Source organism: Oryza sativa, chromosome 6, assembly GCF_034140825.1.
Source record: "Oryza sativa Japonica Group chromosome 6, ASM3414082v1".
Taxonomy (NCBI): Eukaryota; Viridiplantae; Streptophyta; class Magnoliopsida; order Poales; family Poaceae; genus Oryza; species Oryza sativa.
The window spans coordinates 2147031-2283453 of NC_089040.1; the positions used below are offsets into that span (position 1 = coordinate 2147031).

General features: G+C 44.1%; 21 protein-coding genes, 4 long non-coding RNA genes and 1 other non-coding gene across 28 annotated transcripts; 11 read left to right on the plus strand and 15 right to left on the minus strand.

The window, feature by feature from the left end:
• Positions 1-410: 410 nt before the first annotated feature.
• LOC4340047 (transcription initiation factor TFIID subunit 14b) lies at positions 411-4024 on the plus strand. The gene is made up of 7 exons (XM_015786087.3): positions 411-683; positions 1328-1410; positions 1526-1747; positions 1824-2011; positions 2101-2225; positions 3619-3697; positions 3794-4024. Exons 1-7 carry the CDS (start codon positions 459-461, stop codon positions 3820-3822), a joined length of 951 nt encoding a protein of 316 aa, XP_015641573.1. The 5' UTR covers positions 411-458; the 3' UTR covers positions 3823-4024.
• Positions 4025-10538: 6514 nt separating this feature from the next.
• LOC107278599 (protein SMALL AUXIN UP-REGULATED RNA 16) lies at positions 10539-11364 on the plus strand. The gene has a single exon (XM_015785462.3). The coding sequence runs from the start codon at positions 10592-10594 to the stop codon at positions 10949-10951; it is 360 nt and encodes a 119-aa protein (XP_015640948.1). The 5' UTR covers positions 10539-10591; the 3' UTR covers positions 10952-11364.
• A 1108-nt stretch (positions 11365-12472) lies between these two features.
• LOC4340048 (uncharacterized) lies at positions 12473-19462 on the minus strand. 2 transcript variants are annotated; one of them, XR_010742174.1, is made up of 13 exons: positions 19135-19462; positions 18945-19025; positions 17835-17930; positions 17598-17681; positions 17447-17516; positions 17285-17367; positions 15375-15454; positions 15146-15244; positions 14751-14856; positions 14356-14445; positions 13776-13955; positions 13242-13395; positions 12473-13112 (listed from the first exon to the last, which is right to left on the minus strand). XR_010742174.1 is itself a non-coding variant. In XM_015785461.3 (11 exons), the coding sequence occupies exons 1-11, from the start codon at positions 19387-19389 to the stop codon at positions 14222-14224; spliced, it is 1083 nt and encodes a 360-aa protein (XP_015640947.1). In that variant the 5' UTR covers positions 19390-19462; the 3' UTR covers positions 14065-14221. The 2 variants fall into 2 exon arrangements, 1 of the variants encoding a protein (XP_015640947.1); XM_015785461.3 differs by lacking the exons at positions 12473-13112; positions 13242-13395; positions 13776-13955 and adding an exon at positions 14065-14260.
• A 941-nt stretch (positions 19463-20403) lies between these two features.
• LOC4340049 (probable ribosome-binding factor A, chloroplastic) lies at positions 20404-22979 on the plus strand. Its single transcript, XM_015787396.3, has 4 exons — positions 20404-20814; positions 20924-21097; positions 21658-21866; positions 22570-22979. The coding sequence occupies exons 1-3, from the start codon at positions 20515-20517 to the stop codon at positions 21811-21813; spliced, it is 630 nt and encodes a 209-aa protein (XP_015642882.1). The 5' UTR covers positions 20404-20514; the 3' UTR covers positions 21814-21866; positions 22570-22979.
• A 368-nt stretch (positions 22980-23347) lies between these two features.
• On the plus strand, positions 23348-29600 carry LOC4340050 (GDP-mannose 4,6 dehydratase 1). The gene is made up of 6 exons (XM_066311864.1): positions 23348-23444; positions 23554-25026; positions 25205-25309; positions 25675-25706; positions 25803-25844; positions 28100-29600. The coding sequence occupies exons 4-6, from the start codon at positions 25689-25691 to the stop codon at positions 29351-29353; spliced, it is 1314 nt and encodes a 437-aa protein (XP_066167961.1). The 5' UTR covers positions 23348-23444; positions 23554-25026; positions 25205-25309; positions 25675-25688; the 3' UTR covers positions 29354-29600.
• Positions 29601-32439: 2839 nt separating this feature from the next.
• On the minus strand, positions 32440-33245 carry LOC136357101 (uncharacterized). The gene is made up of 2 exons (XR_010742175.1): positions 32619-33245; positions 32440-32509 (listed from the first exon to the last, which is right to left on the minus strand). It is a non-coding gene; the product is annotated as an uncharacterized lncRNA (long non-coding RNA).
• Positions 33246-33738: 493 nt separating this feature from the next.
• On the plus strand, positions 33739-38502 carry LOC4340051 (transcription factor GTE1). Its single transcript, NM_001419585.1, has 8 exons — positions 33739-33982; positions 34220-34363; positions 34914-34991; positions 36751-36975; positions 37074-37172; positions 37567-37625; positions 37741-37891; positions 37980-38502. Exons 1-8 carry the CDS (start codon positions 33821-33823, stop codon positions 38142-38144), a joined length of 1083 nt encoding a protein of 360 aa, NP_001406514.1. The 5' UTR covers positions 33739-33820; the 3' UTR covers positions 38145-38502.
• A 1-nt stretch (position 38503) lies between these two features.
• LOC4340052 (peptide methionine sulfoxide reductase A5-like) lies at positions 38504-40688 on the minus strand. Its single transcript, NM_001419584.1, has 4 exons — positions 40271-40688; positions 39657-39769; positions 39119-39263; positions 38504-39036 (listed from the first exon to the last, which is right to left on the minus strand). The coding sequence occupies exons 1-4, from the start codon at positions 40577-40579 to the stop codon at positions 38839-38841; spliced, it is 765 nt and encodes a 254-aa protein (NP_001406513.1). The 5' UTR covers positions 40580-40688; the 3' UTR covers positions 38504-38838.
• Positions 40689-40849: 161 nt separating this feature from the next.
• Positions 40850-45099, plus strand: LOC4340053 (RNA demethylase ALKBH9B). Its single transcript, XM_015787389.3, has 6 exons — positions 40850-41079; positions 41167-41685; positions 42917-43002; positions 43108-43418; positions 43950-44021; positions 44119-45099. The coding sequence occupies exons 1-6, from the start codon at positions 40887-40889 to the stop codon at positions 44786-44788; spliced, it is 1851 nt and encodes a 616-aa protein (XP_015642875.1). The 5' UTR covers positions 40850-40886; the 3' UTR covers positions 44789-45099.
• A 424-nt stretch (positions 45100-45523) lies between these two features.
• On the minus strand, positions 45524-45596 carry TRNAA-AGC (transfer RNA alanine (anticodon AGC)). Its single transcript has one exon. It is a non-coding gene; the product is annotated as a tRNA-Ala (tRNA).
• A 1123-nt stretch (positions 45597-46719) lies between these two features.
• LOC107275402 (probable CCR4-associated factor 1 homolog 11) lies at positions 46720-50790 on the plus strand. The gene has a single exon (XM_066311865.1). It carries the CDS (start codon positions 47033-47035, stop codon positions 48158-48160), a length of 1128 nt encoding a protein of 375 aa, XP_066167962.1. The 5' UTR covers positions 46720-47032; the 3' UTR covers positions 48161-50790.
• LOC9270467 (probable methyltransferase At1g29790) lies at positions 50120-51809 on the minus strand. The gene has a single exon (XM_015786112.3). The coding sequence runs from the start codon at positions 51668-51670 to the stop codon at positions 50519-50521; it is 1152 nt and encodes a 383-aa protein (XP_015641598.1). The 5' UTR covers positions 51671-51809; the 3' UTR covers positions 50120-50518.
• A 2029-nt stretch (positions 51810-53838) lies between these two features.
• On the minus strand, positions 53839-58685 carry LOC4340057 (FBD-associated F-box protein At1g66310). The gene is made up of 5 exons (XM_015787747.3): positions 58514-58685; positions 56572-56672; positions 54772-55611; positions 54540-54686; positions 53839-54445 (listed from the first exon to the last, which is right to left on the minus strand). Exons 1-5 carry the CDS (start codon positions 58602-58604, stop codon positions 54065-54067), a joined length of 1560 nt encoding a protein of 519 aa, XP_015643233.1. The 5' UTR covers positions 58605-58685; the 3' UTR covers positions 53839-54064.
• Positions 58686-60699: 2014 nt separating this feature from the next.
• On the plus strand, positions 60700-62090 carry LOC4340058 (uncharacterized). Its single transcript, XM_015787750.3, has one exon. It carries the CDS (start codon positions 60784-60786, stop codon positions 61834-61836), a length of 1053 nt encoding a protein of 350 aa, XP_015643236.1. The 5' UTR covers positions 60700-60783; the 3' UTR covers positions 61837-62090.
• A 435-nt stretch (positions 62091-62525) lies between these two features.
• On the minus strand, positions 62526-65252 carry LOC136357111 (uncharacterized). The gene is made up of 4 exons (XR_010742191.1): positions 65006-65252; positions 64694-64899; positions 63437-63605; positions 62526-62792 (listed from the first exon to the last, which is right to left on the minus strand). It is a non-coding gene; the product is annotated as an uncharacterized lncRNA (long non-coding RNA).
• Positions 65253-67654: 2402 nt separating this feature from the next.
• Positions 67655-72540, minus strand: LOC4340059 (uncharacterized). Its single transcript, XM_066311352.1, has 5 exons — positions 72369-72540; positions 70434-70534; positions 68663-69502; positions 68415-68561; positions 67655-68320 (listed from the first exon to the last, which is right to left on the minus strand). The coding sequence occupies exons 1-5, from the start codon at positions 72457-72459 to the stop codon at positions 67940-67942; spliced, it is 1560 nt and encodes a 519-aa protein (XP_066167449.1). The 5' UTR covers positions 72460-72540; the 3' UTR covers positions 67655-67939.
• Positions 72541-76380: 3840 nt separating this feature from the next.
• Positions 76381-79107, minus strand: LOC136356854 (uncharacterized). The gene is made up of 4 exons (XR_010741881.1): positions 78861-79107; positions 78549-78754; positions 77292-77460; positions 76381-76647 (listed from the first exon to the last, which is right to left on the minus strand). It is a non-coding gene; the product is annotated as an uncharacterized lncRNA (long non-coding RNA).
• A 2275-nt stretch (positions 79108-81382) lies between these two features.
• LOC136356855 (uncharacterized) lies at positions 81383-83357 on the minus strand. Its single transcript, XR_010741882.1, has 2 exons — positions 83208-83357; positions 81383-81693 (listed from the first exon to the last, which is right to left on the minus strand). It is a non-coding gene; the product is annotated as an uncharacterized lncRNA (long non-coding RNA).
• Positions 83358-87627: 4270 nt separating this feature from the next.
• LOC136356952 (protein MAIN-LIKE 2-like) lies at positions 87628-91015 on the minus strand. The gene is made up of 8 exons (XM_066311646.1): positions 90837-91015; positions 90395-90764; positions 89900-90310; positions 89508-89806; positions 89173-89431; positions 88795-89080; positions 88573-88704; positions 87628-88509 (listed from the first exon to the last, which is right to left on the minus strand). Exons 1-8 carry the CDS (start codon positions 91013-91015, stop codon positions 88220-88222), a joined length of 2226 nt encoding a protein of 741 aa, XP_066167743.1. The 3' UTR covers positions 87628-88219.
• A 3957-nt stretch (positions 91016-94972) lies between these two features.
• LOC4340063 (uncharacterized) lies at positions 94973-97597 on the plus strand. The gene is made up of 2 exons (XM_015785763.3): positions 94973-95721; positions 97146-97597. The coding sequence occupies exons 1-2, from the start codon at positions 95014-95016 to the stop codon at positions 97371-97373; spliced, it is 936 nt and encodes a 311-aa protein (XP_015641249.1). The 5' UTR covers positions 94973-95013; the 3' UTR covers positions 97374-97597.
• Positions 97598-98914: 1317 nt separating this feature from the next.
• Positions 98915-101364, plus strand: LOC4340064 (acid phosphatase 1). Its single transcript, XM_015788951.3, has 3 exons — positions 98915-99590; positions 99905-100114; positions 100954-101364. Exons 1-3 carry the CDS (start codon positions 99097-99099, stop codon positions 101129-101131), a joined length of 882 nt encoding a protein of 293 aa, XP_015644437.1. The 5' UTR covers positions 98915-99096; the 3' UTR covers positions 101132-101364.
• Positions 101365-101665: 301 nt separating this feature from the next.
• LOC4340065 (proteasome subunit beta type-6) lies at positions 101666-105007 on the minus strand. Its single transcript, XM_015788953.3, has 8 exons — positions 104771-105007; positions 104066-104142; positions 103678-103733; positions 103423-103495; positions 103179-103290; positions 102721-102794; positions 102432-102506; positions 101666-101945 (listed from the first exon to the last, which is right to left on the minus strand). Exons 1-8 carry the CDS (start codon positions 104910-104912, stop codon positions 101814-101816), a joined length of 741 nt encoding a protein of 246 aa, XP_015644439.1. The 5' UTR covers positions 104913-105007; the 3' UTR covers positions 101666-101813.
• Positions 105008-110693: 5686 nt separating this feature from the next.
• Positions 110694-115773, minus strand: LOC4340066 (leucine carboxyl methyltransferase 1 homolog). Its single transcript, XM_015785858.3, has 13 exons — positions 115593-115773; positions 114612-114700; positions 114380-114516; positions 114057-114104; positions 113843-113924; positions 113196-113298; positions 112659-112779; positions 112531-112578; positions 111625-111708; positions 111487-111551; positions 111303-111354; positions 111163-111201; positions 110694-111047 (listed from the first exon to the last, which is right to left on the minus strand). Exons 1-13 carry the CDS (start codon positions 115712-115714, stop codon positions 111015-111017), a joined length of 1023 nt encoding a protein of 340 aa, XP_015641344.1. The 5' UTR covers positions 115715-115773; the 3' UTR covers positions 110694-111014.
• A 1268-nt stretch (positions 115774-117041) lies between these two features.
• On the minus strand, positions 117042-122098 carry LOC4340067 (receptor-like protein EIX2). The gene is made up of 3 exons (XM_015788892.3): positions 121945-122098; positions 120905-120988; positions 117042-120779 (listed from the first exon to the last, which is right to left on the minus strand). The coding sequence occupies exon 3, from the start codon at positions 120439-120441 to the stop codon at positions 117499-117501; it is 2943 nt and encodes a 980-aa protein (XP_015644378.1). The 5' UTR covers positions 120442-120779; positions 120905-120988; positions 121945-122098; the 3' UTR covers positions 117042-117498.
• Positions 122099-122907: 809 nt separating this feature from the next.
• On the minus strand, positions 122908-126942 carry LOC4340068 (receptor-like protein EIX1). Of its 2 annotated transcripts, none has more exons than XR_010742047.1 (2): positions 126658-126942; positions 122908-123431 (listed from the first exon to the last, which is right to left on the minus strand). XR_010742047.1 is itself a non-coding variant. In XM_066311647.1 (2 exons), the coding sequence occupies exon 2, from the start codon at positions 125806-125808 to the stop codon at positions 123154-123156; it is 2655 nt and encodes an 884-aa protein (XP_066167744.1). In that variant the 5' UTR covers positions 125809-125874; positions 126658-126942; the 3' UTR covers positions 122908-123153. The 2 variants fall into 2 exon arrangements, 1 of the variants encoding a protein (XP_066167744.1); XM_066311647.1 differs by having other exon boundaries at positions 122908-125874.
• Positions 126943-133789: 6847 nt separating this feature from the next.
• LOC4340069 (homeobox-leucine zipper protein HOX28-like) lies at positions 133790-135165 on the plus strand. Its single transcript, NM_001402726.1, has 2 exons — positions 133790-134401; positions 134514-135165. Exons 1-2 carry the CDS (start codon positions 134048-134050, stop codon positions 134928-134930), a joined length of 771 nt encoding a protein of 256 aa, NP_001389655.1. The 5' UTR covers positions 133790-134047; the 3' UTR covers positions 134931-135165.
• The last annotated feature ends 1258 nt before the right edge of the window (positions 135166-136423 follow it).

Here is a 136423-nt window from a genome sequence, read left to right on the forward strand (position 1 = left end):
GTTTGAGAGAGTTTAGGGGTACACATTTTTGGTTTTGTAGTTAAGGGATCTCAAAAAATCTCACTGTTAAGTTGAGGGACCTCCGGTGACCTTATTCCGTGTTAAAATGGTTAATCATGTATGCGAAAAGCTGTGGGCCTCAATCTACAGATAATCCAAAACCGTGGGCCTGTGGTTGTCTAAATGGGCCGAACGGCCAAAAATACCCCACACCCGTTGAGCCCACCGCTCACTTTATGGGCCGGGCCCATCCAAAACCCTACACACACTTTACAGGTTTACAGCCCAACTTATCCGTGCAAGCGTGCAACCCACGCCGCTTCGAGTGGGCCGGACAATCTGGGCCCACTCGCCCATCGGACCGATCCGACCCAACCATCTTCTTCCTCGCGTCGCCTCGCCTTCTTCCCGACCCGACCCGACACCGACCGACCGAGCCCTCGCCGCGCGCCGCGCCGATGCCGCAAGCCTCCTCCTCCTCCTCGCCGGCGACGGCGGCGGCGCCGCCTCCGCCGCAGCCTGCGGCGGACCCTTCTCCGTCGGCTGTGCCAGCTTCGGAGGAGGCGCTGGACCCGCAGACGCCGGCGCCGCCGCCGCAGGCGCAGCCGGAGGCCGTGCTGACCGCCGCGCAGAAGGCGCTCCGCTCCAAGCCGACGAGGCCGCCCGAAGACTCCGACAAGAAGGTTTACCTCCCTTTGCAGTGGCGTGCTCGTCCGATTCTTCTCTTGTGATTTTGCGTTGAGGGGTGGGGGTGCTACTAGGGTTTTGGGTGGCACACCAGTAGCTATGCTCGGTGCCTCGGGTGAATCAAAGGAAGTAGACATCACGCCCATTCGTTAGTAAGCAGTGAACATCTTATGAATGTTCAATTGTGCAATCGAGTAAATGACTAGGATACGATTCAATCCAAGACTTATCTAACCGATTAGCTAAGCTGCATCGGACTCTGCTGTTTGTCATTTTTAGAGTTAGAATTGAGAAACAGTGGACCAGAATATCTATTGTTTAACTGATTACTAGCTTGTGGTTTATATACATTCCTTTGCATCATCATACCATGTCTTATTCTTCACACCAATTAATTGCTTAGTCGTCTAGTATATGATATCAAACATACAGTCACCTTCTTGAAGTATGAAAACAAGGAAATAAATAAGCATCCAACAAACTTCACCCTCTGTTTTTTTGGGAAGCCTAAGTGAATCATCCAGGGTGATTTTGTTACACCATATGCTTCATTTTAGTTAGTTGGTATACTTTATGGATTAATAATAAGCTTTAATCAATTTTTTACTTGACATGGTGTTTTACTGATTTTTTCTCACAGAATAAAAAACTCAAGGATGTGGAGATCAGTTTCCCAATTGTCTATGGAACCATTTCTTTCTGGCTTGGCAAGAAGGCAAGCGAGTAAGTATTTTTTTTTTTCTGTGAACAGTTCTTATTGTTAAATTTCCTCAGGTACTCAGTTTGCTACCTATAGTGAATATTATCTAAAGGGCATGAATATGTTCTTTTTTTCTAGGTACAACTCTCACAAATGGACTGTGTATGTTCGCTCTGCAACAAATGAGGATTTAAGTGTGATAGTTAAGCGTGTGGTGTTTCAACTTCACCCGAGTTTCACTAATCCAACAAGAGTTGTAGAGCAACCACCTTTCGAGTTGTCTGAATCTGGCTGGGGAGAATTTGAAATTGCAATAACCCTTTATTTCCACAGTGACGTGTGTGAAAAGCGTCTGGATTTGTAAGTTGCAGAGATCTTGTTTCAAACATCATATTTCTTTGGGGGAAGCATTTAGTTAACTACATAAATGATGCAGGTTTCATCAACTTAAACTGTATCCAGAAGAGGACACTGGACCACAATCAACTAAAAAGCCTGTTGTCGTGGAAACGTACGATGAAATTGTCTTCCCTGAGCCCACTGAGGCCTTTTTCCAACGAGTACAAAATCATCCAGCTGCTACTGTGCCTAGGTTGCCTCCTGGTATAACCTTGCCTCCTCCAGGTACTCCTTTTTTCTTGGCACCATGACTTGTACCTATATTTCATTGGGGGAAAAATAAAAATGGCAATACAAAATTATCCATCGTCTAGGCCCTATGGAACTTGTGCCACATGAAAAGAAGCGTGGTGACACTAAGGATCATCCTTTGAGCCAGTGGTTCTCAAATTTCTCTGAAGCTGATGAACTATTAAAACTGGCTGCTGCTCGGCAACAGGTGAGATTCAATTGTCCTTATTCTCTGAGATATATTACTATGCTTGTCAATACTGCAAGAAGTATTCCTGCTTTCTCATCTACTTAGTCTGTTGTAACATGCATTCAATCCGTAGATATTTCCATGAGAGAGTTATCTTATATCAATTTCAGTTGGTAAATGTCTTTTTGGCTAAGTTGTACATCCCGTATCAATTTCAAGAAGGTCTTTTTTAATTCCCCTTGCATATAATTAAGCTATTCATGCAAGCAGTTGTAAACTAGTAGTTGTCCCTTTTGTTGAGTCTTTTTTTCCCCAAATTAATTCAACTGGAAAGCGCTTTCCAGGGTAAGTTCTGTATCTCCCAATGATAACACTACTAAAGGACTATATTAGCATAATAATCTTTTAAGGGCAACAAAATGGTAAAATTTCGCATTGGGGATCACTTGCCTAGACTGACTTATATATAACCATAGACATATTTTCGAGCTATAAATAAAATTACATAGCATGCCAGTATAGGGGATGTTGCATAGAATAATTCTGACTTACTCCCTCTGCCTCACAAAAAATCAATTTCTACCAGTGAGAGTTTGTCCCGGAAAGAATCGACTCCTGCGCGAAAACCCAGAAACACTCAATACTACTGCTCGTCCTCTCCGGCTAGAAACACACAATACTAGTACTACTCGTCTCTCTTGTTCTCTCCGTCCAGAACCAGAAACATTCAATACTACTGCTCGTCTCTCTTGTTCGTCGATCTCCAGCGACCTCCATCCTTGCTTCACCCCTCGCTCATGTTCCTGCTTCGTCCTGCCCACTCCCTGCTCCCTCTCTCTTCTCCTCTCTCCCGCTCCTCCGTGCGACATTCCGCGTCCACCCGGACGCAGCAGCTCAGAAGGCGGTGGAGGGTTGCAAGCCGGCGGATCCCCATCATCCGATGTGGGAGGCAGCTCTGGTGGATGGATGCGGCTTGGAAGCTCCCTTTCTCTCTGTGCCTGCGACCTTCCACGGCGTCGTGTATCAGATGCGGCGGGGGTGGCAACAACAGAGGTTTGTGAGGCGGTGGATCTGAAGCTTGCGGCGGCGGACGGAGATGTGCAGGCCGGCGGTGGCGCGCCGGCATACAGGGTCGTCGTCGGTGGCTCAGATGCAAACGACGATGGAGGGATTTTTAACTTTCCTTTTTTTTTTCGTGGGTAAGTGCTGATGACTAATGAGTGGTTGTACTTGAAGAAGGGCATTTAGGTCATTTCACATCAGTACTAAACTTGCATTGGGAATCTAGGGATGGTTTCTTTGTGGGATGGAGGGAGTACCTAATAGTAACAGGAATTGCTTGTGCATGAACAGTTGAATGGGGTAAAACAATGTCCACTTCTCTGACATTGTAACTCTCTTGTTGCTCCAGGTGCAAGCTCACATAGCTAAGCTGAGAAGGCAATTAAGCATGATAGATGGAATGCCTCAGCAATCCAAAGCTGTTTCTGGTCAGTAAAATTACTTGTATTTCTGATTAGCATTGTTGCGTAGGTAAATAATGCCAGAGTTTAATCTGACGATGAATTTCGCTGTCGTACATTCAGTTCAAGGCCAACAATTTGGGCACGGCTAATTTGCTACAAGTGCTGTCATAAGGAAGATGTTGGGATCTGATAACAACGCTCTAACTAGATGATAACAAGTGTATCACTGTATTTCCATTGTAGCTGTTGCCTTAGCCCTTGGGCTTGCAATTAATGTACTAACAAGCAGTGTCATTGTGCATATATTCTACTATGATTTCATTCATCTTATGAGAACACCTACTTCTCTGATTGGCCCTTTTACTCCATACTGAAAGGGCTCATCTAAGCTGTTAATTTTTGCCCTGCTATATTATGGACATTCTAGAACAAGTACGATTGCTTAGTTTAACTCCTTTTGACTCTGCAAATAGTGCTGAATGCTGATCTTCTTGGCTCAGAAACGTGCTGTGTTTCTTGATTCTGTGACATGGAGCATCTATTAACGCGCTTAGTGTGGGTAACAGTTAAAAACTGTGCTGAACGACCGATTCAGTTCTTGCTGGAATCTTTTTTGTTTCATGCATTCTGATTAAATTTTCTCGAATCTTGCAATGAAGATATCTTTCTCACTATGTCTTGCCATGTGTTTTGATTCATGTGAACAATTAGAATGAAATCAATGGCGCATTTTCTACTGGGGTCATTGCGTTAATGAAATGTAGCAGTGTGTTCCATATTCTTTTTCAAGCAGGTGCTAGGAGTGAGTGAAAAATGGGGAATGGTACCCGTGCTGGTATATATTCACAAGCTGCTACAGTCCCCTAAGGGGGTAGGCATCGTAGTGCAACTGTGCAAGATTAGTTGAGTGTCTGCAATGTGCATTGCTTTGCTACTGGCCATGAGCGATGCTGCTCACTCAAAGTTAGAGCTGCCGACAAAATTTAGACAGTCCATAGCCATTGTTGCCACAAAAAAAGATCCTACCTAGCAATTCCTGACTTCTTGTGTCTCTTGACTGCAAGTAGGGATAATCTTGTTAGCTGTATAAAACTGGTTTAGGCCTTGTTCCGTTAATCCTATCCACAACTTGTTCGGTTAATCCTACCCACAAGAGGATTAAGTGGGATTTGGAGAGGAATTAGAATTAGGCATAGAATTATTTTCCCTCGATCTCCTCGAATCCCTCCTTATTGGGAACTAACCATTTTCTACATGCTAGTATGAAGTTGGGAAGGAAAATAAAATAGAATTGTGATATATAAGCGGGAAAAAGGACACTTGTTCGTCTCGCTTACCATTTTACAGAACCATCCACCTCCACTATAATGCTTGAATTTTCTTCTAATTACGGTACTTGCGAAAAATCATGTGGTTCCAAATTTAACTGAAAACAAGGTGTACTCAAATCGACTTTCCTAGCTTGTATGCCAACTTGTATGTATGTTTATAACCAGACAACTGGAACGAAATGGTGTTAATATCGTCCTTGGATATATATAGCCGGACAGAGTACTGACTGAATGTCTGCACTGAAAGTCTGAAATGGAATTACTCTCTTGCCACTATTCAACATTTATACTATTACTAAATTGCAAACAGTAAGAGATTGATTAAATGGGGTTGCTTTACAGGGGTTCAACCACCAGCCTATGAATCTATGATGGATATATATACATGGTACAAGGTGTGGGACAATCTACCACTGATCATGGCTGATCGATTGATCGATCGATGGTCCAAATCTTACAGGCTGGTTTGCAAGGACCAGAAGAACCTTCACAAGATTTCCTATGTCCCTTGCTGCTTTGCTTCAATCATACCTGCCCTTTTACAAGTCACTTTCAATTGCTGAAGCTGACAAAACCCTCATGATTAGCTCAAGCCTAATATAATGCAGTTCCGCTTTCTCCCCAATTAATTAACCAAGCCTTGATTTGATTTGAGACGTGTGTATGGCTCTATGCGAGGAGCTTCTAGCAGCTACAGCTACTCTCAGAATCTTAATTTCCCTTAAACAGTCCACATCCTTCCTCCAAGTTACATGTCTCGGTAGTTACAAAATATAAAAATAAACTACAATAACTTGAAGCTCGAAGCTGGATAAACTCAGCCTTTTTAGATTCTTACCAACAGTTTCTCAGAATCTTCACATAATCTTCAGAAAACGTATTAAGCTTTCATTTCGTTTAGTAAAGTCGATGGATAATGAGATAATGTTGAGGAGATTATATGGCAGCAGGAGTGCTTTGCATGCATGCTGTGCATGGCATGCACACGGGGGGGCGTAGGTACAATACAAACACTTGCAACTTGCTGTTTGGGCGCTGTCTCCCGGCCCAATGATTCGCGTCAACATCCATCGGCCGGCGACGAGCCACCGGACGATCCAGTTCGCCATGTGGAAGCTCAGACGTCGCCGTCGCCGGCCGGCCGGCCGGCGACCTCTCCGGCCGGCCACGTACGCCGTCCCAGTTGACGACGGCGACAGCACAATGTACACGTACAGACGTACTCATCGTCGTCAGTGGAATCGGTTTGTTGCTCAGATTTGCACGGCTCGATCGCCATTAGCTAAGATCAAGAGTTTGAGTACGCTTTTTAATTTGGAGCTTAAGAGTTTCTCAACTGGAGCAGAACACTGACATGTTTGGAGCATCTCCATAAACATGCATGGCGATCGATTGATGCGTTGATTAACGATCCATGATCGATTGATGTCGATCGATCGAGTCTTTCAATTCTTGGTGTATTGGTGTACTCCTACCATGATGATACTACCATCTGATTAATTGATTTTGGATTTTCATCTGATCATGTATCCATCAAGAATGTCATTGTCCTAGCTAGCAGCAGCTACCGTTTTTCTCCAAGAAGACGACCCTACTGCCATCAGTAGTACTCCTCGAACATTCAAATTCTGACAGTTCGTTAGAACGGTCTAGTTTGATTTGTACAGCTTAACCTTCAGTTTCCTTTCCTGTCTCTCATCTCAAGTCTGAATTTCTGAAAGATCGAACAGGTGTTCTAGCTAACTTCTGGTAATTAATTAATTCAGAAATCGACCAGAGAGTCTGCAAGATTAATTAGTTCAAGTACGCATGATGCAACCCTTCTGTTTGGCTAAAAAGCTTGGTCAGTTAGGTGAGCCTGTCTGAACCCTGAATTTTCTGATTGCTTGTTTGGTATCTGCATTGACTGCACCTGCTGGTGATCACTGAAGCGTCGCACTGTTTGGCCATGATATAATTCGGGGCAAAGGCCTTGAAGGCTGCGTACGTTCGTACGTGCGGGCGTACGTGTGAGTGTGGTGGTTGCACACGCACGCTCGCTCGCTCGCCTTTGTTTGCTAATGCAGACAAGCAATCAGGCTGCATTCATGTTTGATGAAGGGACCAGAGACAAATGGAGATCCACGCTTAGATTTTACCATCCATGTTGCCGCCCATTTCTTTTCAACTTATTCACTGGATTATTGAAACAGCTCCATGTTTTAAAAAAATATGTTTTCTCAAAAGAAAATACCTCTATTGTATTGCTGAGAGCACTTATTTTAAGCTATTTGTTAAGTTTGTTTTATCTCTACAATCAAATGGATAATCTGCTCAATAATCTAAATCAAATCAAAATGTTAAAGTGATTTTTTTATAAAGAAAAGGTTAATCTGAATATGTGATGGGAAAGTTAAAATGGATGATGCATGCATGTGCTTCAACAGTATTCATTCCAGAACTCTGATTTCTGAATAAGATAATTTAATCAAGAAGTGGCATGGATGATCATCTTTTTCTCTTTCCTCCAATCAGTGTCTGAATTTGTAGCATCTCACATGGCCAATGTGGAATTCTATTTCAAAGCCGTCTTAGATACGAAACACACAGCTAGCCGCGACCAATGTCATGTCAGGTGATAAGAATCTAGCAACGACCCTGCCACTTCATTATTCCAATCAGATTTCAGATAAATGGATCATTACTGAGTTGACACTATAGCGGTCCAACAATAATAGAATTTTCAGCATAATATACAATGGTGATTTGTGATGAGATTGCCAACATAATGTTTCCAGTTGGTTGAGTGCCCATACAAACTTGTTCAACAGCAGAGGGACATAACACAAGCAGGAAAGCAGATAATTAGTGCTGACCTGCTTGTATACCACCACACCATGCATGACAATATGACATTCAGTCAGAAAATTGAAAAGAATTGTCTGGTGATTAATTATCTCAATATGTTACATCAAAATAATCGCATGATGCTGATAGCCAAGCAGGCAGTGTGATATTTATCAGTTAATTGATTAATTAATTATTACTAACTAATTAAAAGGTGTGAATGCGACTAGCATTCTTGTCTTGGAATGCATGGCTTTGTTTCTGAATTTCCTTACTGGGTTTTAAATTCCAAAATTAATTAAACCCATGGATTAGCATGAGGTCAAGTGTGCAAGCGAGCTAGCTAGCTAGGCTTCTGAAGACTTCAAAGGACACTTTCTGAAGATTTCAAAGGACAGTATTTTTCTTTTCTCCTACATGCCATGTAAGTACATAGCTAGAATTATATGATTATTTTATTTTCCTTTTTATCCTGACATAGTGTGCCAGTTAGTGCCCCATCTTTGATGGTCCAAGCTTAAACGGGTGGCCACCCATCCGTACGCCCAGTAGCCATGTCATAGCAACATCACCTATCATGAGATGCAACCACACTAGTGCCAGTGGCAAGTGCATGGCAGCCCTTGATTATATTTTGCCCTGCAGATCTACCAGCTGATAATACATACTATCTGTGATTGATCAACTATCATTCAAAGATTAGTTAACTGAATAAAGATAAGATTAATTAGTTCTGAAGTAGCCAAGCCTAGCTACTTAGCTAGGAGGATACTTAATTACATCAGTTTGAGGGATATTGCTGCACTAGATTTTGAGTTAATTAACATGTGAACTATTGGTTCTTGCAATACTTCGGCTCTAGAGGATGTGAGTTCACTATGTAATCTTTACCATCTCCCTATTTGACACGGCTCGAGATCTCAAATCCATGCGAAATTTATACTTCATATGTTAAATTAACATGGTTAATAGTTTTATATTTTTTTAAATAAAATAAAATAAAATAATTTATTCAAATATTATCAATAGTTGAAAATTGCTACCTGAAGTCTTGACTCCTGAACCTGATTAACCTGAACTAGGAGAGAAATCTTGTTGTAGTTCTCTTTCAGAAACACAGATGAATCTTCTTCTTTTTTTTTTTCCTGATGAAATGCAAGTAGAAACTGTTGTAAAAAACTATCTAGGCATCTTTTGTGATGCGTAGAGGATGCAGCAGCGGCAACGGCCGGTACAGACGTACAGTGGTCAGAGATACCTGAAAGATATGGATCATGGACCATTATTGAACGTGTCTGCAACAACACTGGCTGCAGGGCATTGAAAAAGCAGAAGAAATTAAAGGGTGGTTTTGATCACTCACTTTGATGTGAGACTTGGAATTTTTCCACTGCCATTTTGTCAAATGTCAACCCCTTGAAGTTGCTTCCCCACTACTTGAGCTCCTCTTTTCTCTCTTTTATGTTCACTGCCACTTGATTGATACTTAGATCCTACAATATACTAGCTAACTATAGTGTGTTGACCTTGTCTCTACCATGCAAATTGCAAGAGTAGGGAAATATCGAGGATTTTAGCTAGCCCCCCATCACAACTTTTTCTCCTCCTTTTTATCTTTTCACTTTCGAAAACTTAGAACAACCTTCTTGGATAACTTCGAACAACCTTCTTCTAGAACATTCTATGAAGGCCCGCCTCGAACGTAGGAAGGAAATATTTCATTTTGATGTGGATATGAAAATTGACTTATTCGGAATTGAAGGTTGGAAGATTACCATATTCCAAACAGGTCCAATTCGAAAGGCCAGAAAATCACCATGTTTCATACAAGTAAAAAAAGGTGGGAAATTCTGAACTTACATATTTAAAATGAGACATTACATCATTTAACTCTAAATCTAAGGCCTCGCTCTTTTTGGATTAACCCTGATAGATTGTATATGCATTGCCACGCTTTGATAACTATAATTTGTCCGAAAACTTCATAAATCAGAATTGCTTAAATAAATTGTTCTAAGTTATTTATTAGATTTATAATATATAGTATTTAATCCATCCCTGTAATTAAGGCGATCATCCATCAATTTTCATCTTCAAAGAATGGGCCCGTACTAGCACTCAACAAAAACTCCTGTATAAAAAGGAAAAATGAAAAAACAAGGAGCTCCCCAAGGTACCACATTATGGACTACCATTATCAGATCAGATTCACTAATCACAACCATTGCAACTCTACCATTACTATCTAGTATTATCTCCGTCTTAAATAATTACATTTCTATCATTTAAATTTTATCCCAAAAAAATTTCTGCTGACAAAGGATCCAAATATTCCTTTTAATCAAGTTTAAGAATGGTAATTAAGTGGGCTTATTGTCTCGACCTTCCTTTTAATCAAGTTTATGTAGGTAATGTGTGGTCATTAAATTGGGTTATTGTGTTAAATTGTGTTTGTTGCTAATCTATCTTTAATTCTCTCAAAATGTAATTAGTTTGGGAGGGAGGTAGTAGCAACTAGCAACTAATTACTAGGTCTAAGGTGAAAAACACAGGGACCTGCGATGTGGGTCCCACACCCTGTACCAGGCCCAGGCCCGGCAAGCCCACGGGCGCCGCGGGCCCATCCACCACCAGCACCAACCACGGCGAGACCTCACGACCTCGCCCACCTCTCCCTATATATACCCCCTCGCCATGGCCGCCTCCTCGTCACCACCATCACCAACCACCAACTACAGCAAGCTTGAGCTCACCGGCGGCAATGGCGATCAAGAAGGGCGGCGCGGCGGGGCTGAAGCAGATACTGAAGCGGTGCTCGAGCCTGGGGCGGCGGCAGCAGGAGCAGAAGCAGGTCAGCGAGTGGGAGGAGGAGGAGGAGGCGTCCGGCTTGCCGTCCGACGTGCCGAGGGGCCACTTCGCGGTGTACGTCGGCGAGCGGCGGCGGCGGTTCGTGGTGCCCCTCGCGCTTCTCGACCGGCCGGAGTTCCGCTCCCTGCTCCGCCGCGCCGAGGAGGAGTTCGGCTTCGCCGGCGCCGGCGCCGGCGGCCTCCTCGTCCTCCCCTGCGAGGAGGTCGCCTTCCGCTCCCTCACCTCCTCCCTCCACTACTCCTGCACCCGCTGAACCCGCCGCCGCCGCATCTGTACACTAGCTATATTAATTCCTTCTTCCATTGCTCCGGCAAGATCAGCTAGCTTAGCTCGATCTAGCAATGAATACTACCGTGTAAATATGAACCACACCGGCCGGATCGAGATTCATCGATTGATCATCTTGATCGTCGGAGCTAGCTAGCGGCGCATGCGCAGATTAGCGCGCGCCCTAGCTAGAGGTAGACGAAGACGAAGGCGAAGTTTAATTAATTTGGAGCTATAGCTAGCTAGCTTAGCTGGTGTCGTTGCATGTATGCTGTTTTTTTTTTTTTTGGTGAGTGATGAGTTCGAACGAACTGAATCATCATTTACTCATTATTTTTTTGGTCTCGTTGTACATGCAAATTAAGGTAATGAATGACCGGCCGGCTAATTAAGAAGCTAGCTAGCTAGCTATATAGCTAGAGATCGAGATATCCAAAATGCAACCATGCATGTGTTCTTGATATGTATACATTTTGATTAATGGAAAGAGTAGTCGTGATAATAGTTAATGACGATGAGGTTGAAAAGGTAGCTAGCTAGCAAGCATCTAGCTAGCCCGGGTGTATATGTGGCAATATAATGTGGCATCTGGCATGCAGTGATTGTGCAATATCCCTGTGTGATATGTATATGATCAGTAATTAGCCTGCAGATATCTTTCGGGCTTAATTGCCGGCCGAAAGCCTCTCAACGTGGTGTATTGATTGGGATATGTACGTCAGTACGTATGTGAATGCAGAGAGCTAGCCTAATTTTCTGGCCATTCATATTGGCTATCGCCGTGTGCTTGTAGTAGTGACCACCACTGACTGACAGGCAGCTTATATAACTAGTTGTTTTTGTATAACTTGTAGTTTGTAGCCACTAGCAAAGGACGGAAGGACCTCATGTTACTTAACGTACTGCGTCAATTTGATGCCAGTAATTGCTCTGTTCGTATTAAAATATAGCTACATTTCTATTTTAGATTTAAAAAATAATTACGGGTCAGTTTGGATTGGTGCCATACCAAAATTTTGGTAGTGCCAAAGTTTAAGCAATTTTTGGCACTACCAAATTTAGACGGCCAAAACTTTTTTATCTAAAGAGATGTATTGTTAAAATTTGGCACCAATCCAAACAACTAGAAACACTATTGAAAATTACCAATGAATTGATAGGGCACAATTTGGAACCAAACCGAACTGGCCCTACATTTTAGAAATGAGGAGTATATACCTTAGATTTCTGGTGTAACTATACGCAAATTTATTTCGAGCGATGAAACTGGACAAATTAACGAGGCAGAGGAAGTATACAAGCACGGATATTAATTAGCACCTCATATTGGCTATGCGCTGATACGCCCTCCGAGAGATATTATCGTAGTTGTACGTGCGTACGTGGTACGGTACAGACTACAGAAGTATATATAGCTACATGCAGGTAGCTTAGTTGTTACTCGGCAGTTGCTTTCGCTCAGCTCGGACCATAATAGTTTTGAGTTGCATGAGAACACACACAGATCGAACACGGAAGATCCAACAGTGCACAGATCTGATCCACTCATGTAAATAGTCTGCACCACAACCCATGCATGCACACTTGCCACGTACAGTGCAGATTATTCAGAGTGATCATCTTCGCTATCATGCAGTAACACGCCATAAATTAACGTATTTCCCATCTAAAAACGAGAGTAATTAACGCCTAGTTGCACGTAGGTGCATGTACGCAATGGCTGCTCACCCAAATTATGTCCAGGCTTAGCTTTTGTGCGCGATACTAATATTCCAGTATCCACTTTAATACCCAAATGGCTGCATAAAAGCTGCTCACCCAAATTTGACTGCATGGTTAAGACTTCTAGTGACCTGGAACTCAGTTCAAAACTGAAGATAAAAGGGGTGATTTTTAGCTGTAACTCGAGATCTACCATGGCCAGGGCCAGCAACTGAGCATGTATATGCAGCTAACTGACAGTGTTCAAGAAGAGGGATGAACAAACATTTACCTAGTAGCTAGCATGCAGATGCTGCAGAAACAGAGATGAAGTGGCAGTATAACTTCACTCACCCATTGGACCAAACTGGAGCAGATAACATGGCAGGGCCAGGGGAGGGAGCAAGCCATGTGCCGCTGCACTGCTGCACTCGTGACCAACCCACCTAGCAGCAATTTCAGATGGCAATTACTCTATGGAGAGGAGCCTCTCTTTCAAGCTAGCGGTGCAATGCGATCCTCTCATCTCATCTAAAAGAGAAGACGACCAAGAGAAGGAGAGAGAGAGAACGCACCTCTGTGTCGTACGCCCTGGCCTGCACGGACGTACGCGCAGAAACATATGGCCTTACTTGGATAGGATGGGACCCCCAGGCCATGTGTAGCAGCAGTACCCAGCAGCAGGCAGCTATCTGCCAGCCAGCCTGCTCATCAGAGCTCAGCCACTACCTAGCAGTAGTAACAGCATGAAATTTGTCAAAAGTTTAACAGCGCTAGCAATGGGCAATGGCCACAGATATCACAAGTTGTAATTACAGTCTTAAAGATAGAGAAAGAGGTATAGGGTATACCATCAGCTCATCCACTAGTACTTTGCAGTAATAAAAAGGGTTAAATGAGTGGCATCTAGTACTTTGCAGTAATAAAAAGGGTTAAAAGATCAGCGGCCTTGATGGGCAATGGCCAACCAGTATCTCATTACTACTTGTAAGTTAGAGTACTATATAGGCTAATCAGGTATAAATATTTCACTTTTAAAATAAGTGTTATCTAACCTAAACATCAAATATTTATAACCAGAGTAGGTAACAGGCCGAGAAGAGGTATACCTCGGGGATACGATGATCCTGGGGCTGTCATGGCGCCGCTGGTGGCTATAGCAGCCTTGAAGAACATGGGGCCAGCAATGATAAGTTCTTGGATGGAGAGAAGGGCAGGAACAATGAGGTGTAATCCCATGGCAGTTGGATGATAACGACCTTTGTATGGCAGCAGATTTGATGATACATCTTGTGGATAGCAAGACATATTAGGGCTGGAACAAAACAAAGGGCAGCTTTTGTGCAAGATACTGGATACGGGAACAACAACCATATAGTAAAGAGGCCAAGATTCGTATAGCTCAACTCATTTGATAGATCATCAAAATTGCTTCAAATGTGCATAGAGGTCTGTTACATTTGTGATACGATTCTAAGTGCACAAAACGAATATGCAGTAATTTCCGAACAACACTAATATTTCATCTGGTGTGGCATGAGGATCCCATGCTAAATTACAAGAAAAATCTTCTTCTGCTCGTGTCCATGTCCGGCTGTAAATGATGCAATGATGCAAGATTTGCAGCATGTCAGAAAACTTTCATGTAGAGTGTAGTGTGGGCATGGGACGGTAAATGAATAATAGTACCTTGTGAACCCATTCATACTCCCCATTTTTTGTGTCAAAGGTCCCATGTTGTAAGGTGAGCAGCTTGAGGGTGAAGCGAGGACCACATTCCTAGTTCATCAGAACAGCTTAGGTTTACTGCTAGGGCTAATAATAACATGGTAACAATTATAAATAGCATTAGGCCTAAGTAATGATATCATTGTGTTTGTCTAACTGGCAAGACAGTAAGCATTTGATGTTGAAAGCGAGAGCATATCTCGGAAAACCAGAAACACCCTTCAAACACGCAACATAGAAAGCACTTTGGTTGGGGTTGCCAGATGGTGATGACCAATAACAGATTGTGAACTGAATGAAATATGTGCCATCACCTACAGAACTTGTAGTGAGTACTGAATAAGTAGCTCAAATACCTGGAGGCGACAAATTACTTGCTTCTCAGGTTGGCTTTTGCTTTCAGAAGTCTTAGCTTTCTTGTCCTTTGAAGCAATTTTGTTTTCTTTCATCTCAAAGATGTACCTAGCATTAGTATTGCATAAGAAAATAAGTTTGAATACTCACAGTAAAATGGAAGCCACAAACATAATCAAAAGCACATGTCAAGACTAGCAAGGAGGATAGCATGGTTTTGATAACACACTTCACAGATCAACAAAATTATGAGCTAAAGAAATGTCCAGGAAGTAATTACTAAAAACACTTGTAATGATCCACATTATGCAACAAATCCCAGCAAAAGACAATTACGTAGACACACAGGAGTCCTTTAATAACATGGTTTTTCCTACTTGAATTTTCATAAATGCACCTGTGATGACGGAAAAAAATATAGTCTCTCTGATTATGGAAGGTCACAACTCGCCGACCACGGAAATTGGGTTCTTGAGGGAAAAGAGATTGTATCATCCTGAAAAGGCAGAAGGGGAAAATTGACAAGTGAAGCAAACAGCAGACATGAACATGCTAATGTAAAAGAAAACAGAGTTCTTCTAAACAGGATCAGCAAAGGAGCACAAGGGTTCATGTTCACAAATCACCTTCCAACACGATGACCAAGGCGCGTAGTGAAATTGTTCAACACTAACTCTGGCTTATGACTTGTGGGGTTGCCGTGGTTCTGCAACCAAAAAGGTAAACAAAGCCATGAATATTAACTGGTTCGCAAAGCTAAAATTCAAAAACAGATTTATATAATATTGGAAAATAAGCTGAGAACCTTTTGTCATTTAACAAGAACATATCAAATAAACTGAATAAATCTGGATATGAAACGCTACTAAAATTAGTCAAAGTCCAGGTGCAGCAGAATAAAGACGTTCCTTCCAGCTATTTTTTTTCTGCTTTCCATCAATCTAGATGACCATCAGCAACATGGTTATCAACCCAACTCCATTGCAATTGCAATAATTTATACAATCATTGAAAGACTGGAAAAACTAAAACTAAAACATGCTATGTTGGATAGAGACATGGATCAGCATCTAGCAGACATGTCATATGATACCGAACATAGTCACATGCACATTTGATTTTGAGGGCAAAGCTCAGATGACTAAGTCATCCTAGAGACAAACTAGAGACAAGTAGGATGACCAATTGATGTCAACTTGGGCTTTGTTCACTTCCAGTGCACCTTTAGTCTAAAGAGGTTAGCGGTGTAATAACAGATATGCAGCTATGATATAATCATTGTTATTACCATAACTATCTAAACAACGTTACGAATTAGTTGACATTTTCATATTCATCATTGTGATGAACGTGATCATCAAAGTTTGTTTTATCTTCTGAACTACACTATGTGTTTATATTAGCCAATAGGCCACCGCACTAATTACTAACAATAATATAAGACCCTCAAAAGGAGTTGTTATGCACAAGCAAGGCTCTTTTCCTGCAGATAACAATATACCAAACCACAACCAGTATGTCCCTAATGAATTCCTGATAGCATTCGGTAAAAACAAGATTGTGTTTAAGATTTCTGAAAATAAAACAATGGCACATTTACTATCTGACTTTAAATATACTCATATAATTTTATATTCTTCCTTTTGTGTATAGAGGTTTAAATGTTTAATAGGGTAAAGATCAGCATTAGATCTAAAGAATTCAGAAAATAGCCATGTGTGTTGGCTCTCAGTCATCATAACACATAATCACAGTTAACTTTTTTTTTTCTGGAGAGGACATAATCACAGTTCCCAACTAGCATATTGTTGTCAATTTGCTAAGATCTAGACAGCCGTGGGATTTTCTCACTCTTACATGTGTGCAAAAAACTAAGAACAAAGGATATCGTGATCAGATCACAATTAAAAACACAAACAGATCAAACAGTTATTATAAACTAACTAATACAGGAGATTTGCAGTAGCAGAAGATAGTATGCATATGATTCTTCAAAAATAGCACTAATTTGTGCTTGTCTGAAGTAGCTGTTACTATTTGTTCTTCACAATGCAAATACAAAGATTATCAGAACACATAGAAGATGGATAACAGTGTTGCTGTCCTATCCCTTTGGTATGGTGAAAATATATGCTAAGTTAGCACAAAGATATGTAGACAACACCAAAGCTATTCAACAAGTTCTCCCAAAAACAAAAATAAAAATAAATAAATACAGGTTACCATTTCCAACAAAATTTTGAATAACTCATCTAAGAGTTGTAGTTTCAGTAGATATTATTTAAGAAAACAATATAACATTAGTTAGTAGGTGATAATCTATACTACTGTAAAAGACAATAGCGGTGGTGGTGGTTCACCAACCCACAACTACATTTGCACAACTTACAAAATAGTCCTTGATATTTTCTTGTATTATATAATAGTCTAATATTCATTTGAATCAAGTGAATAACATATATTCAAATAAGCATGTGCATTTTACCCATAGCAAAGGCATTTTGCTAGTATGATAAAGAAAATACAGATAAAGTACCTTTATGTCCTTCCGCAGAATAAGTTTAGATAGTTTAAAATGTGCAGTAGGACCAGCAGGTAAATTGATGATCAGTAGAGCATCTGTGACACAAATAACAATAAATATGTCATAACAGATAACAAGTGCAAATTTTGAACTAATAAATTGATGGATTCTTACCAGGTTCCCTTCGGTTTGTGTGGACAACAACAAGTGAAGTGAAATCTCTGTTATTTGCATATTCCACAATCTAAAAAGAAATGTGTTTCAGTCCATATGAAGTGTCTAATTCAAACAAATGAACAGGTTAGCTACTTTGAACATGTCATACTTTCTTGAGTTCATAAGTTCCTCTTTTAACATAACACGAATTGGGTATCACTTGCATTAACTCCTCAATAAAGGCAGGTCCCCTCTGTAGACATATGTGCAGATAAACATAAAGTGTTAGATGCAACTTCTTAAGAATAGAGGTTATCAAATAATTATCAATTCAGAACAGCCAGCACAAGATATTGAGAAGAACAAAAATCCAAAAGCAGAGGTGATAAGCATAGAAAATGCATACGCCTGAATTGAAGCGACATGTGGTAATCAACACTTTTGGAGTTGTTTGCTGCTTCAGAACTGCATTGAATTCATCAGCATCATTCCCTGCAAACAGCTGCACAGAAGAACGATAATTTGATATCTGATACCATGTAAAGTTGAATCACAATGATCGAATGAGTGTTCATCCTAAGAGAAAGTAACAGAAAAGGATATAATACACCAAGATTCTAAATAGACTAATAAATCTAAAGGAGATGCTAATGATATCTTGGAGTGCACATTGCTATATGAAACAAAAAGGACATCTAGATCTTACTTCTTAGTACTTAGTAAAGCAGTAAAATGTCTAGAAAAAAAATCTAATGTTTGCAGCTTAGCATATAAAAACCCGTGATGTGTACGCACAAATTATATAATATAAGGCAGCAGCATCAACCAGTGCAGCACTACCAAGCATTGACGTTGCATACTGAATATGTATAACAAGTGCAAGGAACTCAATCGAAGCAAGCATGTGAAGGCAGAAAAACACAGTGATGTGTCTTGTAGAAGTTGCATGCTTAATTAAAATCATAAATACTGGTAACTGATTCATGTTATAAGCATGATATGATGATAGCATGACATCTGTATAGTATAGTGTTCTATGCTAGTGAATAACAGGAATCAGCACAACACTCATTCACTGACAAGCCTCATGAACTTCTGCAAACTCCCCCAAGCAAGCAGCTAAATCCACTTATAATCGTTATCTCATCCTTATTCCTTAACCTCGGCAAGGCACCACGTTCCAGATAGCCTTCCCTGGTCATAACTAGTAAAGAAAGAATTTGCCCCAACCTCACCTCATACCTAGCCTAACTACCAAAGAAATGTAATTCAGAAATTGCCCCAACCTCACCGCATACCTAGCCTAACTACCAAAGAAATGTAATTCTCATGTTCCACAAACCTAATGCAACATTAAGGAGACCCTGTCAGATAAATGTCCTTGATTCCAAACTACTATTAGTCAAACAGGTTCGAATGTACAATTAGAAATTAAAATTACAATTACTCCGATAATTGAGAAACTCGCATTGGTAGGATCAATCCAAGTAAGAAACACAGAAGAACGTGCACAAACCTCTTGGTCGTCGGGCCGGCACACGGTCTCGTCAGGTTCCCTGGTGTTCTCGATCGTCCGCGGCACCAGCTTCTCCGGCGGCTGCGAACACCCAAAATGAAAACCATCAGAAAAACCTAAGAAACAAAGCTTGGAGGAATTCGAGAGGGGGAGCTCGCTGCGGAGGGGAGAAATCGAGGCGCGCGCTTGCCTGCTCGCCGAGCTCGACGGCGCGCTGCGCGGCCTGGCCGCGCTCGCGGGCGAGCTTGCGCTTCTGGGCCTTCTTCTCGCGCTTGAGCTTCGCGTGCACCTCCTTGCGCTTGTCCTTGTTCTTGATCTGCGACGGCAGCACCGGGTCGGGCCTCTCCTTCCTCGGCTTCTTCTCCCTCCGGTGGTCCCTCCCCTCGTCGTCGTCCCCCGGCGGCGGCGCGTCGGCGGGCTGCCTCCGCTTCCTCTCCTTCGCCATCGCCGTCGCCGTCGCCGCCGTCGTCTCGGGGGAGGTTGAGGTGTGTGTTCGTTTGGGAGGTGAGGGTTTAAGCGTCTAGGGCAACGTGGCATTTGATGATATAGTGGGCCGGGTTTATAGGCCTGGTTACCTAGATGGGCTTTCCTTTCCAAGATGTGGGCACGGTGCCCATGGGCTGTATGTTGCTTGGTTTGACTATGGAATCAATCCTACAAAATACTCCCTCCATTCCATAATATAAGGCACAACTACTTTTCTTATACTCCCTTCGTTTCAAAATACTTGACACCGTTGACTTTTTAGTACGTGTTTGACCATTCGTCTTATTCAAAAAATTTAAGTAATTATTTATTCTTTTCATATCATTTGATTCATTGTTAAATATACTTTCATATACACATATAGTTTTACATATTTCACAATTTTTTTTGGAATAAGACAAACGGTCAAACATGTGCTAAAAAATCAACGGTGTCAAACATTTTGAAACGGAAGGAGTATTTTATAATATAAGGCATGCATGCATGTAAGCCCTTAACTATGACCATTTCTCTATTAAATTATTACTTTTTAAAATCCTTTACTCTCATGTTCTCTAATTCTATTTGATACATGCATTGTATTTATTAGGATAATAAAACTACGAGATGATAATAATAATTATTTTTTTGTCTTTGGGTTAGAGGTGGTTATGCCTTTATATTTTGGAATGGAGGGAGTATTTGACATTTTTATTAGATTTCTTATTTCTATGACTCCATCTACATCAGATAATAGTCTTCAAAATCGTATTATCCTTTTAGTGCCTTTCCAGGGCACGATGAAATTTACAGAGAGAAATTTGTAGAATTTTGGCCTGAATGGGCAAGATGATTTTGCTGGAGTTTTCTTTTACAACCAGAACTGTATAAAATGGATTGCACTAAACTCTTCTTAAAATCGTCTAAAATGCTTTCAAATAAAACAAAACTAAAAAAAGACGCGAGATATTGTTCGATTCGACACGACGACACTATCCCCTCCCACTTCCCCGACTCATCGTCTTCCACGGCCTCACCGCGAAGCCGCCGGAAAACCACCACCGCCACCACCGCCACCGCTACACTCGCGTCGAGGTGATCGGCGATGTTCACCTGCCGGCCGCTGGTGTCCCCTCCGCTGCCGCGGCGCCTCGCCGTCGCGTCCCCTCTGGCGCCCGCGCGGCCGCCTCCCTCGTCGGCGTCGTCGCTGCGCGTGGTGCGGTGCATGGCGAAGGAGCGGCGGGTGCGGATGGTGGCGAAGCAGATCCAGCGGGAGCTCGCGGACATGCTCACCCGCGACCCCGTCCTCCAGCGCGCCGTCCTCCCCGAGGCCGCGCTCGGCGCCGACCAGTACCTCTCCTCCCTCACCACCATCGCCGACGTCGAGCTCTCCAACGACCTCCAGGTCACTGCCTCCTGCGTTAATTCTCCAACGACGCTTCCCCTCGCTTAGCGAGTCATAGAGAGATTGTAAATTTGTGCGAGCTATGCTGAACTTCACTGTTTGTTCGTAGGTGTGCAAGGTGTATGTCTCCGTGTTTGGGGACGAGAGGGGGAAGAAGGTGGCCATTGCTGGGCTCAAGGCTAAGACTAAGTACGTCAGGAGCCAAATAGGCAAGCGGATGAAGCTGCGCCTCACGCCTGAGATACGGTTCATCGAGGATGAGTCCATGGAGCGGGGAAGCAGGGTACACACTCTAAACTCATCTATCTACCTGTTCCAATGAATATCTGCTTTCACTGGTTTATCTTCATTTAGTACATGCATCCTTGAACGTATCTATACTATGTGATTGTCCAGTACTGCTCCTCGGATAGTTATCAAATATCAAGATCCAAATAGTTCAAAAGAAGCATGGTCATTGTTTTTGTTACCTTACAAGTTGTGTTAGTATTTTGCATCTCTGTTTAAACTTAAAATTGTGTTTGGCTGTTTGCAATTCGGTTTACCTGAAAATTATAGCTACAAGTACCCATATGCTTTATTTGGATAAGATCATAGGTTACGCTTCATTGATACCACACCAGACGTAAGCTTCTTCCTGTAGGGTCTTTGCGAGGCAATCAGCCCCAAATACAGACATTTTTTTAAGCTTTAACATCACAGAACCTATAACTTAACAATCCAATGTTTGCAGGGGTTGCATTAGCACACAATGAATTATTGCAGTATTGCACTAAGCGTTTTTTTTTTCATATCTCTCAAATATATTGGGAAACTATAGTCTAATTGTTGCCATATATATAGATTCTTGCTATACTGGACAAATTAAAGGAGGAAAGGGAGCAACAAGAAGGAAATGAAGAAGAGGAAGATGGAGAAGGTGCAAATCTATCAGAAGAAGAAGAAGGTGACTGGGATGCAGATGAGCCAGATGAGGAGGACATCATATATGTAAAATAACCTGATGTGCCTTCTTACTTGCCCATGATTCATCCAACCCCCGAATGCAGCAGGTGTGCACTCTACAAATTGAAATATCATGGATTTGCAATATTATTCTGTCGTTTAAAATGTGGACTGCAAAGGCACACTATTCTAATGCATAAAGTAAGGCAAACTACTGTGTACTACTCAAAGTCATGGAAGAAGAATTACGCTATCAACAGCTATTAGCAAGTTGAACATAAGCAATTTAACTTGATTGTCTGAAGTTGCAAAATCCAATCAATTTGCTTAGAAAAATCTTGTTCTGATTAAGTGGTGATTTGGTCAAATGTTGATTAAACTTTCTTCTTGTTATTCCAAGTAAGATCAAAGCCCTGGCTTCGATTTTTTTTTTTTTGCTTACTCCTGGCATTACATTTTAATTGATCAAACAAGTAACAAGTGCTTCTAGCACTGCATAGACAATGTTTGGGACAGATATATCCTCTGTGATCATGCTCATTTATCCTTTTCCTTAAGCACATGTTTCGCGTTAGAAGATATGCATGGCAGAGTTTCTCAGATCCACATAATATTTTTTTTATCTGACTGCATGAGATATTTTCACTAGTTGTAATGGTGGTTAGTTGCACAAGCATGATTCAATAAGCACGCAAATGGATTCCATTAAGAGTTGTGCATGATGAGGTTTCCATTTTGTTCTCTCTGAGTTTAGCTCATGTGTACAATTGTTACTAGAAATGTTCTAATTGCTGTAATTATTTTGTGCAGCTATCTTAGATTTTAGTCCTACAAAGATGAGAACTCTCTGCTTTGCAAAGTGTTCCAAAGTTCCTCAACACTAGGAGAGCTTGTCTGTTGCCAATTAGAAGCAGATCATATCCTTTTTTACATCGCCGGTCAAAGCTGAAGCTATTTTGGCGCAGAGTTCTGAAGGAAGATTTCCCCTTTTTCTGTTCACTAGACCATGGTCTTCGACCGTTGGTGAAAGATGCTTTAACTTAAGTTCATCCTTGTCGTATGCTGACTAGCACCTGTTATATGTCTGCTTACCTTGCTGAATTTCAGTTCTCATTTTCTGTTTTGTTTGGGAATGGTTGTATACCTTTCAGTAAATTATGCCATACAGCAGTACCTTTAGTTCTGTACTGTGTATTGATAAAGGCACATTTTCTGATTTACGAACTTCGAACTACGTACTTGCCATTGTGAAATTGTAAGAGCTGGTAGTGGCTCATCTGGCAAAACAATCAGCTGAAGAAACAGCTGCTAGAGAAGATGAGGTGCCTACTCTATACACATATAACTCAACTGGGTTTGTAATTCGGTATCGGATTAGTGTTTATATGACCTTCTGTATTTTCCTTCTACATTGCAAGAGGGATTTTTCTTTATTCGGGCTACTGATTTCAGAAGTTTCCCAGCTTCTTCTGTCATTCACATTTTTGATGGTATTAGCTGTTCTGGCCTTCTCCCATTCTGCTAGATGTTCATTTCAGCATACACATTTTTATCAAAATTACTTCATCAGTCTTAATTTTCAGCTTTTCCAGGCTTCTTTATCAGCAGCATATATTCCCCGGTGTATGAACAATCTGAAATAATTATTTCATATTAACCTGGGCTTATTGAGTCAAACAATTAAGGTTAAGTGCCTCTTTTAGCCATTTTATATTGTTGTTCACCTTAACATGCCACAGAGTTCATGCTTTATGTGCTCCTTAATTTTGAATTTTCATATATTTATTGTTTCAGGTGGAAGAAAGCGTTCTCAGGAAACTGAAAAGAAGGCAAATCCAACTACAAAATGGTTGCATGCAATGTTTGAACAGTGGGCCTTCTATTCTGTATTTGTTATTTGTTCTCAACATTTCAGAGAGAGCACTGAGGAGTAAACAACCTCAGAAAGAATGTGATAGTCTAAACAAAATCATCTTGGTGATGGTTAGAGATGTACTGCTGCCATCTCATTATTTTATCAAGAGGAACTGCAAAGGTGCAAATCAAACCATGAAAGAGCCAACTGATACTTTCGCGCTATTTCTATGTGGCCATTCATCTAGAGAAGTTGGAGGTCAGAACTTAATTAAACATCCCTGATATCCTTTCCATCTGTTATGCAAAATTCTACTCAGATATAGATACACCTGCCGTCTTGCAAATCAACCATAAGAAAGATGGAAGAGGCTCTGGTGGATACCCTATTTTCCTTGTTAGCAGAGCATCGTCCATTGTTATTACTTTGTCAGTTGACAGACATAGTGCCATGATTCTGAATGCTTGTCCACCAAGAGCTGTGTACCATACACTAAACCCAAAAGACTGTGGACATGAATATCAGAATTCCCTTTCAGTTGAGGTCACCCTACTACGTTCTCACTGGAAGACCCGTGGAATATCCTACTTTTGTTTATTCTCGGAAACAAATCTAGCAGCGTAATCATACAAGGGCTTTTAGGAACCAACAGATTCTCCAGAGTACAGAAGAAACAGCCGGTTGAAGTCCTGATATACCGTTGCTGGAGTAATGCTCAAATAGTCAGTGAGGATCAGCAAGCTCTGGGTCACAATTGATTTGACTTTGAACATTTCCAAAATTGACAGTAACTAAGCAAAGCGTGCTACTGATGGAGCATCTTCTGCATAACAAAAGGCTGGTTACTTATCTAATGCTTGGAGAAGTTAGGAAATAACTGGTTCTAGAAACTGGATTGGCAAGACAACTTTAGCACCAGGTAAGTGGTTCCAATGGTTTTTTGCTTTCACCAAGATTAACAAACTGGGAAAACTAATACAGGCAGCTGCCCTACCACGGTGCAAATGTCTTATCTAAGGAAGAAGAGAAGTTGAATCTACACAAGAAGATTCCTAGAATTACATAAAGCTTATGCTCAGATCTGAAGGATACAAAGATAATAATTTCGGTAGAGGCAGCTGAACTGGTTCTTGTACCAAAATGAAGGTACATAGGAATGACAGAATCTTTAAGAGAAAAAGGAGTTCAAGTCTTCCACATTGAATGATTATGGAGATTCATCACGAGCAGTCAACTGAGAGATACTCCTTGTCCCTTCAGAATTGGAAGCACACAACAGTCGTTGTCCTTGCACATTGAGATGCTCAATTGTTCATTGTCTCGTTTACAGACGAGAGATGGTAATCACTAATCAGATCTAGCCTGCTCATTATTCTACTGGTAATGCAGTGATGAAATGTGTTCTTAAAATGGTGAGCTCAGTCAGGCCTGTGCACTACTACAATAATAATGCAACTAGAAGGGAATACTAGGTTACTGTTAATACCGCAAGGACTAGTGGCAATTGAAGCCATTATTTTTTTTTCTTTACATGTATGGTGCGCTTAGTGATGCATTAATCATGCTTTGAACTTTTTTGGTCATCTGCAGACACAGGAAGCATCTTTTGATGCAGCGTGGAACTTGCATTAGCGAGGGCGCATACATGCCGAGTATGTTTGTGCTACTGTTTCTGATGAAGAAGAGATAGCTAAGGTACGCAAGCTGGCTTTACGTAGATCACATGAACAATGTTCTTGTGACGCACTTCAATTCCCATGTTGCAAAATAAGACTCAAAATTATTTTGACGTGATTTAGATGCTGCCCAAGATTTCAAGTCAAATATGAGATATATGTTGCATTCATACCATACATAGCGGAAATACCAGAAGTGTTTGAAAGATATATCATTGTTGCTTTCTTTTCATCATTTTTTTTTCCGAGAACCGAAGTTATACAGGGTCGTCATGATTAGAATAACGTGCTATTCTTGAACTAGGTGTCATTGTAACTTGTTAAAGCTTTATGAGCTGAAGGAGAGTTACCACCATTCGATGGGCACCGACACTTGTTTTGCAGGATCGTGCTGTAAAATGGCATCGTACTCAAAGGTGAATCAGTTTTGCTTTGGTTTCTGTAACTGGCGTTGAGTCCTTTCCCCCAAACTGAAGAAAGTCGGCAGGGTCACTGGTTGTCCTGGTTTTCAGGAATCACTCTCAATCTATGAGTTCCTCCTCTATTTTTTTGAGGTAATCCCTGTACTCTCCCTTCATTTAACTGTATTACTACTATCATATGAGGTTTAAACCAACCCAGTAATAATTTACTAGTTAGGTGTACATATTTTTTTAACTATGTTACTCCCTGCATCCACAAATACAAGATGTATTTTGTTTCACTGGTACAAGACTTTGACCAATACTGAACAGAAGGAGTAATTGCTACTACTATGTTACTCTCTTCGTGCTTGTTTAGTTCCCAACTTTTTCTTCGAACTTCTAACTTTTCCATCATATCAAAACTTTCCTACACACATAAACTTCCAACCTTTTTCTTCAAACTTCTAATTTTGGTGTGGAACTAAACACAGCCTTCGTCTATAAATGCCTGGTTTAGTTCTAAACTTTTTCTTCAAATTTTCAACTTTTCCATCACATCAAAACTTTTCTACACACACAAACTTCCAACTTTTCCATCACATCGTTCTAATTTCAACTAAACTTTCAATTTTGGCGTGAACTAAACATACAAGATATCTTGTTTCGTTAGACAAGGCTTCCACTAACATCAGTCCCATAATATTCTTAGTGCTAGGACGTGTCACATTTCTTAAAATTCCTTATATTTTAGGACGAATGGAGTAATTGCTAATATTAATTTTTAGAGTGAAAAAGTAAACTCAGCAGGATCCATACACGCATTGGAATAGTTGCGAGTAGAAAAGTATCAATTTGTCCTAGGTCAATGCATGGGGATGGTGAACACGAGCTCAGCGAAGACCTAAGCTCTCAAAGTAGTCGTTGGTCAAAATCAGGGCACCCTGTCGCTTCGCAGCGAGATCGTGGATTTCCACTACGATTCGTGTGGCTCATGTCGATGCTGCCTAGTGCCTGGAGATCCGCGCGGATGACTAAACATAAACAAACCGTGGCGGTGTGCTTGGCAGCTTGCACCTGTTGCTTGCGAGTTGCGATCACGAAAGGGAAGGATTAAGCAGGCAAAGGACGCCTCGTGGATTTTGAAGCTTAGTAATTAGTACTACGGATTAACAACCTAAATGTCTTTGCACTATGCTACGCATGCTATCAACCTTTTTGTGATACTGATATCGCCTAGAGTTAATACAAGAATTGACTGGATGATTTGATCTGGCCTGCTATCAATTTGGTCAGCCCAAGCCCAAATTACATCCCTTTCCTTCAGAAAATTAATCATATGAAAAAAAAACAAATCCCGGTTTAATCTATATAGGATATGTTCCGTTTGAGGCATCCTAGCAATAATATGGATATTATTAGCCTCATCTTTTCACTCACGCTTATCAGCTAAAGTTTGAATTTTCAATCTTAAATTTAGAGTTGATTTTGGGGTTTTTTTCATCGTAGTTTATTTTTCAACATTTGCTTTTAGATCGTTCAGAACACGTATATAAAAGTTTTATTCACAAATTATTTTTCATTTACAAATATGTCGTTTCACTTTTTCCTCCGATATGCCAAAATTGATGGGGCTATATGATATGGATATGATTCATTTTAGAATGGAGGGTGTACGTCTTTTAATCACATTCTTTCATAATTTGCCTGTAAAGTTAAAATTGATGATTTACCTATTTTGTTTCTATCGTAATAATCATATACCCAAGAAGTGGATCACGAGTGCATATCTTTACTTCGCACGTTTTTTTTTAGGGAAACTTCGCACGGTTTAAATGTTGATCTCCACGAGGCTTTTGTCCGTTAATCCATTTAAGCGTTTCTTTGGGACTTGCCGGTGTGTGGGTACTTAGTGTTAGTGTTGTCGTGCGTTATCCATGTAATTAGAAAAAAAAACATTGCTATTGTTTGCAAGAATTTTGAGTTTTTTTTCCTGATTTCTCAAAAATCAGACTCACAAAGTCATAGTGCCCGTTGCCTGGTCATGGCTAGCACGACATGAAATTCAACTCGACCATACTCTCTAAAAAGACGAGAATTTATAATTAGATGTGATATATTATAGTACAACGAATCTTGACAGAAATATGTCTAAATTCATAGTAATATAATGTGTTATATCCAGCACTAAGTTATTTTTTTACATGATAAAGTGAGCATAATATTCACACATCTCTTAAAAATATATGTTTGTGTAAGTAAGGGGGTGTTTGGGAGAGAGAGGCTAAACTCTCAAAAACATAAACTCTCCAAAACATAAGTCCTCTCTCCAAACACCCCCTAGAAGACTACAAAAATCGTGTTGAGTTGCACTTTGCGTCTTCGTCACTTCGCTCATCACATCACAGGTAGAGGGTCCCACTGCAGGCGGGCCCTACAAATACTCCCTGCCCTCGTTGCCCACTCTTCCCCTCAAATTTCCTCCTCGCCTCGCCTCGCCTCGTCCCCCACCCACCAGATCTAAGCAGGTTGAAATGGCCACGACGCAGCACTCCAACGGCGGCGCCGCCGGCGACAACGGCGAGGCCGCGCCGCCGTCGGTTCCGCCCTCCCTCGCGCCGCCGCGGAAGGTGGCCCTGGTGACGGGCATCACGGGGCAGGACGGGAGCTACCTGACGGAGCTGCTCCTCGGCAAGGGCTACGAGGTGCACGGCCTCATCCGCCGCTCCTCCAACTTCAACACCCAGCGCCTCGACCATATCTACCACGACCCGCACTCCCAGCCGTCGACGCCGCGCCCCCCGATGCGCCTCCACTACGCTGACCTCTCCGACTCCTCCTCCCTCCGCCGCGCGCTCGACCACATCCTCCCCGACGAGGTCTACAACCTCGCCGCCCAGTCCCACGTCGCCGTCTCCTTCGAGGTCCCCGACTACACCGCCGACGTCACCGCCACCGGCGCGCTCCGCCTCCTCGAGGCCGTGCGCCTCGCCAGCAAGCGCATCCGCTACTACCAGGCGGGGTCCTCCGAGATGTTCGGCTCCACGCCGCCGCCGCAGAGCGAGTCCTCCCCCTTCCACCCGCGCTCCCCCTACGCCGCCGCCAAGGTCGCCGCCCACTGGTACACCGTCAACTACCGCGAGGCCTACGGCCTCTTCGCCTGCAACGGCGTGCTCTTCAACCACGAATCCCCACGCCGCGGCGAGAACTTCGTCACCCGCAAGATCACCCGCGCCGTCGGCCGAATCAAGGTCGGGCTCCAGACCAAGGTCTTCCTCGGCAACCTCTCCGCCGCCAGGGACTGGGGATTCGCCGGGGACTACGTCGAGGCAATGTGGCGCATGCTGCAGCAGGACAAGCCCGGCGACTACGTCGTCGCCACCGAGGAGTCCCACACCGTCGAGGAGTTCCTCCAGGCCGCCTTCGGCTATGCAGGGCTCAACTGGAAGGATCATGTAGTCATTGACAAGAAGTACTTCCGCCCCGCCGAGGTGGACAGCCTCCAGGGGGATGCAACCAAGGCCAGGAAGGAGCTTGGGTGGAAGCCCAAGGTCGGGTTCCAGCAGCTCGTCGAGATGATGGTTGATAACGACATTGAGCTTGCCAAGAAGGAGAAGGTCCTCGTCGATGCCGGGTACCGTGATCCCAAGCAGCAGCCATAGAATTGGCTACCATATGGTTTGGTTCTTGGGAGATTGGGGTTGCATTATTACCTAGAAACTGATACATTGTGGCTGTCACAGAAGAGGTGGGCTCAAGTTAACCATCGGTGTTTCCTTGAGGTAGGAATAAGGAGTGTTGCTGTTTGATCGATCCTATAGTGCTTTTCATTACGTTTTACTATGTCATATTGCTGTGTCCTCTTAACAGATAATAATAATAAACGAGTCGATGCCATTTGCAAAGAAATGTGTAGTTATGTGTCTTACTATGAAACAAGATTTGTCCTTCTGTATCGTGGATCGATGCCATCTCTATTCTCTTAGCACTTTGTAACATGTGGTTAGTGCACAATTGGAAAAATGAATCTTCTGTCCATATTATTCTCATGTTGATAGAATGTACTGAACTCCTGGCCTGTAGTTCAATGGAAATCTTGGACTCAAGCCCTCATTTGTTGATCTAGGTAAGTGACTTGGTGGGTCTAAACTATGTGTTCCTGAAGTTTACGGATGGCATATCTGATAAAAAGTCAGCACCAGTTTCGTATCTTGCATGTAAGGCGGGAGGACATATGTGACAAAATGGCCTTCAGGACAAGCATTGTGAGTATTGTATTGCCTTCCCTTTGTATCCTGTCTATGGTGGTAAATTGACCTTCAGCAGCCAAAATACTTAACGGTTGTTTGGCGGGGTTTTGGTTTTCTTTGGTGTCCCTGTCATGGATTGTGAGTTTGAGATGAGGATTGAGCTTCTTAGGAACTGAAAAGGACATGATGATTGTCTGTACTATTATTGTTAATCAGCATAGTTTCCATTGGATGTAAGTTAGCATCAATCTTATTGTTCAGACAGCTCTTCTCTGAGCCTATTGTCGAACAATGCAAGATCTCAGTTTTGATAACTGTACGCTACACTATGAGCTATTGCTCACTCATCTGCAACATCTGATTGATTTGGGATTTTATGGGTTTTCTGTTGTCATATTGCAACTAAAGTTTCTTTTCAAGGTGATTTTACCTGTTCACATTTTTGTGCATCTTCTGTAATGTGATTATGTGAACCAAATATTCTAGTTCGCCCTACCATGTAAATGAAGTAATGCCATGCATTTCAAGTCTCCAAGTCCTGCCCATGATCTTCAATATTGTGAGGGTAAGACTTCTTCACATTTCACAACTACAAATTCATGGTCATGTGTAAGTTACTTTCAAACATGAATATTTCCATACCGATTGTGAATCAAATCACAAACATACTGTACGTATTGCTGCATTTACTATATCTGACTTTGAAAATGTTCAAGTGGCATTTGGTTCTGTGATCAATGTACTTTGTCCTCAATGAATTTTCCTTTGTCATGAGCACCTGACTTGTCTTTCTGTTGAATACCGGCACAGCGCGTATTGACAATTCACCGATTCAGGCTGTGTTATGAAGACGGAGCACCGGATTATACAAGTAGTCAGGCACTGTTATTCTGTGAAGCTGACTTTCACTGATCCATCCACCGACGCATCATCAGAATTGATAAGGAGGAGCATCTGTTCTGTTCTGTAGTTTAACAGGCCCACCCAGATCTGATTCATTTGATTACCTTTCGTTTTCAGATGAAACCATCTGGCACCTGCGATCCAAAGAGGCCTTGAAAGCTGGTCCATGTTTATCTTCAGAAACCAGAATAACAAGTCCATGGCTTATTGACATATCAATCGTTTGGTCAGTTAGAAGTTATTATTGAAAAAAGAGAGGAAAAGTTAGTAGTTCATCATACGTACATGGTTGGGTGATAGGCAATTTGGCATGTGAAGAGTTATTTGGCAGAGGCAGCCAAAGTTGAAGCAGTATCCTGTAACCAAGTTGGTATACGCGTACGCCTACGACTACGAGAGCGATACTGTCGTGTCACGTGTGGCAGCCAAGACACGGTCATGGACTCATGGTCACCATCACTATCAACCCACTTGAACATTCAGATCAAGCAGCTAGTGAGTATTTTTTTTTTTGGTAAATCAAGGTCGGCTCATTCATTCAAATAAAGATTCAGAGTTTACAAGTTCCTAGATTCAGAGTTTACAAGTTCATAGATACAACCATGAATACAATGCCAGTAGTCGATCTAGCCAACATATAAGCCACCTCATTAGCACTTGTACTACCATTTACTTGAACTAAAGAAACCGTTCCCCGCCAAAAAAAAAAAACCGCAAATAAAACTTCTTGCCACTTCTTGCCAGCAATTTGATCTCTGCGAGACTGCGACAATCGAGCCGTTGAGGATCTCTCTGGCGAAGTAGCAACGTGTCCCGGAATAAGTTCATCTAAGATCCCTTAACTTGTCAACGAATCCGATTTCCGTCCTTCAACCACAAAACCAGATACAACAGGTCCCTCAACTGTCAAAACCAGTGCAAATGGCGGTTTGGACAGTGGTTTTTGCTGACGTGGCGCCTACGTGGCTATTTTGACTTGGTCTTCATCTGATGTGGCATTGACGTGTCGCTTACATGGGCAATCCGATTTAGAAAAATAATAAACCTTGTGGGACCCGCATGTCAGTGTCACACACAAATTAATTTAAAAATAGTGGGGCCCACGTGGGCCCACGTGTCATTCTCAGCCCTCCTTTTCTTCCTCCTCTCCCCACTCTTCATCAGTTCATCTCTCTCCTATCTCCTTTCTCGCGACGGAGAGACAGCGGCCCGCGGCGCGCGGCGGCGGAGGCACGCTCCGGCGGCTGTGGGCGTAAGAGGAAGGGGCGGCGTGAGGCGACCCTGGCTGCGGCGGCGACGCGTTCTTATCCCCGACGACCCCACACAAAGTTCACGCCGGAGTCAGCGAGCCCCATGCCGAGCTCTGCGACCTGCTCGTGCGGGAACCGGGTGAGGCTGCCGAAGCAGACGTACACCACCGACCGCGTAGGCTTCGCGTTGAGCCACGCCAGCGCGCGCGGCGTCCGTGACGGCGCACGCTTCCCCGCCGCGTCCGCGCTTCAGGACATCGTCGCTGACGCCGTTGACGAGGCAGATGCTGAGCTCGGCCGCCGCTGTGGCAGCCCACGGGAGGACGCCGTCGAACACCACGGGCCACGGCGTCGGCAGGTCTACGCCGCAGGAGGTCGGTGAAGAGCGGTGCGAGGAGGTCGACGGAAATTTGCACTGCAGGTGTGCATATCTGAAGGCTTAGGCGCTCCTGTTGGATCAGTTATTGTTGGTTCGACGGCCTTCATAGAAAAGGTCTGTTCAATTGTGCTTGTTAACTTGTTACCTTAAACTGCAGATGGGATGTAACGATGGAAATATGGACTTTCAGGCTAAAATTCTTAGGAAGACACTAGGTGGTGGAATGAGGCAAATGGGATTTCTTTGCGCGGCTGCCTATGTTGTTGTTCGCGACACTGTAGAAAAACTTGCTGATGACCTGCCGCCGCCACCGCCGTCGGCCGCATAACTTCCCGTGACCCGTGGGTTTCTGGAGAGAGGAGGAAGAAGAGGACGTCATCGAGGTCGGTGGGCAGCGCGGAGGACGGTGGAAACGGGGGCGGGGCAGCGATGGTGAGGTGCTCGTCCTTCTCCTCGTTGAACCCGTCACCGTCGTCGTCTTCAGGGGCGGCGGGAGAGGAAGCAGAGGGAGAAGTCGCCCGCGCGCGGCTCCTTTCTCGCCGGCCGCCGCCCGCGCGCGCGCCGCTTCTCTCCTCTCTCCGGCCGACGCCCGCGCGCGCCGCTCCTCTCCTCCCTCCGGGCGGAGCCCACGGCCGGTGCCCACACGCTGCTTCTTTCCCAGCAGCCACCGGCGAGATGAAGAGAGGGGAGATGGGGAGTGAAAAGGAAGAAGAGGAGGGGAGTGAAGATGACATGTGGGGCCCACGTGGGTCCCACCATTTTTAATTATTTTGTGTGTGAAACTGACATGTGGGGTCCACTGGTTTTATTATTTTTCCGGATCGAATTGCCACGTAAGCGCCACGTCAGATGAAGACCGAGTCAAAATAGCCACGTAGGCGCCACGTCAGAAAAAATCGCCATCTAAACCGTCGAGGACCTTATCTGCACCGGTTTTGATAGTTGAGGGACCGTTATATCTGGTTTTGGGGTTTAAGGACAAAAATCGGATTCGTTGACAAGTTAAGGAACTCATATGAACTTATTCCACGTGTGCCCTACGGCCCCTGTACCGTTCGCCCCAGCCTTTTCTCCGGCCCATGTTAACAAATCACGAGGCTGACTAGGCCCAACAATTCCATCCGCCCCACCTTGGGCCCACATCCTGCAGGGCGAAGTCTTCCGGCCCAGGAAATGGCCCATCCCATCCGGCCCACAGGGTCGGAAGGTGAAGGGAAGAAGAGATGCGGGGCAAAAAAAAAGGAAAAAAAATAAAAAAAAAGATTCCGTCGAGTCGAGGCGCCGGTGGTTTCGCCTTTTTCGCTCGCAGACGGCCGCCGGCGACGCGCGTGGCGGCGAGCCCTAGATATGGTGCCGGGAGGTGGAGTCCCACAGGGGGCGGAGGGAGGGAGGGCTATGGCGGCGGCGGAGACGGCCGCCACTGCCGCCGCCGCCGGGGAGAGGGCCCCGGGGACGGAGGTGGACGCGTTCCGGCGCCAGGTCGAGGACCTCGTCTCCAAGACCGACCAGGTAAATAAATACCAACTCCCCCAACCTTGGAAGTAGTCCGTCTCGCTGCTTAGCCTGGTAGATGAGATTCTTCAGCGGAAGGATTTTCGAGTTCCTTCTCGCCTCGCTGTAGTATGCGGTTTTGGGGATTTTGGTTAGGGAAACAGTAGGGTACAGTTTTTTTTTCTTTGTTTTGCATTTATTGTATTCGGATAATTGGGGCGTAGAGGTTTGATTGGAGATTTATGTGGATTGCAGCTGGAGAGGAGGGTGAATGAAGTGGTGGGATTCTACGACGGGAAGAAACATGGCAGTGGTGGCCGGAAGGCTGGTCGCAAGGATAGCAGCCTTTCCAAAGGGATGCCTGATCTTATGCGCCAGTTTGGCACGATTGTGCGCCAGGTGATCTTTCTTAACCACATCTCGAGAGGAAAAAAAAAAAAGAAAAATCCGACAAATGCATTGATCTATGTTGTTCTTGCTTGCTGGCATGGATAACTCAAAGTATTTAGTGTATCCTGAATCATGCTTCAGAATGTGCTTGGTGCAAAAGCTTTTAATTTGCAGGCTAATTTTGGATAGTGCATGGCTACTGTACCTGATAGGTCTAACTGAAAAAAAATCTAGAAAGCTATTTATTGTCCGGTCTTGTGCACGTGTGGCTACTGTTATTTCCAATGATAAATAAGTGCAGTTTAATTAAGATTTCTGCCGCTAGTTTTGATTCTAATTTTGCTCCATAACCATGTATAGAAAACATCCTTCAAAATAGACAGATATATCTAGCTTGATGATATGCTGATAAATTTGTATGGTCTTGCTCCATTGTTTCCTCTCAAATTCATATTGATTGATCGTAGTTGAACTCGACACTCAAAACACACTACTAGCTTTCCAAATGAAATGCGCATGATATGCACTCAATATTTTTCTTGATTTCCTTTTCTTCCAGATCACATCTCATGAATGGGCCGAGCCATTTCTCAAGCCGGTTGATGTGGTAGGCCTTCAGCTTGATGACTATTACAAGGTAATACTGCTAGCACATTTCATCTTGTATTTGCTAGCAGAGTGAACCCCCTCTTCTCTCTTCCCTGAGTTCGCTTGTTCGACTTGTGACACTGTTCCACACTGATATAATGAATTAGGATTACAGACGACCAAAATGATGTTGGACTCTTGGAATGCAGCATTGATTTGTCAATCCTAATGGTTTATGGATGCATCCTTCAGATTTGGCAATATGTGTCCTGCAATATTAGGGACACTTATTTTATTTCTTGGTAACCGATTAAATGAACTAGTCAGAATCTGTGCACCCACATGAGCTAGTAATTATACATCTATAACAAATTATCTACCGTGTCACGTTTAAGGTTTGTGTGTGTATATGTGTCCGTTTATTGTTGAAGAACATGCATGTATGAATTCTAATCAGTCAAACACAACCTTTGATTTTATTTTGGACCAAAGCTTTAGTATTAACGCTATAATAAACTTATCACAAGCTTTTAATTCAAACATTTCAATATGGCAAATAGTGGAAAGTAAATTCATTTTCTGTATTTATTCTTCTGGTTTGAATATGTGCGGCAATAAATTACTGTTAACTCGATTTTGTAATCTTCAGTAAATTGTATAAATCTAATTCTATCATGGTTTCTGCTGACTTATTTGTAAATAATTGCATTTTGAATTTTGACCCTCTTCTTGGCTCAGGCACCAACATTTGTTGCCAGATGGTCTGTTGATTAATCTTGAACTTATAATTGTTCTTTCTTGTTAGAGTTCATATATTTCGATGGTTCAGATAATTTTTAGAATTCTTGTATCCCTTGATATTTTTACTTTTGTAGTTCTAAATTGTAAAGTTTCTTGCCCGTTTTATTTCAAATGTTTTGAATGATTTATTCCATCTGCATATATGGCACATAATAATCATGTATGCATTCTATCCTACTATATGCAATATTGTGATAGTACAGCACGTTCTTAATTTTTATAGATGCAAATACCTCTTATAAAGTACATCCTTTTTAGAACCTATGTGTTTGAGTCCATGTAGGTTTAATTTATTGGCAATGTAGTGACTATGCAGAGTCTTGCTAACTAGGTATGACCGCACGGTATGCTGTACTCTTGTCTAATGATTGCTTTGTTGATTTGTTTCCTATTTAAACATGGATTCATTCGCAGCTATGCACATGTGTGCTATGCGTGTTTGGATTGTGTTTCATGTTTCACAGGTCGCGTCAGGCATTTTTTACTACCTTGTCCTCTTCTACTATCTGTTTATTTATTGCTTAATCCTGCAAAAATCAGACATGCAAAGATGGTGTGTTAATATTGATTCTTTTATGCTTATAGTGTACATCACTCGGTGGTTTCTTTTTCTAGCAGAATCAGATGTTTCCTTACACAGTAGATCTGTTCTATTGTAGAGTATCCATGGGTTTCTCAGATGAACGCTTAGCATCTTTTCTTTTCCTTCCCTTTTCAGATTAATGTGGTTATTTGTACTCCCCCCCTCCCCCCCCCCCTTTTTTCATGGGCTAATGTGTTCCAGCTTCCCCCCTAATAGCATTAACGTGGGAGCTTGTAGGAGACCTCCAATTGCTATATATAAATATAAACATCTCAGTTAAATGGCATTCTTTTTTCTTTTGGGTGATATTTATTGCTCTGCGCTTGTCAAGCAGTGTTGATTTGGACATCTACTACTACTATATTATGCCTCCCTGAAATGAGTTTGTAGTGATATTTATGTTTTCAATTTGTCTTATTTACAGATTATCACCAAACCTATGGATTTTTCGACCATACAAAAGAAAATGGAAGGGAAAGATGACAACAAGTATAACAATGTCCGAGAAATATATTCGGATGTTAGATTAATTTTTGCCAATGCAATGAAGTACAATGATGAACGACATGATGTTCATATAATGGCGAAATCATTGCTTGAGAAATTTGAAGAGAAATGGCTCCAGCTTCTTCCTAAAGTTGAAAATGAGGTGAATGAATGTTTGTAAGCATATATTAGTTCTTTTTGGAGCTGCAGATATGGGTTACTTAGCATTTGACAGTAATAACTTGGAACTTTTCTTTTTAGGAAAGGAAACAAAAGGATGAGGAATCCAACGGTGTTCCAAAAGTGAACATTTCTCCAGAAGAAGCTATTGCAAAACTAGCAAAAGATACTGACAATGAGGTATGCTCATCATTGACTGTTATTTGTTATTTTCGGCACATCGATGGCAGCTTTAATGATCACTCATTCCACAAAGCAAAATGTAATGACTTGACTGCCATTCAGAATATGAACTGCAACACTCAGGCCTCACAGAAATGTGTTTTGTTATGTTTTTTTTTTTTTGGTTTGTCAATAAAGATGTGCCACTATGGATTCAATTCTTGAGTATGTAATGTGGCCAATTTGAGCAGCCGTGTATATCCTGAGTTCCTGACCTATGGATATACCTTTTTGTGATTTTTCTAGAAGGCTGACACACAAAATGCCTGCAACTCCTGCTCTTCATTCCTTGTACTAATGTTCTGATATTCTGTTAGATATTAAGTGTGTTCTCTTTGGTTTCTTATTCCAGCTGATTGAAATCAACAAGCAGTTGGAGGAGCTTCGGCAAATGGTGGTCCAGAAATGCCGGTACATCTTACAAATGTTCATCTGTTGCCTATCGATTTAATTATCTGCTGTTTATAAGTTGCAACTGCTGTCAAACTCATGCACGTGGCATGTTGCCAAAATCTTGATGTTGTAGGAAAATGACTACATATGAGAAAAGAAAACTGGGTGCAGGTCTCTGCCACCTGTCTCCAGAAGAGCTTACTAAGGCATTGGAGATGGTTGCACAAGACAACCCTAGCTTCGAAGCTAAAGGAGACGAACTGGAACTTGATATGGATGCTCAGGTGATTTTATATGTGCTGTCCAAACACTTACCTCTGTAATATTTTGGTTATTTTGTTTATTCTAACCATGCTTCCTATGCGGGTGCAGAGTGAGACAACCCTCTGGAGGTTGAAATTCTTTGTGAGGGAAGCATTGGAACGACAGGCCAACGTCGCTTCTGGCAGGACTGATGAAAATGCGAAAAGAAAGAGGGAGATATGCAATGCTCTGGCCAGAACTGCTTCAAAAAGAGTCAAGCAGCAACCTAATTAGTGGCCTCTGACCATTGTGCATTTGTGTCTTCACTTGTTGTTTAGAATGTTTCTGAGAAATAGCCTTGCAAAATAATCTCTTCCTTCTATGGAGCATGTAAATAACTAGTCTCTGCTTAGCTGTGTGAGGTTGCAACAATAGCGAAATGTTTCCCAAAAAAAGGGTCTTATGTTCCACCTGTAGATTGTGTGTTCCATGCAATTGTACCATCAAGAAAAATCTAGTATAGCGTTGCTGGCGCCATTTCACTGTGGCCATTAGCCCATTACTCATTCCGAAGAGCAAACTGTGAAAAAAAATCCATAAGAACAAAATGTGATTTTTGTTTTCAAAAGAATGAACAATTCTTAGCATTCCATGGGAATAAGTGTTTTTGATTAAGAATGTAATGAATCCACATCATATATTTTTACACATAAAAGAGCCAGAGTAACAATATACAATTTCGGCACCTGTTCTGTAAGAACCAATCATAAATTCAGGATTTCAGGTCACATCACACAACTCGAAAGTTTGGATATACATGCAGATTCTATTAGAGAGATCTCAAAATGAGCAGAGGAGGACATGAACGCTAATTAGTGATTGCTGCGACCAAGGAATGACCACAACCAGTCATCTGGACAAGATTTGCGGCAAAATCATGCACAATTGGATAATGATATATTAATATGTAAAACCCAGGAACACCGAGCTAAATGTCTCTTAGGATGGGCCATCCTTTCTTAGCAATCTCATCAATCTTGGAGTTTATTCTGTTCTGGGTATTTGGGGAGCAGAGCTCAGCAGCGTATGCATTCAACTTTGCAGCTAGTGTTGAGGTCAGGAGCTCCTCCTCGGGCAGGTTCCCAATCAGTTGCAGGAGAAACGGCTTGCGCTTCAGCTCAAATTTCTACCAAAGTACAAGCAATAACTAAAAGGAAATAAAACATAGAATGTCATGGTGAGTTCGAATTTTCAGATGGGATTGCTACCTGATGTTCCGGTTCAGCCGGATAAAATGCACCTATTGGTTGGATCTGTGTGGTAATGACACTGCGGCGATCCTTAGCTTGTTCTTTTTCTTTGCTAAGACCAGCCAATCTAGCTTCCACGGATCCATTTGTGAAGATGATGGATCTGTGACCACATAAGTGAAGCAAGAATTAAAATTGACGCATTACAGTGCTGTCTGAGGATCCTATCAAACTAGTGAGAATGACAGCTACACCATTCAGTGACCAATTATTTCCTAAGCCATGATGGCAACATTTTGTACACAAAGGTACTTGTTTGAAGTAGGATAGACAAAGGTGATGAAATGAAATGTACACCTTTCAATTCTCAATTGCTTTGTTGTGAAACTTAGCAAATACCATATGCTAAATGCTGGTATGGAAACCAGTCTAAGTTTTAGCATGAAACATGTTTATAAAAGATAATCACATCATTAGTATATAAATCTGACTATGGTAAACTGTGAACAAAAAGATCTATTGCACAAAAGGGGTTAGGTTTAGAAAACTCAAGCACCTGTATTGGTTGCCAACATCTGGTCCTTGCCCAAAGACCTCTCGTGGATCATGACTTGCCCAGAAGACCTCTAGAAGTTTCTTGTACTGAATCAACCGGGGATCATATTCAACCTAAATGACTCAAAAATGTCAATCATCTTAGCTCATAAAACACCAACAAAGTTAGTTTAGAAGGAGGCCCTGCAAAGTATTAATACCAGTATACCACTCCAAAACCTACAACACACACACACATGCAATTGAATGAAGCACTCAACGGACAAACATCTCCGATTGTTTTATGCACAAAAAAATACACACAAGAAGCAGATCTGGCAGTGATGAATCGTTCCTGTTTGACCATAGAACATTCCTTCTAGTTTTTTTAGGTAATGATACCTCATTAAGCAATGAAAATGAAACTTGGAACCAAGAGAAAACAGATTACGATGGAAATGAAAACTCGCGAGTATTTTCTTTCAGTTTTTAACTTACACATACGAAATGGTAATGGCCAATCAGATTACGATGCTAACTACGGAAATGAATTGCTACGACCATGGAACTGAACATATCATTGGTTCATGGTATCGATCAAGAACAGCTAAAAGCGTGGGAGTCTCCGCACCGCACCTTGACGCACTCGGCGTGGTCGCCGAGGTTGCGGTACTCAGGGCGGGCCTTGGACCCGCCGGCGTAGCCGACGGAGGTGCGGATCACGCCGGGGAGGCACCCGAACGCGGCCTCCGACCTCCAGAAGCTTCCCAGCGCGAACACCGCCGTCTCCGTGGCCACCGCCGCCGCCGCCGCTCCCCCGCGCGGCTCCCGCCCCCGGTTACCCCCGCTCCCGCCCGGAAGACGCGCCCCCGACGCCACCCCCACGAGGAGGAGAAGCACCCACACAACTCCGGCGATCGCCGCGGCGGCGGATCCGCGTGCCATCTCGCCGGTGGGGGATCCGAATCGGAGTCAGGTTACGCGTCCATTTCATCTCGAGATTTTTCTCCTCTTCTCCTCGCTGAGTCCGATCCTGACCGTCCGATCGTGCAACGGACGGCCAGGATTATCCGGATACCAACAACTAGAGCACTAGCGAGGTGGGGCCCACACACCAGCGAGACCGTCCGATCGTACAACGGACGGCCAGGATTATCCGGATACCAACAACTAGAAGCTAGGGGTACTAGTACTAGTTATCACATCGAGGCACAGGGAGGGTGGGGCCCACACGGCAGCGAGAGACGCTTCGATGGACGCCTCCTCCTCCGCCTCCGCCGGCGGCGAGGCCGACGCGATGGCGCTCGTGCAGGGGTACAACGCCGACGAGCTCGCCATCGCCGGGGAGTTCCTCACCACGTGGCTCCCCTTCCTCTCCGCGGGCCTCTGCGCCTCCTGCGCCGACTCCCTCCGCAGCCGCGTCTCCTCCCTGCTGCCCCCGCAAGGTAACAATCCCGTGTGCTGGGTTCGCCGTAGTTAGGGTTTTTGTGCTGTTGCCTCTTACGCCCCCCCGTTCACCTCGACTCTGACAGCCGAGGAATCCCCGTCGTCGCCGCCGCCGCGGATCGATCAGATTGAGCCCTCGGGGTGGGAGTCCGATCCGGCTACGGCTCACCCGCAGCATCTGCCGTTCGAGCCGAGCGGATGGGACTCGGATCCGCCGCAGCTGCCACCGGAGCAGGAGCAGCAGAAGCAGAAGCCGCAGCCGGCGGAGAAGCCGCGGAAGTCGTGGGCAGACATGGCTCAGGAGGACGAGCTCGCCGCCGCGGCAGAGGAGGACGCGGCGGCAGCCGCGGCTGATGACGGCGAGGAAGGGAGCGAGGCTGGTAGGCCGGGTGTGCAGCTGACGAGGGAGCAGCGGGAGCTGAGGCGGTTCCGGAACGTGGTGCGGAGGAAGGATTTCATCTGTTTTGAGAGGGTCAATGGTCGGCTCGTCAATATCCTCGCTGGCCTGGAACTTCATTGCGGTGTGTTTAGCGCGGCCGAACAGAAGCGTATTGTCGACTACGTATACGATCTTCAGGAGATGGGCAAGCACGGGGAGCTTGGAGGTGAGATTTAAGCTGCATGGAGATTCGATATGTTTTTCTATGGCGCTAGTTGAATTTGGCTAAATTTTCATGTAAAGTCTTGAGTTTTGAGAAATGCTTTAATGAAAAGGGTTTTAGGTCAGGATTATGTAAAATTTTAGGCAAAGGTTTTAGCTGTAATTAAGGTCATGCTTTGCTACTTAGGCTATGGTAGTTGTGGGGATATGGATCATAGGCAAACATTTAGATGTCTATATGCACCACAGTAGTTCTATCGTGTAGAACTGGAACTTGTATAGTGTTCTCGTGCAAAGTAGAAAGCCGAAGAATTATTATAAAATTGGTTTTCTCATGTCTTGTTCTATGTGGTATGCACTCAAAGCTACAAACTTTTTTGGTAATTATTCTACTAAATCATTGGATCTACCTACCACAAGTAGCAGATTAGCTTTTGTGATTTCAAGCAGGAAGATAAATATGGTATTTGATAAATTATAGGTATTGCCATCATAACATAATCAGCCATATTTGACAAAAATAACACAGTTTCACCCTACTACACAATCAGAAGCATCTGCCGAAATCTGTCTGTCCAGGAGAAGCGTAGCGGATAGCAAAACATTTTCATTGTTTTCTGTACACATGATTCTGTCATAATGGTGTTTCCCCATTTGTGTAAACCTCAATATGTTTCAATGTATTATTTACAGTAATCTCTGAGTGTTTTTGGTTTCTTTGCTTATATGCTGCATAAGCGTTCTCAGCATGGATATTAAAACAGACATGCATGATTTTCTGTGCTTCTTACAGTCGTGCACACCACAATAACCACGATTGAAGTAAATGTAACATGTTGAGTGAGATGCCTGACCTTCATTCCAGTTTACATATCTGCGTTCTTCTTTTCAATTTAATTAATTTAATATTCAAGCTATGCACTATTTATCTACTGAGGGCCCAGTATAACACTAACAAATGGCCACACTTTAGAGTACCCTGAAGCACCTAAGCCTGTTTGATTCACCTTAGGCCATTGGACCGGAATAGAATTTCTCATCCTTATTTGGGTGAGTGTATACTATATATTGGGAAGCCTACTCTATTTAGTGCTATCCAAGGTCCTTCTTTCTGCTTTACAAATGCTATACGCACATGAATTTTCTTGGGCTCACAGCTGCATTTATTTATTTGCCATGTTTTGTTTATTTGTATTTTTGTATATCTAAATCCAAGCATAATATCCCCCTGTCAGATCGTACGTATACGGAACCCCAAAGGTGGATGCGTGGTAAAGGGCGAGTAACAATCCAATTTGGATGCTGTTATAATTATGCCACGGTACATACTCTAGTTTTATCCTCTGATCCCATCAGCTTGAATACTGCAGTGGTACTGATTTAATTCACATGTGAATCCATCTAAGGTTTGAATCTGTGATGACAGGACAAGAATGGAAACCCACCAGGCATTATTCGAACTATTGCTTCTGATCCGATGCCTAGCTTATTTAAGATCATGATCAAGAGATTGGTACGGTGGCATGTTCTACCAAAGACTTGCATACCAGACAGTTGTATTGTCAATATATATGACCCTGGAGATTGCATCCCACCACATATTGATAGTCATGATTTTGTTCGGCCATTCTGTACTGTTTCATTCCTCAGTGAGTGCAACATTCTTTTTGGATCTACTCTGAAAATTGCTGGCCCTGGAGAGTTCACTGGTTCACTTCCAATTCCTCTGCCTGTTGGGTATGTTCTCATGCTTTTCGCTGTGCTGATAGATTATTTGTGGTAGCCAGTTGTGCTATTTGGGATGTTAACAAATTGATTTTATTTATTATTGTTTTAAACTTGATTACTCATGAATTCAAAGGCTGTGTAGACTTCTCATTCGATTTCTTGAATGGTATTGCATGGTATGATTACTAAGGGCCTGTCTGGCTGTCATACTTCTGCAGCTGTGCTGCTGCTGTAGAGATTGTATGCGCAGTACTGTAGCTGATGGCTGTATTGCAGCCAAATTTAGTCCTACCGAACAGGCCCTGAACTTTTCTCCTTTAGACTTTGCTTGAAGTTTTTGCTGAGAGAGATTTCTACTCCATACTTGTTTGTTGCTGTGTTTCCTTCTCATTGGATTGTCATAAACTCTAAAATACTAACTGTATGTAATTTTTGCATTGGCCACTTTAATAATATTCAATTATTCGTGTCTCATCATGTCTTTCAGTTTTCTTCTGCAGCTCTTTAGTTCTCTTATATACTAAATACAAACATTCACAGGTCGGTGCTTATCCTAAATGGCAATGGTGCTGATGTAGCAAAGCATTGTGTTCCTGCAGTTCCGACCAAAAGGTTGTGATACTGATATCCTGTTCTATCATTTGGCTTTTGGAACTCAATTCCTTTGCCTGTATAACATTTGAACTCTGACACACTAATTAAAACACAGGATATCCATTACCTTCAGAAAGATGGATCCAGCGAAGCGTCCGTTCAATTTCCGAGATGATCCAGAATTGCTTAACATAATTCCTCTAGAAACAGCTGTACAAGAAACTGGCAGATCATCAGATGAAGGTAAGGGCAAGCAGCCTGACATACAGATCAGAAATCCGAGCAAAGCACACAGGAACAAGAAATCTAAAGTAAGAACATCTCCTGGAAAGGGTGGACGGGGCGGCATTCTCGGAGATGGACCTCCTCAATATGCACAAGCTCAAGTCACTGGCATTTCGTCACAGCAAAACTTCCATGGCCAGCCTACCATCTCTGGTTCAAGTGCTGAGAGAGAAAGACGCCCTGTTGGTCCATTGAGAGAGTCAAGATATCAGCAGGATGCACCTGGCATGCAATCTAACATGGATGGTATCAGAGAGCGGGCAAATTGGTTGGCTCAAGAGAGGATGCATGGTAACAGCATGAATTCGATTGACGATGGCACGGAATCTCAGGAAAGGAGGCAGCGAATGGAGCACAGACAGATATTGATGATCAACCGCACGATCAACGATGATATGGATTCCCTTTCAATCGGGAGCCATGAATCTGACCAGACTCGTGTAAGCGTACGAACACTATACAACAAGCCAAGGAGGACCAGGGTAAACCTGGATGAGTAAGCAAGCAAGCCAAGCCTGTACTCAAATCTGTGAACTTGCTTTTGCTAAAAAAGAAAAAAAAAACTGTGAACTTGCTGTTGGGAATGTTGATACCTGAAAGCATACTTGCGCTGTATATTTCAGGAGGTGTGACCAGAACACCAGCAGATATAACTTACTAAAACACTTAGTATTGATTTGATGAAATTTGTCAGCTGATAGTCAGGCCCCTATTCTGTAGATAAGAGTATTTTTTGGGAATGCTGTAATTGTGACTTAATATGGATGCATTTCTCGTTGATGAATGAGGACCTCTCAATAATTTGATTCCACTGTGACCACAACATTTCTTCCAGCATTTTTGGTGTATTTTTGCTTCGGGCGTTTGTGATAAACAGATCGTTATTGCAGTGCTGTTATCAACAGAACTTTGTTGAATGTTATGCTGTCGTTTGTTAATATTCTAAGATCAGAGAATGTAGATGGTGCAGGTATATTATGGATCACTGCTGCATGAAAGAAAACTGCTAATTGCATTTTTTTCAATTTGGAAGAATATAGATGATGCGGCGGTTACATATGATTGCTGCATGAAAGACAACTTTAGATTGCATTTTTCAATTTGGAAAAGAAAAACAAACAAGAATCAATTTTTAAAAAATAATTTGGGAGAATGTAGATGATGCGGCGGTTACATGATTGCTGCATGGAAGAAAACTAAAGATTGCATTTTTCAAAAATGAAAACAACAACAGGTGGAGATGCGGGGTATCGATCCCCGTACCTCTCGCATGCTAAGCGAGCGCTCTACCATCTGAGCTACATCCCCGTTCATGCTTAAGTTTTGCTATGTTAAACTAAAACTCTTACTCATAATCTCTCAGGCATGTTGAATTAGTAGTCTTCTACACAATCAGTGTCTGAAGATAACCAACTTGTTTGTGATCCATAAGAGAGAATGCAAAGCATGAAGCATCAGCCCGTGACCGATACGGACACATTACTGTAGTACACAGCAATGCTTGACACAACTTAATACTACCTCAGTATAAGAATATGAGGGATTTTTTTTATAGAATTATATGGGGGAAATCCCTTATATTCTCAGATGGAGGTTGTATCTGGATCAAATATAAGGGTATTCACAATGTATCAAAAAAGTAGTCTTAAACATTAAATACAACACTTCAAATATTGTGGAAGCACACCATAAATCTCAAGCTTCAAAAAATAACTTTAACTATAGTGGTTTAAAAATAACTATAGTTTGTAAGTTAAACTATAGTGGTTTAAAATTTCATATTTTCTATAAAATATGAACAAAATGATCCCTCCGAATACGGGGAATTTAGCTATTTGCCATTCCCACCAAACAAGTTTCTTCTTTTGTATAACACTACAATTAATGAAAGCTTTAAGCATACACATTGTGTTAGAGGGCACAAAATTACCACATTTCTTCTTTTGGACTATCTCCGTTCTAAGATAAGTGTAATTATATATTTAAGCTTTGCTCTAAAAATATTTTCTCATCTTATCCTCAAGTATCCTCCTACTACCTACCATCCCCCATTTAACAGGGGGTGCTATGGACTGTCCAGATTCGTAGTATGTCACATGTTTTTTTTTGACGAATGGAGTATCACGTAGTCAATACTCTATTATGATTTAATTATCTTTACAAATTAGATACGATGTAAAGATGAAAACGGCTATAAAAATTCCCGACCAACCGAGTATCCTTTATGGATAAAGTGCTACCGTTTTCGACCGTATGTTATTCTAACAATATATAAATTCTGATTTTGTTTCAGCGTCTTATTATAGCCGAATTCTGAAATCGTTTTGGAAGAGATACTACCGTTTCCGACCGCACGATTGCACACTTTTTTTTTATCCCATGCTAAATCAATCAAACATTCGTTTGTCTTGAGGCTCTGGATACGTATTCACAACACACGCTTTATATCAAATTTTTACAGGAGTACAATACAACTACGAATGTAGAAGTAGTATTAATAAATATATCGCATATGATAAAAATCATTAATTAAAAAATAAAAATAAAAATCATTAATGATTAATGATAAAAATCATTAATTAAAAAAAATAAAAATAGAGATCGCATCTGGAGTGACGTCGCATATATGCACATACGCGCCGAATCCGATTCACGATCCAACTCGGTCGGCTGCTCGAGTCCGTGTCGGACTGGCTCGCCACGCCCACGCGTCTACGTGCCCTCTCCCTTTATAAAACCCGGACATGATGCCACGCACGCCGCCACCGACCTCGCCGCCGCTCGACGACGACGACGCAAACGAGACGCGCCGCCGTGTCGCGATCGCCGGAGCAGCCTCGTCACCACCACCACCGCGACCAGCCATGCCGATGTTCCCCGGCGACGTCGGCCCGGTCATGCTCGCGCCGCCGCCGCCGCTCCCGTTCTTCCCGATCGCCGCCGTCCAATCTGGATTGGGCTTCATGCACATGTCGGCGCCGCCGGAGATCGTCACCGCCCGGTCTAAGCTCAACTCCGACGCCCCCAGCTTCTCGCCGCGGTCGCCCGCCGCCTCCGCCGCCGCCGACGAGGTGGAGGTGCGGGACGTGTGGGCGGCGAACCTGGAGGAGGAGTTGCGCAGCATCGGGGCGCTCCTGCCGACCTACCCCGTCGTGTCCATGGACACGGAGTTCCCCGGCACGGTGCACGACGTCGCCACGCCGCGCCACCTCCGCACGCCGCGGGAGAGCTACGCCGTCGTGAAGCGCAACGTCGACGAGCTCCACCTGCTCCAGCTCGGCCTCGCCCTGTCGGGCCCCGCCGGCCGGTGCCCCGTCGCGTGGCAGTTCAACTTCGCCGGCTTCGACGCCCGCCGCGACCCGCACTCGGGGAGCTCGGTCGCCATGCTCGCCGCGCACGGCGTCGACTTCACCGCCCTCCGCCGCCACGGCATCGACCACGGCGACTTCGCCCGCGCGTTCGGCCGCTCCAAGCTCGCCTGCGGCCGCCTGACGTGGGCGGCGTTCTCGGGCTCCTACGACTTCGCCTACCTCGTCAAGGTGCTCACCGGCGGCCGGCCGCTGCCGAGCACCCTGGAAGGGTTCATGGCGAAGGTCAGCAAGATATTCGGGCCGGCGGTGCTCGACGTGAAGCACCTCGCCAAGTTCTGCGGCGGCGGCGGCGGCATCCGCGGCGGCCTGGAGCACGTCGCGGCGGCGCTCGGCGTGCACCGCGCCGCCGGCCGCGCGCACAACGCCGGCTCCGACAGCCTGCTCACCTCCGACGTGCTGCACGCCATGGTGGACCGCTTCTTCCCCAACTCCGGCGTCCTCAACCACGCCGGCGCCATTGATGGCCTCGTAAAGTGTAGCAACTTGTACTATAAGTACTAACACTAACATGTATATTAGCTTTCTCTTCTACAGAAAAAAAAATGGAATTATGGAGTGATTAGTTAGTGTGATAGATAACTAAATCGTTTTACTTTTCTTGAATTCTGTTCTGGATTTTTCTTTTCTTTTACAAGTTTCTTGATCATGATTCATGAAGCATTGATGTGTGTACTTGTATTCAAAATTGGGGCAACGATCTGATTCGGCACCAAATTCAAACATATGTGGATATGGTGTCCGATTTTGAATAGGGTTTGAGCATTATTCGACCCTTTTCCGCCTTTTCTCTATAGCATATAGCTACTTTTTCGCTTTGAGAAAACAGAGCGAGATGAAATAGGAAGATGTTTAGGAATACTAACCAGGATGGATGCGCGGGTGCTTCTTTGCTTAAGCTAATTCAACTAAATAAACTAATGTGACCAACCGTAAATTCAGCCTTTAGACCTTAAGTTGTGACAAAATTTTATTACTTTTAAACCTTAAAAAAAACAAACCCATGGAAAACAAATATGGCGTGGCAGGATATCAGGACAACACTACCACACCATACTCATTTGGTGTGATAGCATTTGTCTACCACACCATGACTTTTTACTAATGTGGTAAAAAGGTACGGATTTAAAATTTTTGGTGAGTTTATTATAAAAATTACAAATTAAAAGTGTTCAGAAAAATAACAAAAAAAAAATCCACTGTGACCGATCAGAGCTAGCTTAAATAAACAGGCATAGAGCAGAAGACCTAATCATCTTAGATGGATTTTAATTACTCGAGGGGGGCATCCCATCGTTTTTTTCATGTCACCAAAATAGTAATAAAAAAATTGAAAAAGTTTAACAACATAGATTAATATGATATATATCACCTTACAAACATGTAAAACTAAATTCAACTTATATGTTGCAAAAAAAAAAAAGAAAAGAAAAAAGAACTGTTGATGCAACTCATTAATCTGCTCTCCACTAGTTCATTTACATTACACGTCTAAACTTTCAACACAAAAACATGAGTTTGAAACTGGGCCATTCACAGATTCACTACATGGATGTTACAGATCAACTAAGGTCCTAACAGTGCTTCTTTTATAACACCTGAATTTTACAGGATTTAGTTCAACTCACCAAAAATTTCTTTGAAATTTCTCCATTCCAGAGGAGGCCTCAATTGAAGGGGTGAGATATAAAGTCGCAAACTTACCCTATAACGTCAACCGAAGGGGTTCAATTGACCGAGAGATCCTCAATTACTATGATATGACGTAGCAATTTCTTGTTTCTTGGCATCATCTAACAAATTTTGTTAGCAGTTTTAGAAATTACTGATGAGGCCCCTCAGTTAATGGCTGGTACATTTTCCTGACATTCCCAATTATTTCTCCACATTTCCCTTTTGTGTGATAGAACTGCAAAAGAATTAGCATCTAGCCAGTAGATACAGAAGTATGAAACCACAAAAACTATATAATTTCCACGCGCAGCTCCTTTCCCATACAGTTAGCATGTTTGTTTTTCGGGGAAAAGTTTGTGCTACACTTGTACATTGACTGGTATAACTAAAATGAAGGTGTTACATGATACAACAGAGATTGTCAAGGAGAAAATAGGAACAAAGTATATCATACATATTCAATACTATACATGAGCAGTCCATACCATGATTTGTGTCAGGAAAGCTTTTCATATCCAAGCATAGGCTCAAACAAGTAGGAATGTAATTCTTTGACATGTTCTTCTGTGTCATGTGGTTTCCTACACCTTTCAGCTTTCCTTACAGACCAAAGGATTCTGGTTGTCCTAGCACTATAAAAAAGAAGAGAAAGAGTGGAATCTAGATCCTCAAGTCCTCAACTTTCCAGAAGAACAAATCCACTGGAAAAGCTATGCAATACACTATTCAAGTATTCACAACACAAAAGGGAAATTCAGCTTCAGAGGGACCACACAAGACACATACTAGTAACAAATAAAAAGCTCCATGATCATCATCATTTACTCTCCTTTACTTCCTGATATGAAAGAACACATCATTGGAATGGAAGTCCTGTTTTCAGTCCCCCAGTTGAGCAACAAATCCTACTATTACAACATATGTTTCCCATCTAATGGCAACCTATTGCACAATAACAAAAGTAGAAGAATTGTACCACTTTTGCACTTATTTTAAGTCACTTCACTATCTCTGAACAACCAATGTAATCAAGCTAATCCGTGTTCCGTGGAACCTAAATGGCATTCCCTTTTCTTTTCTTTTTTTTTTTTGCCATCAAAACAGCTGAACTACAAGTAATAGTTGTGAGGTACATTCGTACCTCGGATCAAGTGATGAGCTTGGAGCAATTCATCCATCAGTTCAGTATCAATCCCTCGCCGGCTTTTGCAACAATGCCGAGAGGTACAATGCCGTCTTTGCGCTCCCCGTGCCGGCTTTCTCTCCGACCATCCACTTGAGCTTCTTGTAGCCAAATCTCTTAATGAGATTCACAACCAATTGCCTCCTCTCCTCACTCTGGCACAGGTAGCTATCAATCCAGAGCAGCCCGCCGACGCGGAGCACGCGGTCGACATCGAACATGAAGAATTCCAGCGCCTCCTCCGTGCCGGAATTCCCCATTGATGGCGCGCCACCTTCGTCCAGCGCATTGGTGCCGACGTGCACCAGGTCGAACACCCCGTCGTAGAAGGGGAACCGGTGCGCCGGCGAGAGGAGGAGGGGGAACAGCCCCCTCGCCGCCACGAACTCGTTCATGGGCTTCCCGGCGTTGTCGAGCACCGTGGTGACGACGGTGACACCGCGGTCCCTCATCCGCGCGGCGAAATTGGCGGCGCCGCCGGCGACGTCGAGGCCAATCCGGATCCTGGTGGCGCCGAGGCGCAGCACGTCGTCGAGGAGGAACTCGTAGTCGTGGCGCGGCCTGACCCAGCGGCGGCCGTCGACGCCCATGTTGGAGGCCGGGAGCGCCGCGCGGGGCCCCCCGGAGAGGCAGCGGCGGCGAGGCAGCGGCTCGCAGGCCTTGGAGAGGAGGCGGTGCTGCTGCAGGGTGGCGTTGCGCGGGCAGGCGGCGTGCGGGTCGTAGGACATGAAGGCGGCTAGGAGGGAGAGCGTGGCGGGCGACCTGAAGCAGGAGTGCGCGACGGAGGCCGGCATGTGGGTGAGCCCCGTGCGGGCGTCGCGGCCCAGCGGGAGCGCGTGCGGGGAGAGGAAGAGGAGGAGCTCCGGTGGCAGGCCGTCCGCGCGGTACGGCAGGTGGGAGGAGGAGGAGGTGTCGATCTCGCGGGCGATGGCCGCGACGTGGTCGGAGATCGTCGAGGCCGCCGCGGTGGCGGCGGAGGCGGCGGGGGAGGAGGAGGAGGAGGAGGAGGAGGAGAAGAAGGCGAGGAGGGCGAGGGCGTTGGTGGAGAGGAGGGCGAGGAACATGAGCAGGTTGAGCAGCGACGGTGTGCAGTGGCAGGAGATGCGCCGGCCGCCGCCGCGGCGGGGTGCCGGCACGTTGAGGGACACCGACCCCATCGCCGCCGCCGACGACGACGAGGCCCGGGGATTCCGCCGGCGCGGCGGGGAGGGATCTCGGGGGGTTGGGCTTTTGCCGCGTTGGCTTCGGCCCGCGGCTTTGGCTTTCCCCAGTGGGGTGGAGTGAGAGTGAGGCTGTGAGAGAGCGATGGAGGCGGATGGCTGTCGGTTTTTGGAATTGTGAGGCTGTCTGTTGCCTTGTTTTTGGTTAGCACTTTCAAAATTCTACCTGAATTAAAAATTGAATCTCAAATGGAGTAGTAGATAAATGGTACTTGTAGGAGTAGGAGTAGTGTAGATTAGTTGAGTTGTACATTAATTGATTAATACACGTACACCAGTAAATAATAAATTCTACCACTATACGGAGTAGTATTTTATTAGCCTATACTAGTTAATGTCAGAAATATTAAACATATAATTTTAACCAACAAATATATGACCATAACCATTGAATGAACTTGTTCAGAAGAGTTGTCTGCTACAGCGCTGTGGCTGCAACAACTGCTACAACGTCTAACGTACTCCCTCCGTCCCATAATATAAAGGATTTTCAGTTTTTTCTTGCAACGTTTGACCACTCGTCTTATTCATTTTTTTTTTGCAAATATAAAAAACGAAAAGTTGTGCTTAAAGTACTGTAGATAATAAAGTAAGTTACAAATAAAATAATTAATAATTTCAAAAAAAATTAAATAAGACGAGTGGTCAAACGTTGCAAGCAAAAACTCAAAATCCCTTATATTATAGGACGGAGAGAGTAGATAACTAGCAGTGGCTACAGCCACCAAACGGCTAAGATGCATTCTTGACTGATGACCGAACAACTGTGATGTTCAATGCAGCTTTAACAACTGTAAAAATCAAACTATAAAATATGCTTGATATCTTATACTTTGTTTAAATTAGTTGAAATAAAATTTAGACACTTGTAGTAATATAAACTTGTAAATAAACTCTTGATACATGGCCACTTAATTTTCACTGACCGTATATAAGTTATTGGTAAAATAAAAAGAAAAAACACCATGTACCGTCGAGTACCGATGGCTTTGCTTCATCGATTCTCTCTTTCACACGCCAACAAAGATCACGGTCACCGAGCCGGATCAACCGGTGGACCGACCGGACCGGCACGGAAACAGCTACTGTACCTGACCACCGTCACGTGACACCACGCCCGGCCCCACCACCCTATCCAATTCCCCGTACATATCCCCATGGGCCAAGGCCCATTCAAAACCAAACCGACCTAAGCCCATCCCCCCGCCTAAAGCCCAAATCCGGCCCGGCTAAAAGAGGAAGGCATCCTCGCCACGCCGACACGAACACGAGTACACGACACGACGCCGGCGGCGGCAGCCATGATGGAGCCCGCGGCGATGGACCGCATCGTCGGCCGCCTCTCCGCCGTCGATGGCCTCTACTACCCGACCACCTTCCTCCTCGCTGACCCGCCGCCGTCCGCCCCGCACCGCAAGACCGCCCTCCCCGCGTTTCTCTCCCACGACGCCCCTCGCCTCCTCGACTGTGTTCGTTGCGGTACACCAGAGCTACTTATTAATATATAATTAATTAAATATTAGCAATTTTTAAATGGATTATTATAATTATTTAAAAACAACTTTCGTATTGAAAAATTTTGCAAAAAAAAAAATATTGTTTAACAGTTTAGAAAACATGCGCGCGAAAAATGAGGGGTTAAGTTGAGAAAGGTAGAAAAAATAGAACAGAGCGTAAGGACAAGTTTTATACAACTAGAGATGACTACCACGTCCAATTTGATGCATACACCATCAAACTAATAAATAACATGTATCATAATATGTCTCTACCACATAATCACTAATATATTTAGCAATCTCATGTATCTCGAATATAAGGGCAAAACTGTCATTTTACATGATATAGTGTCGGATTGAAGGAGTGGAAATAGACGTGCTCCAACGCGGCGAGTCAGCGAGGAGGACAAGAACCCTAACTCGGATCTAGAGGACAGCGTGAAGTTGATGTGTGATGATGAGTGTGGCGGCTGCGGTGTCGATGTCCTCGCACATAGAGAGCAGCACGAGGGTGAGGTGAAGCGACACGGGCATCGACGTGAATGAGTCAGCAAGCGCGGGGTGCGCCTCCACCAGCGTGTACCAAGTACCAACGCCACATGCAGATGAGAGAAGGGAGAAGATAAGGAAGAAGAACTTTTTAATGTGCATACAACACTGCTGCTAGGTGGAAACTAGAGTTACTAGTGGATATCATGTGCATTGGTTATGATATCAACTAGTAGTAATCATTAAGAGCAAACTTTAGAAACCATGACCCATCTAAGAATCTACAGAATCATCATCAGCAGCAGCACGATTAAACATCGAATAACTAAGATAAACATGACATCTAAAGTTCAGTGGAATGGCAGCTGCAGGGCTCCAAAACAGTCAGCTTCACTGTGGAAGGTACCCTAGGCTGGATGTATCTTCTGATAGCCAAGACCCCTCTGTGACCTTCCATGATAATGTCCCTATCTAGTGGGGGGCATTTGCTGATTTTGCTGCCTGGAGTATCACACCTAAAACCAGTCTGAGAAGCATCCAATGTCAAGCACTCGAGTGAAGCTGTACTCTCAAGGATATGGCATGTCAGCTCAACCAAGCTCTTTACAGAGATGAATGATGTAACCGTCACACTCTTAAGGTTGTGATGCTTCTCTTCTCGTATTGATCTCAGATCTGCAGGATGTGCAAAAATTGAAACACTCTGCACGTTCCGCTGCATTACCTAGGATGTGAAAGGGAGAAATTTTAAGTGACATTTCCACCACACAGCTACTAATTTCATTCATAGCAGTAATAATATATGAACAGCTACTCACATTCAAGTCAAAAGTCTCCAGAGAAGGTGCAGCATAAATATAAGAAGCCAGGGATAAATAGTCATAGGCTGGGAAAAATCCAATAAGGCCAATGCTCAAGTGCCTGAGGCAGAGGAATTTGCTACACAGCTTCGGTGCAAAGGCCGTCTGCATAAAGAGGTCAAATTAATTATGCTACAACCCATAAGACAGAATCTAGTCTCATTCATGTGTCAGGCAAAATTTCTCATACCTCTTTGCGTGACTTTATGGCAAGAGATTCAAGATTTGGCATGATGGATGGAAGTTCAGCACGAGCATGATAAACATAACCAGAGCGGACCATGCATAGGCTCTTTATTTGCAAAGTTTCTCCAAGTTTCAGTTCCGTTTTGTCCCCTTGAAATGCAAAAATGGAGACATTAGGAGCTTCATTTTCTATCAGTTTCAGCTTGTCACACCCAAACACCTTCAGGGAGATGAGCCGCTGCAGTAGGCAAGGTACCTTCAGGCAAACTATCCTATCGCAGTACCTGATTTCCAACTGCTCCAATGCAAGAGAATGGGAAAGAAGGCAGCCTAACTCGTTCTCCGTAATACGCACACAACAAAGATACAGTCTCATCAGACTTCTTAAGCCACTAAGTGTGACTGTTGGGTGGAAGGAACAGTTAGAAAGGTGAAGATATTGGATTGAGTCTCCACTCCCATTCGACAGAAGAGAGCATGGGAAATTGTACTTTGCCTGGAACTGGGTCAGTGAAATTATGAGTTCTTCAATCCCTGGTTTAACAGAAATCTGAAGCCAATTGTTGAGATATGAAGAGCCTTTCCCACTATAATCTGAATATATCTGAATCTTAAGTTTTTTCACGCCGATGCCTGAGTGCCTTTTGAGAATGTGGTCGACTTTGCTGTAGAAAAGTCCAGCCAATTCTTCCTTTCCACATGCATTTTTGTTCAACCCAAATGCTTCACTACTGAAATTGAGGTTGGGGTGGCATCTCCACAAACTTAGAAAGGAACGAGACACACAGGCAGCTCGGGCAGCATCTCGCATTGGCATCAAGGAATGTATAAGACGCCAGATGTCCTGCTTGCACAAGCATGGGAGAGAAGTTAAACATTGGAATTGTGAAGACAAATGGTTGAATTAGATGGAAGAAAAAAATGGTAACTTATGGAGTAACACTTTAACTGGTCCAGTGCTACCTGCCTGATTATGTACTATTACTATGAATTATATAGTTGACTTCCGCTAGGCAAATATGTTCTTACCCAAATCATGTATTAAGTGCTCAGCACTATTTGTTTCTTTGCAATTGTGCCAGATAAAATGGATGGAATGATGTTTAATTGTCTAATGGCAGAAAAGGAACAGAAATGGACATGCACTTTGCATAGGGTACCAATATCTGAATATATAAACAACCAGAAAGCTCAGTTAAATATGTATCAGAATCAAATAACTTTTGGCAGCTACAGTGTTAAAATAAATTGATATGAAGTTAGAAACATTAAGGTGTGTTTGGTTACTTGCTTGGATTTTCATACACTAGGTCAGGAACTCAGGATGGGGAAGATGCGGGGAGTCAGGATGGGGAGATGCGGGGAATCAAACAAGAATGCCATCCTACAAGGACATGCGGCTCACAAAATTACCATGTACTGACTGCAATGGTCTAACGGAGATAACATTTGTTAGCACGGAACCGTTTTTGAGATGGTACAATTTAAGGAAGTTAGAAACAGCATGGAGACTAGTGGCAAAAGCTCATCATTGATGTTGACTTGAGAAACTCCCAGCCTAAGAACCACCAGCTTAGAAGAAAGCATTATGTGTAGACAATTTGTGATTGAAAGTAAGTGCAACAGCTGGAAAAACAGTTCCGATGCAGCAGCTGTAGGAGGTTATAGCATCAAAGTGCTCCGTTCATAAACTTTAATAACGTTGGTCGACCGATTTGTGCGATTCAAGCAGTAATCGTCATAATTTACTTGTACTACACTACTAGTAAGATGTTTCATCATCAACATTTTATTTATGGTGTACCTCTGGAAGGCTTGGTATCTCTATGTCAGCAGCACCCTGAGAATCGCCGTCTTGTTGGCAGGGTGAGCCCTTTCTTTTAGCCCGTAAAGCAATCAATCCATCTGCAGCACAAGATGCATGGTTTACATCCATTTGAGGAATAAACAGAAAATTCAAGCAAGCACACCATTGCACACATGGCAATCCGTTATTTTTTTTTTGTCCCCTTTTGTACAACAACACTAACAGTTTGTAAAAGAAACCAACATGTTATCAATTTAAGGGGAAATGGCTGAAGTTCAGCATGTCATATAGTATTTTTCTTATTTTGCATAGCATAGTATCCTATAAACCAATACAATTCATCCCCAATTAGTGCAATTAATAGTATTTTTTTGGTCATCTCGCTTTGCCACATCACCCCTTAATTTCCATCAGATTGCATGTAGTGTCTCTCACGCAGAAAACCCAACCAAACGTTCCTACGTACCCCAGAACATCCTACCTGCTATCGTTCCATCTCCACTCTCAGCGCAACACGACGCAAGAGAACTGAGCCATTCGGCTTCCATGTCCGCCTTTGAGTCTCCCTCACCTGAAAGGCTGAAACCGTTCGCTGCGCTATCAAAACCTGAAACAGCTAGGAGTTGAAGTGACAGCCGCCATGGACATTTATTACCCTCAATATGCCTTCTCCTTTCCTCTCAAAGGCTCTCAGCTATGCTGCCAGATCTTCATGGGAGAGAGAAAGACGAGCTGTATCCTCCGGCGACGATGACAAACTCACTCTGGTCAACGACACTAGCTGATGAGCCTTCCCAACACAACTTATCTCTCTCAGGATATGCCACTCCCGCAGGTTCAAATCAATATGCTTATTATCCCTGTCCTTCCACAGAATCTTTCCACCCATGACTAGCTTCATGTTTTATGATGCTTGAAGCTATGCTAATCTGGACCTTTCAATTATGTGTCTATCGTATGCTGCTATGTAGATATGCAGTTACAACTTTAACCACTTTCTGTCGATGCCCTATGTAGCTGTGGTTTCATTGTCAGATCCTTTTCTTCTTTTTAAGCAATTGAAGAATGCAGGAAACAAGACCATCAGTTGGTTGATTCGTAGTCTAAGTATAATATTGAGGTGCGTAAAACTCTTAATTTTGATGGAAATTTTTAGTTGGTGAACCTTGTTCGGTAACTGAATTTTAATAGCCATGTTTATCTGCTGAACCTTCTTTCATATCTGAATATGAATTTTTTTTTGCTAACCCTGTTATCCAACTTGGGGAGCAATGTATATGATTTTGAATTATCATCATTAGCCAAGTTCTCACAGTATTACTAAACATTTTTCTTTTTCTGTTGCCCACGGTAATATCTAAATTGTCAGCTACCAAGATATATATCCTCATATTTCACAACTGATTTGAATGTTGAACAAAACCGTAACTCCATATTCACACAAAAAGAGGTTGTCTTACTTCAATGCAATTCAGTGTTTTTGCTATCCATGCGACCATACGCACAAATATTGTTCTAAGAATTCCCGCAGCAACACGCGGGTACCTTATAGTTACAGTGTAGTCTCTCTCCCTACGTCTCGTCAATCTAGTTAAAGAGAAAAGGAACAAGACGGTGGTGGCCGGCCACCAGCCATGGCGGATCGGATAAACCACCTTTGATCTCCTACCTTGCGCTCAATAAAAACATGTTTTTTTTTCTTTTTGGTTTGTGTATATACTAGTACTACATATATACAGATTCGAATAATCGACACAAACTAGTGTGAAGAAAACTAAATAAACACCCACCCAACGAAACAGGAAAAAGAGGCGCAAGCAAGTCCATCTGGTTCCCTTCCCCCACCGTAAACGCAAGAAGCTGCTGCTGCTGCCGCCGCTTGACCAGAGAGTGACAGAGGGAGGTGGGAGAGGAAGCTTATGAGGAGTAGTTTCTTTACCACGGGGGGGAGCTTGGGCTTGGCGGCGGCGGCGCTCCTGGTCCCGCTGGCGCTGGATGGACATGAGGCGCATCAGATCCAGCATCCCCATGGTGGTGAGGGGATCTCTCTCCGCCGGCCTTTCGTCGTCGCCGGTCGGCACTTCTCAACGTCACACACAAAATTGGGGAACGAGAGTTATAATTTGTAGGCAAGATAGATATAGATATCAGAGTTATAATTTTAGGAAGGAGCCCAAGCAGTAGGCAGTAGCAGAGTTCTGTTTCAATTAGGATGAGGTCTCCCTACGACAACGGGGAAGGAACGGAACGTGTGGAAAACTAAAAATATATTTATCCACGGACTCCCTACTTCCAAAAAAAAACCAACTTCTAGTTATAAATTTAGACATAGTGTATGTCTAGAGTCATAGCAATAAGTTGATTTTTTTTATGAAACGGAGGGAGTATGTGTCATCCTAGTGTAATTTACACTCTAACTTTTATATATATTAACTACAATACAAGGGGTGAGAGATAGGGAAGAAGGGAGTAGTAAAGCTGACATGTGGGGTTCACGTCGGCCACACTATTTTAATTTTTTTTTGAAAGAAACACAGCAAGGGTGGCGGACGGAGCATAGCGGTGCGGGCGAGCTCATGGAGCAGATGGGCGGTAGGTAGAGCCGACCACCAGAGCGTCGCCCTCGCGACAGCCACGGACTCTCCGCTGTCGTCCTTGGTGAGGAGCTCCATTGTCGGCGGTTCGTCGACGACGGTGGAGGGGCAGAGATGGCGGGGTTGGAGCGGAGGAGGAGGTCGTTCTCGACATCGATGCCGCCATCTCCACTCGCCCCTACGACGATGCTGACCACCACGCCGTCAGTCTCCTTCAAGAAGACACCCGCCACCCCGGCTCCGGTCACCGCGCCACCCACCAAGTCCACCAAGGCACCCATGCCGGTACCCAAGGCCAAGGCCACCTCATTGCCGCCCTCGTCTCCCCCAAGTCGAGGCTTTCGTCGCCGAGTCCCCACATCCCCACCACGGCGCACGCCGAGTCGCCGCCGTCGGAGCTTGGACATCTCGCCTCGCTCGCCTGCTCCGCTGCCCACCCGCGCGTGTCTGCTGCCTGAGAAGAAGAAGAGAGAGAAAGAGGAGGGGAGAGGGAAGAAGAGAGGAGGAGTGAGGATGAAGAAGAGAGAGAAGGGAGAGGGAAGAAGGGAGGGGTGAGGCTGACATATGGGGTGATACTGCGTCGGTTTGAAGGAGTGGAAATAGACGCGCTCCAACGCGGCGAGTCAGCGAGGAGGACAAGAACCCTAACTCGGATCTAGAGGACAACGTGAAGTTGATGTGTGATGATGAGTGTGGCGGCTGCGGTGTCGATGTCCTCGCACATAGAGAGCAGCACGATGGCGAGGTGAAGCGACACGGGCATCGACGTGAATGAGTCAGCAAGCGCGGGGTGCGCCTCCACCAGCGTGTACCAACGCCACATGCAGATGAGAGAAGGGAGAAGATAATGGCAAAATTGTTGTTTTACATGGTTTTTCTTCTGTCAATTAGGTGGGTGACATGTGGATCCCACGATATTTTTTTGTGTGTGAATGACATATGGGTGTCACATTTTTTTTATTCTAATGCCATGCCACGTAAGCGCCACATAGGACAAAGACTCGGTAAAGACCGCCACGTAGGCGTCACGTTAGCCAAAACCACCGAGGGATATTGTTTGCATGGGTTGTGATAGCTGGAGAAGTCGATTTACCCGGTTTTGTGGGTGGAGGACAGGAATCATACTGGGCGATAGTTGGGGGAGCCGAAGTATAATTTTTCCCTATTGTTTGTGCGTGTATATTTTTCATCTGGGCTGCCTTTGGGTGAAATGCGTGGCCCATTTGAGAGTCCACACCCACCTGGGCTGGCGCCTGAGCCAGCTAAGCGTGACCAAAAAGAAAGAAAGTGGCGGGGTTTTTCAATTTTGGTTTATTAGTGGTGAAAAGAGGGGTGTGTTTGTTCAGTGGAATCCTAGCCGCCCAAAGGAGTTGGAAGCATCTTGGCCGTCCAAGAGCGATCCGTGTCGACCGATTTGGACCAATCAGAGCGCTGGATCAAATTTGGCACGGATTGAGATGGTTTGGTTTTCCCGCTCAGCGCTTTGAAAAATTTGGGGGATAAATATCTGAGGAGGGGATGGGGCCCAGACGTCAGCCAGGGCCAGCCCCCTCGTCTTCCCCTTCCTCTCTCCACTCCTCCACCACCACCGGCCGCCTCGCCCTCCCCGCCGGCCATGGCGCTCGTCCTGCCCGACATCACCGTCGCCACGATCGAGGATCTCCACGTCCTCGCCATGCTCGATGAGCCGCGCTTCATCGACCTCGTCTCCATTCCCGCCGTCCGCCGCGCAGCCGAGTTCGAGGTCGCCATCACGCCGAAGGTGGACTACGATGGGTGGGTCTGCAACAAGCTCGAGGATCTCCGGCGCGTCAGGCGCTTCGACGACCTCCTCACCGACCTCCAGAAGAGGATCCTCCCCATGCTCGGCAACAACCCCGACGACAAGGCGGCCCTCCGCAATCTCCGTACATGCGGGTACGCAATGTGGAGCGTTCGTCAACATGCTCACCCCTCCCTCCACAACCTCGTCGGGTTCTACTCCAACACGGTGACCCGGAAGGCTCGCCAAGCTCTGGATCCGTACAAGGCCTACACGATCAAGCAGGAGTGGCTGCACGCCATGGCGCTTCGGGTGGAGGGATCCCGGTCTGCTTTCATGCCGTTCGACAGCGACTACGTGCCACCATCTCCGCCCATGCCCACCATCGTCGTCAGCTCGCTCGTCGATGTCCACGGCGTGCGCTTCGCCATCGACCCGCACCGCGTCGAGCTCGGCGCCGTCGACGCCGTCCGCCTCGCCCCGGAGTACCTCCACATCCTCCTCGAGAAGGTGGAGCAGGAGGGATGGATCTGCCCGACGCTCCCCGCTCTGCGCCACGTCGCTCGCTTCGCCAACCTCCTCACCGATCTCCAGGATCGCGTCCTCCCCGGGCTCCTCAACGACCACACCGACCCAGCCGTCCTACGCAAGCTCCGCACCTGCGGGTGTGGGATGAAGAAGCTGCGTGCCGTCGCCAAGGGTCCTCTCCTCCGCTTGACGCGCCTCTTCAGCAACTGCCTCACCCGCCACGCTCGTGACGCGCTCGACGCCCGGAAGGACTTCCGCATCTCTGCCGATTGGATCGATAAGATTGCAGTTCGCGTCGACAGGTGTCTCACTATACCACTTCATCTTCACCACCACCTGGAGGACCCGTTCGTTGATCATCTCCATGATCTCCCCTGAGTTGAGTGCCACCCTGATGTCGAGTTGTACAGACCTCGCTAAGTCCCACTAAGATGTCGTTTTAGTCGTACAAGGATGAACCTCCCCTGCGTCCCGTCCTAGTCCTAAGATGTCTTTGAGTCTTACAAGGATGAACCTCCCCTGCGTCCTAAGATGTCTTTGAGTCGTACAGGGATGACAGTCTGATGTCTTTCAGTCGTATATACAGATCTCCTATGAGTCATTTGATATATAAAATTTCCATTAATAATCTACTTTAGGACATTGCTCATTTCTGTGATCAATGCATGCATTTTAGAAGCATGATTAGATTTTTCAGCATCTTGTGGTGTTTATTCGATTACCGTTACTTTCGTTTACACAACGATCCCACTGACGGTGAGGAACCTGAGTACGAGGTTGAGCCAGGAGTAGAGGTTAAGCATGGCAAGTGCCCTCCTGTAGCTAGCTGCATTATCTATCGGAGTATCTGTATCGTGTAGTAACTAGCTGAATGCCCATGCGTTGCATCGGGATTTTAAGAAACTAGCTGTGCCCCCCGCGCGATGCGCCGACATCATCCAAGATAATCTTAATCATAAAAGAAAAATCATAATAATAAAAAATAAGCATGATTGAAAACAACATAGCACATAACAGAGCTACACAATAATAATAATAATAACTCGATCAGAAAGAGAATATCACGATGTTCTCAATTTTGAGTGATTTAATTGGACCATAATATTTTTTATATAATCAATGTTACACGAACAACGGGTATCTCGGTGCATAATACAATTACATCAACAAAAATAAAATAAACAACATTAGTATTTCAATACCTAGCAGAGTAGCAGTTCCCAGGAAGACCAATCAGTGGGCGATGATTAATTTGGAAGGATAGTCAAACAAAACTATGTCCACAGCACATCACAGTTGTGCCCCCTGCGCATTGCGCGGGCATATGAGGCAACCTATAATAACTCAAGATCAGAATTGGGCATATCACAAGATAACATGCAACACTGTTCCACAGTAATAGCGCAATATCAAAAAGGGCATATAATCTAACAATGTTCTCAGTTTTGAAGTGATGTAATCAAACCAAAAGTTTTTTTAAGAGCAATCTTACACTAACAAACATGGATCTCGGTACATAGTAGACAACATTCTTAATTCGATACCAGCAGATCCTAGGAAAAACGAATCCTTGGGCGATGATTAATTTGGAAGGACAACGGACATCACATCATAGATATGGCAGTGGCAACTCATATTGTATATGTTTTACAATCTATACAAATTGGCCATTAGCAATAACAAATAGAAATTAAGGTTTACTGCTCCATGACCCAGAACCAGTGATTTTATAGCCAATTCTGGAGATATGAGAGTTCAGTATTCTCGCCAGCTTGTCATTAATTAGCATCGATCTATTTTAGCCACCAATAAGAAAAGGAAAATACATCCACATTTTAACCTTGATGAAGAGCATGCATATCCCACACTGTACAAACAACAAAGCATAATTTCAACAGAATAAAACAGTTTCTAATTTCCTAAAGCATGCTGAGTAATATAGCATCAGTATATAATAGCATGAGAAAGTTGAAATTACCCGGACTGGCGGTCACAAAAGCATCAGTGGAAGCCTGTAGGAAGCCATAAACCCATGAGCTATATAAAATACGCAACAAACCACTAAAATGCCATCACAATATTCAGTTATCGTGTTAGCTAAGGTCCAATGTTTGCCTCATATTGTGGTCTCTGCCATGCGCCCATGCCTGAAAACGAAAATGGATGAAAGTGGTCACTGAGATGCTGCCAAATATAAATATTGACCCATGCAAAAATATATGCTACAGTTTAGCCGAATACCGGTTTATATGATAAAAAATAGAGTAGGGAAGGTCGTTTATCAAAACAACTAATTAAATAATGATCATGCATAGGGATATAACAATTGGACAACAAATAAGACTTCCCAAGGAACTACCCAAAAAACTGAAATAATACCAGGCAATAACAGGTAGAGAAACCCTAAAGAGCAATTGCCAAGTAGCTGGAAGCCTTGAACTTGAAATATGAAAAACATAGAAATTAGCAAACGAAGCCACTCAAAGAAGCAAGTACACTATTAGAAAATAAAAAAAGATAAATGAAACGAAATATGCCCATGTGTTGTTGTGGATGATTGAAAAATCGTATAGATATATTTGAGATAGGATGATGGCACATAAATATGTAGCTAGGTATTTAAACAAAAGGAGAGGGAAACTGTGTTGCATATATCTGTTTTAGTAGTAACTGAGCTACTCATCATATAGTATTGGGATCACATGTACCAAAACAAAATAAAGTTACATACCTGAGGCAAGGAAAATAGAATATGCATTTAAGCGTATGGCAGGATGATATGAAAAATAGCTTTTAAGCAATACTACACTACAACAGGAAGCAAGTGGATTTGACAAACTTTGGTAGAGATAGGACAGTACTCTTCATCAACTTTACATTGAAATCATCCATGCATTTCTTGGGCATAGAACAATGGCCATGTAAATTATCAATGGTAGAGTAAAGGATGGTGAAATAAATTAATTGGACAACATAATGATAAAAGGGGATCAGGGAGCTGACGAACCACTGTCCTGGATTAAAATGAAGATATGCAAGGAAAATAAATAAAATATTCATTAGATATTGATGCCAGACATTAATATTGTTTTGGCAATGAGAAGTGGCCAAACGGCAACAATCGGAGGACTTCTTTTTATTGAAAAATCGTATGACTTCTGGCTGGATGGGCCTAGCCCAAACCTGAATCAAGATTAGGGCCTAATCCAGATAGAAAATAATGGGGAGATCATACCTCACTGTCCCAAGGAAGGTGACGGCAGCACAATGGCTAGAAGAACACTTGCTCCACTCCATAGCTTGTACCCAAACCCTAACTGACTCACAAGATATGTCATCCAAATTGACGCTGCAAAGGATAGAAGCAAGGATGCTGAAGATGGAGAAGCAGATTGAGTTAGGGCTTGGCTTGCTCTGCTCTACTCCATACCCATACCCTAACTACAGATAGATTCATCACAAAATAAGTCATCCAAATTGATCACTGCAAAGGATAAAAGCAAGGTTGCTGAAGATAAGAAGCAGATCAGGCTAGGGCTTGGCTTACCAGACTGCACATGTTGTCAACACCGTGCAAAGAGGTGGACGAAGGCAACTATGGCAGCGGGCGTGCACCCTTCGTCCACCTTGAGAAATTGGCCGGTCGAGCAAGCGAATCAAGCGGAACGGTGGCGGCGCTTGCAGGTGGCTCGCAAGAAGGCGACGACCCCGGCCGCTAGCTCCGCAAGAAGGTGGCGGCGGCGGGCTTCGCGACTCGCGAGGGGAAGATGAAGATTTGAGTATTTTGGGAAGGGAGGCGCAGAGGATGTCGAGGATCGAGGGGATTGGGGAAGCTATGCCGGGCGCAGCGATGTGCATGTGAGGCGTGGACGGTTGGATCAAATCAACGCGTGGACATCGGAAGGTGCATGCTGGGTGATGAACTGTAGTACTGTAGCATCTTTTCCTGGGCTGAGGTTGATCAAATCACTGCTAGTAGTGGGTTGTAAAAACTAAGGATTTAATATGATAACCCATCAAACATGGTAAAACCCAAAAAAAAATATTTTCACTGTAATTATCAGATTATATCTAGCATAATTTTAGACATGTATGTCAAACTACATAATTGTTCGTAGGGATGAACAATATATTGGACATGAATTATCTATATTTCTAAACTATTGTATATGATATGCTAGTCCTCGGGAAGAAAAAGTATTTTTAATATTTGGTTGAGAATTTCCCTTTACTTATTTCAGTCTATAAGAAAGTTTTCTACGACACCCATATATTCACATGGAGTGATGGAGGCCATCATCCATTTGTCTCCAGAAGCAGATCGACAGAATAAACACCAGAAAAACCAACCTACTATTGCACAAGGCATAGAAGCCCATGAACAGCCCAGCAGCCCATCGACATTCCTAACCCTGACTGCTAACTGCCTAACTCCAACCCCGGTCCACTCATTGCCCCACGCGGCCACGCCCGCACTCGTTCCCCATTCACATCGCACACACGCCACGCCGCTTTGGATCCGGCTCCGTGGCCAGCACCCGCATCGCCGCGGCGCGCGCCAACGGTGGCGCCGACCTGGCCGTCTTCGAGCAGTTCGAGCGGCTGGTGCGCCCACCCTTCTCTATCCCCCCTCTCGTCGACGGATCCCGCCGCCTGTCCGCGACGGGTTCGAGCAGCGGGCGAAGCAAGAGCAGCGGCGGCGGTGAGCTCGGGCGTCAGCGGCATGCAACCGTGAAGGTCCGCCGGCGTCGGCGATGGGAAGGGCGGAACCGGCACCCCCTCCCTGCAGGCTGCTCGTATTTCGCCACCTCTCCGCCCCACACGCACGCGGCCGGATCCTTTCCCCCTCTCACCGACAATGTGGGCCCACAAGTCAGCATGGCAGTTGTGGGAACGGACACCACGGTTGCTGTCTTTTTAAGATGGTATAGATAATAATATAAGTACGCCCTGGCCTGCAGATCGAACCGTTAATTTAATTTACAGCTGCTTCTGTAGAGTAGTGGTGTGCTCATCCCTCTTGCTTAGGCATTAACCACGCCTGAATATACATACGCGCATGTACTCCTATCTTGTACAAATACTAATTACTGCATGTAAAAGATGTAACACTACTGCAGTGATAATGTTCAGAAATCACTAGTGGCACTGCTATTGTTATTCCTGTTCAGTGTATTGATTGTTCTTTAACAGATTTTTTTTTCGAAATATATAATCAAAATACTGCAATGGCCAAATGATCGGAGATAAAATTGGGTAATGTATAATCTTTGCAACAAGAGCACTGTGTACCACATTTAGAGCAGGTACAATAGCAGGTTATAAGCTAGCTATAAACATATTTTAAACAGATAAAGGAAGAGAGAGAGAAGAGCAACGGGCTACAGATCTATAGCCAGCTGCAGCACGGACTCCAAAACGTAATGTGTGTATGATAGGTGGGACCAGATATTAATAGTATAGTAAGCAACTATTGTATGAATTGGCTATTACATTGACTATAGATGATTTGAAGCTAGTAGTGGGCTATACTATTAAACTTGCTCTTATAGTGTTCCTTAGAGCAGGTACAATAGCAAACATATTTTAAGGAGATAAATAAGGAGAGAGAAGAGCAGCGGGCTACAGATTTGTAGCCAGCTGTAGCACGGACTCCAAGACGCAGTGTGTGTATGACAGGTGGGACTAAGTATTAATAGTGTAGTATGTAACTATTGTATGGATAAGCTATTAGATTGGCTATAGATAAATTAGAGCTAGTAGTTGGCTATACTATTAAACTTGCTCTTATTATGATCTAAAGAGCATTGTGTACCACATTTATAGTCATTGTTCACTTGTTTCAAATAATTCTCCAATACGGACCGGTCTCAAACTGAACACTCGAGATGAAAATTAGTCTGCACTTGCTGACAGTTTTGGCAGACTAGAGTTTATACTTCATGTATACTCATCTGTTGCTTTTTCTTCAAGGACAATTGAATACTGTATGTTTTTATTTGATTTTTAATCCATCAATCATGCATGAAAGCGACTACGGGTATTCTTTAACTCCAACCGTGTCATTCATGCATGCAACAAGTTGCCCTACTATTCGCGTACGTATGTTATGTATAGGTACATATAGATGAATTCAAATATTATAAGAAACCGATGCATATATAGGTGAAAAGAAATTAAAGGCTACACACTAAAATTTGTTACAAACTCTAATGTTTAGCTTTTTATAACCCACAAGGCCACAAGTAGGTAAATCAAACGTTCGAGAACTTCTGCTAGTAAGAACTTTTTAATGTGCATACAACACTGCTGCTAGGTGGAAACTAGAGTTACTAGTGGATATCATGTGCATTGGTTATGATATCAACTAGTAGTAATCATTAAGAGCAAACTTTAGAAACCATGACCCATCTAAGAATCTACAGAATCATCATCAGCAGCAGCACGATTAAACATCGAATAACTAAGATAAACATGACATCTAAAGTTCAGTGGAATGGCAGCTGCAGGGCTCCAAAACAGTCAGCTTCACTGTGGAAGGTACCCTAGGCTGGATGTATCTTCTGATAGCCAAGACCCCTCTGTGACCTTCCATGATAATGTCCCTATCTAGTGGGGGGCATTTGCTGATTTTGCTGCCTGGAGTATCACACCTAAAACCAGTCTGAGAAGCATCCAATGTCAAGCACTCGAGTGAAGCTGTACTCTCAAGGATATGGCATGTCAGCTCAACCAAGCTCTTTACAGAGATGAATGATGTAACCGTCACACTCTTAAGGTTGTGATGCTTCTCTTCTCGTATTGATCTCAGATCTGCAGGATGTGCAAAAATTGAAACACTCTGCACGTTCCGCTGCATTACCTAGGATGTGAAAGGGAGAAATTTTAAGTGACATTTCCACCACACAGCTACTAATTTCATTCATAGCAGTAATAATATATGAACAGCTACTCACATTCAAGTCAAAAGTCTCCAGAGAAGGTGCAGCATAAATATAAGAAGCCAGGGATAAATAGTCATAGGCTGGGAAAAATCCAATAAGGCCAATGCTCAAGTGCCTGAGGCAGAGGAATTTGCTACACAGCTTCGGTGCAAAGGCCGTCTGCATAAAGAGGTCAAATTAATTATGCTACAACCCATAAGACAGAATCTAGTCTCATTAGATATGCCTATCATTAGTGTGTCAGGTAAAATTTCTCATACCTCTTTGCATGACTTTAGGGCAAGAGATTCAAGATTTGGCATGATGGATGGAAGTTCAGCACGAGCATGATAAACATAACCAGAGCGGACCATGCATAGGCTCTTTATTTGCAAAGTTTCTCCAAGTTTCAGTTCCGTTTTGTCCCCTTGAAATGCAAACATGGAGACATTAGGAGCTTCATTTTCTATCAGTTTCAACTTGTCACACCCAAACACCTTCAGGGAGATGAGCCGTTGCAGTAGGCAAGGTACCTTCAGGCAAACTATCCTATTGCAGTACCTGATTTCCAACTGCTCCAATGCAAGAGAATGGGAAAGAAGGCAGCCTAACTCGTTCTCGGTAATACGCACACGACAAAGATACAATCTCGTCAGACTTCTTAAGCCACTAAGTGTGACTGTTGGGTGGAAGGAACAGTTAGAAAGGTGAAGATATTGGATTGAGTCTCCACTCCCATTCGACAGAAGAGAGCATGGGAAATTGTACTTTGCCTGGAACTGGGTCAGTGCAATTATGAGTTCTTCAATCCCTGGTTTAACAGCAATCTGAAGCCAATTGTTGAGATATGAAGAGCCCTTCCCACTATAATCTGAATATACCTTAATCGTCAGTTTTTTCACGCCGATGCCTGAGTGCCTTTTGAGAATGTGGTTGACTTTGCTGTAGAAAAGTCCAGCCAATTCTTCGTTTCCATATGCATTTTTGCTCAACCCCAATGCTTCACTACTGAAATTGAGGTTGGGGTGGCATCTCCAGGAACTTAGAAAGGAATGAGACACACAGGCAGCTCGGGCAGCATCCCGCATTGGCATCAAGGAATGTATAAGACGCCAGATGTCCTGCTTGCACAAGCATGGGAGAGAAGTTAACCATTGGAATTGTGAAGACAGATGGTTGAATTAGATGGAAGAAAAAAAATGGTAACTTATGGAGTTAACACTTTAACCGGTCCAGTGCTACCTGCCTGATTATGTACTATTGTACTATGAATTGTATAGTTGACTTCTGCTAGGCAAATATGGTCTTACCCAAATCATGTATTAGGTGCTCGGCACTATTTGTTTCTTTGCAATTGTGCCAGATAAAATGGATGGAATGATGTTTAATTGTCTAATAGCATGTTATTCAATGGCATAAAAGGAACAGAAATGGACATGCACTTTGCATAGGGTACCAATATCTGAATATATAAACAACCAGAAAGATCAGTTAAATATGTAACAGAACTAAAGGTGTGTTTGGTTGCTTGCTTGGATTTTCATACACTAGGTCAGGAACTCAGGATGGGGAAGATGCGGGGAGTCAGGATGGGGAGATGCGGGGAATCAAACAAGAATGCCATCCTACAAGGACATGTGGCTCACAAAATTACCATGTACTGCCTGCAATGGCCTACCGGAGATAACATGTCACATTTGTTAGCAAGGAACCATTTTTGAGATGTTAAAATTTAAGGAAGTTAGAAACAGTATGGAGACTAGTGGCAAAGGCTAATCATTGACGTTGACTTGAGAAACTCCCAGCCTAAGAACCACCAGCTTAGAAGCAAGCATTATGTGGACACAACTTGTAATTGAAAGTAAGTGCAACAGCTGGAAAAACAGTTCCAATGCAGCAGCTGTAGGAGGTTATAGCATCAAAGTGCTCCGTTCATAAACTTTAATAACGTTGGTCGACCGATTTGTGCGATTCAAGCAGTAATCGTCATAATTTACTTGTACTACACTACTAGTAAGATGTTTCATCATCAACATTTTATTTATGGTGTACCTCTGGAAGGCTTGGTATCTCTATGTCAGCAGCACCCTGAGAATCGCCGTCTTGTTGGCAGGGTGAGCCCTTTCTTTTAGCCCGTAAAGCAATCAATCCATCTGCAGCACAAGATGCATGGTTTACATCCATTTCAGGAATAAACAGAAAATTCAAGCAAGCACACCATTGCACACATGGCAATCCGTTATTTTTTTTTTTGTCCCCTTTTGTACAACAACACTAACAGTTTGTAAAAGAAATCAAAGTGTTATCAATTTAAGGGGAAATGTCTGAAGTTCAGCATGTCATATAGTATTTTTCTTATTTTGCATAGTATAGTATCCTATAAACCGATACAATTCATCCCCACTTAGTGCAATTAATAGTATTTTTTTGGTCATCTCGCTTTGCCACATCACCCCTTAATTTCCATCAGATTGAATGTAGTGTCTCTCACACAGAAAACCCAACCAAACGTTCCTACGTACCCCAGAACATCCTACCTCCTATCGTTCCATCTCCACTCTCAGCGCAACACGACGCAAGAGAACTGAGCCATTCGGCTTCTATGTCCACCTTTGAGTCTCCCTCGCCTGAAAGGCTGAAACGCGCTATCAAAACCTGAAACAGCTAGGAGTTGAAGTGACAGCCGCCATGGACATTTATTACCCTCAATATGCCTTCTCCTTTCCTCTCAAAGGCTCTCAGCTATGCTGCCAGATCTTCATGGGAGAGAGAAAGACGAGCTGTATCCTCCGGCGACGATGACAAACTCACTCTGGTCAACGACACTAGCTGATGAGCCTTCCCAACACAACTTATCTCTCTCAGGATATGCCACTCCCGCAGGTTCAAATCAATATGCTTATTATCCCTGTCCTTCCACAGAATCTTTCCACCCATGACTAGCTTCATGTTTTATGATGCTTGAAGCTATGCTAATCTGGACCTTTCAATTATGTGTCTATCGTATGCTGCTATGTAGATATGCAGTTACAACTTTAACCACTTTCTGTCGATGCCCTATGTAGCTGTGGTTTCATTGTCAGATCCTTTTCTTCTTTTTAAGCAATTGAAGAATGCAGGAAACAAGACCATCAGTTGGTTGATTCGTAGTCTAAGTATAATATTGAGGTGCGTAAAACTCTTAATTTTGATGGAAATTTTTAGTTGGTGAACCTTGTTCGGTAACTGAATTTTAATAGCCATGTTTATCTGCTGAACCTTCTTTCATATCTGAATATGAATTTTTTTTTGCTAACCCTGTTATCCAACTTGGGGAGCAATGTATATGATTTTGAATTATCATCATTAGCCAAGTTCTCACAGTATTACTAAACATTTTTCTTTTTCTGTTGCCCACGGTAATATCTAAATTGTCAGCTACCAAGATATATATCCTCATATTTCACAACTGATTTGAATGTTGAACAAAACCGTAACTCCATATTCACACAAAAAGAGGTTGTCTTACTTCAATGCAATTCAGTGTTTTTGCTATCCATGCGACCATACGCACAAATATTGTTCTAAGAATTCCCGCAGCAACACGCGGGTACCTTATAGTTACAGTGTAGTCTCTCTCCCTACGTCTCGTCAATCTAGTTAAAGAGAAAAGGAACAAGACGGTGGTGGCCGGCCACCAGCCATGGCGGATCGGATAAACCACCTTTGATCTCCTACCTTGCGCTCAATAAAAACATGTTTTTTTTTCTTTTTGGTTTGTGTATATACTAGTACTACATATATACAGATTCGAATAATCGACACAAACTAGTGTGAAGAAAACTAAATAAACACCCACCCAACGAAACAGGAAAAAGAGGCGCAAGCAAGTCCATCTGGTTCCCTTCCCCCACCGTAAACGCAAGAAGCTGCTGCTGCTGCCGCCGCTTGACCAGAGAGTGACAGAGGGAGGTGGGAGAGGAAGCTTATGAGGAGTAGTTTCTTTACCACGGGGGGGAGCTTGGGCTTGGCGGCGGCGGCGCTCCTGGTCCCGCTGGCGCTGGATGGACATGAGGCGCATCAGATCCAGCATCCCCATGGTGGTGAGGGGATCTCTCTCCGCCGGCCTTTCGTCGTCGCCGGTCGGCACTTCTCAACGTCACACACAAAATTGGGGAACGAGAGTTATAATTTGTAGGCAAGATAGATATAGATATCAGAGTTATAATTTTAGGAAGGAGCCCAAGCAGTAGGCAGTAGCAGAGTTCTGTTTCAATTAGGATGAGGTCTCCCTACGACAACGGGGAAGGAACGGAACGTGTGGAAAACTAAAAATATATTTATCCACGGACTCCCTACTTCCAAAAAAAAACCAACTTCTAGTTATAAATTTAGACATAGTGTATGTCTAGAGTCATAGCAATAAGTTGATTTTTTTTATGAAACGGAGGGAGTATGTGTCATCCTAGTGTAATTTACACTCTAACTTTTATATATATTAACTACAATACAAGGGGTGAGAGATAGGGAAGAAGGGAGTAGTAAAGCTGACATGTGGGGTTCACGTCGGCCACACTATTTTAATTTTTTTTTGAAAGAAACACAGCAAGGGTGGCGGACGGAGCATAGCGGTGCGGGCGAGCTCATGGAGCAGATGGGCGGTAGGTAGAGCCGACCACCAGAGCGTCGCCCTCGCGACAGCCACGGACTCTCCGCTGTCGTCCTTGGTGAGGAGCTCCATTGTCGGCGGTTCGTCGACGACGGTGGAGGGGCAGAGATGGCGGGGTTGGAGCGGAGGAGGAGGTCGTTCTCGACATCGATGCCGCCATCTCCACTCGCCCCTACGACGATGCTGACCACCACGCCGTCAGTCTCCTTCAAGAAGACACCCGCCACCCCGGCTCCGGTCACCGCGCCACCCACCAAGTCCACCAAGGCACCCATGCCGGTACCCAAGGCCAAGGCCACCTCATTGCCGCCCTCGTCTCCCCCAAGTCGAGGCTTTCGTCGCCGAGTCCCCACATCCCCACCACGGCGCACGCCGAGTCGCCGCCGTCGGAGCTTGGACATCTCGCCTCGCTCGCCTGCTCCGCTGCCCACCCGCGCGTGTCTGCTGCCTGAGAAGAAGAAGAGAGAGAAAGAGGAGGGGAGAGGGAAGAAGAGAGGAGGAGTGAGGATGAAGAAGAGAGAGAAGGGAGAGGGAAGAAGGGAGGGGTGAGGCTGACATATGGGGTGATACTGCGTCGGTTTGAAGGAGTGGAAATAGACGCGCTCCAACGCGGCGAGTCAGCGAGGAGGACAAGAACCCTAACTCGGATCTAGAGGACAACGTGAAGTTGATGTGTGATGATGAGTGTGGCGGCTGCGGTGTCGATGTCCTCGCACATAGAGAGCAGCACGATGGCGAGGTGAAGCGACACGGGCATCGACGTGAATGAGTCAGCAAGCGCGGGGTGCGCCTCCACCAGCGTGTACCAACGCCACATGCAGATGAGAGAAGGGAGAAGATAATGGCAAAATTGTTGTTTTACATGGTTTTTCTTCTGTCAATTAGGTGGGTGACATGTGGATCCCACGATATTTTTTTGTGTGTGAATGACATATGGGTGTCACATTTTTTTTATTCTAATGCCATGCCACGTAAGCGCCACATAGGACAAAGACTCGGTAAAGACCGCCACGTAGGCGTCACGTTAGCCAAAACCACCGAGGGATATTGTTTGCATGGGTTGTGATAGCTGGAGAAGTCGATTTACCCGGTTTTGTGGGTGGAGGACAGGAATCATACTGGGCGATAGTTGGGGGAGCCGAAGTATAATTTTTCCCTATTGTTTGTGCGTGTATATTTTTCATCTGGGCTGCCTTTGGGTGAAATGCGTGGCCCATTTGAGAGTCCACACCCACCTGGGCTGGCGCCTGAGCCAGCTAAGCGTGACCAAAAAGAAAGAAAGTGGCGGGGTTTTTCAATTTTGGTTTATTAGTGGTGAAAAGAGGGGTGTGTTTGTTCAGTGGAATCCTAGCCGCCCAAAGGAGTTGGAAGCATCTTGGCCGTCCAAGAGCGATCCGTGTCGACCGATTTGGACCAATCAGAGCGCTGGATCAAATTTGGCACGGATTGAGATGGTTTGGTTTTCCCGCTCAGCGCTTTGAAAAATTTGGGGGATAAATATCTGAGGAGGGGATGGGGCCCAGACGTCAGCCAGGGCCAGCCCCCTCGTCTTCCCCTTCCTCTCTCCACTCCTCCACCACCACCGGCCGCCTCGCCCTCCCCGCCGGCCATGGCGCTCGTCCTGCCCGACATCACCGTCGCCACGATCGAGGATCTCCACGTCCTCGCCATGCTCGATGAGCCGCGCTTCATCGACCTCGTCTCCATTCCCGCCGTCCGCCGCGCAGCCGAGTTCGAGGTCGCCATCACGCCGAAGGTGGACTACGATGGGTGGGTCTGCAACAAGCTCGAGGATCTCCGGCGCGTCAGGCGCTTCGACGACCTCCTCACCGACCTCCAGAAGAGGATCCTCCCCATGCTCGGCAACAACCCCGACGACAAGGCGGCCCTCCGCAATCTCCGTACATGCGGGTACGCAATGTGGAGCGTTCGTCAACATGCTCACCCCTCCCTCCACAACCTCGTCGGGTTCTACTCCAACACGGTGACCCGGAAGGCTCGCCAAGCTCTGGATCCGTACAAGGCCTACACGATCAAGCAGGAGTGGCTGCACGCCATGGCGCTTCGGGTGGAGGGATCCCGGTCTGCTTTCATGCCGTTCGACAGCGACTACGTGCCACCATCTCCGCCCATGCCCACCATCGTCGTCAGCTCGCTCGTCGATGTCCACGGCGTGCGCTTCGCCATCGACCCGCACCGCGTCGAGCTCGGCGCCGTCGACGCCGTCCGCCTCGCCCCGGAGTACCTCCACATCCTCCTCGAGAAGGTGGAGCAGGAGGGATGGATCTGCCCGACGCTCCCCGCTCTGCGCCACGTCGCTCGCTTCGCCAACCTCCTCACCGATCTCCAGGATCGCGTCCTCCCCGGGCTCCTCAACGACCACACCGACCCAGCCGTCCTACGCAAGCTCCGCACCTGCGGGTGTGGGATGAAGAAGCTGCGTGCCGTCGCCAAGGGTCCTCTCCTCCGCTTGACGCGCCTCTTCAGCAACTGCCTCACCCGCCACGCTCGTGACGCGCTCGACGCCCGGAAGGACTTCCGCATCTCTGCCGATTGGATCGATAAGATTGCAGTTCGCGTCGACAGGTGTCTCACTATACCACTTCATCTTCACCACCACCTGGAGGACCCGTTCGTTGATCATCTCCATGATCTCCCCTGAGTTGAGTGCCACCCTGATGTCGAGTTGTACAGACCTCGCTAAGTCCCACTAAGATGTCGTTTTAGTCGTACAAGGATGAACCTCCCCTGCGTCCCGTCCTAGTCCTAAGATGTCTTTGAGTCTTACAAGGATGAACCTCCCCTGCGTCCTAAGATGTCTTTGAGTCGTACAGGGATGACAGTCTGATGTCTTTCAGTCGTATATACAGATCTCCTATGAGTCATTTGATATATAAAATTTCCATTAATAATCTACTTTAGGACATTGCTCATTTCTGTGATCAATGCATGCATTTTAGAAGCATGATTAGATTTTTCAGCATCTTGTGGTGTTTATTCGATTACCGTTACTTTCGTTTACACAACGATCCCACTGACGGTGAGGAACCTGAGTACGAGGTTGAGCCAGGAGTAGAGGTTAAGCATGGCAAGTGCCCTCCTGTAGCTAGCTGCATTATCTATCGGAGTATCTGTATCGTGTAGTAACTAGCTGAATGCCCATGCGTTGCATCGGGATTTTAAGAAACTAGCTGTGCCCCCCGCGCGATGCGCCGACATCATCCAAGATAATCTTAATCATAAAAGAAAAATCATAATAATAAAAAATAAGCATGATTGAAAACAACATAGCACATAACAGAGCTACACAATAATAATAATAATAACTCGATCAGAAAGAGAATATCACGATGTTCTCAATTTTGAGTGATTTAATTGGACCATAATATTTTTTATATAATCAATGTTACACGAACAACGGGTATCTCGGTGCATAATACAATTACATCAACAAAAATAAAATAAACAACATTAGTATTTCAATACCTAGCAGAGTAGCAGTTCCCAGGAAGACCAATCAGTGGGCGATGATTAATTTGGAAGGATAGTCAAACAAAACTATGTCCACAGCACATCACAGTTGTGCCCCCTGCGCATTGCGCGGGCATATGAGGCAACCTATAATAACTCAAGATCAGAATTGGGCATATCACAAGATAACATGCAACACTGTTCCACAGTAATAGCGCAATATCAAAAAGGGCATATAATCTAACAATGTTCTCAGTTTTGAAGTGATGTAATCAAACCAAAAGTTTTTTTAAGAGCAATCTTACACTAACAAACATGGATCTCGGTACATAGTAGACAACATTCTTAATTCGATACCAGCAGATCCTAGGAAAAACGAATCCTTGGGCGATGATTAATTTGGAAGGACAACGGACATCACATCATAGATATGGCAGTGGCAACTCATATTGTATATGTTTTACAATCTATACAAATTGGCCATTAGCAATAACAAATAGAAATTAAGGTTTACTGCTCCATGACCCAGAACCAGTGATTTTATAGCCAATTCTGGAGATATGAGAGTTCAGTATTCTCGCCAGCTTGTCATTAATTAGCATCGATCTATTTTAGCCACCAATAAGAAAAGGAAAATACATCCACATTTTAACCTTGATGAAGAGCATGCATATCCCACACTGTACAAACAACAAAGCATAATTTCAACAGAATAAAACAGTTTCTAATTTCCTAAAGCATGCTGAGTAATATAGCATCAGTATATAATAGCATGAGAAAGTTGAAATTACCCGGACTGGCGGTCACAAAAGCATCAGTGGAAGCCTGTAGGAAGCCATAAACCCATGAGCTATATAAAATACGCAACAAACCACTAAAATGCCATCACAATATTCAGTTATCGTGTTAGCTAAGGTCCAATGTTTGCCTCATATTGTGGTCTCTGCCATGCGCCCATGCCTGAAAACGAAAATGGATGAAAGTGGTCACTGAGATGCTGCCAAATATAAATATTGACCCATGCAAAAATATATGCTACAGTTTAGCCGAATACCGGTTTATATGATAAAAAATAGAGTAGGGAAGGTCGTTTATCAAAACAACTAATTAAATAATGATCATGCATAGGGATATAACAATTGGACAACAAATAAGACTTCCCAAGGAACTACCCAAAAAACTGAAATAATACCAGGCAATAACAGGTAGAGAAACCCTAAAGAGCAATTGCCAAGTAGCTGGAAGCCTTGAACTTGAAATATGAAAAACATAGAAATTAGCAAACGAAGCCACTCAAAGAAGCAAGTACACTATTAGAAAATAAAAAAAGATAAATGAAACGAAATATGCCCATGTGTTGTTGTGGATGATTGAAAAATCGTATAGATATATTTGAGATAGGATGATGGCACATAAATATGTAGCTAGGTATTTAAACAAAAGGAGAGGGAAACTGTGTTGCATATATCTGTTTTAGTAGTAACTGAGCTACTCATCATATAGTATTGGGATCACATGTACCAAAACAAAATAAAGTTACATACCTGAGGCAAGGAAAATAGAATATGCATTTAAGCGTATGGCAGGATGATATGAAAAATAGCTTTTAAGCAATACTACACTACAACAGGAAGCAAGTGGATTTGACAAACTTTGGTAGAGATAGGACAGTACTCTTCATCAACTTTACATTGAAATCATCCATGCATTTCTTGGGCATAGAACAATGGCCATGTAAATTATCAATGGTAGAGTAAAGGATGGTGAAATAAATTAATTGGACAACATAATGATAAAAGGGGATCAGGGAGCTGACGAACCACTGTCCTGGATTAAAATGAAGATATGCAAGGAAAATAAATAAAATATTCATTAGATATTGATGCCAGACATTAATATTGTTTTGGCAATGAGAAGTGGCCAAACGGCAACAATCGGAGGACTTCTTTTTATTGAAAAATCGTATGACTTCTGGCTGGATGGGCCTAGCCCAAACCTGAATCAAGATTAGGGCCTAATCCAGATAGAAAATAATGGGGAGATCATACCTCACTGTCCCAAGGAAGGTGACGGCAGCACAATGGCTAGAAGAACACTTGCTCCACTCCATAGCTTGTACCCAAACCCTAACTGACTCACAAGATATGTCATCCAAATTGACGCTGCAAAGGATAGAAGCAAGGATGCTGAAGATGGAGAAGCAGATTGAGTTAGGGCTTGGCTTGCTCTGCTCTACTCCATACCCATACCCTAACTACAGATAGATTCATCACAAAATAAGTCATCCAAATTGATCACTGCAAAGGATAAAAGCAAGGTTGCTGAAGATAAGAAGCAGATCAGGCTAGGGCTTGGCTTACCAGACTGCACATGTTGTCAACACCGTGCAAAGAGGTGGACGAAGGCAACTATGGCAGCGGGCGTGCACCCTTCGTCCACCTTGAGAAATTGGCCGGTCGAGCAAGCGAATCAAGCGGAACGGTGGCGGCGCTTGCAGGTGGCTCGCAAGAAGGCGACGACCCCGGCCGCTAGCTCCGCAAGAAGGTGGCGGCGGCGGGCTTCGCGACTCGCGAGGGGAAGATGAAGATTTGAGTATTTTGGGAAGGGAGGCGCAGAGGATGTCGAGGATCGAGGGGATTGGGGAAGCTATGCCGGGCGCAGCGATGTGCATGTGAGGCGTGGACGGTTGGATCAAATCAACGCGTGGACATCGGAAGGTGCATGCTGGGTGATGAACTGTAGTACTGTAGCATCTTTTCCTGGGCTGAGGTTGATCAAATCACTGCTAGTAGTGGGTTGTAAAAACTAAGGATTTAATATGATAACCCATCAAACATGGTAAAACCCAAAAAAAAATATTTTCACTGTAATTATCAGATTATATCTAGCATAATTTTAGACATGTATGTCAAACTACATAATTGTTCGTAGGGATGAACAATATATTGGACATGAATTATCTATATTTCTAAACTATTGTATATGATATGCTAGTCCTCGGGAAGAAAAAGTATTTTTAATATTTGGTTGAGAATTTCCCTTTACTTATTTCAGTCTATAAGAAAGTTTTCTACGACACCCATATATTCACATGGAGTGATGGAGGCCATCATCCATTTGTCTCCAGAAGCAGATCGACAGAATAAACACCAGAAAAACCAACCTACTATTGCACAAGGCATAGAAGCCCATGAACAGCCCAGCAGCCCATCGACATTCCTAACCCTGACTGCTAACTGCCTAACTCCAACCCCGGTCCACTCATTGCCCCACGCGGCCACGCCCGCACTCGTTCCCCATTCACATCGCACACACGCCACGCCGCTTTGGATCCGGCTCCGTGGCCAGCACCCGCATCGCCGCGGCGCGCGCCAACGGTGGCGCCGACCTGGCCGTCTTCGAGCAGTTCGAGCGGCTGGTGCGCCCACCCTTCTCTATCCCCCCTCTCGTCGACGGATCCCGCCGCCTGTCCGCGACGGGTTCGAGCAGCGGGCGAAGCAAGAGCAGCGGCGGCGGTGAGCTCGGGCGTCAGCGGCATGCAACCGTGAAGGTCCGCCGGCGTCGGCGATGGGAAGGGCGGAACCGGCACCCCCTCCCTGCAGGCTGCTCGTATTTCGCCACCTCTCCGCCCCACACGCACGCGGCCGGATCCTTTCCCCCTCTCACCGACAATGTGGGCCCACAAGTCAGCATGGCAGTTGTGGGAACGGACACCACGGTTGCTGTCTTTTTAAGATGGTATAGATAATAATATAAGTACGCCCTGGCCTGCAGATCGAACCGTTAATTTAATTTACAGCTGCTTCTGTAGAGTAGTGGTGTGCTCATCCCTCTTGCTTAGGCATTAACCACGCCTGAATATACATACGCGCATGTACTCCTATCTTGTACAAATACTAATTACTGCATGTAAAAGATGTAACACTACTGCAGTGATAATGTTCAGAAATCACTAGTGGCACTGCTATTGTTATTCCTGTTCAGTGTATTGATTGTTCTTTAACAGATTTTTTTTTCGAAATATATAATCAAAATACTGCAATGGCCAAATGATCGGAGATAAAATTGGGTAATGTATAATCTTTGCAACAAGAGCACTGTGTACCACATTTAGAGCAGGTACAATAGCAGGTTATAAGCTAGCTATAAACATATTTTAAACAGATAAAGGAAGAGAGAGAGAAGAGCAACGGGCTACAGATCTATAGCCAGCTGCAGCACGGACTCCAAAACGTAATGTGTGTATGATAGGTGGGACCAGATATTAATAGTATAGTAAGCAACTATTGTATGAATTGGCTATTACATTGACTATAGATGATTTGAAGCTAGTAGTGGGCTATACTATTAAACTTGCTCTTATAGTGTTCCTTAGAGCAGGTACAATAGCAAACATATTTTAAGGAGATAAATAAGGAGAGAGAAGAGCAGCGGGCTACAGATTTGTAGCCAGCTGTAGCACGGACTCCAAGACGCAGTGTGTGTATGACAGGTGGGACTAAGTATTAATAGTGTAGTATGTAACTATTGTATGGATAAGCTATTAGATTGGCTATAGATAAATTAGAGCTAGTAGTTGGCTATACTATTAAACTTGCTCTTAGTATGATCTAAAGAGCATTGTGTACCACATTTATAGTCATTGTTCACTTGTTTCAAATAATTCTCCAATACGGACCGGTCTCAAACTGAACACTCGAGATGAAAATTAGTCTGCACTTGCTGACAGTTTTGGCAGACTAGAGTTTATACTTCATGTATACTCATCTGTTGCTTTTTCTTCAAGGACAATTGAATACTGTATGTTTTTATTTGATTTTTAATCCATCAATCATGCATGAAAGCGACTACGGGTATTCTTTAACTCCAACCGTGTCATTCATGCATGCAACAAGGATGACAGTTTGATGTTTTTAAGTCGTACACATAACAGTGAAGATAACAGTGTATGCGTCTGTTTCTTCAAGCAAGGAGCACATCGCAAACATTCTTTTCACTTTCCAAGTATCTCACATAGCAAACTCAAAACAGGTTGCACTAGCGAAGTCTAAATACACAACAAAACCCAAACTTCTCCTAGGGTATCCCAAAATGAGAGTTTAAGTACTTCATGAAGCTGCTACCATCACATTTTAATCACATAAAATACAACATCAGTGATTGCTCCAAATGACGAACTATAGCCTTCTGTGACTGAAAAGGATAACCAATAATTAATAAGATGGCACTACTAGCTCCATAGTAAACAAGTATTTGCAGAACACAGTAAACAAGTATGCAAAACCGCAGTGGATAACAACCAAATTTTCCCTTCTGTACAACATCTATGAAAGCATTGTAGCAAAAACTAGACAGGAAAGTTGTAGATACAGATTCAACAAGCAAGTCCAAGAAGAGATGCTTATATACGAATATCAAGCAGTTGTCCTTATCAATTATAAAAACTTCAAAAGGAACAGACACCTCAATTGCCAATTGATCATCAGAATTTAACAGTAACAAAAAAGAGAGGGCATGGAACCAGGGAGATGATAAGCAATGGTGATTGCAGTGAATGCTGTAAATTCAGGATTGCAGTACACAAGAAGCCCTGCTCCATCTCTACTTCTCATCATACACAGATGCATGTCTTTTTTTGAGGGATACACAGATGCATGTCTCTGCAACAAGTCTGCCACTTCACATGTTATGCTTTTCAACAAGACAGTTATGCTTGGAACAACAATAAAGAAATTAGTGCAGTACAACCCAACCTGTCTTCACACTCTAAGAATTGGCAAATTAGTCCAAATTAACCAATTTTGGGATCAAGGTAAAGCAATAAGATGTTATAGGCATCACATTTTAATTACTGAAGCGGTTCTATTATACCAAATGTCAAGTTTAGTAGTGAAGCTTGGTGTGAAAAATTCTATAGGCTCAGTAATTTTAAATGAAAATAGATATTGAAATGAAAGTGACTCAGCTTGTAAGATGACAAAAACTGCTCAAATAGAAGCCTCACATGATGTCCTTCAGCATCAACTGCTGCATATCAGGAGATCCACTAGATTTTCACTTCAGCTAGCTGTAACTGCCTAGCTCCCGCTTTGCAGCCTCAACAATTACAAGCATATTATATGGTATTGAATCTTTTTTCACCTATCCTAAAGCCAAATTGTGAATTTGCAATGGCAGTACCTGCAGTACTACTTAAAATGTTTGCACCCAAATAATCAAAATTTTGGAATCCTAAACTAGGATAAATAGATCATCATGCTTAACAGAGAAAAGAGGCACAAATGGATGGACGGTTTCCAGGAGAAGCTTAACAGCGTGGCAAATTTCCTGGAGGAGATGAACAGCGTAGTGAGTTTAGTGAAGAAGCAGCGGATCAACGACCCCAGCATGATGAACTGGTCGCTGCAGCTCAAGGACGCTATCGACAAGGTGGAGTTTACAAGAACAGCAAGAACAACAAGAATAGCCAAAGAATCGCCTTGTGCTCTCCTCCGCCTCTTCTTCTCCGAGGGCGCCACGCCGGTGGCGGCGTGGCGCCGTGGGCGAGGGCGATGGGCGGCGGCTGCAGAGTGGATGCGCCGACGCTATGCTGCGACCGGGAGCGGTGCTCGATGGGATGGCGGCGACGACAGGAAAGGGAGAAGAGAAGGAAACCCTAACCCTAGATTTGGAAGAGGAGGGGAGAGGAGGAAAGGCAGCGTGCTCACCGGAGAGAAGGTGGCGGCCGGATGAGAGAGCCGTGCTGTCGCCGTCGCTGTCGCCGTCGGGTCGCGCCGCGCGCCGCTCCCGCCGCCGCCTCCTCTCGAGGTTTTTTTCCACACCTCGGGACTAGATGATTTATTCCCGGGCCGGGGCGCAGGGAAAACGCCGGGATGGACCGGGTTAAAATCTAGACTGGGCTTAACCGAACGCATATTTTTCTGTGGGCCGGTATCCTTTCCACGCGGAATAAGTTCACATTGTGACCCTCAAAAGTGATCGAAATCTAATCCGTGGCCCTAAACTTTTAAAACCGGATATCTCAACCCCCAACTCTTAAAACCGGTGTAATTTGACTCCCTCGACAGTTTTGGAGGGCGGTTTCGCTGACATGGCGCATACGTGGCAGTATTGACTCGGTCTTCTGTCCACGTAGCATTGACGTGACGCTTACGTGGTATTAGAATTAAAAAAATATATGCGGGACCCATTTGTCACTCAAAGAAATTTTTATGGACCCACTGACATGTGGAGCCCACATATTATCCTCTCTCCTCTTCATCCTCCTCCCTCTCTCTCCCTTCTCTTTTCTCTCCCCTTCGCACATAGGGGTGGGCATTCGGTCTAACCGAAAATTTCGGTTTCGGTCTTTGGTCTTTGAAAAGTGAAGACCGAATTTCAGCGAAAAAATATCAGTAACGACAAATTTGGTTTCGGTCTTTTTGGTCTCGGTCTCGGTCCCGACCGAAATTCAATAACATTTTCATATATGCAAAGAAATAATGGTAATTATCAACACAAAAATCACAAAAAAAATTCGTAAGCACTTATGAGTAAAGACTCTTATTAGGTTGTATTTAGACATTTTTTGATAATTCAGTCTTTTTGGTCTATTCGGTTATCCGAGGAGACTAACTAAATTGACCGAACAAAATCGGTCTTTCACTATCTATGACCGAATTGATGACCAAATTTCTCGGTCTCGTCTCGATCTTTTCGGTTCGGTTTTTTTTTCTGCCCACCCTTATTCGCACGGTTGCAGGGACGGGAGCTAGAGCGTCGGCGATGGGGGGGGTGCTCAAGGGCCGGCGAGGCTCCCGTCCCTCGCGTCCCCTCCTCCGTGGCCGCGCCACCGTCCGTGCGAATATGCTGCTCTGCTTGCCTATCTGCATCTTTGCTCGGTCGGTCAGCCCTTTGCTTGTTGGCTTGCCGCTTGATGTTAGTACACACATGCACTGTCTGTTGCTGCTGCTTGCTAGCTCAGTCCTCATCTGTCGCCCCTTGCCGATTGACTCGGGAACCAGCAAGAGAATGCTTGATGCAGATGCCTCCCAACTCCCGTGGGGTCGCGTCGTTGTCGGCCGGCTTGGCACGCCGACCGCATCCATCGGCGGCGCCGCCGCCTCCCCCGTCCGCGCTGCTCCTCCCACCTTCAACGCCGCCGCTGCAGGTGCAGAAGAAGCCACCACCGGATGCCGCCATCTTCGAGGGGATGCCGACGCGAGACACAGGCGGCCCTTACCCGTTCGTGGGCGCGGCGGGAGAGCGGAAGAGGTGGGTGTGTCGTGGCTGGCAGAGGGGGCGTGGAGCGCATCGGTGGATAGTGCGGTGGCAGGGCCGAGGGTGGCGAGGCCGAGGATGGCGAGGACGCAGCCGTTCTAGTGGCCCGTTTTCTTCCTTCCGACGGCCAACCTCCACGGCGGTCTCGATCTCTGCCGCCGCCGCTGCTCCGGCCCTCGCCCGCACGCCGCAGTCGCCGCTCTAGTGCTACTCCCGGGTCTCCGCCGCTCGCGGGCCGCCGCACCGCCACCGCCGGCAACGACGCCACGGGGAGGGACGGAGGAGGCTGTGGATGCGGTTGGAGGAGGCACCGGCCACCGCCGCTTTGGCCCCCGTCCGCCGCCGGCGCCGTCGAAGATCTAGCCCCTGCTTCGGCCCTCGCCCACTGCTGCCGTCGCTAGCCCCCGTCCCACGCTCGCTGAGAGAAAGAGAGAGGGGGAGGATATGATTTATGTGGGCCCCACATGTCAGTGGGTCCCACCCATACTTTTGGTGAATGACAAATGGGTCCCACACACATTTTGTATTTCTAATGCCACCTAAGCGCCACGTCAACACCATGTGGGCAGAATCCCGAGTCAATACTGCCACGTAGGCGCCACGTCAGCGAAACCGCCCTCCAAAACCGCCGAGGGAGTCAAATTGCACCGGTTTTAAGAGTTGGGAGGGTCGAGATATCCGGTTTTGTGGTTTAGGGACGGATTAGATCTCGATCACTTTTGAGGGTCACAAAGTGAACTTATTCCTTTCCACGCCGGGATTATCCACGGGATTGGGCCCCGATCCCGGCCGTTGCCGGCCCAACCGAACAAGCCCTTAAGATGAAAGGAATAAGTTTACTTTGTGACCCTCAAAACTAATCGAAATTTAATCCGTGACCCTAAACCAAAAAACTGGATATCTCGACCCCCAAACTCTTAAAACCAGTGCAATTTGACTCCCTCAGCGATTTTGGAGGGCGGTTTCGCTGACGTGGCGCCTACGTGGCGATATTGACCGAGTCTTTGATACATGTGGCGTTGACGTGGCACTTACGTGGCATTAGAATTAAAAACTATACGTGGGACCCATTAGTCATTCACACAAAACAAATTTGGGCCCCACATGTGGATCTGAGTGGTTTTTGTTTCTTGTTGATGGAACCTGTTCTTGGATTTGGGGATCTGAGTGCCTTTTGATGATGGAAAGCAAAAGAAAAGAGAAGAAAAGAAAAGAAAAAAAAATCTTGCATTGGGTTTTGATCTCTCGGTTTATTGAATCCTTCGTCGCAACCCAAGAGAGGAATCCAAGCTGCTGCATTGGCGGCGGCGGCGAGGAAATCGGGAGCAATGGCGGAGAAGACGGCGGCCGACGGCGAGCTGTACTACTGTGCCCATACTGCAACAGCGGTTTCGTCGAGAAGATCGAGTCTGCCCGCGGCGCCGCCATCGCCATCGCCGCCGGTGGCAGCCCGGAATCCGGTGGCGGCGGCGCGATCTCCTCCATCTGGGCATGCATCATCGACGGCATGGTTGGCAACGGCAACGAAGATCCATCAACCACGTACAGCCAACGGTAGAAGATCGAAGGATGTGCTGCGGATGGGCGTGGCGGTGGCGGAGAGGCAGCTGTCCGACAACGACCTGCTTGATGAGCTCCTTTCGACGGCGAACGCAGCGAGCTGCGACCTGGTGGTCCAGGCGTCGGCGACGGCGCTGCCATCCTCTCCCGCATCAGCTCCAGCCCACCGCCGCCGCCAGCCGAAGCTAGGTCGTGCAGCCCTAGCTTTCCTGCCGCCGCGCGCCACCGGCCGAAGGGAAGAAGGGGAGAGAGAGAGAAGGGAGAGGAGGAAGAAGGATGACTGACATATGGGCCCCACATATCAGTGGGCCCCACATTTCTTTTTGTCTGAATGACTAATAGGTCCCACGCATATTTTTAAATTCTAATGACACGTAAGTGCCATGTCAACGCCACGTGTAACGAAGACTCGGTCAATATCGTTATGTAGGCGCCACGTAAGCGAAACCGCTCTCCAAATCACCGAGGGAGTCAAATTGTTCCGGTTTTAAGAGTTTAGAGTCGAGGTATCCGATTTTGTGGTTTAGGCTTATGGACTAAATTTCAATCAACTTTGAGAGTGACCAAGTGAACTTATTCCTAGATGAAAACACCATATCATTTGTCACGGTCACCGAGCCGGATCAACCGGTGGACCGACCGGACCGGCACGGAAACAGCTACTGTACCTGACCACCGTCACGTGACACCACGCCCGGCCTCACCACCCTATCCAATTCCCCGTACATATCCCCAGAATTTTTTTTATTTATAATTTTTTTTATTAAAAGTTTTACAAAAATAATTTTCCATTTTGAAAATTGACGGAAATAGTCGCCTACCGCCCTCTGGGAGGGCGATTTTTAAAAATCGCCCTCCCAGAGGGCGGCGAAAATGACGTGGCAGACGGCCGTTCGCTCTCGGGCGACGGCCGTCAACGAAATTTGCAGGCGGCCCCCTTGCCGCCCTCCGCGAGGGCGATTTTGTACTGTGCGGGGGGCCGCCTGCAAATGGGCGGCGAGGGGGGGCATGGAAATTTGCAGGCGGCCCCCTTGCCGCCCTCCGCGAGGGCGATTTTGCACTGTGCGGGGGCCCGCCTGCAAATGGGCGGCGAGGGGGCATGGAATTTTGCAGGCGGCCCCCTTGCCGCCCTGGGGGAGGGCGATTTTGTACTGTGCTCTATATTTTTTTTATATAAATATCAATAGTTATCAAATCTTTTTATATTGAAAACTATACAAGATTAAAATCTCCAAGATTGGTAAAATACAATTTTATTATTTTTTAGGGCATATTTGGAATGTTACCGTACAAATATTTTGTTAATGCCAAAATATAAGCAAGTTTTGGCACTACCAAATATTTGGTAAGGTAAAATTGCATTTGATCATATTTGGTTTGCTGCCAAAATGTAAAATTGTAGTGAAGAATGTTGTACATAATCTCAATTCTAGATTACGTATTACCAATTAATAGGCTTCCATTTTCGTGTGTGGTGTGGTAGTGGGAAAGAAGATATGAAGAGGTTGCCTTCAGATTGTCAATTATATAGCGTCGTTTTCACTGCAATATATGTGAACTCAATGAGATACATTATTCATTAGATGTGACAAGACGATCACGCGTGGGCGTGATTCACTTTATGTCAACAGGCAGCGCCGAAAGTTGATAGTGATAACTCGAGCTGCCGCTTTTCATGTGTGCTGTTGTGGACTGTGCGCGCTACTGGATATGGCACTACCGTGAAGCGCCGAAAGTGTGTTGTTGTGAGCATAAGTTGTTCAAGCACCATACGAATGAAAAGAACTACGTAGACGAGACAAACACAAGTAGTACTGCAGTAGTAATAGCAAAAGTAGTACTGCTTTACAAGTTTGTAAGCCAAAAGAAACGGTCACATAAGGACTGAAGAGGTAGAACACTACTGACGAGGCCTCTTACCCCTGTCCCTCCTACCCTGCGCCCTAATGTGCCCCTGGGAGTACGTGAGTCGGTCCGGGGGTACGGCACGGCCAACCCGTCCTGCCTGTACAGGTGTGACCTCTGGCTGCTCCTGAGTGTGCGCCTCTGGAGCTCCTCCAAGCTGAGAGGAGCCTAGTACGTCCTGGTGGTCTGCACCGTGCAAGTCGTCATCGTAGAACTGGCTAGTAGGACCAGTCCTACCGGCGTGAGACGAAGAGGCCCCAGTACCGAAGATCCCGGCTGCAAATCCTGCTGGACAAGGACCATCAGTTTCGTATAGGTATTTAACAGTATTAATAAAAAGTAAAGTACCGTGTGGGCGAGGGATCGACGCTCCGTGAGAGGAAGAGCTGGCGAACGCGCCTGAAGAGGTGGCGAACGCCCCTGCGGAGCTCGCGGAAGCGCCGGTCGTGCCTGCGAACGCGCTCGAAGGCATACGAGGTCCTGCGATGAGGAAACGTGCAGTTAAAACATGGTGACACATTCGTGCAAAAGCTGAAACAAAAATGAACTAATATCTGGGCTGAACTGTACCGTGCGAAACCGGTGCTGTAGGTCGCACTGCTCCGAAGCTAGGGGCGCTCGAAGACAAACGAGGTCCTGCTCCGACGGTAGGACCGCGAGGCCGTGGGTGTACCGGACCAGCTGGAGGTACGACGTCCACGGCGCTGCGACAGGAGAAGACGCGCATGACCGCACGCATCTTCTCCTGCATCCGGTCGAAGGTCGACCTCTGCTCAACGTCAGTCAAGTGCAAACCTCTGTTCAACCTCACCTGGACTGCGGTGATATCGGCACTGATATCCCGTGCCGCATCAGCCTATGCAAGATGGAAATAAAAAATTCAGTAGTTGTCCTATATTATGCAAGATAAATGACATAATTGTTGGAAGTAATACAAATTGGACGTACCGCCACGAAGTAGTCTCGGTCACGGTGCGTGGGATACGCGTCCGTGACAGCGGCAACGTGCGGCTCTGGGGCGTCTGGAGTGAAGGTCACACGCGCACGAGTGCGAGGAAGGTACCAGCGAAGGTAGTCACGGTAGTTCTCCTCCGTGTGTGGGAAGAGCTCGTTGATCACCTCCTCTGTAGCTAACACCCAGTCGTCAACGTACTGCTGTACACGTGGAGCCCAAAGTGCGCCTGCTAGCTGTCCCCGTCGAGTCAACCTGTGAAGAGAGGTAAATTGTATGGCTCGATGATGTAATTATCATAAAAATTTAGAAATGAACAATCCGAACTCACGAGTGGTCGGCAGGGGGGACGGTCGGCTGCACGTTGCCGGGAAACACCTGCCTAAGTCCGAACTGTCTCATCACACGCTGCGGCCAGTGAGGCTCAACGAAAATGTCGAACACCATCGGCAGGATGGTGAGCCAGTAAGCCTGGTCGCGTGTGCACAAGGACGAAAGTCCTAGCGGTGCTCTCGCAGCGACGGCCTCTTCTGTGTACGGCTCCCAGATGACGTCGCTCGGCTGGAGACGGTCAAACTCGAACACGAAGTCCGGGTAACCACGTCTCACCTGGACGTGAGCGTAACGACGCTGCAATAAACATGATCGGAATTAGACATGTTATGTGAAGGAAAAAAAAAGAAGAGGACTGATAAACTTATAACGCAGCGAAGTTGCACTAACCCCACGTCGACACCAGTAAGTCCCCATCGTGGGACCGTCCTCTGGCCACTGCGCGCTGCGACCAACCCCGTAGGGTGCGCTGTCCACCACTGGTCGCCCTATGGCAAACCTCTCGGCTGCCCAAAGCTGAAGCAACATAGGACAGCCAGCGATGATCGCTCCCGCGTCAGTCTTCGTGCACGCCTCACAGAGGGCACGGTACGTGGCTGCTAGCACGGCAGAACCCCAGCTCCACTGCGGCACGTCCTGTGGCTGAGCATCCGCGATGGACCGTGCGTAGTGGACCAGCCGGAAGTCCACAGCGTGCCCGTGGGTGCTAGTGAACATCACCCACCCGAACAACCACAACAGGTACGCCTCAAGGGAGCGTCGGACCGAGTAATCATCAGCGTCAGGGTGCAGAAGGTCCGCCTACAGTTAAGAATGAAATGTTAGTACAAAACACTGATCCGGTCGCAAATAAGCACGTATGATAATAACAACTTATTTACTTACAGTGAACTGGAGCAACCAAGCCTTGCTAGGCCCGACTGTAGAGTACGGAGGAAGGGTGGTGGTCGGTCCTAGGTGTGGAAGGCGCATCACCTGCTCGAAGCGCGCAGTGATATCCTCCTTCCACCCAAAAACACCGTCGACGGGACCAACTGGTGCTCCCGCCAGCGGTAGCCCGAGCAGGTACGACACGTCCTGCAGTGTCGGAGCCATCTCCCCACAGGGAAGGTGGAACGTGTGCGTCTCAGGTCTCCAGCGGTCTACAAGAGCGGCAAGGAGTGACCGGTCTGCATCCCACCGCTTCGCTGGGTCACGGTCGTCCGCCGCCGCCTCAACAAGCCTACAAAGTGGTAGAAGGCCTGCCGCACGCAACCTGTATAGAGCAAACTTCAAACATAAGTATAAAACAAAGCAAAGTTGAGTTGAAATGTGAACATACGCGTACCAAGGAACGTGACGGGGGTCGACACGCAACCACTCGCGCGACGTGCGTGGACGGAAGGTGCCGAGCTGTGCACCCTCGACTGCTGACAGGAACGAGCGGTGGTTCCTGTCAATCCCACGGTTCAACAGCGCCGGTGTGTCGTACGCCATACCTGCATCAAATAGGTTGATCAGAAACATATAAATAATTAGTTCAACATAAGTAATAAATGTTCATAAGCGAATTACTAACACATATTAAACAAGAGTACAAACAAACAAAAGTGTTTAGTCCGAACACTCATCACGATAACATTATGATACAACACCGAATAGTTCGCAATACTACTAGTACAACAATAGTCGGAGGTACTCATTACAACAAGATTGAATTGAAATTACACGATAGAAGTATTTAGTCCGAACACTCATTACATCATTTTATTTCCTAAATCGAAAGCATTGTTACACCATGGAATCGCCTGCTGCGCGACGACGCCTTGGCCTTGCGCGCCTGCTTGTTGTTCCTTCACCAGGTGGTCGCCTACCATCACTTGCCTGTCCAGATGGACTAGCATCTGCGCCGCTTGGAACTTCTGCATTCTTCGGGCATGTCTTGTAAGTATGGCCGCGCAGATCACACTTGCTGCAGCGTAAAGTCCTCCCACCTGCTTCTGACTCATCCATATCATTTCTGATGCGTCTAGTTTGGCGTCGACCCTTTTTCACCCTAAACTTAGATGGATCTGGAATATAAAAAACTTGGGCACTCAGCGTTGTGTAAGATCCTGAGATCCCGAACCCATATATCTCCTCACTCCATGTATGAAAGATTGCTTCTTTCCTGAAATAATTTGAGACGTACACATTGGGAGATATGCCACAATCACCGGCAGCAGCAAGAACGTGTGAGCAAGGAAGGTGATGAAGCTTCGGCTTCATACAACTGCAGGTACATCCACCATCCGCCTTCAAGAGACATTCCTGCACGGCTTGCTTGCGATAGATACCACGCCTGCTCCTATCAACACACATTATTTCATACCGATGCACTTGTGTGCCTTGAGCAACAACTCTATGTCTCCGTGCCTTTTTGATTTTATCTTCCATGTACTTTGTCACTACGTTGCCAAACACTATGTTGTTATCGGCCATGGACGGACCAATTTTCTTGTATCGATCCCTAAAGTAGGCTTGCGTGCCGTGAAGGATGAATTCAACAATAGCAACCAATGGAAGTACCCGAACTCCTCGCATTACCCAGTTGTACACCTCTGCCAAATTGGTTGTCATTATGCCATACCGAGATCCATCGGTGTCGAACAATAGAGCCCACTTCTCCTTAGGCTCATTCTCAATCCACTGAGAGAAATTTCTGATGGCCGACCCTGACCTCCTTCTCATTGTTGGTGGGTCATCATGTAATGCACCAAGAGGTATGGGAGGCTCGTCACCTTCAACTTGTGGTCTGCGAGATTGCTCATCTGTTTGCTTCGTTGTCAACTCATCCAACTTGTCCCACAACTCATTAAATTTCTTCTCTTGGTTCTGTGCACAGAGCCTCTTAAAGAGCTCCATAAGATGCTTGTTCTTGAATTGCTTGTAGAAATTTGCACCCATGTGACGCATGCACCACCGACTCCGAACATCAGGCCACTTAGCTGGAAGTCCCTTCTCATCCCAACCGTTCTGCAAGTAGTCAATAGCCCGCAACATACCCGCATGACGATCATGTATAAGGCAAACGTTGGGCCTCATACGCACCACTGCAATGTGCACTCTCTCTAGGAACCAGTACCAGCTTTCAGTGTTCTCACTCTCTACAAATGCAAAAGCCATAGGTAGAACCTGGTTGTTCCCATCACACCCAATTGCTGTCAATATCTGACCTCGGTATTTACCTGTCATAAAAGTTCCATCTATGCATAGAACAGGTCGACAATGCACAAAAGCATTGATGCAAGCACCCAATGAGAAAAAGGCTCTTTGCAGCACACTCTTTGTTCTATCTTCAACCGATGTAAATGTATGTAGGTCATAGTAAGTATTATTATTCCTCTGGGCAATGGTGGCTAACAAACGAGGCAAATTATCATAAGAAGCTTCAAATGTGCCATACCTCATCTCAATGATCTTTTGTTTGGCTCTCCAGGCCTTTGCATAGCTTATGGTGTACTTGAATTTGTTCTCGATGTGCCTAATAATTGATTTTGGTTCAAAGCCAATGTTACCAACAACACTGCTGTACATCTCACTTGCCACAAAAGCTGAAGTGATGTTTCGGTGATACTTCTCCACCCCTTGTAAGTAGCACTTGTGCTCGGTCACAATGCTAACTTTCCAATAATCATTCCATTTACCCTTATATGCATGGACACGCCATGGACAATCTTCCTTCATGCACCTCACTTCATACACATAATTTGTTGACTTGACCACCCTAAACTCTCTCTGCAATGAAACTGCCCAATGCTTCACCGCCTCCTTCATCTCATCCTTATGAGCATACCTTGCACCCTCAATTACCTCGTACTCCTTATACTCCCAGGGTACATGATCACCCTCTGATATAACAAGACCAGAGAAGTCCTCATTTGCCCAATCAGTGGCCATTACATCACCTTCCTCATCGGATGATGCGTCGTCCTCCGCTTGCTCATTATCCGAATCTTCCCTCTCCATTTCATCAACAATTATACCGACTCTCTCCCCCTCATCCGCCATGCCCATGGCCTGCTCCTCCCTTGGTTGATTTTCCTCATTTTGCATCGATGGTCCAACAACATCCCCTGCATTGCTAGGACCCTCCACATCTTCGGTTTGCATTGAAACATTTGTATCTTTCTCTTGTACCGACACAAATATAACGAGGGGCCATGACCGTTCAAAAGCCATTTCCACATACCGTCTCCAAGCAGCAGTGCTGTCCATCGGCATTAGTTCCCAAAAATAACCTTCTATTGCACGACTCACTACAACAGATACTGACATTGTGTAGACTTCTTGGTCTATTCTAAATCCTCTCAACAACCAACTATAAATTGACTGAAATGTTCTCTCCGCAGGCCTATCGATGCCCTTAGATGTCATTACAAAATCTGACAGATCAACACCATCTGGACCAAATCTAATATTTCCTTCACCGTGAACTATCTGAAATGTGACCTTACTTGACATTGTGCCTGATGAAAACAATAACTGCGTTAACCTCGCATTTCTGTACTACGCCCTAAGTTACATTCTCTACAATATTGTTCTCTAAATTTCTAAAAGTAGGTTACATTCTCCAGATCAAACTAAACTACATCTTACAATTAACACTACTGTCTATGTCTCAATTCATACTATTATATTCTATGCTCTGGATCTACACATATGTGCTGTGTGCTACAGATCTGCTAAAATATATGGAACTAAAACTAAAACGCAACATATGTACTCAAACGTAATATATTAGTACAAATGCAAAAGATGTATGGGAGCATACCTGTGATGAAGTGAGCGAACCAGCAGGGCTTCGCCGCTCCCCTTCTGCTGCCCTCCCCTCTCTCTCTCTTTCGTTTTTTTTGGATTTTTAGTGAATATAATGAAATTTCATAGGGGAGGGGCTGGGCTTTATAGGGGGGAGGCAAAAATCGCCCTCCCCCAGGGCGGCAAGGGGGCCGCCTGCAAAATTCCATGCCCCCTCGCCGCCCATTTGCAGGCGGCCCCCCGCACAGTGCAAAATCGCCCTCGCGGAGGGCGGCAAGGGGGCCGCCTGCAAATTTCCATGCCCCCCCTCGCCGCCCATTTGCAGGCGGCCCCCCGCACAGTACAAAATCGCCCTCGCGGAGGGCGGCAAGGGGGCCGCCTGCAAATTTCGTTGACGGCCGTCGCCCGAGAGCGAACGGCCGTCTGCCACGTCATTTTCGCCGCCCTCTGGGAGGGCGATTTTTAAAAATCGCCCTCCCAGAGGGCGGTAGGCGACTATTTCCGTCAATTTTCAAAATGGAAAATTATTTTTGTAAAACTTTTAATAAGAAAAATTATAAATAAAAAAAATTCCATATCCCCATGGGCCAAGGCCCATTCAAAACCAAACCGATCTAAGCCCATCCACCGCCTAAAGCCCAAACCCGGCCCGGCTAAAAGAGGAAGCCACTCTCGCCACGCCGACACGAACACGTGTACACGACGCGACGCCGGCGGCGGCGGCAGCCATGGAGCCCGCGGCGATGGACCGCATCGCCGGCCGCCTCGCCGCCGTAGACGGCCTCTACTACCCGACCACCTTCCTCCTCGCCGACCCGCCGCCGTCCGCCCCGGACCGCAAGGCCGCCCTCCTCGCGCTCCTCTCCCGCGACGCCCCGCTCTTCCTCGAGCGCTACGGCGGGTCGCTGTCCCGCGACGAGCTCGCCGCCTTCGACGCGCTCGCCGGCGACTACGAGGTCGGCTGGCACCTCCGCCGCCTCCGCGCGGCCTCCGAGGGGGGCCCCTCCGCGTCCCGCGTCCGCAACCGCCGCCGCGCCTACCTCGACCGCCTGGTGCGCGAGGGGGAGTACTTCTCCGAGGAGGCTATGCGGGAGCGGGAGCCATACCTGCACCACGAGTACCTTGGCAGGTTCCAGGATCCCACGGGACGGGCCATGGCGAGGCCGGGGGAGCGGTGGTCCGAGACGCTGATGCGGCGGGCTGAGGAGGCCGTGATCGTTGAGAAGATTCGAGGGGAGCAGATTAGGAGAGGGGTTGATCCCAGCGAGTGGGTAGGTGGTGGCGCTGAGGAGGCCATGGAGGAGCAGGAAGAGGAGGAAGAAGAAGAAGAGGAGGAGGAGGAGGAGGAGGAAGAGAGCGAGGAGGAGCAAGGCATGGACATGGAGGAGAAAGGAAGAGGTGCCGATAATTCTTCCGAGAATCCGAGTGTGACTGAGGTTTGTCTTACATGTTCTGACTTGATTGTGCTTGCTTTCTTGCTGTTAAATTGCTTGCACTTGCATGGAATTGGGAGGATTTGGTTTGCGGTGATGCTGGATATGTATGGCTTGCATATAATTGGTAGATTTTCTGATAACTTTGCTGTGGGAATCACTCACTTTTAGGAATACAACATATGATTGTTGGTCCTTGGAATACTAGTTTTGTTCTTTATTTTTATTTGCACTCTTCACTGTCTACATAGTTGAAGTATTTGGTCCTTGAAATACTACTAGTATTGAAGTATTTGGATGTAGAAAAATAGTTGCTTTACAAGTTTAATGGTTTACGATACATCGAATTGACAACATGGAGTAGATGAAAATTCATTTAATTTAAGTCAGGTTAGCTGCTTTCACAATTTGCTTACCTTGGGGGCATCTTATATAACAAGAACCCCTTCTTGGTTATGTTGTCATGTGCCAAAGTATAAGGGCATATGGAGCTGGAGCCTTTAGAAATCTATATATTCTTAGGTTTTTTGTGGTTTGAGTCTTAATCTTCACCATGGAATGCTAGTTACATACTTACATACTAGTTATATCTTTATGTAGCAGCCATTTTTAGGAACTAGGTTAACCTTTTACTTGAAAAAGAACTTTCTTCCACTTGTATGATCTGACTCCCACTGCTGAATCCTTTTATCCTGAACTCTGCTAATTTCCTATACGAAGCCTAATGTTCCTTATGGGACAAAAGTGCATTCAATCAATTCTTGTGTCATAGGTGCAACTAGATCTTTTGGGGGCATTATAGTGTTTCGCAGCACAAATATGCAGTTCAGCAGTTGATTTTATATATTATCATATTTCTGGAAAATATAAAATTTCTTTGGCCAGTACTTTATACCTGTTGATCCAACTTATGCTGCTGAACTCCTTTTGTCCCAAACTCCTCCATACATCGATAATTTTCTATTTTCTCGTACCCTCATTGAAGTCTAGGACCAACTGAAGGAACATTGATACTATAATAGTTTTCACCTGGTAATTATTGAGGTACAAATAAGATAGTAAAAGGTACAATCTTGTGGTATTATCTCTGACCATTGGAATGACTGTTAACTTGGACAGCTCCAGTGTTTCACATTTGCGTTGAATGATCTACTGACTTCAATTAGATCCACGCTGACTGCATATTTCTTTGTCTAGTATGAGAGATTGACACAATCTGTTGCATATGTGAAGCTCAGCTTTTATTAAGCTTTTCTATTGTTTCTGGTTTTTACATTCTGGGAAAAGAACATTTCTTGTTCAACCTGAGAACCTCTTATTTTCTAACGACAATAACTCCCCAATTTCCATTGCGAGTACTCCTTATGTCACATCATCGTAATCATATGTTCTCGCCCTGAGTCCTTGCTTTCAATCTGTAACTGCAGGTGGTTGACTCCAACAAAACTGCAGGGGCTTCCAAGCAAACATTATCTGCTGAAGATATGGAGGATCAACTTGAACAGTTTACCAGCTTGATGCAACAGAAGTTCCTGTCCGGTGAAGACTCTGAGCATATGGACTACTCTCGGATCGATAACGACGAGATGCTGGATGACCATTGGTCAAAAGAAGCCAACTATGATGCGGAGGAGAAGTATTTCGAAGAGGATTAGTTCAAAGTTCAAACTAGGCTGCTGTTATAGCATCAGTTATGTAGTGCATCATCGCATCTCGTTTTTTTTTTGTTCATGTTCAGCACTTACTTAGTCTATCATGTACATATATCTATATATGCAGTTGTTGCCCCTCTAATCCGAATAAGTTGAGTAACTTGCTTATGAAAACTACCGTATGTGTTGGAACATCAATCAGAAAATAGGGTCCTGTCTTGTGGAGATGTTTACAAATTGCAAAATATTTTTATGCACTACCTCCAGGATGATGGTGCATGCAGGGAAAGTAACATGTGTGTATTCTATATTTCTAGGGGATTACTTGTTCAGTCTGAAACTGTGAACCGCATGAGGGAAGTTTCCTTCAAAGCGAAGAATGTATATATGGGAAGGCTTAGTTAGAAGCAGCGTGATCCAACCAGGGTTTGCTTTGGTTGGACGAATTGGTCTTCAGACACTTCAACGCAAGCTTTAGTATTTTTTTTTTCTCTTTTGGTTTTGTATTAAGCCCCTGCCTCGTGTGCTGTTCTGATGCACGCTTTCTTTGTACCAAAAAAAATGGAGACAAATGACTTATTCCTGAAGTTTTTGTGAAAGCTTTTGCCGTGTCTTGCCTGTTCCATTGTTTTTCTTTTCTTTTGCTGTGTTTGTGCTAGTGTATTGCCTACCTTCTTCTTTTTATTAATTTTCTTTCTTTTGCATTAGTGCCTTGACTACCTTCCTCTTTTCTTTCCTTTTTCTTTTGTTATCGGTTACCACAGTGTCTTGCCTGTTTGGTGCAAGCCGAGAGGCAAAACCACCTCGGTTAATAAAGTCTTAAGAGAAAGGGACTACCATGGTCACCGTGTGTACGGGCCAACCGGCCAAGAAAACATAAAAGTCTATGAGAAAGGACGATGTACATATACCCCTATTAATGTGTATAGTAGATTTCTTTCAGAACATTTAATCCGTTTGCAGATAGTGCAATTTTTATTGTTTTGATATCCCCCATTAGATGAATATCTTAAAACACATATTCTATAACAATTGAAGAAAAAAAAGGAAATACATTTCTTTTTTCAGGAATAGATAGATATTCAAGAACAAATAAAAAAAGAAATACATTTTTCAGGAATAGATAGACATTTATGTACCAGAGGGATAACCAAACTATTCCCTCTAAAAAAGTTAGTTTTTACTCTGTCATTTTTCTTTAAAAAAATAGCTTTGCTCATTTTTACCCTGCTTCAAAGAAAAAAAAACAATTATAGCATGCTTGTACTGTGAGGAGCAGAGGCCAACGCCGTCGGTTTGCTGAATCAGCAAAAGCCGACCACCGACCCCACGTTCCGCACGCACGAAACGAAAGTACGAAACCCGCGCCAACACAACCCAACCAATCGTTTACCGCCACGTGCACGCCACCCCCCAACCAAAACAAAAACCAAATTTAAAAAATACTACAATATAAATACTAGTATAATAATTTCTTCTCCCATAAAGCTTCGACCGAATCCGGCTCGCCTCCTATTAATCCCTCTCTCTCCTCTCCTTTTTTCGATTTGAGAAAAAAAAAATTTGCTCGCCTTCTCCTTCCCTCGCGGCGAAGACACCGGAGCCACCACTCGCCGCCCGCCTATTTCACGCCGCCGCGCCGCGCAGACCGACCTCGTCCTCCACCCCACCCATCTCCGACGCCGCGGACCCCGGCGGCCGCTCCTCCTTTGCTCCATTCATCGCCATGACGCGCCACGCCGGCGCCCGCCGCCGGGGCGGCGCCGGCGTCGTCAGCCTCATCGTCGTCGTCGTCGCCGTCCTCTCCGCCGCTGCAATCGCCGCGGAGGGTGTCGATGCTGCGGTGTTCGACGACGCGCACCTCCTGCCGCGCCCGCTCGTCATCGAGCTGCCTACGACGACCTCGTCGTCGTCGCCGGCCTTGGCGGAGGAGGGGGAGGGGGAGGCGGTGCCGGCGGAGGTGAGGTGCGCGAGCTGGAGGCTGGCGGGGGAGGCGAACAACCTCGCGCCGTGGAAGTCCCTGCCCGAGGAGTGCGCCGCCTACGTGCGGGAGTATCTCACCGGCGTGGCCTACCGCTCCGACCTCGAGGTCGTCGCGCGGGAGGCCTCCGCGTACGCGCGGACCGCCCGCGTCGGGGACGACGGCCGCGACGCGTGGGTGTTCGACGTCGACGAGACGCTCCTCTCCAACCTCCCCTACTACGCCGACCACGGATACGGGTCAGTTTTCTTTTGGTCACCCACTCAGCTCCACAAATCCCAAATTGCGAAATCGTTGGGCGGCGTGTGTTCGAATTGGTCAATTTCCATATGCTGATATGAGCGCTTGATTAGTTGATTTTGAATTATAGGGAACAAAATTGCGAAATCGTTGGGAATGTGTTCGAATTGGTCAATTTCCATATGCTGATATGAGTGCTTGATTAGTTGATTTTGAATTATTGGGACTAAAATTGCGAAATCGTTGGGCGCGTGTGTTCGATTTATTCAATTGAGATGCTGACATGATTGCTTGCTTGATTTGAAAATGGCAGGCTCGAATTGTTCGACCACCGGGAATTCGACAAGTGGGTGGAGAGGGGGGAGGCGCCGGCGATCCCCTCCAGCTTGAAGCTGTACAATGAGGTTCGCGACCTTGGATTCAAGACCTTCTTGCTCACGGGCCGCAGCGAGGGGCACCACGGCGTCACCGTCGACAATCTCAAGAAGCAGGGCTTCCATGATTGGGACAAGCTCATACTAAGGTAACTATTCCATGATTTAGCCATCACCATTCTCTAACAAAAATTGCTCCTTTATACATTTCCAGTTCGTCATGAGTCATGACATTTCTATCAAAATTTGCACCTTGCAATTGCGCTAGGCATGATATTTTCTAAGAAGATTTGATTGTGCATTATATTTTGCGTTTAGCCAGGACATTTGTGAGAAAATCAGAGGCATACCCCTAGTATTATTTCATTATTTGCCATTTTCATTGACCTGTATGTAATTTGCTTCAAATATGTGGATGTTATCAGGATGTCTTTATAATAGGGATAATTATGTGGATCAATCATCCATTAGGGCGCCTAAATCGCCGAATTGAGGATGAGGCAGAGAACCTACGCCCATTGCCAAACAATATGCTTTGCTTGCTACTGTAGGCTTTTTTTCTGACAGATGCTTAATATTTCCCCCATCCCAAAATATAATGGATTTTGAATGGACGAGACTGTCATATCCATTCAAAATCTCTTGTATTTTGGGACGGAGGGAGTATCTATTTGTTCAATGCTTTTGTGCTACCCTTTTGTCCAATGCTCATATAACATTGTTGCGGCCATAATTTAGCATCTGCAAAGTTTGCTTTTCACCTCATTCTAAACCTTCACCAATCAGTCAATTACTACAGCATTATTCGACATTAAACCATGAGCCATCACCACATTACGATTGGTAGAAGTAGAACTAGGGACTGTTGCTGAATATCGTTTGTCGAAACTACTATACATATGTTCCACATGTTCAAGGACATTAAAATTTACTTTGCAAGCTACATACTGAACATTTTGAACAACACATTCTTTTTCACAATGGCCAGGGCGCCAGCTGATCGCAAGAAGACGGCGACGATATACAAATCGGAGAAGAGGAAGGAAATGGAAGAGGAGGGGTACAGGATCCTAGGCAACTCCGGCGATCAATGGAGCGACCTGCTGGGTTTCTCCACGAGCGCTCGCTCCTTCAAGCTTCCCAATCCAATGTACTATATTCCATGACGGAACAGAAGAGGGAAAGAGAGGGCGGGTGAGAAATGCGGCGTTTATTTGATGCATTTTCTCACCCAGCCCATTCAAACTGACTGGTGGAGAAAAAGAAATTCACAATAATTCTTCAAAGGAATTCCAAACTGTACAAAATCTCACTGACTTCATGTAGAATACATTAAACTTGTAAAGTCGAATGTAATTGGATGAAATGAGAGACTATTTATTGAGTTGGTAGTTCATGATATACTATATTCTTCTCTTGGGAAGGCTTACTTGAAGCGATAACTGTTTTTGTGACGCTGAAACATTTCACTCGCAAGCTGAATTTTCGTTGGAGTCTCTGCACTGTCCATCGCTTAACTTATCTTATTTGCAAGTTCCATGTAGAAGGCGAAGCACGCAATCGTTCGTCATAAACAAAAGAAAATACTAACAAAGGAGAAAGAAATATGAGATAGATTGTTTGAAAGCGCATTGCAAAAACATAGCCACCCCATTGCAGTAACCGGGCTACCGGACCAATCCAATGTGACACACTTCGCATTACCGAGCAACCGAGAATTTACTAAGTTAAAATAATAAAGAGTAACAACAAGTCGGTGTGGAACAATTCTGCAGTCCAGTTCAGTAAAAATCTAGAGCAAGTCAGATACAGTAGAAAGTTGGAAAAGAATGGTGGTGTATGGCTGAATCACTGGACCATCGGATCAGGGTTCCCAGCAGCAAGTATGTCGAGCAACGAGTTCTGGGGCTCCATCTCTTCATGCCAGAGTGGTAGTTTGTCACCAGGGTGAAATTTCCTCGAAACACCATCGGCATTTATCTGCAACATGATCATATGCATAAGTAATCCACCAATCCTTTGGAAACATGATGGGTAGAACGAAGAGAACAGGACATGTCTCTAAACTTAAATCTGCATTGCCAAACTGCCAAACCATAGTTGTACTGACCAAACATATTCAGCAAAAGAAAGCTACGGAAAATGCAACCAAAACAGATGGCCAAGAAAGACATGAGGTTGTCCACTCTACCTCACTCTAGCATATTTTAGCACAAGAGTACAGCATGTCTGAATGAAGCAAAGAGGTAATACCACACTGAAATATTCCGTCCTTGGAAGTTAAAAGGCCGATAGTTTTCGCTTTAAGATTCTTTGGCACAGCATGCCAAATATAGCACAGAAATTTATATGTTTGTATGAATTCCACTAAAACAATCAGTTCAGGTCTCTGAAGTCTGATGTTTCAAAATGTCTCCAATAAAGGAACAAACAAGGACAATAGGGATGAAAAAAGAGAGCACTTACGGTGACTGTACGAACAACCCCTCCACTAGCACCATCACGGGCTATAGCAAGGGAAACCACCTTCACCACAAACTTCTGTAGAGATGAAAGAGAAGAATCAAGTTAAGAGATGAGGTGGAACAAGCAAAAATAATTATACAGGGGGCACTGAAGTGATGGAAAATGGTGTTTGCACTCTATGATCCTAGACTTAACGTGGGAAGAACTGAACATAACGTAGGCACTTCGTTCTACCTAACGCATCGAAGAAACTATCTCTTATTACACATGGTTTACAAGTAAAGCGTACCTCAGCTTCTTCCTGGGACATGCCCTCCTTCCATTCATGGTCAAGCAGTCCATACAGGTAACTGGAACCAGAACCTGCAATACTCAGAAATAACGGCTAGCGTCAGAAACTGTGATTGATATAACATAGGGTAAAGTAGGGACTCGGACAATTTTATGATCAATGTTCTACAACTAAGCCAGGTTACACAGGAGTATGGTAATCAAAGAGTATGGCAGGACATTAAAGGAAGAAATGGATCGCGCTAATTTCAAATGATTGCTTATGCATTGCTTAAAAAAAATACTGCTCAGGTAAGTTTGCAAATAAATCTCATTAATAGGCTTATACTATTGAACTGATAATTATTCTTATGTGATACATAGATATATAGACACAGGTGGAGACTACATTTCTTATTTGATTACTATGAGCCCAATGAAAAGACATTCACCATAATATTTCTGGGGGAAACATACCTCCAATTGCAAATGGTTGCCTCAGAATTGTTCCACCAAGGGGGACTGAGAAAATTTGGCCACCCTCATATTTATCCCATCCACCAACAATCATGCCAGCTTGCAACATGTTCTGAAAATTGGTGAAAAAACCAATATGGCAATTAGACAATAGCTTAAAATCAATGTATGAAAGAATCAGAGAAAGAATTCATCTCATGTATTAGTGAAATTCTTGTATCGTAGAATGCTACAGAAAATATACCTTGTTCTGATAAGCCAACAACCTAATTAAGTTGGCTGCAACTTTCACAGTAGCTGGTTGCCCAAGCTGAATTCTGCAAATCGAGGGAAAATTTAGCATGGGCTATCTTGCACAGCAAATATTCACAGTAACTACTAGTTCACTGTGTTAATTAATGAAATCTAAGTTTATTATTGTTCATTCAGTGCCATCCTACTTAGCTTAAAAGGAGAGAGCATTAATAGATATATTATAATTACACAAGAACAAACTTACGTGTGTTGGTGGAGAAAATAGCGTACATATTCCGAAATGACTTGTGTGTCGGCAGCCTGTGAGACAATGAGAAATATAATACTAGTGAACTATTGGAAATGCTGTATCTGATAATACTTACTTACTTAGTACTGGACTATTAACAACTATGAAAAAGAAGCAGAAAAGAAAATATTGAAAATGTGACTGTAACTCAGAAGGTATAATTTCCCGCTACATCAGGCAAGCCAAGACAAGGGGAAAATGAACAAGATAAGATGCAATGGTAAAACAAAAATAATCACATCTTGCTTAATGAAGAGAGTATGTTTTTTACAGCATATAATAATAACACGAAGCAACAACATAAAGAAGGGGGCCCAAGACTCTAAACAATGTAGGCACTTACAGATCCAGAGCGGCAGACGTACACATTGTCAGTCAGTTGAGTAATTTTGTCAGATGCACGGTTCGCCACATACATTCCTAAGAATTAACACCACATAACAAAGGCAATTAAATTAAAGGGAAAAAATAGACAAGCAGACAGAGCACACCAACTTAATATTGATTTCGATTGGATCAACCACATGCTCCAATATTTGGCTAAGTTAATAAGGCAACATGGCTAAAACAACTAAGCTTACTAGTCTATGTAAGCAAAAGATCCTAGGTACACCAGAATCACCGTAAACACCAATGGGATGATACTTTTCTCATTCTTTACTGTTGAGTGTTAAATGAGAAATAAATGAACAGTGAACTCAACCAGAACAATAGAGGTTGTACCCAACTTCCCCTAATTCTACATCAACCGAACACACGACAATACCAATTTTTCATATATCAGGTCACACCAATTTTTGTACTTATCCATCCATAATATGCTGATTTAGGCAGAACACATTAGTGGTACACGAACCAATTTCCACTGACAGATACATTATCCGATCCGGCAGCAAACGCTAAACACGTCGCCTAATCTCACAAAATCCATGACCTAAACATGGGAAGCAGGATGGATGGCAGGAACCAGATGCGCTAATAACAAAAATCCACCGCAACCTAGCATAAACAAGGGTCGGATCGGGGGTGGGGGATCGGGGGAGCGTACCGGTGCTGGTCCGGGAGTCGGCGGCGAGGACGACGCCGCCGTCGTAGCAGACGCCGACGATGGTGGTCCCCATCCGGTGCTCCCCGGAGGTGGGGGCGTCGCCCGCGGCGGGAGAGGGGGAGCCCATGAGAGAGGCGTCCATGGCGGCGGGGAGATCGGCGGATGCGGCGGCGGAAAACCCCTAAGCGGCGCGGCGGCGAGAGAGCTCAGGTGTTCGCTGGCTTTGGCCGCCACCGCAAGAAAGAAAAAAAGAGGAGGCGACGCGATGCGTCCGGTCCGAGTCGGTTCGGGCGTTGGTGCGGCTCGACCGCTCTAGGATGAGTCGTACTTTGATCTGTTCATTGACGTGGGACCCATGTATTATAACATCCGTCTCATTTTAAATGCAATCATAACATCTAATTTTAAATATAGTCATGACTTACTTTTAAAAAATATATAAAACTTTTAAATAAGATGGACAATTAAATATTAAACAGCATTTAAAATGGAATGGAGGCAGTAGTTATTATTTATAAAGTCCAAAAATAAAGTATTACTGCTGAGAATCTGTTTCATAACAAGGAACTGATCGGACTTTGGAGTGTACTAACAATCTGCTGTAATCTTTTCATTTGTGCGATTATATGGAAGGCACATATGCTTGTAACAGAGGTACACCACACGCACACACATACACGAGAACATGTCCTTAACCCTTATCATATGGTTAAAACAACGGAAGCTAGCAATAAATACTCTATTCGTTTTAAAATATAGTAATACTATTATATTAGACACCACATAATACTACGAAGTCTGTTAAGATCTATAATACAATTAAAAAAAGTACTAGCTCTAATAACTCGTATATTGTCCTTAAAAGGGAATACAAGAAAATATGCATTGACTAGGGATGGTAATGGGTCAGGAGGGTTCATTGGTCCTTTCACTACCCACCTCAGTCTTAAAAAAAAAATTAGCACGAAAAACTACTAAATTCAAAATTTCAGTCCAATCATTTCAAGGCTCAGCCCTCATATTTTGTAGACTAAAAACTTGAACCCATTACAACCCCGTGACATGCCATTGAATCTCTAATGTTGATGATAGCAAATGGTCACTCTCCCAAGACAATCAAGTGAGATAAAAAAAAAAAGACAAACACTTCCACGCTGTAAACAAGTAGAATATTCGTGTACAGGCCCACTTCACTAATCTAAAAGAATTAAAGAAGTACACTTCACTGGAAGTCTGGAACATCAGAACCCAACAAACATCGGCACACATTAGTCATTTAGTATCTCTCTTGTTTGTGTGTTGCTGCCATTGTCTATCACACACCACCTAGCAATTGTTTCAATACAAACTAAACGCAACACCAAAATGAAGAAGAATTCATGAAGAAAGTGGACATAAAAGAAGACTCATACAGACAGACTCTACATAAGCTGATGCACATTCTTGTCCAGTCATTAAGACGAATTTAGAATGATGTGCAAACGCCATTGCATATTTGATTTTTTTTTTTAAGCCAGCAGTTTCAAGGGCAAACTTTCACAATACCGAACTTTTTCCCACTGTTTTCTTATTCACCTTCTTCTCCAGTAGGATCATCCAGTGAATAACTTTCTCACATGTGGAGTCGACGAACTGGAAATACCTCTTGCCCACTGCCTTGCTGCACACAAGAAGCCACCACACAGAAGAAAATCCTACTCCGAAGCCCAATCCTGAAAATATATACAGCCAGATATCATGGACATCATTATGCTCTGCTTGATCAACATGGTTATCTTTCTGTTCAAAACAGCTGCCAGAAGCAAGATGGATGCAGAGATACTTGTTGCCAGCATAGATGTATGGATCTTCATCACCAAGGGTTTGAAGCTGAGAGCCCTGGGGTACCATCCCGGACAGATTGTTGTAGGACATGTTCAGGTGGCTCAACAAGTGCAGTGATGTCATGCTTTCAGGAATTATGCCTGACAGTCGGTTCCATGAGAGATCAAGCGACTCCAATGAACTCATATTACCAATTGTCTCTGGAATATGACCACTCAGGAGATTTTTCGAGAGATTCAGGTTTTTGAGCCCTACAAGATCTCCAACTTCAGCAGGAATTCCACCTGTTAGATAATTGTTAGAAAGGTCAATGCTCTTCATCAGATAAAGGATCTTAGAATACAATCTTTCTTCTCCTTTGATGGTAATGTATAGACTCTCATTGTGATAGAGAGATCCACCAAAACTATCACCAGAAATCTGCATCGGTATAATATGTCTTGACCTCTGTGAAGCCATTTCACTAAAATTTCCAATACCTTGTGGCAGGGGCCCTGACAGCTTGTTATTGGCAAGATCCAACACTTGAAGACCTTGAAGCTGTGACAATTCAGACGGGATGCTTCCAGTGAAACGATTTGATCGCAAACGAAGAATCATGAGGTATTGCATGTTATCTCCTATCCATTCAGGTATGGAACCCTCCAAATTATTATCTCCAATATCAAGGAAAACCAGAAGCCCGCATGAACTTAGAGAGGAAGGCAACAACCCAGATAGCCTATTGTTGTTCAAATGCAGGGAACCAAGAAAAGTAAGAGAGCCAAGACTTGAAGGTATGTGTCCTTCCAGGTTGTTGTACGAGAAATCCACCAAAAATAGTTCTGTGCTGTTCTTCCAACAATTAGGTAGCTCGCCTGATAAGCTGTTGTTTGATAGGTCTATTGCTGACAACCATGGCATGTTGCAAAAGTACGCAGGTATGCTTCTATTTAGACGATTGCTTGACAATAAAATGTAACGTGTCTTGTTCCCTCCCACACTATTGGGCAATGATCCAGATAAAGAGTTGTTGGAGAGATCTAGCAGGTCTAGACTTTCTGGCATATCAGGAATCTGACCTTCCAATTGGTTCGAGCTGAGCCCCAAGAACTGCAGTGACTTCATATGAACCAGGGATGCTGGTAGCATGCCAGTAAGCAGATTGTCAGAGAGATCCAAGTTAATGAGAGAGGTCAATGACGTCCAAAGCCAATCAGGCAATTGACCTAGAGTCCCCGTTCTGTGCAAATCTAATGTCTGCATTCCAACTTGTGTTTGAAGCCACTGCGGGACTTGTGATTGTAGTGGGGAAGAACCTAAAAGGAGTTCATAAAGTTGAAAGGGTGGTAACCAATTTGCTCCCACAGAAATTCTCAAGGAATTGTAAGATAAATCTAGCTTTTTTAGCTTAGTTAGATTTGTTAGGTGTTGTTCAGACAAGACATCTTCGAGTGAATTGTGAGAAAGGTCCAGTTCAATTAACTCTGTGAGCTGACTGATATTGGTATGTACATGACCTGATAGTGAGTTTTTGCTGAGATCGACTGAGAAGAGGTTTGGGAAGGATCCAATCCACCCGGATAGACTTCCAGATAGATTATTATTCCCCAATTTGATCATAGATAGTCCCTTCATGCAGCGGGTCATTGCCTTCCCCAAATCAGCAATATCACCTATAAGGTTGTTGTTCGACAAATCAAGGATCTGCAAGTTACACAACTTAGATATTGGAATTGCTCCAATCAAACTGTTGTCAGCCAAGTAAAGGGTATTAAGGGCAGTTAAATTTCCCACAGATTCAGGAATTGAGCCATGCAGCTCACAATAGTCCAAATTAATTAATGACAGAGTGTATATGCTTGCCAACCAATTCGGGAATCTAGAGCTGAAGTTGTTGCCTGATAGATCAATTTCATTGAGAACTGTGAAGTTAGACTGGGATAGAGAATTTTGATTAGTGGGTGGAAGATTGGTACCAGACAAACGAAGCACTTTGAGGGAAGCAAGCATGTTCAAAGACTGCAGCCAATCTGAAGCCACAGAAAGGTTCCACAATGACATGTCAAGGTAAACCAGTGAAGAAAGCTGAGAGACCCAAAGAAGATTGTCAACAGAGCTACTGGAAGTAAAGCTGCTAAAGTTGTTATAAGGAAAGCTAATATCCAGGTAATTCAGCTTAGATAAGTTTCCAAGCTGAGGGGGAATTTTCCCACCGAAATTAGCAAAGGACAAGTCAAGATGCCTCAGGTTCTTCAGAGATCCTATGAACGCAGGGATTCTTGCACCTCCAAAATCATTCGAACGAAGATTGAGGTACATCAAATGAGTTAAATGAACCAATGATGGACTGATGTCACCTGTTAGAGCATCCTCCTTGCTGATATTATAGTTTGCGAGGTTGAGCTTGATAATATGTCCAGTCCTGTTGTTGCAAGTCACGCCATACCAGTTGCAACAATTTAGACCTACCCAAGAGGACAGCATGCCTCCAGGGTCTCTCAGGGTGGCCTTCAAGTCGAATAGTGCATCTCTTTCCTTTCCAATGCATGCTGCTGCTGCTGTGATTTTGGAGGCCACCAGCAACAGGGGCAACAAAGAAATCAGTGCAAGGCGCATGATGATCACGGTGTTGGTAAGTGGTAACCTTGAAGCTAATGGGGATTTATATGAGAAACACAGACTATATGAGCCACCTGGCTCGCATCAGCACCCTGCAGGATAAGATGATCAACAAATGCCAGCTTTCATTATTATGAAAACTACTCTTAGTATTGACTCAAATTTAACCTGGAGTTGCATTTAATAGAGACATAGTTTTATCAAGATAATGTTCTTGCAACAAGACCAAAGACCAGAGCAATTAATCTACATTTATACACGGCCATATCTCTTATCTCAGATAAAAAAAATGTTATAAACTTATAATGATCTTCTGGCTTGATTTGACTACACCCTAATGACCCCGCTAAATTAACAAATCAACCAATAGCGAAGGTTTATTTGGTCAATGGTCATCTCTCATGAGTCAATACGAGAAATTAGTTATCACTCATCACTGGGGAATAAAAGCAGGAAGTAACTTAAACATTTGCCGCATCTGTGCAACGATTTGCATTAGCAATGGAGCAGAAAATAGTGGAGAGGTTACCAAGTAGGAGGTGCTCGCCACCGCTGTTTGCATCGGAGACGGCGAGGAGGTGGTAGGAGGGTTGGGCTGGTCCGCCGCGGAGCACTTGCCCGAGGGGCTAGCGCCGCCGCGCGCCCGACGGCCGCCTCCGCGAGGCCGCCACTGCCGCCGCCCATGGGAGCCGGGTGATGGGGCCATGGGTTGGCTCCCAGCGTCAAATGCGGGGGTGGAATGGTGTGCGGGATGCGCGTATTCGAGCTGGGAGGAGTATCTCGAATCCCGGTGGCCTCTCGCGGCGGGGGATCGCCGGCCGGCCGCCGCCGTGTTGAGAGCTTGAGGAGGAGGCGGCGGCGGGAGGACTAAGACAAAAATAATAGTTCCAATTTTCCCAAAATAATAAGGAAGGCCAGGGTCTAATATGAAAATATCCCACTGAATCGATGAATTTTCAGCATAAATTGAGCCAATTTTCATGTCAATTTTGAGCCGGACCAATTGAAAGAGTACTACATTTCAAGTGATTCTGTTATCATTTGAGACACAGCAATTCAGCTAGGCATTTGCAAAACAGAATTAAGGGCAAAGTTTCGCATGAATGTCGCAATATTCCACGTGTTTTGCTGAAGTATCTCAGGTTGCAAGCAAAGTTTCTGTTTGAGAAGAAACTTCAGCAATTTCAGTTGAAAACACCTTAGTCACACATTATCCTGCAACCGCACAAAAAACACTAAAAATGCAATGCTCCATTTTTCATCAAGAAAAGTAAAACCCATTGAGCTACGAGGGTTTACAAATTTCAGATACTTTGTAGCTATAAAGTTTGCAAAAAGAGAAGTTGAAAAGCCTTCTGGAATCAGTAATCTCTGCCTTGTTCGCTTAATCCTGGTTTTGTTCCATTTCATTTTTACTCCGTTTCCTGATTTGTAGATGATCTTTGGTTCATCAACGAGAAACATACTCGGATAAGCTGTATTATTGAACAAGCAGAGATAAAACCAAAGACAGATAAAACGCCTGAACGGTAAGACAATACTTCTCCAGACCATACAATTGCATGACGAGCCCATACGAAGGGTTTGGAAACGTCAGAAAAACCATTCAGCTAAGGCAGAAAAGCAACATACATAACAACATGACAATCGATACAACCAAGTATCTGCAAACAGAATATGTACAATGTTGTTATAGCCATCATCTCTCATATTCTGCCAAACATTTCACACACTTCAAGTACGTTTCTCTGCATAGGAAACAGTAGGAATTCCCAGTTGAATTTGTCTCAGTTCGATATCAAAAAGAGCACGACGAGTGCTAGTCCTTAAACCCAAAATCATCAAACAGGCCCTGAAAGTGGAAGAGACAACTAATGGTCATTTTGTGTACACTTGGAATCATGGACAGAGCGTAACGAAGGTATTCTGTAGAGAACGTTTGGTCGCTGATATAATAGCATGCTAACCTTGGCATCATTTATTCCATAAGCCACACAATAGTGTTCCTGAGAAAAGAGACAATGTAATGAAGAAGTGGAGTTGATACACAAGCTGCTAGTTTTGTACGGGATCCCTCACCAATAAGTGGAAATTCTCATGAACTTACCTGCATCATATGCCACTCTTCGAACTCATCAAACAATTCCAATCGTTCAATCCTGCAACCATGCAATTTCATGGGTGTTACAAAAAAAAAATAGATGTTATGTGAGGCAAGATTTAACATAATGTCCTTCGTGAAGATCAAATGTAAAACTCAGAAACTCAGCATCATACATCAGAAATATTACCTGCGTCTTTCTTCACTGTCAATGAAATCATTGTATATTTTTAGCATATCCCATGCAACAGCTCTCTGCAAAACCAATCAGTAAATCCCTAGAAACAAATCATATTCAAACTGTGTCTTGAGTCTTGACCAAATATACCTGCCATCCGTGATCAAGAAAAAGATTTTCCTTGTGACTTAGGGTTGGTGTAGCATTTATACCAAGGAGAGGGCATCCTCTACTCTGCATTAGCAGGACAACAAAAGGCATTGAGCTATAGAATAATGCTATGAATAAAGTAATAAGCACCTCAATATATCTGTCCATGAGAAACAAAAAGACAGGTACCAACCAAAAACAAGCAAAACATCACCTAGCTTAAATCATACAGTAAGATGCCCTCCATAAACTAAGATCCACAAACAGAAGTTATTTACACAAATGACTACAAATATTTCATCTCAAACTTCAACTTGTCATGTTTGTAATTTCAGGCTGCCTTCATTATGTGCATAATAAGCTAATAACTTCTTATACTGCCTCCTTCAATTGTCATGCAGCAATAATTAGCAGTTCATTGTTTAATATAGGTCCAACAGCTCTTGTATAAGGATAGTTTATGAGAATCAAAGGCCACAACCGAATTGTTCAATCAGGAAACCTGCAATATGCCCGACTCTTTGGAACTAAGTAGGCCTCTTTGACTCCGCTCAGAGATATTTACCCGACTCTTTGGAACTAAATATGCCCGACTCTTTGGAATTTTAAGATATATATGTTCCTTCTTTTAACAAAGGTACTATAAAGGTACTATGATTGGAAGCACAAAAAATAAGGAGGTCTATTTTTTAGGTATTGTATAGTTGGTTGTACTTTCTTGTTGGCATACAAAAAGGTCTGCAGTTGATTAAATTTACTTCTCGAACAAATCCATGTGGCAATCATGCAATTCTCCTATAAACATTCCATTACACCTCAGGGGCAAATGGCTCATGCACCACAAGGGAATAAAGGATTACAGGTTACAAAGGTTCATGGACAATCTACAAGAATGAACAAAGGTACCTCAAGGTTTATAATCATTTGCTCTCCAAATGCATCATCTGGATGGATCTGCATCAGAGTAGAAGTCAATAGTGCAAAAATATATCACATATGAGAGTGGAAGAGTACAAATGAGAGAATGATTTCACCTGCTCATATAAGAAAAATATGGCAGTGGAGAACTTATCAGATGCCCAAATAACAATAGAACTGGTTGAAGCTGGGTCTAAGTAAATTAGCACACACTCTGCAATTATAAAGGTCGGCAAGCTGATGACAACAGAAAGATTTATTAAGAACTTGAAAATTTGATCATGATTCAAGTGTTAGAGACAAAGGCTACGCGATGCAGGTATCTGACTTGACAATGTTCCTATAGGCAAGAGGTGTACAGCATAAGTTCATTGGCTGATTAAATGAGCTAACTCCTAAAAGGGGCACTTGAATAATTAATCAAACTTCTCTAAAAATAGGACAAGCTATGACATATGAAATAGAACAAAACATGAACATTTATGTTCTGACAAGTAAATTATACATGGCATAACAGGAAAATTTAGTTATAAAATATAACATAAGCGAAAAACGTAGAGGGCATAAATTATGAAGCTAACTGAACTTGCACTCATTGTAAACCATAAAGATATACCACAACAACAAAGAACAAAAAAAAAAAAAAAACTTACGTAGGGTCCATTTCAGCCATCTGAATAACTGAATCAAGTTTTGGTATGTCACGAATATCAGCAGAAAAGAGCTTGTAATGCGCACTTCTCACTTCACCTTTTTCTGAAATATTTGGCCATTATCAATTAATATCAGAACACGGAAAATAGAAAATAGCAAATTCTGTGATATGGAAAGTTCACTTCAACTCACAATTCTGGCCAGGGTATAAATCATTTTGGTCACTAAGACCATTATGCTGTCAATTAAGTTATACCAAGAGAAACATTCTTACAAACAGAATGAAATAGCTACCTCCAAGAGAAAATATAACAGGAACTTTATACAAAAAAGGTACTGAATAAATCAACATAAACGTGGAGAATGGCCTCTAGATGGATTCAGGCAAACAAAAAACAAATAAATTAGCCTCTAGATGTGGAGAATGGCCTCTAGATGGTTGAAGCTGGGTCTAAGTAAATTAGCACACATTCCTTAATTGTCATTAGACACTTATTTCTGCTAAAGATGCATATAAGAAAAAGGCACCAAGTATTACGGTAGATACATATAGAAAGAACATGGTAGAACCATTAGTGGGGAAGATCCTTAGATATAAACAGGGTAGGCATTAATCGACAGTATCATATGCAAATGAGAGAACTACCAATTGATATCGAAGCTTCTGGTCCTAACTTTTCCTTCATTTGACTATAGTGGTTAATGATGGCAGCCTTTTTGCTGGTTACCTGCCAATCATCAAAAGTTGCCAGAAAAGTTACTTATGCACAAAGAGAACAAGCTGCTCCGCTGCCATTACATGCATCACATTATGCAGAGTACTATGCTACACTTGAAAATAGCAAAGAAACTTTATCTACCTCCTTGAAATCCAACTCAACATAAAGGTATGGAGCAATGCCTTCGTCCTACAGTAACAAATACAGCACAGACTGAGAGAGATGAATTGATATTAAAAATATACCAATATACTTTGTGAAGTTTGATCTTAAACACTGCCTCCACCAAAGCAGGATATGATTAAGATGCAAGGCGTACTGGAACCTATTTAACTAGTTTATAGTAACAAAGGGCATACAGAGTTAAATAAAAATGATATAAATTATTCAGATCAAACAGTAGATCTGATAATGGGCCGTAAGCATGTGATTGTGATGCTCATGAATAGTGAGTAATGGATAACCTGCAACTGGAAGAATGTCGTGTCAAAGCCAGCACCAAGAGATAATATTTGTTTCCGGTTTTGATCATTACTGCCATTTCCAGCACCGAGGAACTGATGCAGAAGCTTCCTAAGAACAGACCAACGTGCATAGTACCCTTTGCAGAGTTATTTGGAAAGGTAAACAAATTAGAATTTTCAAACATTTTCAATTTTAGAGAAGCAGATAAAGATTCAATGAGGCACTACCAACCTCGATTTATTATTGGAGCCCTTTTTGTTGTTCGTCTGACAAAGAAGTGCACATAATCATCCTTCATGTATCCTTTATTAACACATGACCTGCAAAGGAAAAATGAAAATGAGTATGGCATATAGCAAGCAGCAACAGTCAACCTCTACTTTGAAAACTACAATGACATCTATATGTATAAGCAATACACCACACTTTCCATGCATATTGAATAACATGGACCGTGTTACATTTATCTGTTCATTGTTCAAGATAGCGGCCTCTGCAATGTCATAGGCAGAAGAGGTGAAGGTAGATCATTTGCTCTGCATACCAAGGTCAGTAGGCCAGATAAGCACTGGAAGTTGAGATGCCCAATCAATTTCTTCAAACCAGTACTTAAAGCATCAATTCACTCCAAACAAATAAGCAAGAAAATATCAAGAAATTTCTTCTGAAACACACAAGAATATATAAAGTTGCAAGCTAGCTGATCCACTCAACAGAAGGACTTCATTCAAGGCAATTGGTAAAAGAGGCACATAGCTCTTTTCCTACCATTACACACTGATTTATTGCAGAGAGAAATAAAAATAGAATCAGTTCAAAGGAGTGGTTATACGACATTGCATGGTCCTACGCAGAAAAGGGTCACCTAAGTGGAGCGCGATTCTGGATCTTCACATAAAAACTGTATAAACCATCCCTCTTGCTTAGTACAATAATTGCATTTTAGCATCACGATTCAGCATGGCTTTGGCTTCATTTTGTCACGGTATTCCATTTTGTCAGGGTATTCACTAGCGCAACAAACAGTAGCAGCATAGCGCGACCGCGGATTGATCCAAACAAGCACAGGGGCGACCGCTTCCCGATGGCGCCTCGTGCAAAGGAGAGAATATCACGCGGAGCACACGAGACCTGGTGGTCATGCGGATGCGACTACGCGAGGGGAAGGAGAGCTGGAGAGGTAGAGGGGGGGAGTCGGGGTTGGTCACTCACAGCTTGCTGGCCGCGGCGTCGTCGTTGGTGGCCTGCACGGACGCCGGGCTGCTCCGCGCCGCGACGCTACCGCCTCCCCCTCCTCCTCCTCCCGCCGCCGCCGCCGCCGCCGCCGCATCCATTCCGGCCGGTCGATCGCTGGGTCACGGCGTGAAGGGGAGAGGAAGACGAGAGACGTGATGGAAACGAAGGGACTAATGGGCCTCGAGGAATAAAGCTCGAGAACTCGACCCGATTTAGATGGGCCGCACGTAGCTGGCATTCACGGCCCGGCCCAACACATGGGTCGCACGTGGGCAGCTGTCCCGTTCGGATTGGGCTGCAGGATAACGGGCCGTTGGAGTAGCGGGGTCCGTTTTCTGTTGGGCCTTACAAAAGAAAGGCCTGAATAAGCACACGGCTTAACCTACCTCGACCCGAGTACACGTTCTTTTCTACGGGTGAAAACAGTACGAAAATTTCCGAGATTTCCAACTGCCGTTTTCAGTTTGCACCAACCGTTTCAGTCGGTATCAATAATTATTGGTGTCAAAAATAAAAACGGCAATATCTTTTGGAAATGGTAGTGGAAATGAGAAGGAGGTTTTTCCGACTGTTTCGTCGATAACCGTATTTGTCCGGAAATTTCCGTCAAATTTCCGAAAAAATTTTAAATGTTCCCCAGTGGCCCAGCCAGCCCAACCCATTGGAAGCCTGGCTAGCTTGCGGCCCATTAGGAACGGGAAGTAGCTAGGGAAAAACGTTGTTAACCCTAAGGCATGGCATGTGAACTTTGTTGAACTTTGGTCTACTTAATTTATCAATGTTGAAGTATTGTTAAACTTTGTTTAAATTGTTCGTTGAACTTATTATCGTATCATTAATCATCATATAACAGTGTTATATGAAGTGTGATGATGCAAAAATGTTATAAAGTCATCTTCATGCATAGTTATGTCACACTCCGTTGTTTTCGACTTCCGACTTCCAACGGTGCCATTTTTGATATACCAATATTACCGATATCGTTACCGTTTTCGGGTCTACCATTCCGATTCCGTTTTCAAGAAAAAAATATGGAAATAAAAATGGTAGAGGGTTTTTCTGACCGTTTTCATCCGTATTCGTTTCCGACGCATATACTTCGTTTTTTTTTCTAAAAACTTTCATCCGAAAAATTTCTAACTAAAAACTTTCATCGAAGAAGCTAATCTTCTAAGTTTTTGAAACCATGGTAAATCTCGCGGTTACTGCGATAACCGCCTTACCGTGGGGTGGTGGTAACACCATTCAAAACGGTTTGGTGAACCCTGGTGATGACACAATTTTATTACTACTACATAGGAAGAAAATGACGGGAGTGATGGCGCTACCGAGAAGAAAATTACGTAGACGGGAAGTCCTTCAAACAAGGACTTCTAGTTATGCACCTGGATAACGGAGATAATACTCGCAAAAGAAAAAAAAACAGAAAAAAAAAACTCTGGATGCACTATATTAAAACATGGCAAAGATACACTGACGTAGTGATGCATGCATCTTGTATACAACAAGGAACTACATTGGTTGTATCTGAACCAGAACCCAGCTGTCCAGAATTACCAGATGTCCAGATGTCCAGAATTACCTAAACTTGGATCTCCTATCTGAACCAGCAGTCTACAGACCTACTCCCTCCGTCAAAGACAAACCCTGGAATTGCGTGTCTAACTTTGACTGTCCGTCTTATATGAAACTTTTTTATAATTCGTATTTTTATTGTTGTTAGATGATAAAACATGATTAATACTTTGTGCGTAACTTGTCTTTTTAATTTTTTTCATAATTTGTTTAAATAAGACGGACGGTCAAACATTGGGTACGGAAACCAGGGTTTATCTTTTTTTGGGACGGAGGGAGTACCATACAAGTTATACAAGAACATAAACTAGTTACCTTCCGTAGTATATCCAAATTCCAATTCGTAGCAGGTGATTGAGTTCTGGCTGCCAAGACGATAAATTTCCATGGATTGGCGTCTTCCTGCTTTGATCCTGTTGAGTTTTATCTGAACTATAGCACGGAACTCATCCAATGTCTTGTCAGTGAACTGGAAGTAGGCATTTCTTGCAGTTCTGCTGAATATGAGGATGGCAGAAACGACAGATAATCCATATGCAAACCCTAGCAGAGTGCATAAGTATGTCCCCCTGTCAATCATATTCTGATGTTTTCTAGTAGTAGTATGTTGCGAGCATATTCTTGATAGCGAGGCACCACAATTTCCACAAAGATCTGCATTGCCTAGATATGGTTCATCTGTGAAAGTTGAAAACTGAGAGCTACATGGTATCACTCCTGACAGATCATTGTAGGACAAATTCAGAACCGATAGATTAATCAAATCTGTGATGCTCGGAGGAATTGATCCTGACAAATCATTCGACGAGAGATCAAGTGCCTCTAAATGACTGAGGTTCCCAATTTCGTCAGGAATACTCCCAAGTATGTGATTTCCTGATAGATTCAAGGCAAGCAAAAAAGATATTGCTCCTATTTCTCTGGGGATTTCTCCTGTAAATTGATTTCTTGATAGATCAATAAAGTTTAGCGGGTAATCGTACGTTGAGCTGTAACTCTCAAGTTTATCAGTGTATACGTGTATGGCCAAATATGTACGTCCATCAGTATAAACTGTAGCAAATTTGGCGGAAGGAATCATGACAGCATATCCATGATCAACGCACATGGATGTTAAATTTCCTAGAAATTGTGGTACAGGACCAGATAATTTGTTAGAAGCAAGATCTAAATTTTGCAGGGCATGAAGTTGGGGCAGTGACTCAGGTATTTCACCAGAAAATTGATTTGAGCGTAAAGATAGAGTAATCAGAGAGCCCAGACTATCACCCAGCCATGATGGTAAGCTTCCTGATAAACTATTAGATCCGAGATCGAGAATGATCAATCCATTACATGACTGCAATGAGGAGGGTAATGTGCCAGATAAACTGTTCTCTCTAAGAGATAATATTGCAAGGGAGGTTATGAAACCCATGGTTGAAGGTATTTCTCCATGAAGATTATTATTCGAAAAGTCAATGGTATGCAGTCTTGAGGAATTCTTCCAACAATCTGGTAGAACACCTGAAAATAAGTTGTTTGAGAGGTCAACTAATTCCATCGAATCCATCTCGCAAAGATATGCTGGGATAGTTCCATTCAGTTGATTATCTGAGAGCTTGATGTAATAAGCGTACTTGGCTCCTAAGCTTTGTGGTAAGGATCCAGACAAGAAGTTTTTGGATAGATCCAGCACTTTAACACTAGCTGGTAAACCAGGAATGCCTCCTTCAAGTACATTTGATCTCATATTGAAAGTACTCAACATTTTCATATGCACCAAGCTTGTTGGCAAGTGGCCAGTGATGCTGTTACTTGAGATATCCAAGGTAGTGATTGATGAAGAGAAGTTCCAGAGCCAATCAGGTAATGTACCTGTGATTTTTGTGCTTCCTAGATCAATCATCTTAATTTTGGTTTGTGATCGCAGCCAGGCAGGGATGTGGGGTCCTACATGGCAACCATGTAGTCCTAGACCTGTGAGTTGAAAAGTTGGCATCCAGTTGGGTTCAATTACTATTTTCAGTTTATTTGATGCTAAACTCAGGAAATCCAACCTAGATAGATTGCCAAGATGGACTTCAGACAGTCTACCCCCAAATGCATTGTATGAAAGATCCAGGTAAATCAATTGTGATAACTTGCCAATATCTTCTGGTATTTGTCCAGTGAAAGAGTTCTTGCTGAGATCAAGAGTAGTTAAACCTGTCAAGTGCTCAAGCCAACCAGATAGATTTCCAGTTAGATTATTGAAGCCAACTTTGAGAACTTGCAGCTCCTTCATGCAGGAAAACAGATTCTTTTCTGCTGTAATATTCCCTGATAAATTATTTCTAGACATGTCGATGATATTCAGGCTGCACAATCTACTCATGTGTTGCGGTATCTCTCCTTCCAGGTGGTTATCCAGCAACTGAAGAAAACTCAGGGAGGACAAGTTCCCTATGTTATCAGGAACCGATCCAGAAAGCTGACAACTAGACAAGTCCAAGTAAGAAAGAGAATGCAGGCTCCAGATCCACCTTGGTAAAGTAGAATTCAGCTCATTGTTACTAAGATCAAGCACTGTGAGGGCCGTGAAATTGACATAAGAAACTGAATTCAAACTGGTGGCAGGGAGAAATGCATCATTCAAGCGAAGCACTTGAAGCAAAGGGAGACTACTGATTGCCTGCAACCAATCTGAACATGCAACAAGATACAACCTGCCGAGGTCCAAGTACCTGAGGGCACGGAGGCGAGAAACCCAATGGAAATTATCCATTCTGATCGTAGAGGAGTTCAAAGCAAGGTGGCTGAGCATTGACAGATTGCCAAGTTGAGGAGGAACCAACCCGGCAAAACCAGCATGGGAGAGATCAAGATGCCTCAACTTGCTGAAGGAGCCTATGAAGTCTGGGATGGCCACACCACCGAAGTCGTTTCCACTCAGGTTAAGGTACCGTAGATGAGTCAAAGCAGCCAAAGATGAGTTGATTTCACCTGTGAAGCTAAGAGCATACTGGCCGATGTCAAGGCCGATGACATGGCCAGTCCTCTTGTTGCAGGACACGCTACCCCATGAGCAGCAGTCGTGGCCTTGCCAGGAAGGCAGCTCACCAGCGGAGTCAGCACAAAGGCCTGCTTTGAAGGCAAGCAGAGCATCCCTCTCGCTGGTGATGCACACAGCAGCAGCGGCTTCCTTCCCTGCGTTTGCGATAGAGTGGCAAAGGAGGGAGATTAATGCTGCAAGCCACACCCCTTGCATCCTTCCTCTCATCACGGACATCCAGTAGAGCCTGTGACTAGCACTGTCAAGTTAGCTTCTGATTAGTTATCACAGAAGTTGCTAGGGTATTGATTAGTCAAGTTTCCATGAAGGCCAGAGTAGATATAAGAAGAGAAGAGCCAAAGACGGGGTTAAAGTCATGTGTAATTCTCTTCCAGACCTTGAACCCCAACCTAAAGACTCAGGCAATCAAAGTCTACTCATGAAGTCAAGCTGTCCCTATATCCACGTCGTGCGTGGGCTCTGTCTTTTTCTGCAACTGGAAGAATGTCGTATCAAAGCAGCACCAAGTTTCTGTTTCCTCTTTTGACCATCCTGACATTTCCAGCACTGAGGAACTGACGCAGAAGGTTCCCAAGAACAGATCAACGTGCATAGTTCACAGAGTTATTTGGAAAGGAAAACAAATTAGAATTTCCAATTGTAGAGAAGCAGATAAAAGATTCAATGAGGTACTACATACCTCAATTTATTATTGGAGCCCCTTTTGTTATTTGCCTAACAATGCACATAATCATCCTTCATGTATCCTTTATTAACACATGACCTGCAAAGGGAAATGGGTGATTTCTACTATGCAACCTACAATGACATAAGTGTATAAGCAATACCCCCACATCTTGCATGCATGTTTTTTGCACTGTCTATACATTTATTTGTTCATTGTTCAAGATATTGGCCTATACAGTCTCATAAATGCATGCTGAAGAGTTCAAGGTAGATCGTCTCTTTATACGAAGTTACGAACGCTACTAGCCCACATAAGCACTAGAAGTTGAGGGTGCCAATGCCACTCAATATCGGCTAACCGCTATCTAAAGCATCAATCCGCTCCAAACAAACAGGGAAAAATTAAGAACACATACAACTATATATATGTAAGTGGCCGGCCAACTATGCCGCGCAATAAAAGGACGTCTTTCAATACAAATTGGTGAAATAGGAATAGCTCCCTTGTCACCAATTTATCATTACAATTATTTATTGCATGAACCCTCGCCGGAAAGAGGCACCTAAGTGGTGTGTGCAACTCGGGAGCATCAATGGAAACTGTTCAAACCATCTCTCCTGCTTGTTATGACATTTTTTTAGCATCACGATTCAGCACCAGGTTTACAGGCTTCTCTTGCTTTTGCCTAGGTCCAAAAATAATAATAAAAGGAGATTTGGAGGAAATACATCCCTCCAAACATATTTTTAAGAAGAAATTGTGAGCGGATTGAACACAAAATCTTAGGGTTAAAACCACACGCCCCTTGCCATTACATCATCAATATCAAAGTACATCTCGCTTTTGCCTCTCTACCGCAACACAGCGCGGAACAAACAGCACGCCCCGAACCGAATTGATTCGAAACCACCAACCACGCCGCAGTGGTAGAGAGAGAGAGAGAGAGAGAGAGAGAGAGAGAGAGAGAGCGCAGCATCCGCGCAACAACAGAGGAGCCGTGCGCGGAATGGAGAGGTAAGGGAAGGGGGTGGGTCGGTCGGTAGGTCACTCACAGCTTGCTGGCCGCGGCGTCGTCGTCGTTGGTTGGCCTGCACGGCGGCGGGGGCTGCTCCGCGCGGCGGCGGGAGCGGCGGCGGGCACCACCTCCCGCCGCCGCCACCTCCATTCCGGCCGGGTGCACGGTGCGGGTGGATCGATCGATCGCTCGGCTCGAGCACGGCGTGAAGCGGAGAGGATCAGAGGAACGAAGGGGGCTCGCTAGCTAGTGGGCCTTGCGAGTGTATCCAGAGGATGTCGTCACCGGGCCGGCTATAGAAGCCCTGAAACGACCGAATTAATGCTCTATCGACGCCTAACTCTTACTCCCTCCGGTTTTTAATATACGATGCTGTTCCTTTTAGGATATGTTTGACAATTTATTTTATTTAAAAAGTTTATGTAATTATCATTTATTTTATTGTGACTTGATTTATCGTTGAATGGAAATATTTTATATTTTAAAAAAATAAATAAAACAAATAGTCAAACATTTGTCAAAAAAATCACATGTGTCAAGGTAGTATTAGTGAGCTGTCTTCCAAGTCAAAGATAGAAGCTTTTTAGTGTCCTGAGCACTCCTTTTAAACCTGTTCCATTTGAAGTTGGTTCTTGAATTGCTTGTTTTCTGAATAAACCTATCGACTGGATTTGAAACCCCTATTAAACAGATCCTTGAAAAAAACTAATCTGTTTTTAAATTATTCTTCGAAATATAGAGCAAATAATCTGTTTCGATAATCTGAGAAATAATACTACCTCCTTTTCAAAAAGTATAATGCCGTTGACTTTTCCACAATGTTTGACCATTCGTCTTATTAAAAGATATAGTATAAATATGTAAAATTATAGTCGATTTTATTTGATGATAAAATAAGTCACAACAAAATAAATAATATTTATATATTTTTGATAATAAGATAAATGGTCAAACGTTATGCGACAAGTCAATGGTGCCATACATTTTGAAACGGATGGAGTAATAATTTGAAAAGAGCTAAGCCTTAGTGCATTACACCGCTTAACCCACCTGTCAAATATGTTCGGATAAAATCATTACAATGCTCAACTAACTATAAAACAAAATCTTCATATATCATAATAGCCAATCCAAAGCATAGGCTATCATAAGAGTCTTTCATGCAACCATGTAGGGTATCAGGATGACGAACATAATACAGAATCCAAATGCAAACCCAAGCAGTGCACTTAAGTATGTTCCCGTGTCAAAGTTTAGTTGATGCTTCCTTTTGTGGTACAAACAGCTTCTTGACAGTTGTATGTGCATTACCAAAGTATGTGCTTTCTGCAAAAGTTGCAAGTTCATTTCCAAATGGTATAGCTCCTGAAAGGTCATTGTATGATAAATTCAGATGGCTCAAACCAGACAATGACAGGAAGCACTGTGGAATTGGGCCTGACAGATCATTCCTGGAGAGATCAAGCACCTCTAAACTTCTTAAGTTTCCCAACTCCTCTGGAATGCTCCCTCTTATGTGATTTCCTGACAAATTTAAACCCGTTAGTCCAGATAGAAATCCAATTTCAATAGGAATCTCCCCTGCTAATTGGTTACCAGAGAGATCAATATAGAAGGCAGTTCCATTATATTGAAGCTTGCCAGCAAGTAGACTATTCAAGTATAAGTATGCATACAACCGATACAAGACTGCACCACCTGCACCATAAACCATGAAATGGATGTCCGAAATGGTGCTAAATTGCTGTTGTATCATGTGCCTGCCTAACTGCATGGCTGCTAAATTTCCCAAGGATTTGGGTACAGGGCCTGATAGATTGTTATCAGCAATATCTAAAATTTGAAGAGCGTGAAGCTGAGATAGTAGCTCGGGAATTTTACCAGAAAAGTTGTTGGACCTTAAACTGAGGAGAATCAGAGACTGCAGGCTGTCACCTATCCAGGTTGGTATGGTTCCGGACAAATTATTTTCTGAAAGATCAAGAAAGATTAATCTGTTGCATAGCTTCAGTGAGGTGGGGAGTGGACCAGATAACTTGTTCCTGTGGAGTAACAATGATCCAAGGGAAGTTAGATGACCCATGGTTGAAGATATTTCTCCGTGAATGTTATTGTTTGAGAAATCTATAACTCTCAGCGCTGAACCTTTCCTCCAGCAATTTGGGAGTACACCTGAGAAGTTGTTTAGTGATAGAAGAACCTGTTCCATCCAAACCATCTCACATAGGTACGTAGGGATGCTTCCACTGAGGAAGTTGTCTTTGAGTGATAGATAATATATTTCTTTGGCACCCAGTCTTTGTGGCAATGGTCCATATAAGTGGTTACTTGACAGATCCAATACTTTCACACTAGATGGCAGATCAGGAATGCATCCCTCCAGTTGGTTCGAACTCATGTCAAGTAACTCCAGCGCTTTCATGTGCTTTAAACTTTTGGGCAACTTTCCATTAATCATATTTCCTGAGACATCCAAGGCACTAATTGTTGATGAGAAGTTCCAGAGCCAATCAGGTAACTTGCTCTTGATCTGTGCTCTGCTTAACTCGATCATTTCAATTTTGGCTTGTGACTTCAGCCATGCTGGGAAGTGTGGTCCTACCTGACATCCATAAAGTACTAGGACTCGGAGTTGGAATGGTGGCACCCAGTCTGCTTCAGTGACAATCTTCACATAAATGGACTCTAAAATTAGCATATCCAGCCTGGACAGATTAGCAAAGTGGAGTTCGGACAGTGTGCCTTGAAATGAATTGGCTGAAAGATCTAAGTAGGTTAAGTTTGATAACTTGCCAATATCATCTGATACTCGTCCGGATAATGAGTTCTCACTAAGATCAAGAGTAGTTACACTTGCTATGTGCCTGACCCAACCAGACAGACTCCCGGTTAGATTATTGAGTGCAAGGTCAAGAATCTTCAACTGGTTCATGCAGGGGAACAAGGTATTAGCAAGTCTTGTAATATCTCCTGAGAAATGGTTTCCAGATAAATCAATGTGGCGTAGGTTGCACAACCTACTCATGGATCCAGGTATTTCACCTTCAAGGTTGTTCGCTCGTAATTGAAAAAAACTGAGGGATGTCAAGTTCCCAAGGTTCCTGGGAAGTGAGCCTGAAAGCTCACAGCTAGACAAGTCCAAATATGCAAGAGAACTTAGCTTTGAAATCCAATCTGGCATTCGTGAACTGAAGTTGTTACTCTTCAGATCAAGTACCCTAATGGCTGTGAAGTTGGTATGAGAAAGAGCATTCAAGTCTGTGGCAGGAAGAAACGCATGATTCAAGCAGAGGACTTTAAGCAAAGGAAGCGTATTTGTAGCCTGCAACCAATCAGAGGAAGCAGCAAGATACAACCAACTAAGGTCTAGATAGACCAGTGAAGTGAGGCGAGACACCCAGTTGAAGCTTTTGACAGTAACTGTATGACTTGGTGAGCTCAAATCAAGGTGGCTGAGCATTGACAAATTACCAAGCCGAGGAGGAACTGTCCCTCCAAAACCAGCATGCGAAAGATCAAGATACCTCAGCTTCTCGAAGGAGCCTATGAAATCTGGGATGGCCACCCCACCGAAATCATTTCCACTCAGGTTAAGGTACACTAGATGTGTCAGAACAGCCAGAGATGAGTTGATTTCACCTCTGAAAGTGAGATCATAATGGCCGATATCCAGGCTGACAACACTGCCGATCTTTTTGCTGCAGGACACCCCGCTCCATGCGCAGCAGTCTTGGCCTTGCCAGAAACGCAGCGCCCCTCCAGCAGGATCAGCGAAACCGGCTTTGAAAGCAAGCAGAGCGTCCCTCTCACTGGAGATGCACGCAGCATCAGTGATCTTGCCTGCATTTTTGATCAACTGGCAAAGAACAAGCAACGCTGCAAGCATTATCCCTTGCATCATTCCTCTGATGGCTAATTGGCTAATTCAGCTCAAGTTAGCTTCCAACTAGAGCAAGCTTTAGTTTCCCTGGAGCAAAGGTAAGTTAAAGTCGCCCTACCTTATATGCATAAAAAGATGTAAGTTAAAGCATTTTTGCTAAAAAGAAATAGCGCCACAGTTTCGATTCGATTTCAGTCATTTTTTTCCCTATGTGATTGCTACATTTTTTTTTCTTATATGTAAATATGTTTTCTATCTCTTACATCTCCTTTATCAGGTAGGTAATCAATCGATATTCCCTCTTTCTCTTATATGGTGTGTACTCGAAAATTTACAATTACAATGTCAGTACTGAAATTGACAGTGTAATTTTTATAAGTTACAACAAAATTACTACACAATGTAAATATATGTTCATTTGCAGTCTCTTTTTTGGTAAAAGAAATTGTGACGCCATAAATATAGTTAGTCTCAATCTAAACGGCGGCTTCAACTTAAAAGAGGCTTCAAGTTAAAGACGATAGTTTCAAAGTCAGCACAGGGAGCTTTCCTCTATTCCCAGTTTTACCAAGTTAAACCCTGACGTTTTGCGGGAAGAAAATTTCACAGGAAACCAGACGCAATCTGCAGTAACAATAACCAGGTCATTTCTCGCTTTTTCAGCTTCTCTCATTCGATATACCTTTCCGCGTTGATCCAAATCGCGCACGCGCGCAGCCAGGCGTCCGCTTCGATGCGACTATGCGAGCACAGTGAAGCGAAACAGGAACCACATCGAGCGCACGACTGCACGAGAAGCGCGGGTAACGGGGGAAGAGGGGTAGGGGGCGGGGGGGGGGGGGGGGGAAGGCGGGTTGGTTGGTCACTCACCGAGTGCTGGCCGCGCGGCGGCGCTACCACCACCTCCTCCTCCCGCCGCCATTTCGGCCGGGTCGATCGCTCGGTGCCTCGGTAACGACGTGAAAGGGGAGAAGAAGATTAGCGCTGCGGGAAGAGGAGATGGTGGAGGATTTCGCGGCGGGGCTGCTCCGCGCGGCGGCGTTACCACCTCCTCCCGCCGCAGCTGCCGCCGCCGCCGCGTCCATTCCGGCGGCCGGGAGATCGCTCGGCCATGGCGTGAAAAGGGGAGAGGAGACGAGAAGCCGTAACGGAAACGAAGGGGTAAATGGGCCTTGAGCAATATATCGACCCAACTAGAATGGGCCACGCATAAGTGGGCCAAACCCTTCCCGGCCCAAATTATACGGGCCACACGTAGCTGGTAATCCCGTTCGAATAAGTCCACTTTACGTTCGTTATGTTTTCGTCGATTTTAATTTGTACATCTCAACCACAATACCAAAAATCTTAACCCACAACCTGCAAAACTGGGTTAAATTAGATCCCATAATAATATGGATGGCTGATTTTGTTGACGTGGCATACTAGTTAGCAAAAACAAAATAAATAAAAAAACATATAGTGCCTACGTGTAAGTGGCAAATCTTAAGGTCTGTTTGGCACAGCTCCAGCTCCACCTCTCCTAGAGCTAGAGCTCAGCCAAACGCTCCACCGAAACTAGGAGTGGAGTTGGGTGGAGCTCTCTCACAAAATGTACTAGAATTGTGGATCTCGGTTTAGGCAGCTCCACAACTCCACTCCAGATTCAACTCCTGGAGTTATATTTAGGAGTTGAAGCTGTACCAAACAGACCCTTAATAAGGTATTTTAATTCTTCCTCTCCTATCTTCTCTTCCCCTCGTCTCCTATCCCGTTCCAGCCCAAATACATATGGGCTGTACGTTGGTGAAAATCCCGCTCGAGCCCAACATGGTATATGGGCCGCAATCCCGTTCGTGTTGGGCTGCAGAAATAAAATGGGCCCATTTGAATCCCAACTAAATCTGTGGGCGACCAGGCCGGCGCCGGAGAAGACGCCGCCGCCGCCGCCAGAGAGGAAAGAAGAAGAAGAGGAGTAATAAAAAAAACACAGAGAGAGAGAGAGGGAGGAAAAGATGAGAGAGAAGATCCCTCTGGCTCCCGCGACCGCGCGCACCTGGCATGTCCGGCGATCCGGCGGCCGAGCCACATGCTCGCGCGCGCGCCACCGATCAAAACCAATCATTTCCCATGGCGGATTCGTCGCGTAGCCCCCGTGCGCGCAGTCTCCTCTCCTCTCCTCTCCAGCATCCACCCATCCATCAACCGTCGCCTCGCTCGCTCGCTGGCTGCTTCCTTACTGCAGATTTGCAAACCACACCCATGACATGAGCAAATCATTGGGGGGAGAGCCGCATGCTAATTGATTAACCCAGCTAACCTGGCTGTCCGACCCATGATCCATCCATCCATCTTAATTATTAATTTAATTTGAGTTCATCTGCCTCATTCAGCTAGATCTAGGAATATTTCAGACTTCAGAGAGAGCACCCATGATGATCAGGCAGACAGTACTGCATGCCCATCTTGATTTGTTTATGCAAACTTTACAAGGAGTATAGTTTCAGCAATTATTTTTTTTCTCATTTGCACGAGCACTACAGGTGTAATTATTAGTAGTTATCAAGTTTAATCATACAGACATATATGCACAGCACAAATGCACATTAATCATTATGCAAGCCCTAGCTAGCCCAGACCGGAAAGCATGTGCAGCCGCAATGATGCAGTAGTGGTTTAATTTGCTAGCTAAGCTGCCAGGGATATGAATGTATGATCAGATCAGTTATATCATCTCGTTCGTTAGTTTGTTAGTTACTGCTAGTACTACAAAATAATTATGCTTTTATAATTATTAAGCAACTGTTTTTGCACCCCAATATATACCACGAATGATTTGGATAACATGCCCTTGTCGGACCGGCAAATGATTAATAATACTCTCTAGCTACCAAAGCCAGCCAGCCAAGTACTACTCCAGCTAGGATTATTGTTCTTAGATCGTACTCCGTATATGAAAGATGGTATCAATATGATCTATGAGCTAGTTAGTGGTTATCGACCTAATTAACGAGTCCTACATGTCTTAATTAACTAACTAACATTGTGCTCTAAAACAATATAAAATTTAACTATGGCGTACTTATGTTCTCGCAACTGTTTGTGTACAGGATTTTCAGTTATGTTAACGACCACGGCTAATGTATTCTTTTTCAACATACTTTTATTTGAGCTGCCCCCAACAGACTGGTGTCTGGTGGCCAGATCGAATAACGATCGATCGTACGAACGTACCGACTTTCACTCGATCATCAATTCATCACTCGTGATGAATCTTACTCCTACGAAATAGGGGTTGTCAAATCTAACTAAATCAAGGGACTTTTTATTCGTCATGCATATATGATCATATGGCCTACTTTTACCTTTGTTGGAGCAATATAAGTCTTAGTATTAGGCCTAGCTTATAGTATATCATCCGCTATTAAATTTTAAATTTTGAAAATTAATTTTAAAAATTTTGTATCTTAGTTTATTTTGTAATTTTTCACTTAACCAATCGATAAAATTCAACTAGGGAAGAAACGAAGAACCAGTGGTATGATGGTGGAGTCGTGGGTGTATAATTCTACCCACCATGGTTTAAATCATGGTGCTCACGAATATTACGTACATGCATAGACTTTAAACATGACTTTAGTGAGATCAAAGATGTGCTGTTAGTTTCCGTGTCTTAAATCATGTGTTAGGGATGCATTTCAGGTGATCCGGGGTGAGAGATTTGTTTCACTCTAGTGCAGCTCCACTTGTGAGCTAGGCCAAAGCGAGGCAGGCCGAGCGAAGAGAGGTAGGAGGGAACGAACTGTGCTAGGGCTAAAAAGAAGGAAGGAGCTTTTGGCCCAAAACCAAGGAAGGATATTGATTATTTTTTTCAATTATACTGTAATATAGCGATCTCAATGTTTCAATTGATTGCTCAGCTCATAATAGCCATTGCACCCCTAAAAAAAATAGCTTTACTTATTGCAACGCACGGTTTTTTTCTATTAAATAAAATATATGATAGTTAAGTATTTCTTGGTTTTGTTGAAAAAACTTATATAAGGATGAATATGTAATGAAGAGAGTATTTAATATAATCAGCCTTATTTTTTAAAAATAAGTACTGCTCTCTTGTTTTTAATATAATCAGCCTGAGTAGTAGCATAGCATTTCTTCTTCTTTTTTAACAATCCAACCACTGAATTGTTGACCATATGCATGCTGGCTTGCTAGACCGCGAGAGACGTGGAATGGGGGTTTGACCGGCAAACTAGCCGGCCGGCACGTGCACGTGCGAGCGGGCCGCGGCCGTACGCCCGGCCGCGCTGGCGTTTGCCGCGCGCGCGATTCCCCGGACACGGCCACATGCTCGCGCGTGCAACCTCACACATTGCACGTACCCTGCTGTACCCACCACTTTCCTCCTAGCTAGACTAGCTAATTCTATTCTCCCTCTATCCCAAAAAAAACCCTAAACTATTATGAGATTGGACATAATCTAATACAACGAATTTGGATAGGAGTCCGTCCATATTCGTTGTACTAAATTATATCGTATCTCATATTATGTTGGGTTTTTTTTAAGAACGAAGGGAGTACTCTCCTGTTAAAAAAACTAATATAGAATCAAAGACGATATTTTCTAATAGTAAAATAAATAACAGCCTCTTGTCCAAATTCGTTGTACTATACAATGTGATTCTCTATATTCATGGTAGTAGAAAATATCGTTTCCAATACTAGATTAGTTTTTTATAGGACAAAAAGAGTACATTAAACATCTCAAAATGCAAATGATTTACACATCAGCAGGCAGCAATGAGAGCAAAGACTCCCCAATGATTAGAGCAAAATAGCATGTCGTCCCCCCTGCATCCTTAACTGGCTGTGTCTCGCCCGGCCTGAATGCCCCTGCATTCTGTTCCCCCTTCCTCTTCCATACACAGCTTAGATCTGGAATGAGTACTAGTTGTACATTTAAATAATTACAACTCCTCCAATAATCCGTTAATCATTTGGTCCATTAATTTTAGAGTATTTCGATGCAATTATATATTACATACTCCCTCCTGTTTTGTGAATGATCATTTGTCTTATTTAAAAACTTTATGTAAATATTTCAGAAAATAAATATTTACACAAATTACAACAAAATAAATGATGATTACATAATTTTTTTAAAATAAAACAAATAATTAAACTTATGTTAAAAAAATCAATAACATCATGCATTAAAATACAAATGGTGTACGTAATGAGTAAGCTTGCACGTACTCCTGTAATATAATGCCGACTGGCGGACAGCTAGTTGCAGTGTTAAGGAGTACTTACTTAGGTTTTAAACCATAATTTAATCTCCAATTACAGGAGGGATTAACTTAACATGGCAGGGCATATGCAAGCGTGAGTGACAGCTGATCGAGGAAGATCATAGGAGGGTAGGCCATGTGAGGCCGGTCGGTCGCACACAATGATTCGACAGTTACGTTAGTCGCCCACTGATGAATGATCCATGATGATCATCGATGACTATTAATTAATTAAAGCTGGCCTTAATTCGATCGATCTCATCTGAGCTGGTTAATTAGACCGGTCGTATCATGGGTCGATGGACCGGTAGTATATATAACACACTGCACGCACGTACCAACATAATTAAGCCCTTTAATTCATTAGTTAGTTAGTTAATTAATCACACTGCAGCAGGAATGATTACCACAACATGGCGTTGTCGGGCGCGATTATGTATCTAGCTACTCACTCAACTACACTCATATGAATGCATCCATCTTGATTAACGTATAGTAACCACATTATATATGTGTATATGATGTGTCAAGGGTAGATTAAGGGTATGTTCAGATTGATACCAAAAATAAACCTTACCAAAACATGGCAATGCCAAAATTTTGCCAAATTGGTAATATTGCCAAAACTTTGGTAGGATTGGTTTAATAATGTTACCAAAATTCTATACACTTAACAAAAAGACACGAATATAGGGAAGAACATAATATCCAATCATTAGAATGTGTGATGCATGCTTCGAACCCAGAACGTCTAGCCCACCATCTTGTGGAGCTAGCCGGAAAACCCCTGGGTATTTCTCAATATTTGTTAAAAAAAACGTAGTTATATAATTGTCAATTTTACTAAATAATGGTATAGTTGAAAATGTCATCAATCTTAACCGGCTCTAATTTCTCCTCTCTGCATACATGCATGGTAATACTGTAAGCAATGTATATACTGTAGTCATGTGACACTAATGACATCTTCAGAAAGCAAGAAAATTCTCTGATGCATCTGAAGTTTTGGTTAATTAATCCTTCCTATGCTTTTGAGTTTGTTGTCAACTTCATTGTATACCCCGAATTTTAGAAGAGTCAATTTGTTGGAATGGTCTAGCCAGTTAATTTTGTTGGTTTTGTTAGTTATGTCGTTTCTGCTAGATACTATATGTAGTACATTCTTCTGTTTTTTTCTTAATGATGAGTACAAGTGTATATTATCTTCATTCACACTATTTCTTTTCAACAAACACAACACCATGATAGTTAATCCACCTCAAAAAAATGCAGTACGTACGGATTATATGATGTGCACATGATGTCTACCATTATTCAACTAACTGACTATAATCAACCAACATCTGACATGAAATGCATGACTAATATAGGAGTGCGCGCACACACAACATCACATTAATTAAATCATCACTACTGATTGCTTAATTAGGATTATGCACTATATACGGTTCATATCTATCATGCAAAGAGCTTAGTCTCTGCAACTTGCACACTGATCACAAATTGGCTCCTCTCTGTCTCCAGATTCCTTTTCAAGTACAACTACTGTGCAATGAGTACTACCTAAGCAGCTATATAGCATCTTATAATTCAGACACAAAGCTGGCAATATAGTCCATGAAGGGGTTAAGGACCATGTAGTAAGCTGTCTCATGGGGTCGATCCATCATTAGAACCATGATGAAATTGATGAGTTGAGTCGAAAATGATGAGCTAGCCAGCCATTGCCACTGTACCATCATTTGATCGATCTGCTGCTTAACCCAAACCGATCGATCGACCGACCGACCGAGCCATGAGACCAGCAGGGCTCCACCCAGCAGCAGCCATCTCGACATGCCCAAACTGGATTGTCTCTCAATTTTCACCCGGGACCAACAATAATGTCGGCATGATTAAGGCCCCCGTTTGGTTTTAGAATGGATTTTTAGGAGTAATTATGTTTATTTGTAATTTTAGATGTGAGAGATCGAGTTAGTGCAGTGGAAAGGGGTGTACGATTCCAACTCCAAGATTCCGTGTTCAATTCCTAACACGCTTATAATTATTTCTTAAACAAATGTTTGGAGGGACGTAGCGCCCTCCAAATCTCTTTTTTTTCTAGACAACAATTTTCTCACAAAACAAAATTACAACAGTTTACAAATCTATTCGAGGTTGAATTTTATGAACGATGCTAATGCTTTGTAATAATGAATAGTTGAATGCATGTACACCTTATGCAAAAGCTGGAATATTTCTTTATCCAAAAATACGAATTCATGCTATTACTCTGACATACCAAAGATTGAAATAGGTAGATAGCGTAGGATTTTTCAAAGGAATTGAATTAAATCGTATGAAAATCCTGCAAAATTCCTCCAAATACCGTCAGTAAAGCTTCTTGCACTGTGGCTAGCTTCAAGCTCAAAACTGAAGCTCAAAAATTCCTAGATTGGCACAACTACACAACATCTGAAATCGTGCAGCCGCACTCCATATATTTCTTACACAGATCGATAGCGACTCACCCAAGCACACGTACACAGCAACAAATATTTTGGATGAAGAAAAATATTCTCCCTTGACTGGACTAGTTTAATTAGCTGCTAATCTCACCTGGGACGAAGAATCCCCAATTATTATTATTCAGATGATTGATTACACTCGCAAGCATGCAGCTGCAGTTCTACTACCTTCTTCGTCTTCTTCTCATCAAGCTCTATAGCTGTATTCTGTAATGGTGGCCGGTTAGGTCAAAGCAGCAGCCTCGATCGCAAACTGCAGGATCGTCGCTGGCTGGGCCTCAAGAATCTCCAAAGCAGATCCACCCACGCGCCACCAGCTCATCATTGTCGACCAATCTTCTTTTCTTGATTTCAATCCATGATCTTCTCATCTATTTATACCCCTCGTCTTCTTCTCCTCCTCTCTTCATCGTCTCCGACGCCGACGAACTCCCACTCACTAGTAGCACTTACTTGTAGCTATTGATCTAGAGCACTTAAGACATGGAGAGGCAAGGCTTGGATCTTGGCCTGAGCCTCGGGCTAGGCTTGACGACGGCGGCGACATGGCCGGCTGCTGGGTTCTGTCTGAACTCCGGCATGGCGGAGCAGGAAGTGATCAGGCGTGATGATGTGGTTGCGGCGACGGCGGCGGAGGATGAGAGGTTCGCGTGCTCACCCGGCAGCCCGGTGTCGAGCGGCAGCGGGAAGCGAGGCAGCGGCAGCGGCAGCGGCGACGAGGTCGACGACGCCGGCTGCGACGTCGGCGGCGGCGGCGCGCGCAAGAAGCTGCGGTTGTCCAAGGACCAGGCCGCCGTCCTCGAGGAGTGCTTCAAGACGCACCACACCCTCACTCCGGTAAGCTTCTTCTCCTACCCATCGCCAATGGTGGATTGGATTGGAGATGGGATTGAATCCGAGAGAATGGCATGGCTGAATTTTCTTCCTCTGATCCATGGATGATGTGCAGAAGCAGAAGGTGGCGCTGGCGAAGAGCTTGAACCTGCGGCCGCGGCAGGTGGAGGTGTGGTTCCAGAACCGCCGCGCGAGGACGAAGCTGAAGCAGACGGAGGTGGACTGCGAGCACCTCAAGCGGTGGTGCGACCAGCTCGCCGACGACAACCGCCGCCTCCACAAGGAGCTCGCCGAGCTCAGGGCGCTCAAGGCCACGCCCACACCGCCCGCCGCCGCGCCGCCATTGACCACCCTCACAATGTGCCTCTCCTGCAAGCGCGTCGCCAATGCCGGCGTGCCCTCGCCGGCGGCGGCGATATTCCCCGGCCACCCCCAGTTCTTGTGCGGATTCAGAGATCACGCCGGAGCAGCGTCGTCGTCGTACGGCGGCGCATCATCTGGACTCGCGAAGGCGGTCAGGGCGGCGAGGTAGATCGATCGATGCGCGCGCCGCCATGATCGACATGACCAAGCTAGCGATCTCTAGCTAGAAGATGATGACATTGAGCAAGACGCAAGAGTAGAACAGAGTTGAATTGATCTCTCGTTTTCCTGTGTATTTTTAAGGATCAAGTGCAAAGTTAATTTAGTTTTTGACAAATGTAGGATGGATCCATGTATGCACATGAAAAGTTGATGAAATAACATGAGAAGAACTAATTAATTGACCTTCTTTTTTAAAATTCGTAATTTAGTATACTCACTGTTTTGAGCTGAATTCTTTTCCCTCTACCAGGCATAGCCTCTTTTTTTTTTCTTTTAAAAATTAAAAATGTAGCTGTTGAATCTTTGGTAGTTAGCAAGCACAAGTGGGAATTGAAGCAACTTTTGACAGTTCATTTAGATTGGGAGTTGGTCTATCGTTTGGTTAGTTACGTCAATTAGATGTGCACACTTGCACTAATGTAGTAGTATCATCTACGTCAGTTTTGAGCAGACAAACAAACTGCAACTTCAAGGTGTGACTTACGATTTTAGTTACTCTGTTGTAGACTTATGATTTAATTATTAGCGTATTCTTTTGCCATCCTTAAATAAAATAATTATTAGCGTATTGCGCCAGCGATTTTTGGCCTTACACGACACCTATCTTAGGCTGTGTTTAGTTGGATCCAAAGTTTGGATTTTAGTTGAAATTAGAGATGATGTGACCGAAAAGTTGTGTGTGTATGACAGGTTGATGTGATGGAAAAGGACTGAAGTTTGGATCCAAATTTTGGATCTAAACACAGCCGTAGTCTCTAAAGTTTATTTTAAAATATAACAACTTCTACACTAGCATAATGAAGTGTTAATGGGAGTGAGGAAGTGTATACTTGTCAACAATTTTCAGGGCCGGCTCAACAATTTTGAGAGCTCTAGAACACACTTGTCACCAGAGTGTCGGAGGTGGACTAGTACAGTGGAGTTGTTGTGCAGTTGGATGGTCGCACCGTGAACCATCGCAGTGATCGCTCATAGTACGCGCAGAGTTCAAAATGGTACACGAAACATACGACACCTTGTGTATACATGGACCTAGGCCCCTAATCGAGCAGGGGCCTAGGCCGTCGTACCCTGATCTATCCACTTGAATCGGGTCTAACAATTGTTACTCTCTCCGTCTCAAAATATAAATATTTTTATCTGCGTGTCCAAATTAATAGCTAAAAATTGCTATATTTTAGAATGGAGGTAGTAAATCAGAGTAGTACCTCTATAATCTCTACTACTTAAAAGTAAAGTCATCCGTCCTTCCACCCCTCGCACATAGTGCATGCGCTCCTCTTCCCACAAGGTCTTAATGAAAAAAAAAGCTCTGTCCAAGAGAAAAAAAAAAGAAAAAGAAAACTGTTGCTAAAAAAGCGCATGCTTTAAAATAGATCACACATTCCATTCTAAGTGGTATGGCCCCTATTCTCATTCTCACAATCTCAGAGATATGGA

What these genes read in the sequence shown, in the direction of transcription:
- LOC4340047 (XM_015786087.3), top strand. Translation starts at nt 459, where the DNA reads ATGCCGCAAGCCTCCTCCTCCTCCTCGCCGGCGACGGCGGCGGCGCCG. An exon ending in CTTGGCAAGAAGGCAAGCGA is followed by an intron (nt 1,411 to 1,525) that starts GTAAGTATTTTT and finishes CTTTTTTTCTAG; the next exon opens with GTACAACTCTCACAAATGGA. An exon ending in GCAATCCAAAGCTGTTTCTG is followed by an intron (nt 3,698 to 3,793) that starts GTCAGTAAAATT and finishes TCGTACATTCAG; the next exon opens with TTCAAGGCCAACAATTTGGG.
- LOC107278599 (XM_015785462.3), top strand. Translation starts at nt 10,592, where the DNA reads ATGGCGATCAAGAAGGGCGGCGCGGCGGGGCTGAAGCAGATACTGAAG.
- LOC4340048 (XM_015785461.3), bottom strand. Translation starts at nt 19,389, where the DNA reads ATGGCGAAGGAGAGGAAGCGGAGGCAGCCCGCCGACGCGCCGCCGCCG. An exon ending in GAACTTATGAACTCAAGAAA is followed by an intron (nt 17,517 to 17,597) that starts GTATGACATGTT and finishes ATTTCTTTTTAG; the next exon opens with ATTGTGGAATATGCAAATAA. An exon ending in ATTTTTTTCCGTCATCACAG is followed by an intron (nt 14,857 to 15,145) that starts GTGCATTTATGA and finishes TACTAATGCTAG; the next exon opens with GTACATCTTTGAGATGAAAG.
- LOC4340049 (XM_015787396.3), top strand. Translation starts at nt 20,515, where the DNA reads ATGTTCACCTGCCGGCCGCTGGTGTCCCCTCCGCTGCCGCGGCGCCTC. An exon ending in AGCTCTCCAACGACCTCCAG is followed by an intron (nt 20,815 to 20,923) that starts GTCACTGCCTCC and finishes GTTTGTTCGTAG; the next exon opens with GTGTGCAAGGTGTATGTCTC. An exon ending in CCATGGAGCGGGGAAGCAGG is followed by an intron (nt 21,098 to 21,657) that starts GTACACACTCTA and finishes CCATATATATAG; the next exon opens with ATTCTTGCTATACTGGACAA.
- LOC4340050 (XM_066311864.1), top strand. An exon ending in TCCTCCTCTATTTTTTTGAG is followed by an intron (nt 25,845 to 28,099) that starts GTAATCCCTGTA and finishes ATCACATCACAG; the next exon opens with GTAGAGGGTCCCACTGCAGG.
- LOC4340051 (NM_001419585.1), top strand. Translation starts at nt 33,821, where the DNA reads ATGGTGCCGGGAGGTGGAGTCCCACAGGGGGCGGAGGGAGGGAGGGCT. An exon ending in TTGGCACGATTGTGCGCCAG is followed by an intron (nt 34,364 to 34,913) that starts GTGATCTTTCTT and finishes CTTTTCTTCCAG; the next exon opens with ATCACATCTCATGAATGGGC. An exon ending in AACTTGATATGGATGCTCAG is followed by an intron (nt 37,892 to 37,979) that starts GTGATTTTATAT and finishes ATGCGGGTGCAG; the next exon opens with AGTGAGACAACCCTCTGGAG.
- LOC4340052 (NM_001419584.1), bottom strand. Translation starts at nt 40,579, where the DNA reads ATGGCACGCGGATCCGCCGCCGCGGCGATCGCCGGAGTTGTGTGGGTG. An exon ending in GATGTTGGCAACCAATACAG is followed by an intron (nt 39,264 to 39,656) that starts GTGCTTGAGTTT and finishes ATGTGGTCACAG; the next exon opens with ATCCATCATCTTCACAAATG. An exon ending in CGGCTGAACCGGAACATCAG is followed by an intron (nt 39,037 to 39,118) that starts GTAGCAATCCCA and finishes GTACTTTGGTAG; the next exon opens with AAATTTGAGCTGAAGCGCAA.
- LOC4340053 (XM_015787389.3), top strand. Translation starts at nt 40,887, where the DNA reads ATGGACGCCTCCTCCTCCGCCTCCGCCGGCGGCGAGGCCGACGCGATG. An exon ending in CAAGCACGGGGAGCTTGGAG is followed by an intron (nt 41,686 to 42,916) that starts GTGAGATTTAAG and finishes TCCCCCTGTCAG; the next exon opens with ATCGTACGTATACGGAACCC. An exon ending in CCTGCAGTTCCGACCAAAAG is followed by an intron (nt 44,022 to 44,118) that starts GTTGTGATACTG and finishes ATTAAAACACAG; the next exon opens with GATATCCATTACCTTCAGAA.
- LOC107275402 (XM_066311865.1), top strand. Translation starts at nt 47,033, where the DNA reads ATGATGCCACGCACGCCGCCACCGACCTCGCCGCCGCTCGACGACGAC.
- LOC9270467 (XM_015786112.3), bottom strand. Translation starts at nt 51,670, where the DNA reads ATGGGGTCGGTGTCCCTCAACGTGCCGGCACCCCGCCGCGGCGGCGGC.
- LOC4340057 (XM_015787747.3), bottom strand. Translation starts at nt 58,604, where the DNA reads ATGGGGATGCTGGATCTGATGCGCCTCATGTCCATCCAGCGCCAGCGG. An exon ending in AGATACCAAGCCTTCCAGAG is followed by an intron (nt 55,612 to 56,571) that starts GTACACCATAAA and finishes TTGTGCAAGCAG; the next exon opens with GACATCTGGCGTCTTATACA. An exon ending in TGGAGACTTTTGACTTGAAT is followed by an intron (nt 54,446 to 54,539) that starts GTGAGTAGCTGT and finishes TTCACATCCTAG; the next exon opens with GTAATGCAGCGGAACGTGCA.
- LOC4340058 (XM_015787750.3), top strand. Translation starts at nt 60,784, where the DNA reads ATGGCGCTCGTCCTGCCCGACATCACCGTCGCCACGATCGAGGATCTC.
- LOC4340059 (XM_066311352.1), bottom strand. Translation starts at nt 72,459, where the DNA reads ATGGGGATGCTGGATCTGATGCGCCTCATGTCCATCCAGCGCCAGCGG. An exon ending in CCCTAAAGTCATGCAAAGAG is followed by an intron (nt 68,562 to 68,662) that starts GTATGAGAAATT and finishes CTCTTTATGCAG; the next exon opens with ACGGCCTTTGCACCGAAGCT. An exon ending in TGGAGACTTTTGACTTGAAT is followed by an intron (nt 68,321 to 68,414) that starts GTGAGTAGCTGT and finishes TTCACATCCTAG; the next exon opens with GTAATGCAGCGGAACGTGCA.
- LOC136356952 (XM_066311646.1), bottom strand. Translation starts at nt 91,015, where the DNA reads ATGTTTCTGATCAACCTATTTGATGCAGGTATGGCGTACGACACACCG. An exon ending in GACCCCCGTCACGTTCCTTG is followed by an intron (nt 90,765 to 90,836) that starts GTACGCGTATGT and finishes TGCTCTATACAG; the next exon opens with GTTGCGTGCGGCAGGCCTTC. An exon ending in GTCCCCCCTGCCGACCACTC is followed by an intron (nt 89,432 to 89,507) that starts GTGAGTTCGGAT and finishes CTCTCTTCACAG; the next exon opens with GTTGACTCGACGGGGACAGC.
- LOC4340063 (XM_015785763.3), top strand. Translation starts at nt 95,014, where the DNA reads ATGGAGCCCGCGGCGATGGACCGCATCGCCGGCCGCCTCGCCGCCGTA. An exon ending in AGAATCCGAGTGTGACTGAG is followed by an intron (nt 95,722 to 97,145) that starts GTTTGTCTTACA and finishes CTGTAACTGCAG; the next exon opens with GTGGTTGACTCCAACAAAAC.
- LOC4340064 (XM_015788951.3), top strand. Translation starts at nt 99,097, where the DNA reads ATGACGCGCCACGCCGGCGCCCGCCGCCGGGGCGGCGCCGGCGTCGTC. An exon ending in TACGCCGACCACGGATACGG is followed by an intron (nt 99,591 to 99,904) that starts GTCAGTTTTCTT and finishes TGAAAATGGCAG; the next exon opens with GCTCGAATTGTTCGACCACC. An exon ending in TGGGACAAGCTCATACTAAG is followed by an intron (nt 100,115 to 100,953) that starts GTAACTATTCCA and finishes CACAATGGCCAG; the next exon opens with GGCGCCAGCTGATCGCAAGA.
- LOC4340065 (XM_015788953.3), bottom strand. Translation starts at nt 104,912, where the DNA reads ATGGACGCCTCTCTCATGGGCTCCCCCTCTCCCGCCGCGGGCGACGCC. An exon ending in CGACTCCCGGACCAGCACCG is followed by an intron (nt 104,143 to 104,770) that starts GTACGCTCCCCC and finishes GTTAATTCTTAG; the next exon opens with GAATGTATGTGGCGAACCGT. An exon ending in TGTTGGCTTATCAGAACAAG is followed by an intron (nt 103,291 to 103,422) that starts GTATATTTTCTG and finishes ACCAATTTTCAG; the next exon opens with AACATGTTGCAAGCTGGCAT.
- LOC4340066 (XM_015785858.3), bottom strand. Translation starts at nt 115,714, where the DNA reads ATGGATGCGGCGGCGGCGGCGGCGGCGGCGGGAGGAGGAGGAGGGGGA. An exon ending in GGCTCCAATAATAAATCGAG is followed by an intron (nt 114,517 to 114,611) that starts GTTGGTAGTGCC and finishes AACTCTGCAAAG; the next exon opens with GGTACTATGCACGTTGGTCT. An exon ending in GACAGTGAAGAAAGACGCAG is followed by an intron (nt 111,355 to 111,486) that starts GTAATATTTCTG and finishes GCATGGTTGCAG; the next exon opens with GATTGAACGATTGGAATTGT.
- LOC4340067 (XM_015788892.3), bottom strand. Translation starts at nt 120,441, where the DNA reads ATGTCCGTGATGAGAGGAAGGATGCAAGGGGTGTGGCTTGCAGCATTA.
- LOC4340068 (XM_066311647.1), bottom strand. Translation starts at nt 125,808, where the DNA reads ATGATGCAAGGGATAATGCTTGCAGCGTTGCTTGTTCTTTGCCAGTTG.
- LOC4340069 (NM_001402726.1), top strand. Translation starts at nt 134,048, where the DNA reads ATGGAGAGGCAAGGCTTGGATCTTGGCCTGAGCCTCGGGCTAGGCTTG. An exon ending in CGCACCACACCCTCACTCCG is followed by an intron (nt 134,402 to 134,513) that starts GTAAGCTTCTTC and finishes GATGATGTGCAG; the next exon opens with AAGCAGAAGGTGGCGCTGGC.